The sequence below is a fragment of the Staurois parvus genome, unplaced genomic scaffold, assembly GCF_062004578.1.
Source record: "Staurois parvus isolate SC_StPar_1 unplaced genomic scaffold, SC_StPar_1.0 ptg000159l, whole genome shotgun sequence".
In the NCBI taxonomy this organism is placed as follows: Eukaryota; Metazoa; Chordata; class Amphibia; order Anura; family Ranidae; genus Staurois; species Staurois parvus.
In genome coordinates this window covers 2,195,502-2,330,493 of record NW_028317955.1, presented here as the reverse complement: position 1 = coordinate 2,330,493, position 134,992 = coordinate 2,195,502, and the positions used below count along the sequence as shown (strand labels likewise).

General features: G+C 42.9%; 2 protein-coding genes across 2 annotated transcripts; both read left to right on the top strand.

Annotated features, from left to right (window-relative positions):
* Window positions 1-14,196: 14,196 nt before the first annotated feature.
* LOC149463127 (uncharacterized) lies at window positions 14,197-46,570 on the top strand. The gene is made up of 9 exons (XM_089675842.1): window positions 14,197-15,145; window positions 16,204-16,345; window positions 17,822-17,980; window positions 21,868-21,920; window positions 23,489-23,661; window positions 27,472-27,863; window positions 30,136-30,232; window positions 42,480-42,672; window positions 45,129-46,570. Exons 1-9 carry the CDS (start codon window positions 14,227-14,229, stop codon window positions 45,278-45,280), a joined length of 2,280 nt encoding a protein of 759 aa, XP_089531968.1. The 5' UTR covers window positions 14,197-14,226; the 3' UTR covers window positions 45,281-46,570.
* An 8,207-nt stretch (window positions 46,571-54,777) lies between these two features.
* NUP160 (nucleoporin 160) lies at window positions 54,778-119,378 on the top strand. The gene is made up of 36 exons (XM_089675839.1): window positions 54,778-54,944; window positions 59,835-59,943; window positions 62,642-62,852; window positions 64,139-64,364; window positions 68,344-68,419; window positions 70,416-70,530; window positions 70,654-70,812; window positions 75,102-75,179; window positions 75,302-75,405; window positions 76,451-76,535; window positions 76,677-76,745; window positions 79,145-79,228; window positions 81,506-81,676; window positions 82,015-82,114; window positions 85,441-85,606; window positions 87,394-87,521; window positions 89,096-89,256; window positions 89,358-89,491; window positions 90,143-90,216; window positions 91,390-91,546; window positions 95,412-95,481; window positions 96,449-96,547; window positions 97,643-97,762; window positions 101,098-101,193; window positions 101,280-101,374; window positions 105,318-105,414; window positions 105,506-105,611; window positions 107,137-107,297; window positions 107,568-107,628; window positions 109,858-109,968; window positions 111,260-111,383; window positions 111,490-111,591; window positions 113,826-113,967; window positions 114,630-114,755; window positions 116,989-117,093; window positions 119,159-119,378. The coding sequence occupies exons 1-36, from the start codon at window positions 54,848-54,850 to the stop codon at window positions 119,246-119,248; spliced, it is 4,209 nt and encodes a 1,402-aa protein (XP_089531965.1). The 5' UTR covers window positions 54,778-54,847; the 3' UTR covers window positions 119,249-119,378.
* Window positions 119,379-134,992: the final 15,614 nt, after the last annotated feature.

Here is a 134,992-nt window from a genome sequence, read left to right as displayed (position 1 = left end):
GCAACATTCAAAGAAAATGAACACAGAATCCATACATATATTTTAGAACTGCCTGGAGTGCAGCCTAAAAGCCCCTCTCTGGGTATTAAAAAAATACCTTAACCTGGTTTTGGATGACTGGATTTCTGGTTTTAATGCCAAAGTTTAATTGAACAAGCTCAAGTTGGAAGCTGATTGGCTACCATGCACAGCTGCACCAGATTCTGAATGCACCAGTTTTAGTAAATTCCCCTCAATGTGTCTTTATCAGGTTTTGTTTAATATAAGGTTTAAAATACTAGTGAATGAATATAATATATATAATATTTGCTGCCTGTGTATTCCTCTTCTCTTCCTGTCTCATGGAAGCAGTGAACTGCAATCTCTCTAAAGTGAGAATAAAAATACCTTTTAATGTAGTTGTCATTAGAACAGCTGTGATCATTAGAAGATTACTTCTCCCCTCCTAATGTGGTGACAACCATAATGTTGGATTTTCCACCACTTTCTGTTCTTATGGTCACTAAGAGAAATAGTGAGGGTGAAAATAACCATTGGAGACAGCAATAAAAACCAGTTAGCATTTCTAACCATTCCACACTAAATTCTAAGGTGAATCCTAGTATCTTTATATAGCATTGAGGTATATTATCCCATTGTAAATGACCGCTGGTGCACTTATTTATTTATTTATTTTATTTTTATTAATTGCAGCTTACAAAACATGCAGAAAACATTTTTATACATATTCATCTACAATTTATTACAATTTTTCGAAACCCTTTTCCCCTTCCTCTCCCACCCCCCGCCCTCTCAATCTCTCTTTTTTCCTTTTCTTATTGTTCTTCTAGTGTTCTTTCTTCACATCTACATTTTTCCTCTGACTGCCTTTTACCATCTCCCACCCTCTCCACCATCAGCACAGCGAACCTCTGTGTAAGTTTAAACTCGCTCCAACCTTTCCAGATTTTCCTAAATTTGCCCATTTTGTCTTCTCCACTATAGTATAATTCATCCTTTTTCTGTATAATTTCCACACTCCTTAACAAGTCCTTTAACTTGGGCATCTCCTGGGTCTTCCAAAACTTAAGGATCAACCCTTTTGCCGCATTTACCGTATTTTTCGCCGTATAAGACGCACCTGACCATAAGACGCACCTAGGTTTTAGAGGCAGAAAACAGGAAAAAAAAATTCTGAACTAATGGACTGCAGACACAGTACAGGAGATGACCAGAGACTGCGGACAGCACAGGGATGACCAGAGACTGCGGACAGCACAGGGATGACCAGAGACTGCGGACAGCACAGGGATGACCAGAGACTGCGGACAGTACAAATGACTGCTGACCTTTGGGGAGGTGGGGAGCGGGTACCTGAATTTGACAGGTACCCGCTCTTACTTCCGCAGAGTTTTTGTTTGATCTTACCTGTTCCTCAATCCAGCCGCGCGCTGTCTTCCCGGCTTCTGTAATGGCGCTCGGCATGACAGCCAGGTGCCCAGTGCGCATGAGCGAGAAGCACTTGCGCTTTGTGATTGGTCCGGCGGCTTCTGGGATCTGTCATGTGTCCCAGGTACCGCCTTACCATTCACAAAAAGCACCGCTTCTTGCGCATGCGCACTTGGCACTCGGCTGTCATGCCCAGTGCCCACACTACAGAAGCCGGGAAGACAGCACGCCGTTGGATAGAGGAACAGGTAAGGTCCCGCTGCAGAGCTGAGCGGCCGGCCCGGTATTCTGACACGGACGCGGTGGAAATACCGGACTGGCCGCTCCATATTCGCCCCATAAGACGCACTGACATTTCCCCCCCAGTTTTGGGGAAGAAAAAGTGCGTCTTATACGGCGAAAAATACGGTAATAAATTAGGTATCGTCGTATTCCTATATTGCTTAACTGTTATGGAATAAGCACACCCATAGATCTTTACTTATTTCTTCTCCTATAATTTCTCCTATTTGTTGGACTACATCTCGCCAAAATTCCTGTATTTTGGGGCACTCCCACCATATATGTATCATTGTGCTCTCCCTTCCACATCCCCTCCAGCAAAGAGGTGAATTCTCTGGATGTAACTTATGAGCTCTACTGGGTGTAATATGCCATCTTGTTATAAATTTATAATTCATCTCGACTCTATTGATGTCAACTGTCCCATGTGCAATTAAAATTTTTTTTTTCTCTGCTGATCACCCAGCTGAGTTTTCAACTCGTTCTCCCATCTACTTATAAACAGTGGTACTACCGGTTCAGCCATAGCAGTCAGTGTCCTATAAATACACGAAGTGCAATGTTTTTGTGTTCCTTTTAAATTCAGTAACTGCTCTATTGGGTGCAAATTCTTAACCTTTCTCAGTGGTTGTAGGAGTGAAACAGCGAAATGTTTCAGTTGAAGGTACCACCACTCGTCCATCCTCCGAAACATTTCTTTTTTCTGCTTCAACTCCTGTAAAGTGCTTAGCTCCCCTTCCTTCATAATATCCTTTATCCGTGCATTCCCGTCTATAAACCAAGTTCCTGTGATAGTGCTCATCCCTGGTGGGAAATAATTCGTTCCCACCAATGGTACTATTGGAGAGTTTTGCTCCCATCCATTTTGTTTGTGCATTATGTCCCATATCCTAAATGCATTCTTAGTAAGAGTGTTCATATTTACAGAAAGCCTGCGTTGTTGTTGTGAACCCAAATTACTTTATCTAACTGTACTTCACTCAGTGTCCGTTCAATCCCAACCCAACTTTTCCCTTGTGAATTATACACCCAATCCATTATCTGAGACAAAATTACTGCATAGTAATATCTTTTGATCTCTGGCATGTTTAATCCCCTTTATTTTATCTTTACATAAGGCCTCATATTTCACCCTTGGTTTTTTATTCATCCATATTATCATTCTTTTTAATACCCTAAGAACCTCTTGCGACAGGTAAATTGGAAGCATTTGGAAGTTATACAAGATTTTAGGAAGTATAACCATTTTATCCATATTAATTTGGTCTATCCAGGACAAAGAGCCTATTGATATTTTCTTCAATTCCTCTTTTATTTCATTCAATAATGGTATATAGTTCGCTTGATAGATACTCTTAATTGACAGGGTTAACTTTACTCCTAAGTACTTTACCTCTTTACCTTGCCATTTAAAGGGAAGTATTTCTTGTAGTACTTGTCTGTCTACTTATGGCATGTTAATATCTAGGATCTCCGATTTTGTGAGATTGATTTTAAAATGTGATAGTTTTCCGTACCATTTTAGCGTTTGTATTAAGTTTGGCAGCGTTGTTCTAGGGTTAACCACATAAAATAGCATATCGTCTGCATACGCTGCCACTTTATGTTCTACCTCTCCTATTCTGATCCCTTTTATATCTACACTTTTCCTTATCATTGCTAACAGCGGATCCAAAGTTAACACTAACAAAAGGAGTGAAAGTGGACAACTCTGCCTCGTTCTATTGTACATTTTGAAAAATTCTGACAATGTACCATTGATCTTTACTGCTGCTGATGGATGATAGTACAAAGATTTTATCCATTGAAACATTTTGGGCCCAAGCCCTATTGCCTCTAGGGTACTCATCATAAATCTCCAATCTACCATGTCGAAAGCTTTTTCAGCATCTATTGACAGGATTACCACTGGGGATTTCTCCTTCTTTCTTTTTTGTGGGAGTAATAGCCATTATGTCTATCTTCCTTCCCTGGTATAAACCCAACCTGATCTGGATGTATCAGTTCTGGCATTAAATTCTTCAACCTATTAGCAATAATTTTAGCATATAATTTCGTATCTACATTTATTAATGAGATTGGTCTGTAGCTGACACATTGGGACAAGTATTTGCCTTCTTTTGGCAACATTGTAATATGTGCCATTAATTACTTTTTCCTCATTTGTCCTCCTCACAGTGCGTTCATATACCCATTTTTGGCACTAATAGTTCTTTAAATTTCCTATAATATCTCACTGTGAATCCCTCTGGTCCTGGGCTCTTTCCTGCTGCTGTACTCCTTAGTGCAACTTGCACTTCCTCTTGTGTTTATCGGTCTCTCTAACATAACCCATATTTATTTATCTAATCTAGGTTATCCCGCCTCTTTTAAATATGTCTGGATTTTTTTATTTCTCTCTCTTTATAGGTCATTCTTTTTAGATTTAACTGCATATAAGGAACTATAATATTTTGGAAATACACTAGCAATTGTTTTAGTTGGATATACTAATTCTCCTATTTCATTTCTGATTTTCTTTATATAGTTGATTTCTTTTTTCTCACTAACCTTGCCAAGAGTTTTCCGGGTCTATTTCCCCATTGATATCTTTCTCTAAGCACCCTATTAGAGACTTTATTTGTTTCTTGTTCTAGTAAATTACTTAATTATTCTCTCTTTATAACAATCTTATATTATACATCTATTTTTGTTCTCTTTTTATGCAATTGCTGTAGTGTAAATAATTCCTTTGTTAACCGTTTTATCCTTTTTGACCTTTTTTCTGTTCCTATAGTGATTAGGATGCCCCTTATATACACCTTGCGTGCCTCCCATACTGTGTCTGACAAGATTCACTCCGTTTCATTTGCTAGGAAATATTGTTCTATCTCCTCTCATATTCTCGTTTCTGTCTCTTGATCTTGAATGAGTGTCTCATTTTATTTCTATGCATATGTTTTATTCTACACCCTACTCACTTTCAGATTCATCGTAACAGGAGCATGTTCAGATAAAGATACAACTTTTATATTGGAATCCATAACCGACTCTAATAGTCGATGTTCTACCATTATGTAATCCAACCTAGAATATTGTGTGTGCAGAGGAATAGAATGTGTAATCTCTCATTCCTGCGTGCTTTATTCTCCATACATCCACCAATTGATATTGGTACAACTTCTTTTTAATAGCTGTCAGGCCTCTACCTTTATCCCTCTGCCAACGCAACGATATACAGTGAAGAAAATAAGTATTTTATCCCCTGCTGATTTTGAATGTTTGCCCACACACAAAGAAATGATCAGTCTAAAAATCAAATGGTAGGTGTATTGTAACACTGAGAGACAGAATAGCAACAAAAAATTAAAAAGAAATGCATGTCTAACAGATTATGCACTGATTTGCATGTTCATGAGGGAAATAAGTATTTGATCCCCTTCACAAAGCAGGATTTCTGGCTACCAGGTGTCTTTCATACAGGTAACAAGCTGAGATTAGACGCAGTCTCTTAAATGGAGTGCTGGTAATCTCATTTTGTTACCTGTAAAAAGACACCTGTCCACATGAGCAATCAAACAATCAGATTCCAAACTCTCCACCATGGCAAAGACCAAAGCGCTGTCCAAGGATGTCAGGGGCAAGATTGTAGACCTACACAAGGCTGGACTGGGCTACCAAACTATCGCCAAGCAGCTTGGTGAAAAGGTGACAACAGTTGGTGCAATCATTCACAAATGGAAGAAACACAAAACAACTGTCAGTCTCCCTATGTCTGGTGCACCATGCAAGATCTCACCTCCTGGAGTGTCAATGGAGGAGTCCGGTTGAGTGTGTAGGATGACCTCAGCTGCCGCTTCAGCCACGCCCTCTGATACATTTCACCCCACTCACTGGGGCTTGGTCAAAGGCATCTGTGGGTGGGGCAAAATGTTCCAGGGGGTGTGGCTGGAATGGCGGCTGAGGGCCATCCTACACACTCATCCGGACTCCTCGGGTTGTTATCCCTGTATCCCTGCATGACTTGAGCAAGCAAATGGTATTTCACAAAATACCAAATTGTTAAGGCTTTCCATCCCTCAGTTAAGCAGAGCAAGATGTTTGGTGACCCGTTTGACAATATTATTGAGATAATACACTCAAAGCACCTCTGTGTCTTAATTAGGCGAAAGACTGCCACACCCATACAGTGGGGAAAATAATGATTTGATCCTCTGCATATTTTGTAACTTTGCCAACTTACAAAGAAACCTAGGGTCTATAATTTTTATTACAGGTGTATTTTAAATGATAGAGACAGAATATTAACAAAAAAATCCATAAAAAACACATGATACAAATGTTCTAAATTGAGTTGCAGTTCAGTTAGGAAAATAGGTATTTGATCCCCAAGCAAAACATGACTTAGTACTTGGTAGAGAAACTCTTGTTGGCAAACACAGAGGTAAGACGTTTCCTGTAGCTGGTTACCAGGTTTGCACATATCTCAGGAGGGATTTTGGTCCACTCTTCTTCCCAAATCTCCTCTAAATCCTTAAGGTTTCTTGTCTGGGTCATGACAACTCGAAGTTTCAGCTCCCTCCATAAAACTTCTATAGGATTAAGGTCTGGAGACTGGCTAAGCCACTCCATGACCTTAATGTACTTCTTCTTGAGCCACTTCTTTGTTGCCTTGGTGGTATGTTTTGGGTCATTGTCATTCAGGAAGACCCATCCATGACCCATCTTCAGTGTTCTGGCTGAGGGAAGAAGGTTCTCATCCAAGATTTTACAATACATGGCCCCGTTCATTGGCTCCTCAATGCGGCAAAATCAGCTTGTGCCTTTAACAGAGAAACAGCCCCAAAGCATAATGTTTCCACCTCCGTGCTTGACTGTAGAGATGTTGTTCTTAGGGTCATAGCATTTTTCTTCCTCCAGATACGGCGAGTTGAGTTAATGCCAAAATGCTAAATTTTAGTCTCATTTGACTACAGCACTTTCTCCCAATCCTTTTCTGAATCATTTAGATGTTAATTGGCAAACTTCAGACGGGCCAGTACATGTGCCTTCTTGAAGAGGGGGACCTTGCGGGTGCTGCAGGATTTCAATCCATGGTGGCGTATTGTGTTACCAATGGTTTGTTTGGTGACTGTGGTCCCAACTGCCTTGGGATCATTCACAAGCTCCACCTGTGCAGTTCTGGGCTGATCCCTCACTTTTCTCATGATCATCCTTACCCCATGAGGCAAAATCTTGCATGGAGCTCTAAACCAATGGTGATTGGTGGTTATTTTGTATTTCTTCCATTTGCAAATAATCGCTCCAACAGTTGTCTCCTTCTCACCAAGTGTCTTGCTGATGGTCTTGTCGCCCAATCCAGCCTTTTGCAGATCTACAATCTTGTCCCTGATGTCCTTTGTCAGCTCTTTGGTCTTGCCCATGATGGTGAGGAAGAATGAGATTCTGTGGACAGGTGTCTTTTATACACATAATGAAATGTCATTAGGAGCACCTTCTTAAATTGACGGGTCTAATCTGTGTAGCACATGAGCACATAGCCAGTCTGTGGGAGCCAAAATTATTGGTAGTTGGTAGCGGATCAAATACTGTACTTATTATCCTAGATTGTAAGCTCGAAAGAGCAGGGCCCTCGATCCCCTCATGTTTTGCATTGTATTGTTGTTGTTCTCTCACATGTTCTGTCCCCCTTTGTAATGTACAGCACTGAGCGAACTATTGGTGCTTTATAAATACTGTATAATAATATTTTACTCACTGAACTGCAACTCAATTTAGAACATTTGTATCATGTTTTTTTCTGGATTTTTGGTTAATATTCTCTCGCTATCATTTAAAATACACCTATGATAAAAAATTATAGACCCTTCATTTCTTTGTAAGTGGGCAAATTTACAAAATCTGTAGGGGATCAGATAATTATTTTCCCCACTGTATATAATAATTTGTTATATTCACTAGCGCTACTTTTTGTCTCTTCATACAGGGAGAGCAGTTGCTGCTGGGTATATAATGTTTATACTGAAGGAGGATGGTCATTAATAACAGCCGTGGATTTAGGAACAAGATCTGATACCAAGAAACCCAACTCTTCTCCTGTGACTACTATCATTCCAGTTTTAAGGTACACTACCACAATTACAGAGAACTATAGAGAAGAAATCTCAACGTTGGGTTATATGTCAATATGGTGTCAACATGTGTTACAAAATTTCTATTTTATAGATTAGAAAATGTTAAAATGTCAAAAAACATTCATTTGTGTTTGGTTCTTTCACTGCAAGCTAAAATTTCTAAAGGCTTGCAGAATTGAGATCTCCAGTCCACAGCTGCCCTCCACTGTACAATCCCTTTCATAATCATTACAAAGTAAGGCAGTTATCATGTACGATACGTAGTAGTAGTTGGTCACATTCAAGTGGGCTTGTTCTGTAATGTTGAAGATGTTTAGCAGTCACATGGGTAACCCAGACAATGTATTCCAGTCACCCTGGAATGTATCAAGGTAGATGTTATTTGTCAAAGAGCAAGATGGGAGGTACGAAAATCTGTGGAACTAACTTGTTCTTATTGTATAATTATTAATTATACAATCCCTTTGTACCAGAAAGACAAAATGTCTTTGATAACACAGAATATAAATATGTTGTGCTTCCCCTTTAAGTGCAATAAATGATCGAATATAATAATAACACTAAACAATGCAATATAGTGATGATGATCCGGTGAAATAACAGAACCTTCTTGACTGACAGAGTGAAAAATTCTGCATCCAATCAGTGTGCTAGCCCAGGGTGGCAAGTTGACATCATCAGACACGTGGTGGGCAGCTTTTACTACACGCTATTATTGCGTCTTTCTTTGTATGTAGTAATTTGTTTTTTATGTAATACATTTGATTTTATGTTGAATTATGCTTTGTGCTTTACCTTTGTCATATGGTTTGGAGTTCAGCTCAGAGGCCAGTAGCTATAGCAGTGGAGAGGCACCCACCGACCAGCTGGATATGTACAGAAGCAGATCGTCCTGATGGATGACATGAACCCACCTGAGGTGCAAAGTCTAAGTACTAAACGGTGTTCACCAGAGCTCCTGATAGTGGAGATGGGTTTTGCTGCATGTTAGTACCAGGTAGCTGACCTTAGGATCGCCCCACCAAGAGCTGAAAAAGTTGGGGTCCAGTAGCAGACATACCAGGTAGAGATAAGCAGAAGCATAGTTATAAAACAAGCGAAAGATCCGTAACGAGTGGTTGCAGGTTGGGATCAAGCAGAAGTGTAGTCAATGAACAAGTTAAAGGTTAGTAACGAGTGTTAGGGAAGATACGGACGGCAGCAGGAGTGACAAGAGCAAGATATCGGTTGGAGAGCGCTCAATAATCTGACAAATATGAAAAGCAGAGATATAGCTTAAATCAGGAGGTTCATGTGAAGAGCAAAGCATTCAAGGTGCATGAAAAATAGAGTTTTAGACAAGATCATTCAAGGAATTGTTCAGGGAGCTATCCAGGTTTCTAGGTGGATCAGCAAGAGGAGACATCACCAGGCACAGCAGAGTTTGCAGACCAGGGTTAACAGCTTTCTTCCTGTCTTTGGCCCATATATGATACTGCTGAGGAAGATCTCATTTACACTATTTTATGGCCTGTTTTGACTGGATTCCAAGGATGGTCCATAATCGCTTAAGACCTCACTGTTAGGGGGGCCTTGGCTTCTGGCAAGAGGCTCATTATTGCATTCGTGTTGAAGCCCTGAAGTTGTCACAGGCACACTGATTGGACATGGATTTTGCCTCATGGATTTTGTGAACATGTTACTCTGTAATTCATTGTTTAGTGTTTTTATATTTTGTCACTTATTACACTTGTGTATTTGTACATTTGTGTGCCTTCTTTTTTAGCATTTGTATATTTTTTCACAGCTATACACATGTGGTACCTAGCGGAGAGTTTTTAAAATAATACAGAACACGTCCAGCTGAATGTGACTAACTACAACTAGCTATACAATGACCTGAAGAAATGAGAACCTTCAAGAGATGATGTAAAATAATTTAAAGACACTCAGCTCAGCCAAGATGGAAGCCAAGATACCTGAGGTTTTGAAGTGACTTTAGAGGTGCTTGGAAATACCTGCAGTAGCTGTCAATCCACACCTCTGTAAAACTCCAACACCATTTGGTAGTGTTAAAGCATGCACACCCTATTCCACACACATTGCTATTGGCCAGTGAGGTTGTTCATCACAGCGATGGCCAATAAAAATGTATGGTGGGAGGAGCAAGTACGTTTCAACACTACAATAAAGTGTTAAAGCTTTACCCAATAAGAACAGCCCAACAGCTGGGTTTAAACATGTATAAGTCCATCCAGTATGGCTAGGGACATGTGGAATGTGGCCTTACAAGTCTGTGAGGGCTCATTGTCCAGGTACAGCCGACACTGCAAATGATTTCTACAAAAGATGTAGCAAACATCTAAGCAGATGGCAGTTGTTCTACTGAGGTAAGCAAACAGTTGAGGTTTTGGTATAAATTAGCGCAATAGGGATAGGGAGGGTGAATTAGCCTTAGTTTTTTTAAAGGTACACCTGTATTTTAAAAAGAGAACCTACCTTTAATCCAAACCAAAATCTTTGTCTAGCCAGCAAGAACATATTGCACTTGGCTTTTATCAATGATGGTTAAATAACATAGTTTATACTGCTTTTATTTTAAGGATTCCACAGAACTGTGCAACCTCTATTAGGTTATTGACCCATGACCCTGATGGAGACCATGTAACCTGCCGATATGGATATTACTCTGGGGAATGCTCGTTATGTATGCAGTATTTTTATGTGGATCAGGTAAGTTTTAAATCAGCACAAAGGAATAGTTACTAATTATCCCATTTATCTACTTAAAGGGCATTCATAATCTTTTCCATTTGATGTTATATTTTGGTATTTACAAGTTTAAAAACTGCTTCTTTTATAAACACTATATGTTTCCATTGCTTTGTAAATACTCTATTTTACAATTACACATGCCTTGTAACTCTGTGTGATCACTTCCACGATACTTAGGTTGAGCAGAACATACTGGGCTATATAATAAGAAAGCCTAGTACTGCCTTTTAACTTTTGGGTTACCTCTGTCTAAACAGAAGTCCATATGGGTCCATATTTGCTAGCAGAGGGGGTGTGTTTCTGTGATTCAGTAAGCTGTGCCAGTTTATCGTGAATAGACTGAGATCTGATCAAACAGATAACTCACAGCATTGTAGTACATTCAGTGTTGTATTTAGATTTTGTGTAGCCATAGGCAACACAAAAATTGTGTATATATATGATTCTCCCTCTCTCTCTCCCTCTGTTTCTCTCCCTCTCTCTCTTTCTACCTCTTTCTCTTCCCTCTTTCTTCTCCCTCTCTCTCTCTCCCCTCTCTCTCTCTCTCTTGCCGGACACAAAAGCCAAAAACAAATCACACACAATACACAGGTACGTTTAGCCAGCACTTACACCATTAATTATTCTAAGCATGTGAGAGACCCACTACCAGATGAACACCTGCCCTGGCACATCATAGCATTCACTTGGCACCCCAAGAAATAACAGAATCCAACTGCAGTATTCTTGCACTTTTAAAACCTCCACTTTTATTATTACATGACACACAGGAGGATATATCTTAAAGTCATCACAATCTGCATAATAACACACACTAATAATAATGTGAGCATTACAGCATGAAATAAACACATCTTTTGACAGCGTCACAGCATAGAATTAATACATTACCAAAGCTATGGGAAGACAGGAAGGAACAGACACCATTGGAACCTTAATGTACAGGGGATCACGGAGAAGCCTTAAACATAACCAATTCGGTGAGCCCATATAGCCTTGGCAAAAATCCCACTGTCAGACTTCAGACTTCCCCTTTCGCATAGGAAGTCTCCCAAACTGACTGTGTTCAGTTTCTCCTTATATTCCCCGTTAAAGTCTTGGCAACTCTCCCGAAATGGGCGGGCACCAATCCCACTCCTGGAGAAGTTAGCAGAAAGGTTCCGTTAGTCACACCCAGCCACTTTACTAGCAAACAACATCTTATCTAGTAATATCACACTTTTGCCACAAATCAGCTTCTTATCTACCGTTAACTTAAAGATTTCTAACTTCTCAAACAAGTAAACATTGTTAAATGCACAAACAAGTTCTTATCTAATCTAAGCAGTCTAATGTAACATTTCCAGATGTCACAAACACTTTTAATCCCATAAACACTTCTTTTCTGCTTTATGCAGTCTAATGTCTTGTGACTCTGTTCCTTTAGCCTAGAGAAATGACATCATTGTTATTTCTCATTCTTCTGGCATATGGGCATCAATGGTTTATTGTAAAAATTCCCCAAGAAACAAAGAGTCCAAGGCCAACACATTTCATAGGCATTATACTCTCTCTCTCTCTCTCTCTCTCTCTCTTCCCTCTCTCTCTCTCCTCTCTCTCCCCCCTCTCTCTCTTCCCTCCCCCCCCCTCTCCCCTCTCCCCCTCTCTCTCCCCTCTCCCCTCTGTCTCTTCTCTCTCTCCCCCCTCTCCCCCCCCCCTTTCTCTCCTCTCTCTATCACTCTCTCTCCTCTCTCTATCACCTTCTCTCCTCTCTCTCTCTTCCTTCTCTCCCCTCTCTCTCTTCCCTCTCCCCCTCTCTCTTCTCTCTCTACCCTCTCTTCCCTCCACCCCTTCCCCCTCTCCCCCCTTTCCCCTCTCTTCTCTCTCTCCCCCTCTTTTCCCTCTCTCTCTCCCCCTTTCTTCCCTCTCTCCCCCTCTCTCTCCCCCCTCTTCCATCTCTCTCCCGCTGTCTTCCCTCTCTCTCCCCCTCTCTCCCCCCTCTCTTCCCTCTCTCCCCCCTCTCTTCCCTCTCTCAACCCCCCTCTCTTCCCTCTCTCCCCCCTCTCTTCCCTCTCTCTCCCTCCCTTCTATTCCCTCTCTCCCTCCCCTCTCTTCCCTCTCTCCCTCCCCTCTCTTCCCTCTCTCCCTCCCCTCTCTTCCCTCTCTCCCTCCCATCTCTTCCCCCTCTCTCTCCCCCTCTCTTCCCTCTCTCCCCCTCTCTTCCCCCCTCCTCCTCCCCCCCTCTTCCTTCTCCCCCCTTCCCTCTCTCTCTGCCCCCTCTCTCTCCCCCTCTCTCTCTTCTCTCTCTTCCCTCTCTCCCCCCTCTCTCTCTCCCCCCTTCCTTCTCTCTCCCCCCTTCCTTCTCTCCCCCCTTCCTTCTCTCCCCCCTCTTCCTTCTCTCCCCCCCTCTTCCTTCTCTCCCCCATCTCTTCCCTCTCCCCTCTCTCTTCCCTCTCTCCCCCATCTCTTCCCTCTCCCCCCTCTCTCTTCCCCCCTCTTCCTTCTCTCCCCCCTCTCTTCCTTCTCCCCCCCCTCTCTTCCTTCTCCCCCCCCTTCCCTCTCCCCCCTTCCCTCTTCCCCATCTGCCCTCTCTATCTGTCTTCCCTCTCTCTTCCCTCTCTCTCTCCCCCTCACTTCCTTCTCTCTCTCTCTTCCCTCTCTCTTTCCTCTCTTTCTCTTCCCTCTCTCTCAGATCGTATGGGACTGCACACACACAGTATCGTTACCCCCCCCCCACCAACTCTTCCAAGGTCTACTGATCTCCGGGCAGCAAGAAATGTGGGCAGGGGGTGGTAATCATACTGTGTGTGTGCGCAGTCCCATATGATCTGTCAGTGATTGTGTATCATGTGCTCGATGAATGACAGGAGGGAGAGCCCAGAGAACACAAAATAGCTCACCTCCTCCAGGCTCTTTCTTCTCCGCCATTTCTCCTCTCCCTGCTCCAGGCCTTCCCCTGGTCCTGGCTCTGAATGCGGGCGGGGGAAGGAGCTCGGGAGAGCTGACAGGAGGGAGAGGGGGAGAAACCTCAAACCGGCTTTCAGCTGCTGGAGTGAGAGTTACACAGTGCATCCTTCTGCAACTGCTCTCCCCCACCACACTGATCCTCCTGCTGTCCGGGCCACCTACAGGAGTACCGATGGTACCCCTCTGATGGTGACCTTGCATGGCACAGTCCACCGCTGCTCAACAGGTCCCTTCTTCCGGGGGGTGGTGCCGCCCCCCTAAAAATTGCCGCCTTAGGCAAACGCCTTGTTTGCCTCACAGTAGATACGCCCTTGAGTACATTATAGCAAAATAAGCGGTGTCAGCAACTTTTAGTACATTATATGATGACTGCAAGGGGTAAATATTCATGTGTTGTAAACGATGTTTGGTCTCTGTCTATTTATCTACACAGTATATTATATACATTTGTTCCCAATACAATAAATAAAGAATATTTCTCAGTAAAATTATACAAACCACAAGTTAAATCACCTTTGCAGTAAATCAAATAACTTGCCTACAACAATGAATTATTATGTTATTCAAAAAGAATGTTGTTTTGGGCATATAGGAAATACAGAAAAACAAAACAGAAGTATCAAATACAAATTGCTTTCTTAACTGGTAACAATCTGTTTAACTTTTATTCTAGAGCCGCTGTAGTATATCTTTTCCATCAGGGATGCGTGCAGGCTCCTATGTGTTGGAAATGGTTGTGGAAGATTTCCCCAACAAAAACATTCACCTTACCTATTATGACCGGACAGTGGTCTACAAAAATAGTCCTTACCATCGCAAGACCAGAGAGGCACCCAACAAACCAGAAAATTATTGGTACTGGGATTATACAAGTGAAGAACCATGGACAAATTCATATGAAAGAACCCCATTCACAGACTTTGTCACAGATTATACTCATTCTGAATTGTTAACCACATTTATAGAGGTCACAGAAAAAACAACTGAGACTCTTTCTGAAACTACAGAAGATTATATTCTCTACACTACAAAGGAAACTACTGTAGAGGAATCTACAAGTTTTCCCATTGAAAGTACTGCAGTGGAGACAACTACAGATTGTGTCACAGAAACTACTGAGGACAGTACTCCTGATTTTTATTCCACAGTTGAAGATTTTACTCATCTTAGAGAAACTTCTATAGATACTACTCCATTTTTTTATGAAACAGCAGCATTTACAGATTATATTACAGAAACCTCCGTAGACACTACTACTCAATTTGGTGAAATAGTAACATTTACAGATCATTTTACAGAAACGTCTGTAGGCACTACTCTTCTTGATGGCACAGAGGAAGCCTCAAGTAGTCCCACTGACACTTCTGTAGACACTACTACATTATTTTATGTCACAGAACTCTCAAGTCATCTCCCAGAAACCACTGTAGGCACTACTCCACATTTTTATATTACAGAAGCAGCTACAGAATATTCCACTGTTGTTCATGAGACAACCCAAATTTTCACCGAGGATGTGACCTTCCCGGATGAAACTACTGGATGGGATTTCTACCCGAGTTCACATCCACCAATCTATACAAACCCCTTGAGTAGAATCCCTCTACAGTTTTTAGTAGAAGGTGAGTTAAGAGACAATTGTGGAACTAAATATATTTTGTGAAATACTTTAAAAGTCACAGTATTTATATAAATCAGCCATGTAAGTAGTAGATCCTTGGTCCAGGAGTGTGTCTGGTCCAGAGGGACACTTTTCTATTTCACAAACATGGTATGCTTTCCCTTTTATGCCACACCTGTGTGATGGAGTTAAAGTGTAGGTATAGCCAACATTTTTTCTTTTAGTTTAGTTTTTGCTGTCTGTGGCCCATCAAAGAGATTTGCTTTCACTTGCTGTGCTGGAGACTTAACAGGAAGTGAGAGAAAATCTCTACAAAGTGATAGAAATACCTCTCTTAGGCTAAGTTTAAATGTCGGTTTGGGGCGGTAAAAATGCATGGTCAAGCCAACGGTTCTCCCCTTAAGTTGCAGTGGCAGTGAATGTGGACAGAGGTGTTCACATACTGTAGGTGTATACATACTTCACTTGGTGCCCAGGACAAAAACTAGCCAACATGTTGGCTGTAGGTGTATACATACTTCACTTGGTGCCCAGGACAAAAACTAGCCAACATGTTGGCTGTAGGTGTATACATACTTCACTTGGTGCCCAGGACAAAAACTAGCCAACATGTTGGAATTGGTGGGAGGCAAGCCCACTGAACATGAGCCATTCAAGCGAATGGGGAAGTGCTGCAAACACCCCGCAATCAGCAGCCTAATGGTTAGCACTTCTGCCTTGCAGCACTAGGGTCCTGCATGGAGTTTGTATGTTCTCCCTTTGCCTGCATTGGTTTCCTCCAGGTAATCCAGTTTTCTCCCACATTCCAACAACATGCTGGTAGGTTATTGTTTCATGTCTAAATTAGTTCTTGTATGTGTATGTATGCATGTGAAATACTTATCTTAGATTGTAAGCTCCTTGAGGGCACGGACTGATGAGAATGTACTGTATGTAAAGTGCTGCATCAGCACTCTAAATACCTATAATATATAAATCTATGGGAATCCTTAGTTTGGAATACAAACTCTTTCCTTTATAAATAACAGTTATTTTTTTAATATTTTTTAAATCATTCAGCCACTAGCTCAGCTCCATCCTGTTCATTTGGTGAATACAGACCAAGATTTCTTTCTCCAACTCCCCTTCATGGAACAAAAATGCTGGTGAACACTGGAAAAAAATTCCAGCTACACCTTACTGCGCAAGCAGCATATGAAAGGTAAATCACACATCATATGTAACCAGAACTTGTCATAAATGAGTAATCTGACAATTAAAGTGGATCTTGCATGAAAATCCCCCACATACCAAAGCTCAGTGAAAGCTATTACACAAAATGACGTTTAAAGAAAAATGTTCCTGTAGGCATTATATAAAGAAAATGCAGCGCTGTGTGATGTTACTATATTGCGGGCAGATATAAATAATAAATGAAACCAAAGCAAATGAATAAATAAATCAATAAATAAATAAATCACAGTCCAGTAATGGTGCTCGCTGATTCCCAGTGCAAAAGTTAGAAATGCGCACTAACCAGAAACGTATTAATAATACGCATGTGTATATGATATCATGGAGATTCCCCTCTCTTTTCTGGTCTGGTAATGGGCAGGAGCTGGAGATACCAGACCAGAAAAGAGAGGGGAATCTCCATGATATCATATACACATGCGTATTAATAATACGTTTCTGGTTAGTGCGCATTTCTAACTTTTGCACTGGGAATCAGTGAGCACCATTACTGGACTGTGATTTATTTATTTATTGATTTATTTATTCATTTGCTTTGGTTTCATTTATTATTTATATCTGCCCGCAATATAGTAACATCACACAGCGCTGCATTTTCTTTATATATATATTTTTGGGACTTTTATGCGTTTTCCTTGAATGTTCAGCTGCTGACCATTGGAGCGCTCACTGTATTTTTTATACTCTTCTGTAGGCATTGCTGACATTACTGAACCTCACTGCAGGATCCTGAGCACAGATGTCATCCGAACTCATCTCTATCTGAACATTGGCTTTATACTATCTTGTAATCCATAAACCATGGACTGAGCCATTCCCCGTCCCGCATCACACATAAACAAAGAGGTGATAGTTGGTGATATCAGTGCCCTTATATGGACACATGACATATTGATGACATCACCAGCATTCCGCCCCTTTGTTTGTTTGCTGTGGGGTGTGGTATGACCCGGCCCACAGCTCACGTAATTACAAGATAGCCGAGGTTCAGCTACAAATTATTTTGGAGGACACCCAAGTTCATCTCTAATCCTGAGAAAGCTCAGGATCCCACATCTTGCAAGAAGATGCTCCAGCACTTTGCGAGAAGGCCTAGTGCCATCGTTATTACCTAGTAAAGGGGAAAGTCAGAATATAGGGTGCTTTGTTTTTACATTTTAATTCAAACATTTTATTATTTTATTGCTTTCACTGTTTTTACATGGGGGAACGTATCGACAGCATAGGCAGACCTTGCATTTTCCTGCAATCCGCTTCAAAGAAATCATAGGCATTTTGCCTATAGGCAATACAGCTTGGTCACCTCTCAGACTGCAGTGGGTGAATGCATGGTGAAGAGAGAGTTATTAAATGTAATATTAAGCTGAGTTTTTTGTTTTTATTTTGGGTACACGTATATAATATTTTGGCAAGCGGTAAAACATTGCATTTTTCTGTTTTATAGTATTGCAGACTTTAAAGTCAGTGGGCTCCCCGGCATGACCAAGTCATTTGTATCCTCATCACAATCTAATACAAGGAGCATGGTTGTGGGATGGACACCAAAGGAAGATAATGTAGGAGAGCATGTGGCTGTTTGCTTTGTGGCAGAAACTACAAATGGGTCAGTATGGTGCTGCAAAGTTTAAATTCATATTGTTTTGTGTTGATTTTATTTTCTTCTTGCAGCAATTGTTGAACTCACTCAACAGCTAATGTAAAGCTAACCATACACAAATAGATTTCTCTCGTTCAGTTCCACAGCCTAAACAAGAGATCTCACTGTATTCCCCCATCCATGCTAACACATCGACAGCCAGGGCCATGGATAAGGGGGTACCACCAGTCCTCCTGTACGGGGCCCAGGCCAGCAGGGGGGCTCAGGCAGCTGAGTAAATCAGATGTGGGCAGTGAGGGTGATTGGCACAGCGGGGAGGAAATTACTGGAACAGATCCCCTGTATGGCCCTGTCTGCAGCAGCTGAAAGCTGGCTTCTTCTCCTCTCCCTCCCACTGGCTTTCAGCTGCTGCAGGGAGAGATATACAGGGGATCGGTTCCAGTAATTTCCCCCCCTCTGTACCAGTCACCCTCCCTGTGCACCATATGTTTTCCCCTGCTGCCAAGCCCCCCCCCCCCCCCATGTGCCCCCATCCCTCAGTGCTGCCAGCTTCCCTCCTCTCCTTCCCACTGGCAGCTGCAAGTACACAATGGGATCCATCAGGATGAAGAGTGGGGAAGGGTCTGGTAAATATATCACATTTACCAGCCCCTTCCTTTCCTGAAGAAACACAATGAGGTTGATTTACTAGAACTGGAGAGTGCAAAGTCCGGTGCAGCTGTGCATTGAAACCAATCGGCTTCTAACTTCAGCTTGTTCAATTAGGCTTTGACAAAAAAAGAAGTTGGAAGCGTATTGGTTTCTATGCAGAGCTGCACCAGATTTTAGACTCTCCAGTTTTAGTAAACCAACGCCAATGAGTGATCAGTACAAATCACTCGCTGTGTACATTCATAAAAGAAGCATAGTAAACAGTTTTTTGGGGGAAGGGGGGCCCTATCAGGTTGGCTGTATAGGGCCCTGTGGTTTCTAATAGCAGCCCTGTTGACAGCTATTGTATTCAGGCAGCCACAGCATCCAGCAGCTGCCTGAATACCCAAACAGTGACTACATCCAATTGGATGCAGTAGTTATTCGGCCAGCAAATTTTCACCTGGCACCTTCAATTTTTTTTTTTAAAGCGTGTTGAACCTGGTGATGCCAGGGTCACCCACAGTTTGAAAATCAAGCATTGTACAGCTAGCATTAGTGTCTGGATACAATTTGAGTGGGTTATTTTTTAACAGTTATTTGGGTTATTTAGGTTGGTCTGCAGACTCCTCACATTTCATAGTTTTTGGTCATTTCTGTCATTCTGACAAAATAAGATCTCTTTCAGTGTGGCCAGTTTAAATCTATTTAAGTGGTTGACTGATGTGTAAAATGTACTTTATATTTCAAAATTTTAACCTTAGTGGTCTCCTCATATGATAATAGTCCATATCACCCACCTTACACATTAGCCTGTGACATTTATCTGACTCCTTTTTGTACATTTGTTTTATTGTGTGCAAACATTTGACTTTAGCATCAAAAAAATTATTAACCACCTCCCGCCCGCCATATAGTAATATGACGGACGCAAGTTGGTTCTCTCGTTCTGGGAGGACGTCAAATGACATCCTCCCATTCTCACCGTGCATGCACGGCTCTGGGAGCAATCGGCGGTGCGTTGTGTCCCTCGGACACAGAGGATCACCGATCACGGAAAGAGCCAAAGATGTCGGCTCGGTCATGTGATCAGCTGTGTCCAATCACAGCTGATCACATGTAAACAAGGAAATGCCGGTTATCGGCATTTCTCTCCTCTCGAGCTGTAACGCTGACAGCTCGAGAAGTGAGGAGAGCCGGTAATCAGCTTTCCGTGGAGGGGACATGTACACTGATCATCAGGGCACTGATGATCAGTGTGCCCTGATGATCAGTGTAGTCCCAGCAGTGCCACCTGTCAGTTTCCATCAGTGCCTTGTGTCAGTGCTCATCAGTGCCTCGTGCCAGTGCCCATCAGTGCCACCTCAATGCCACATATCAGTGCCTACCAGTGCACATCAATGCCACATATCAGTGCCCATCTGAGCTGCCTTTCAGTGTCACCCATCAGTGCCACATATCAATGCCAATCAGTGCCACCTATCAGTGCTGCCAATCAGTGCCACCTATCAGTGCCTATCAGTGCCGCCTAACAGTGCCAGTCAGTGCTGCCTAACAGTGCCGCCTATCAGTGCCATATATCAGTGCCATGTATCAGTGCTCCTTTTCAGTGCCCGTCAATGATGCCTGTCAATGCCCATCAGTGCCACCTACCAGTGCCTCCTCATCAGTGCCCATCAGTGCCACCTATCAGTGCCCATCAGTGCAGCCTGTCAGTGCCCATCACTGCAGCCTCAGAAAGTAGGAGCAAGGAGCACCAAAAAAGAGGTACTGGCCACCTCAAAAAGAAAAAAAATGCAGTTGTGTAAGAGGCTGCAAGGAATGGCATAGAATGATGCTGAGTGTAATTGTGGGGTGACGATCTGCTTTAATTCCAGTTACCAAGAACAATTTACTATGTAGGAACTCCCTGCCTTGCACACAGCAAGGACTAACTGCTCATTTAGTCTAGAGGGTAAGGAAAAAAAAAGAGATCCTTACTTTCTTTGCTCCTGTAGGCTTCCTCCTCACTGTACACCCAGACCAGTTAAGCCGCTCTTCTTCAACAGTTGTCCAGTCATGGCCTCTGTCTTGCACTTTACATTAGGATATCGAGGGCCAATCCACATCCTGAAAGCAGAGGATGGCATTGGCTGCTGGGGGAACAAGATATAAAAGTATGTCACCTTATTCTATATCTTCTAGACTAAACAAACAGTTAAAGGATAGGTTCATCTTTAGCAATGTTACATGTTACACCCGTTGCTAAGGACCAAACACCGTCATCCCCTTCCCCCCTCCTCATGACAGTGGGCGGGGGTTCCTCTTCCCTGCAGCCGCTGTCACATTTGAATTTTGTACTGCCACGCCATTCACAGAGATCTGTGAATGAATAAACCTACACTGTGGCAAATAGCTTGTAGTTCTCAATGGACAGTGCATTGCTCAGTGTACTCATAGTCCAATGAATCTTTCTCCAGCTTTCTAACTGAAAGCCCTACAGAGGTACAGGCAGAAAGCTGGAGGGAGAGTATGCAGGAGCCTGACATTGCACCCATGATCCAATAATTGCAGGTGCAATACTTTGCAGGCTCCTGTGTACAAAAGTAATAAATGCACATTTTTTACCTGCAAGGTAAAAGGGTGATTTTAACCTTTTGCTGTGCAGGTGAACTGACTTAAGTTAATTTTTAAAGTGTATCTATAGCACATAACTTTTCCTCAGTTAGGAGGGTTAGAACAAGTTGTCACTAGAATGGGACATGGAATGAAATCTTCCAGTGAGGAGACCTGCTGTATATATAGCACAACGAAGAGTGGATTACCCCTCACTTTGGAATGATTTATTCTGACTGTTCTGACTCCGTAATGGGACACAGACAGAAGAAAAAATCTGAGTCTACAACTCTTCTAAAGTCAGAAAAAAAAGCACGTTTTGGTTAGAGATGCACTTTAAGATTGTAATGTACATGGTATGTATGTCTGACCATACACAATGGGGTTGATTTACTAAAACTGGAGAGCGCAAAATCTGGTGCAGCTGTGCATATAAACCAATCAGCTTCCAGGTTTTATTGTCAAAGCTTAATTGAACAAGCTGAAGTTAAAAGCTGATTGGCTACAATGCACAGCTGCACCAGATTTTGCACTCTCCAGTTTTAGTAAATCAAACCCAGTGTGGTAAAAGGCAGGGAAGAGAAGTGTATTGTATGTCCTACCTTAAGTGACAAATGGTACTCCTAGGAAATTGCCAAAAAATATATATATATTTTTTTTTTTTACAGGTACCAGTCAGAACTACGATGTATCGTGGTAGTGATAGGACCCTCAACATTAGGTATTACCCTTTATTGTTTAATATATTTTTTGCAGCAAAAACATTAACTTGCACATTTAAGTTCTTATAATATAAGCTGTATCTTGGACACTATTGATACACCTGCCTCTTAGAACGTCTCCTGCTTTTAGTGCATTGTAAAGTTGACTTGTGGCTGTCCCTCTACCTTGGTGGAATCTTTCAGTTGCAGTCTGTGTCATGGTATTGAGGTCAATTCATGAAGAGATCAACACCGCATTAATTTTTAGTTATATATGTAAACCGGGCTAATTGTTATTTTGTACATTTCTAAAATACTGTCAGCAAACACCATGTGATAAATACCAAATGTGTGTGTATTATAGTGAATTGACTTTAATGATTTATCTCTTTTTTTTTCGTTTTTGCGGTATTTATTTCACTATTTTAACAAATGTGTGGTATTTAGCTCACTTTCGATATTTTATTTTAATGAATTGACTCTTTTATCATCTCATGCGATATTTCTGAAAAATTGGTCACGTGACCTTCATATCACATGTGGTAACCTTTAGTGAATTGACTCCATAGTCTTTAAGATGTTAATGTCCCTCACATAGCAGGCTCTTGGCTCATGGCACCTATCAGCCTTACTCTTAAAAAAAAAAAAATGTTTGCTTTTGTCTGAGTTGCCAGTGGAGAGTTGCCTTCACCAAGGGCGGACTGGCCATTTGGAAACTCGGGCACTGCCCGAGGGCCCAGGGTCAGTAGGGGGCCCCATGAGATGCCCCTGGTACATTTTTCATAGGCTTTTTTGAGTTTGGGCAAGGACACAGGGGATCACCCTACTGCCCGGGGGCCCCATGAGTTGTCAGTCCGCCCCTGGCCTTCAGTTTATGTCCTGTGAAAAGGTTGCCTCAAGTCAGTGAATAAAGAGAACTCTTTCTAACACTGTACAATAAAATCTGGTAAGGGTTTCTAATCCTTCCACATTCTATCCAAAACTAAATTAAACGTTTTTGGCAGAGAATGTGAAAGTCCCCATTCACACCTGAGTGTTGTGTTGCCTGAGACTTCAAGCTGTAGCTCAAAAAAATACAAGCTTACCTTTAGTTCATGCTTTTAGATTTTTTTTTTGGCCCCAACAGACTTCAATGGGAGACCCCGAAAAATGCCTGTACTTTGCATACTTTTCCCCTCTTAACTAGCTTCCATTAGCTAAAAGTAATTAAAAATTAGAGCAAGCCTCGACACCCTCAAAAGTGCCTGTGCAAATGCTCAAAAAACAGCCTGGAAAATGGCCAAAGACACTCAGCTCAAGTGTGAATGCAGCATAATAGTTTAACAACCGCACACCTTGACAGATTATAATGTGATACAATTTATTATTATATATTACTATTAAATATATGTGGGAAAAACTTGCCTGAATAAAAAAGAAGAAAAAAGGACAAACCAACAACCAAACCATTGTAGCACCACATATTTACTTGTGAATTGATACAGTCTTATGTTGCTCTCCTTGAAAACCCTTTGGAAAATAATGCAGAACATTTTATCTGAATGAGCCTGTAGCATTATATAACACGTTACTCTTTCCTACCCTGCAGACACCACCTTAATATGTCATGATAACACCATGACTTTGATCATTGCTACGTCAGCGGATGATGAACTTAATAAAATCCAGTTACGCTTGAATGATCCCAAGTGTCTGGTTAGCTCCAACAGCACTCACCTTATAGCAAGTGTTGGATACAACTCCTGTGGCACAGTGACTGAGGTAATGTGAAGGAGTCATTCTGCTTAGTAGGACAGTACTTTCTAGGTGTCACCGGTACTTGGAACTGGAGGCAATTTTTTTTTTAATTTTTAGCTCTTCAACCCTGTTGATACATGAGCCTGGTGGACCTTTTGTTGTTTCCTGTAGAAGAAGCAGGTCTTCAGACTTGCATTCTTTCAAAATGGTACCTATATCAGATAAAAAAACGTATTCAGTTAAGATAAATGGTGTATAGCAAATCGCTGTCACACAGGCTTCCGATGCAGACTACAAATGGTCATTTCAACACACATTATGAAAGCATGGTCAACTGTTGTCCCCATCAGGAAATCTGCCATGAGAAATGCCATGCAGTCATTGCTAGAGTGCATGTGGACATGCCAGCATGGGGAACTGCATGTTGTTTGTGTTGTACTGTGGGGTAAGCATCCCCTCATGGCAGGAGGCCAAGTTACTTCTTCTGGCCCCCCGTACTAAGGATAGTATCTTTTACACCTGCCAGTGATACCTGACCTTTCTCAACATTGACTACAGAGTCATTTTGAGGGGAATAGCATTGAGAGCTGATTTTCCTCCACCAGCCCTTCCTCATACACTTGTTTACCATTTCAGCCTGAAAGCAAAGAGGGGAGCCACTCCACATACTTCATGAGGCCTTGCACACCTGTGGTTCCAAGTCTGGTCCATAGGACAGGTTCCATTCTGCAGCAGGCCCTAAAATAGGGGCCCAACTGTTCGACAGAGTACATCACGTGGCAGGCCACCATACCTATGGACCCTCCATAACTGGTCACCTCTGCTTCCTCTCCCAAGCTGGCTACTCCTTCGTACTTTTACTCCTCACTTCATAACCCAATGGGTTAACTTGTAATTGTATACTTTGTTCTCAATACCATATTCACTGTAGGCACACTCTTCTCCTAAAGGATCAGAGCAGATGATTCTTTACTGAATAATTTATCTTCCAATACAGACATTGCTTAATAATCACAGCACTTTAGATGTTAATTTGATGCAGTGTTCAATATACTGTACATTATTTATCCTCTTCCTTAAGTGAGTGCTCTTTTGTTGGAATGAATGATAAAAGCTCAGTCCTTCATCCTGTATCAGGGTCTCACTAAGAGGTTACCCCACTCTTGGTATAATGAGAACATCTCCATGTGTATGGTATCACTTCCAACTCCTAACAGACCATGAGGCCCACCTCCTCCTGCATATATCTCTTCTTAACAGGAAGTGACACAGCAAAGAGATATCACACCAGAGCAAAACATTAACCCATGGACAACCAAACAATATCCCTTAAGTACCTGTCACCAATAACATTTATGGACCTGTATATAGATTGGACGTAGGTGCAGGAGAGCAGCAGTGCTGAGATAGAAATAAGGATGAGAAAAAATTAAAACAAGGGGTCAGGGTTATAGAACACTGTGCAGACATATACTGTCCATGTATTCCATAGTCTGTTCAGCCTGAGGCAAGATGCAGACTGTGCTTGGAAGTGGGGTGTGTTCCAGAGGCAGGTAGTGATGGGGAGGGGGGGGGGTGCCAGATGCAGGCTGTGATGGGGAGGGGGTGTGTGCCAGAGGCAGGTAGTGATGGGGAGGGGGGGTGTGCCAGATGCAGGCTGCGATGGGGAGGGGGTGTGTGCCAGAGGCAGGTAGTGATGGGGAGGGGGGGGGTGCCAGATGCAGGCTTTGATGGGGAGGGGGTGTGTGCCAGAGGCAGGCTGTGATGGGGAGGGGGGGGTGGTGGCTGAACAAACTGCCCAATACAGGCATGCTGTGTGTCTGCACAGTGTCCTGTACCTCTGAATGGCCAGCCACAGGATGCAAATTGACTACACAAACACAGTTTAGCTTCAACAAGACAGATGACTGGCAGGATGAACCAGGTACGTCCGGTGAAATAAGTACAATAAATGACAGAGACATATGATTTATTAATACACATATGAACACATTGTACATTAGGGTAACATGCACTTTAAGGCGAGAGATCATACCTTACTTCAGCCTTTTTCAGCCATGGTGCCCAGGCACCCTGGGCTGGCGTCAGGCTTCTTCAGGGGTGCCTTGGCAAAATGCCTAAAAATTGCCAAAAAATTGTATACAATCCAGCAGGTGAATCAATGCTGCCTGTTAGTTACACAAAGTCACAGGTTTTCATTGTGCACTTTTATGACCTTCTAGCTGCCAGCATCCTAACAACCAATGACATCATCAGTTGATAAGGAGGACGTCGGGTACATCCTTGCTTGCCCTTACCCTGCCCCATTCTGTCAGCACTGGGGTCACATTAGCTGAGTGAGAGAGAGAAACTGAGAGACACACTGGAATACTAGCTAGTACCAGAGTGCAAAGGTATATTTGATTTGGAAGAATAAATTACCACTAACATTGGGTGTACCATGTGTGTGTATGTGTGTAGAATAGTTTTTTACATTTTGGAATGGGGTGCCTAGAGATTGTGCAAAATTTTAAAGGGTGCCTTGAGATTATTCATAATTTTAAAGGGTGCCTTGACAAAAAAAGGTTGAGAAACACTGCCTTACTTGTCCAAATAAGTCTGACATTCCCGCAAGAGCCCCTCACAAGTCATATGCAAATACCATCTAGTCATATCTACATAGGCCTACAAAGACCTCCCAGCCTTCACATGAAAGTGTCTAAAGACAGGTCAGTCATGTGTAATTACTATCCCCGTAACCAGAACATTTTGTAGTACAGTGGTGATGCTCCACACCATACATAACTTACTCCCACATAGTCTGTTTCATTCATGATATTTCCTTAGATATATATGGATGCTGCTGGATCAGCCATTCTCAACCAGGGTTATGTGGAAAGCTAAGGTTCCTCCAAAGGTTGCTGGGGGCCCCTGGAGCTGTGGCTAACCGACTTCCCATCTGTTGGTAATTGCATAGTCTAACATCATTCGGCAGAGCTAGCAGCATTACACAATGATCTTTTCAGGCCTTGTGGTCACTGAGGGGGAGATTTACTAAAACTGGTGCATTCAGAATCTGGTGTAGCTGTGCATGGTAGCCAATCAGCTTCTAACTTTAGCTTTAGAGTTGCACCATCCAGAGATTCCAGAATCTTCAACAGCAGAAGGCACAGCCAAACCGTTCAGCCCTGCTACTGGCAGCCTGTAAAACTCTGAGAGGTGGAAAGCTGCTGCAGGTTGTCGGTGCACAAAGTGATACTAACGTTTAGGGTAGTATGCGCCCAGGGACAAATCCTTGGAATGCAGGCTTCTTGCTTTCTGGGCATTCATCTTGTACACTGCCTTAAATGTTGTAACACTCAGTCCAGTGCGTTTTACAGGTTGCCAGCAGTGGGGCTGGATGATGCACCTGTGCCTTCCACCTGCACCTAAATATTGGAATCTCATACACAGAGGCTAAACGTCCAAGTGTAAAGGTGGCATTCTGACAACCACTGTAACACGGGCATTTCTTTCACTAACTACCAACGTAAGGAGCATTTTTCCACAAAATAATTTTAGCAGGGGTTCCCTGAGACCTGAACATTATTTCAAAGGTTCCTCTGGGGTAAAAAAGGTTGAGAAAGGCTGTGCTGGATAAAATGCTGGGAATAGTGGCAGAAACAAGTAAATGTCATCTTTAGTATGGGCGAACATTTTATTTATTTATTTTAAGATAACCCTTTCCATACAAAAACCCTAGAAAATGATTACGTTACATAATATTTATTAAAAATGGAAAGAAAGTGCTAGTCATGTGCAGAGCTGTGTATATATTTCCCTAGCCATTGCCTATTTTGCTTCTATATCTCATAGGAAACGGAGGAAAATATTGTGTTCAAAAACACAGCCACTAACCACGACACATCTTCTGTGATCACAAGACAAAATGGGATTTCTATCCCCTTTAACTGCTCCTTCCCAAAAAAGAACAGAGTGTCAGCTTCATTCCGTGCCTATAATTCAGAGTTCATATTCACTGAGGCAGGTTTTGGTAATTTCACCTACAAGATCCAGTTCTTCACAGATAGTCGATTTGTGGATGTGAACACACAGTCTCCCCTGGAGGTCACTCTGAAAGAACTACTGTATATGGAGATTCAAGTTTCTTCATCCGTGCCCAACATCCAGTTATTTGTGGAGTCTTGTAAGGCTACGCCACATGACAATCCATCTGATCCCATCTACTATGACATCATCAAAAACGGGTATGTTTTATTACTTTTCACATAAATGACAGTTTTTATTACCTGCCATCACACTGAAATAATTAGCATTGTAAATAGCATCTGCTATTTATTTTGCTCTGCTATGTCTGTACAGGATTTGTAGAAAGCCACTGAGCCAAAAAAAAAACAAAACAAAAAACACCAGTTGTCATAAGGAAGCTAGACACATCTGTACTCAGCTATCTAAGGAACACTCTCACAGACACAGCATTTCATCTCTACATATCCCACAAACAATACTTAACATTTTGCTGCTGGCTACAGTTCTTGCTTCATACTTGTTGTTCGGGCACTTGCAATCCCGTCATGGGTGAAAACTTGCAGATATTTTTTTAAGCCACAGTTTTTGTCCTGACCATGGGGAAAAAAACAAAGAAAAAGCAATCACTATTCGTTCTAAAGACAGCTAATAAATACTACTTACAAAGCAGTCATCTGTGTGATAAGTAGAATTGGGCTTTAAAGTACACCTGTCATGGGAGAAAGATTTTGGCTTAGATTGATGGGGCAATATGTGGGTTTCTAGAATCAGTGCTGGGACAAGGTCATCCAGTGCCCTGGGGCAAAGATGCCAAATTCCCCCCCCCCATCCTCCAGTTCATGATGTGCAAGCTTAGGGGATCCTGCACACAGCAGGCATAATCACTGTGGAGCTCCTGATCTATCAGCCAGGTTTTGCATTGACCTGAGAGTGCACAGTGTTTTGTTTTTTTTAGATTACATTTTATTATGAGAATGCAGTTAACAAGAACAATGGCCGCATTTTCATGTCAATTTGCTTTAACCGAAATTATATGCAGGTCTAAGCTCATCCCTTTGACCTAGAGCAGGGGTCTCCAAACTTTCTGAACAAAGGGTCAGTTTACTGTCCTTCAGACTTTGAGGGGGCCAGACTGTGGCCACTGTAAATAGAAAATGCCATTGAGTTAATGGGAGTAAAAAATGCCCTATCGCTGGCATTAGTGGGAAAAATAATGCCCTATTGTTTGTATAAGGGGAAGGAATAGTGCCCCATCATTGGTGTCAGTGGGAAGAATAAGGACCCACCATTGGTGTCAGTGCAAGGAATAGTGGCCCATTATTGATATCAGTGGGAAGAATAGTGCCCCATCATTGGTATCAGTGGGAGGAATAGTGCCCCATCATTGGTATCAGTGGGAGGAATAGTGCCCCATCGTTGGTGTCAATGGAAGGAATAGTGCCCCATCTTTGGTGTCATTGGGAAGAATTAGGACCCACCATTGGTGTCAGTGCAAGGAATAGTGCCCCATCATTGGTATCAGTGGGAAGAATAGTGCACCATCATTGGTGTCAGTGGAAGAAATAGTTCCCCATCAGTGGTGTCAGCGAGAGAAATAGTGCCCCATCATTGGTGTCAGCGAGAGGAATAGTGCCCCATCATTGGTGTCAGCGAGAGGAATAGTGCCCCAAGGGCAGATAAAAGCAAGCAAAGAGCCGAATCTGGCCCCAAGGCCACAGTTTTGAGACCACTGATCTATATGAATGAAATAGAATAGATACAAATGTAAAAGATTTACTTTGTATTCCTCTGTCTTGCATCTGTACATTATTTTTTAAATGTATCCTTAGTTAACATTTTTGAGAGCAGCTGCTGCATTTACACAGCAACTCCCAACTGTAATTTAAAAAAAAAAGGGGGGGAGGGAATCTAAGTGTACTCCTTCATTTCTTCCCACTCTTACCCCCTTACTTACCTTCCCTCAATCCCACTGGGCATTATACACTCAGTGAATAGGTAAAAACGTCGTACCATATTTACTGGGAACTCATTATTTTGTGCCCCTGAAAATGGATTCTTCCAAAGACAGTCGAGGGAAAAGGCGGGGGGGGGGGGTTGTTCTACCATCGACGGGAGGATAGTTAACCTCCATCAGTTACCAACACCCGTTTTAATCCTTACCACTCTTTCTAAAGAGCCCAGGCTGATCTCTCCTCCCTTTTTCGTAACCCGCTGCCTCTTCTTAGCATTACGGGGATTCCTCCACCCTTCCATCCTGCCCATTTTCCAACCCACTTTCATTAAATACACCTCCTGGCTCTAATTTTGACAGTTGGGAATTGCTAGCAAATATGAGGGGGAGCAGCAGCAGCAGGACAGGACAATGGGGTGTCCTACACACACCCTAAGTACTTGAAGTAATTTTTTTTTGGGTGTGTGCAGTGTACCCAGTATTCACAACTGGTTAATATCAACATCAACAATTCAGTTCCATTTTTATTGCTGTTGCAGGTGTATAAAGGATAACACAGTGGTGGTTTATCCCGGATCAAATACAAAGTACAGATTTGCAATGGAGGCATTTACATTCATTGGAGATTATCCAGAGGTAAGCACACTGAAGACTGATATATACAAAATATATATTTATATATAATATATATTTATTTTTTTTACATTAATATATATACTGTACAGGACACTACGGATGGGTCTTGGAAGGCAGGTATGTTTGTGCATTATTTGTGTTGTAGTCCTTTTAAAGAGGACAATTTTAATATAGTTTTGGAGCACTCAGGGCTGGCTGGTGAGGAGAAAACCGATTTACAGTTCTCTCACAATTGGTAAATACTCATTTGGGACCTGGAATTTAGAGGCTCAGGGTGACTTTGGGTGGGAAAGGGCCTCCAACCTTGATTGCAAAATGTTTTTATTCCTGAAGGGGTTAATCCACCTGCAGGAGAGGCCTGAAAACTGTCAGCAGGTGTCTGTGAGCTGAAGTGTGTTGCAGGACTATCTTAGGAGGAAGAGTGATGGACTGCTTTGGACAGAGACACAGTTAAGCTGCTGGTGACCTTACTTTTTGAGGCAGGTGGGCGCCTTTTTAATTTGCCGAAGAAAGCTTTTTTGTTTGTGTGGTTTTTGGAATAACAATAAAGACTTTACTTTTACAAGCAGCTGGCTGGTGATTTCGGGCTCCCCATACTACTGTATATAATAAATATATATATATATATATAGATGCTCGGTTTGACACTGAAGTCCGGGAAGATCAATGAACTACGAGAGTGCTCACCAGCTCCCTCGAAGTTCATTGAGAACTACAAGCCATCAGCCACAATGGCTGATGGTAGTTGTAGTCCATTCAGTCACAGAGCTCCGTGAATGAATGATGCGTCCGTGTGCGTGAAGCCCCGAATAGCCTTGTTGTTTTTGAATTGTGAAAGCAGGTGCGGGGAGAGGATCCCCCACCCGCTGTCAGGAATAGGGGATCGGATGGGGGCAGGTGATTTAGTAATATGTTACACCCTAAATATGGGTGTAACATGTTATTAAAAGTGAATATTTTAAAGCCATAGACAAGAAGGCCTTTTCCCAGTCTTTTCCATTTTGTTAGGATCAGTTGGCATTCAGGTTGTAAGTGTGTGAGACATTATTATTATTATACAGTATTTATATAGCGCCAAAAGGTTTGCTCAGCGCTGTACATTATAGTGGGGGACAGAACATGAGACAATACAGTAACAATACAATACACGAGGGGTTCGAGGACTCTGCTCTTTTGAGCTTACAATCTAGGAGGGAGTGAATAGTGGTACAGGAGGAAGTGGCTGTGGGGGATGGAGTGGTAGGAGGAGTGGAGGAGATCGGCTGTTAGGTGAGGGCGGGGTAGGCTTCCCTGAAGAGATGGGTTTTCAGGGTGCGCCTAAAGGTGAGGAGGGTAGGTGACAGTCTGATGGATTGGGGTAGTGAGTTCCACAGGATGGGGGAAGTCCTGGAGAAGTCTTGCAGTCGGGCGTGGGAGGTGGAGACCAGGGAGCTAGAAAGTAGGAGGTCTTGTGAGGAGCGAAGATTACGGGTAGGGTGGTATTTGGGTATCAGGTCGGTGAGGTAGTTTGGGGCAGCATTATGAATGGCTTTGTATGTCTGTGTTAGTAGTTTGAATGTAATGTGTTGGGCAATCGGGAGCCAGTGGAGGGAATGACAGAGGGGGGTGGCGGATACGGAGCGGTTGGTAAGGTGGATGAGTCTGGCCGCTGAGTTCAGGATAGACTGAAGCGGGGATAGTCTGTGATGAGGTAGGCCAGTGAGAAGGGAGTTGCAGTAGTCCAGACGTGATATGAGGGAGTGAATTATGAGGGAGTATCTGGGGTTAGGAACGAACGTATCTTGGAGATGTTGCGGAGGTGGAGCCGGCATGAGACATCATGACATCAGAACATGATCTGCCCTAGGCTAAAGAAGTCTTTAGCACAGTTGGATTTATTTCGGCCAATGTACAATTGTTTTTTTCAGTGGCTTCAATAAGTTTTTTTTTTTTTGTGAACACTAAAAGCAATGTGAGCAAAAGTGTTTAATGCACTATTGCTCAGTAGTTGGAGCGCTCTCACATGTCTCATGCTGTGGCTTTGTTAAAAATTCCAGGTTTAACATGACTGTAAATAGGTTGTTTAGGCCAATCTGGCCCAAACAAGCACATTTTTGTTACAGAACAATGCAGCTACTTAATGGGCTGAGGTAGCATTTCCTACATACAAAATATTGCAATGTGTTCCGGCAGCAGTTCGGGCGACTTCCCATGTGCCGCTGGAACTAGAGTCAGACTGAATGCTTCTCCACTATTCAGGAGAAACCTTGTATTTTTCTGATTGAATATGACTTCCACTGATTGGCAGAGGTGGAAATCATGATGTCATATCCCCTCCTCTTCACCTCGGGCAATCAGAGGAAGTCTTGTGTTCACTGCTAATAATACAAGGCTCATCATGAATAGTGGAGGAATATTCAGCCCAACTCTATTTAGTTCTGGCATCAGATGGGAAGCTGAACATGGCTAATGCTACTACAGTATATTACAGCGCACACAGTGGTCACATAGATATGTCATAGAAATAGTTTGGGACATCTTAGCCAGACAAACTATTAAAGTTATACTAAACTGGATATCTACTTTAAAGTGATGCTAAAGGCTTACATTTTTTTTCTAAAAATAACAAACATGTTATGCTTACCTGCACTATGCAATGGTTTTGCACAGAGCAGCCTGGATCCTCCTCTTCTCGGGTCTCCCACAGGCTCTCCTGGCCCCTCCCTCCTGTCAGGTGTCCCCACATCAAGCAGCTTGCTATGGGGTCACACGCTGCTCTGTGTGTCTATTCACACACAGAGCTGCGGCTTAGACCCGCCTTCTCTCTCTTCTCATTGGCTCACTGGCTGTGAGGAGAGGGAGTCCCGGGCTAGCTGAGACTCCAGCCGAGACTCCAGTGCACATCGCTGGTTTGAAAGGGGTTTAGGTGAGTATTAGAGGGGGGGATGCTGCACAGAGGTTTGTTTACCTTCATGCATAGAATGCATGAAGGTAAAAAACCTTGAATCTTTACAACCACTTTAAAGTGTATCTAAACATTTTTTTTTGTTTAGATACACTTTTTTTTAGTTTTTTTTTTTTTTTAGTTTTTTAGTTTTGTTTTTTTTTTTTTTTTTAGTTTCCAATGACATGGAGAAGGGTTAGAACCTCTGTTGAGTTTTTATAGCTTTCTCTGCCCTATCTCATAAAATTTACTTTCTTGAATTACACACTCAGACATTTGTAAAGCAGTCTAGCAAAAAAACCCAGAAAGTCGTTTTAACCACTCTACTCAATTCAAAATGAAAAAAAAAGTTTTGGCTTTATAAAAATGTTAAATGTATATTATTATTATTTTTATTATTATTATACAGTATTTATAAAGCGCCAACAGTTCGCTCAGCGCTGTACATTACAATGGGAGACAATACATGAGACAGTACAATAACAATACAATGCGATACACAAGGGGTTTGAGGGTCCTGCTCCTTGGAGCTTACAATCTAGGAAATGTATATTTTTAAAGCAAGCAGTACAGGTTCCTGAATTGGACCTAGTATCAGCCAATTGTATATATATAAAAATGCAGCGCTTGAAAAAAGTGAATATAAAACACAGTTCAGTGAAAAAAGGTGCTCCGTATATCCTAGTGCAGATGGTAAGGATTTACACTAACCAGATAGCGTAAAATAATACGCATGTATATATGTGTATCCTGTGGAGTCCCCTTCTCCCCTCAGATCTGGTCAGATAAATAGCCAGGAAAGGTAGATATGGTCAGATGAATAGCCAGGAAGGTAGATATCCTACGCCCTCTTGTGGTGAAACAGCAATCCAGCAGATCAAACGGAATAAACCTTCCTTCACAAGAGTTGATAAGGAAATCCTTTGGGGCTGTGAAAGTTGAGGAAGCTCCTCACAGGGGACACAGGATAATACTCATAGTGTAGTAGGTAAGGTTTTTAATAAGTAAAGCATCAATACACAATGAACATAGGGTACAGACAGGTGTAGGTGAATACACTGACCCCCTGGAATTAAAGATGGCCGCCGGGCCTCCTCGTGGCACCGGCGGCTTAGTGTCAACGGCGTCCTAGGTCCACCTGACGCGTTTCGTGCGCACGCACTTCTTCAGAGGTGGAACAAGGACCGCCGTGACCGTCTTCTCAATCGTATATACCATATCTGGCGCATGCGCACTGGAGCGGCGCCATCTTGCCGAAGTCCGGGCGTCCGCAATCAACCAGTGCGCATGCGCGGGTGCCATTTTACCATGGGCATAGATAAATGTCAATATCTAGACGACGGCTCATTGCTAATGGAGTCCGAGCGTCCGTGTTGCGCAACCGCGCATGCGCGGGCACCATTATGCCATACACCAAACAACAGGATACCCAGCGCTGACAGAGACAAAATGATCGTATCTAAGTGTCATATACGCTATAGTAAAACTGCATATTGAAAAGTGTGGGGAACCCCCTCAGGGGATATCCAATATAGAATAAAAAGAATATTTAGACAAATTCCCATAAAATGTGGATTGGCAGGAACAAGGATTCATAAAATAAATGAACAAGTGTCATAAATACGGGGCCAATAAATACATAGGTCCCGTAAATACTGTAGTAATTAAAATATGAATTGTTAGCCAAAAGGGGTATAAGACCCTGCACTTAGGTAACAATCCCATAAAAAGGGGGGCGAAGCAACATGGTAAATTGGCATTGTAAAACATATAAAATACCTGTCACGTAGGGTAAATAAAACACATGCCTATGTTCAGCAAACACTATAAAACAGATGTCATAGGCCTGTGACATAAAATACAACAACAAAAAACGAAAGGGTGGATAAGATACAGTTCTAATAAGCATCCTCAATGGATATGTAAATATTGGGGTTGCACTAAATGTATGGTGACCATACACATGTAGTGAAAATGAATTGAAAGTTAAAATAACAGATACAGTGATCACCCATAGGCACAAAGAATCAACGTGATTTCTCGTGCCAATAACATATGATAAGCTCTAACGGGTTCAGCTGTTATCAATATAGCAATTGACGTCAAGCTCAACATTCAAGCCTGCGGGGTGCAAAGTATCCAATTCGAAAATGTATTTGGTCTCCATCTGTGAGACCGCCCTGGTCTTAAAAGTTCCTCTCCAGTGTGTGGTTACTATGTCGATGCCGACAAATCTAAGACTGGAGGGGTCTCTATGATGGTGTCTCCTATAGTGGAGGGACAGGGAGTGTTCCTTGTACCCCTTTTTGATGTTATTGACATGTTCACGGAGGCGGTCTCTAAGCCGCCTAGTTGTCCTTCCAATATATTGCTTGGAGCAGGGGCATTCTAATAAGTATACAACATACCTACTGTTGCAACAAATAAATTTATCAATATTGAAGGATTTCTTAGTCTGGTTGGAGGCAAACGTATCTATCTTTCTCTTCCTCACCCCATTACATTTACAAGCGATGCATTTATTGCATGGGTAGAAGCCAGTGTAGCTAAACAGAGAGGGAGGTGGTGTGGGCAGGGAGACCACATTAGGAGCTATTTTGTCCCTTAGAGTAGATGACCTGCGGAAAATAACTTCAGGTTTATCCGGGAGTATCTTAGAGAGAGTGGAATCAGCCTTCAAGATCCCCCAATTTTTAGTGATGATATGTTTAATAGATCTATACTGGGCGGAGAAAGTAGTAATGAATGGACAGACCAGATTTTTAGATGGTTTAGTCTGAGTACTCAATAATTCATGTCTGTCCATATTAGCTATTGATTCCATAGCGCCATCTAGCATCACCTTATCATAGCCTTTTTCAAGGAATCTATCTTTGAGGATACTGGCCTGCGTATGAAAGGTATCTATATTAGTGCAGTTTCTCCTGAGCCTAAGAAATTGTCCTTTATTTTATGAATCCTTGTTCCTGCCAATCCACATTTTATGGGAATTTGTCTAAATATTCTTTTTATTCTATATTGGATATCCCCTGAGGGGGTTCCCCACACTTTTCAATATGCAGTTTTACTATAGCGTATATGACACTTAGATACGATCATTTTGTCTCTGTCAGCGCTGGGTATCCTGTTGTTTGGTGTATGGCATAATGGTGCCCGCGCATGCGCGGTTGTGCAACACGGACGCTCGGACTCCATTAGCAATGAGCCGTCGTCTAGATATTGACATTTATCTATGCCCATGGTAAAATGGCACCCGCGCATGCGCACTGGTTGATTGCGGACGCCCGGACTTCGGCAAGATGGCGCCGCTCCAGTGCGCATGCGCCAGATATGGTATATACGATTGAGAAGACGGTCACGGCGGTCCTTGTTCCACCTCTGAAGAAGTGCGTGCGCACGAAACGCGTCAGGTGGACCTAGGACGCCGTTGACACTAAGCCGCCGGTGCCACGAGGAGGCCCGGCGGCCATCTTTAATTCCAGGGGGTCAGTGTATTCACCTACACCTGTCTGTACCCTATGTTCATTGTGTATTGATGCTTTACTTATTAAAAACCTTACCTACTACACTATGAGTATTATCCTGTGTCCCCTGTGAGGAGCTTCCTCAACTTTCACAGCCCCAAAGGATTTCCTTATCAACTCTTGTGAAGGAAGGTTTATTCCGTTTGATCTGCTGGATTGCTGTTTCACCACAAGAGGGCGTAGGATATCTACCTTCCTGGCTATTCATCTGACCATATCTACCTTTCCTGGCTATTTATCTGACCAGATCTGAGGGGAGAAGGGGACTCCACAGGATACACATATATACATGCGTATTATTTTACGCTATCTGGTTAGTGTAAATCCTTACCATCTGCACTAGGATATACGGAGCACCTTTTTTCACTGAACTGTGTTTTATATTCACTTTTTTCAAGCGCTGCATTTTTATATATATACAATTTGTGGGACTTTATATGCGTTTTTCCTGTATGTTCAGCTGCTGCCAATACTGATGAGCGCTTACTGTATATTTTATTCTATATCTGCTTGTAACCTTATTTATTAGTATAGCGGCTCTCTACTACATCTCCATAATGGGAGACATCTTTGATATTAGAGCTTCTAGATCCCTGATACCTGAAGATGTATTTACACAAGTAAATGAAACAGAGGATGTAAGGGGGTTGTTCATTCATTTGCATAATCTCACCACCTCTGAAATTAAGACCATCTGGGATATCTCCTTCTTGGAGAAGTACGTCAAAGATTTAATGGTCCCCAGATCTCTTAGATGGGACATTTCTCCAGATACTGAGGACACTTCATCTCTGGTGGAATGGTATCACTATTTTAATACGGTTGGCATTGACATGCTTAAATTCTTAATCGTCAGGAAAAAGAAAAAGTTGATCAATCTGGATAAAGAGATTAACTTAGTAAGAGATAAACTTATCCCTTACAAAACCAATGACGATTATGTTACCGAATCAAACAAGTTAAAAAAACATTTGGAAAATGTAGATTTGGAGCAAAAAAACAAAAAAAGAAAGAAATATAGCAGAGATTTGGCTGACTACCAAACACAGCAGGTGTTCAAATGGCAAACTTTGGACACCAATGTCATGACAGGTAGTAGTGGTTCCCATCTACCCTCTACCCCGATTCATAAACAAGGTCAACAAAATCCCACTAATTTACAGAATAGGGTGAGACCTCCTAACTTAAACAATGTAGGTTATAACATCACCACTCAGAATAAATTCCAACCATTAGCGGATTTATCAGATAGGAATATTGGGTCTAGAGACAATAGATGGCATCCAAATGCCCACCCAAAACAGGGTAACTCTGTCCCATACAACACCCAACATAAACCCAATAAACCAAATAAACGTAAAACATACCGTAAAAATAATCATCATCAGGGTCCAGCCTATTCGCAGAGGAATCCCCCTGATAATCGTAATGATTACCATTACTATAATTCTCCACAACAAGGGTATTATAGAGATCAATACCCCCGTGATTATCAACATCAATATTGGAGACCACCATATGATGATTATTATGCACCCCCCACCCCTAGAACTCCAGATATCCGTACCAACAACGACCATCATTTTTTAGAGAGAGGCAGGGTACGAAAAAGAAGCGACATTATAGAGGCAAAAGGGGAGGGAGGAGAATCAATAGATCCTACAAAACGAAGGAGAACTTGATAGGGAAGGGCATTTTCAATCTCAGTGAGACTCCCCTTTCCGATAATGAGCTTATTCTCCTTGACAAAGGCTTAAAATTCGCCCCTGCTAAGCCTATGAATAAATTTCAGGCCTTTATTGACATACAAAAATTTGCAAGAAAGTTATCTATCAAAAGATACTTTTTGAATAACCCTATCTCTAAGCAACCTACCAGTCAGTATACCTCCCTTGCCAATGCATCTACCTTTAATCCTCCACCACAGAGCAATTCTGCTGTTGGCCTATTTAAAGATCAGGTATTAAAAGACTTGAAAAATCTCCCGTCCAAGAGACTATATAATGATCCTAAGACCAATGCAGCTATCAAATCTCTGTTGGATAAAAAAGACCTTGTAGTAAGACCAGCGGACAAGGGGGGAGGGGTTGTGATTCTGAATAAGAGGGATTATACAGCAGAAGTGTATAACATTCTTGGAGATGCGTCGACTTATCAATTGCTTCATACAGACCCCTTGCCCGGATACAAACGCATCCTTAAGAATATCATTAAAAATGGATATGATAGTTCCATCATTAACAAGAAAGAGAAGGAATTCTTGTGTCCTAAGGCTCCCCGCCTGCCGGTTTTATATATCTTGCCTAAAGTCCATAAGAATCCATTAAAACCACCCGGAAGGCCGATAGTTAGCGGCATTGACTCACTCTGCTCAAGAATAGGCGCCTATATTGATCAGCATTTACAACCATTAGTACTCCATACTCCATCTTATTTAAAGGACACGAAGCATGTTCTCAACTCTATTAAAGATATCAGTATCCCTCCATCCGTTTTTCTGGTCACAGCGGATGTTGAGGCGTTGTATAGCAACATCAATCATAAAGATGGGATGATTGCCGCCAAACATTATCTCACACATGAGAGTCTGTTACTTTCCCCACATATCGATTTCATATTAGAACTTCTGGACTTCGCTATGTCAAAGAACTATATGTGGTTTGACAGTAAGTACTATTTGCAGGTCAAAGGTGTTGCCATGGGGGCAAAGTTTGCCCCCAGCCTGGCAAACCTGTTTATGTCCTTTTGGGAGGAGGACAATATTTATGCTATGGACTGGCCCGAATTGCTTTTCTATAAGCGGTACATCGACGATATACTGTTATTTTGGCATGGTACGGAGCAGTCCCTCATCAATTTTTTCACCACCCTCAATAACAATACGGTCAATATCAAATTGTCATATAACTACAGCAATACAGAAATTGATTTCCTAGACCTCACTTTATTAAACCTAGAGGGGCATATTGCCACAAAATCCTTTTTCAAGCCCACCGATCGTAACAGCTTTATTCCTCTAGGAAGCTGTCACCATCCCAGTTGGTTGGCAGGAATACCTAAAGGACAATTTCTTAGGCTCAGGAGAAACTGCACTAATATAGATACCTTTCATACGCAGGCCAGTATCCTCAAAGATAGATTCCTTGAAAAAGGCTATGATAAGGTGATGCTAGATGGCGCTATGGAATCAATAGCTAATATGGACAGACATGAATTATTGAGTACTCAGACTAAACCATCTAAAAATCTGGTCTGTCCATTCATTACTACTTTCTCCGCCCAGTATAGATCTATTAAACATATCATCACTAAAAATTGGGGGATCTTGAAGGCTGATTCCACTCTCTCTAAGATACTCCCGGATAAACCTGAAGTTATTTTCCGCAGGTCATCTACTCTAAGGGACAAAATAGCTCCTAATGTGGTCTCCCTGCCCACACCACCTCCCTCTCTGTTTAGCTACACTGGCTTCTACCCATGCAATAAATGCATCGCTTGTAAATGTAATGGGGTGAGGAAGAGAAAGATAGATACGTTTGCCTCCAACCAGACTAAGAAATCCTTCAATATTGATAAATTTATTTGTTGCAACAGTAGGTATGTTGTATACTTATTAGAATGCCCCTGCTCCAAGCAATATATTGGAAGGACAACTAGGCGGCTTAGAGACCGCCTCCGTGAACATGTCAATAACATCAAAAAGGGGTACAAGGAACACTCCCTGTCCCTCCACTATAGGAGACACCATCATAGAGACCCCTCCAGTCTTAGATTTGTCGGCATCGACATAGTAACCACACACTGGAGAGGAACTTTTAAGACCAGGGCGGTCTCACAGATGGAGACCAAATACATTTTCGAATTGGATACTTTGCACCCCGCAGGCTTGAATGTTGAGCTTGACGTCAATTGCTATATTGATAACAGCTGAACCCATTAGAGCTTATCATATGTTATTGGCACGAGAAATCATGTTGATTCTTTGTGCCTATGGGTGATCACTGTATCTGTTATTTTAACTTTCAATTCATTTTCACTACATGTGTATGGTCACCATACATTTAGTGCAACCCCAATATTTACATATCCATTGAGGATGCTTATTAGAACTGTATCTTATCCACCCTTTCGTTTTTTGTTGTTGTATTTTATGTCACAGGCCTATGACATCTGTTTTATAGTGTTTGCTGAACATAGGCATGTGTTTTATTTACCCTACGTGACAGGTATTTTATATGTTTTACAATGCCAATTTACCATGTTGCTTCGCCCCCCTTTTTATGGGATTGTTACCTAAGTGCAGGGTCTTATACCCCTTTTGGCTAACAATTCATATTTTAATTACTACAGTATTTACGGGACCTATGTATTTATTGGCCCCGTATTTATGACACTTGTTCATTTATTTTATGAATCCTTGTTCCTGCCAATCCACATTTTATGGGAATTTGTCTAAATATTCTTTTTATTCTATATTGGATATCCCCTGAGGGGGTTCCCCACACTTTTCAATATGCAGTTTTACTATAGCGTATATGACACTTAGATACGATCATTTTGTCTCTGTCAGCGCTGGGTATCCTGTTGTTTGGTGTATGGCATAATGGTGCCCGCGCATGCGCGGTTGCGCAACACGGACGCTCGGACTCCATTAGCAATGAGCCGTCGTCTAGATATTGACATTTATCTATGCCCATGGTAAAATGGCACCCGCGCATGCGCACTGGTTGATTGCGGACGCCCGGACTTCGGCAAGATGGCGCCGCTCCAGTGCGCATGCGCCAGATATGGTATATACGATTGAGAAGACGGTCACGGCGGTCCTTGTTCCACCTCTGAAGAAGTGCGTGCGCACGAAACGCGTCAGGTGGACCTAGGACGCCGTTGACACTAAGCCGCCGGTGCCACGAGGAGGCCCGGCGGCCATCTTTAATTCCAGGGGGTCAGTGTATTCACCTACACCTGTCTGTACCCTATGTTCATTGTGTATTGATGCTTTACTTATTAAAAACCTTACCTACTACACTATGAGTATTATCCTGTGTCCCCTGTGAGGAGCTTCCTCAACTTTCACAGCCCCAAAGGATTTCCTTATCAACTCTTGTGAAGGAAGGTTTATTCCGTTTGATCTGCTGGATTGCTGTTTCACCACAAGAGGGCGTAGGATATCTACCTTCCTGGCTATTCATCTGACCATATCTACCTTTCCTGGCTATTTATCTGACCAGATCTGAGGGGAGAAGGGGACTCCACAGGATACACATATATACATGCGTATTATTTTACGCTATCTGGTTAGTGTAAATCCTTACCATCTGCACTAGGATATACGGAGCACCTTTTTTCACTGAACTGTGTTTTATATTCACTTTTTTCAAGCGCTGCATTTTTATATATATACAATTTGTGGGACTTTATATGCGTTTTTCCTGTATGTTCAGCTGCTGCCAATACTGATGAGCGCTTACTGTATATTTTATTCTAGTATCAGCCAATTGCTTTCCCTGTACAGCAGGGCTGGAGTCTGAGAGGAAGAAGCAGCACTTGGAGCCAATCAGTACATGTGCTGACAAGAAGCATGCTGATAGAAGGAGAAAGCAGAGTGAGAGAGATGAGCTCACCACTGTGCTGCTACTCCTTTTACTGTCCAATCATAGGCTGACAGAAAAGGTACTGCGGGGGAAATCTCTAGGCTGAAGTTGAATATTGCAGAAATAGCTGTTCATTTACCCTTTATTGAGCTATTAATTTGTGTCTTTGATATTTTTGGCTGAAGTTCTACTTGTTGTAAATCTTTCAGGTTTACTTAAACTGCATTGTTATCTTATGTAAGACGGGAGCTTCAAATACACGTTGCACACAGGGCTGTATCACAAAATCAATGGAAGCTGCCAGCAAACACAGGCATAAAAGATCTTTAGTGTTGGAGTCTCAGCAGCACTTTATCTCTCAGGGCCCTGTGCGCATGAAGAGAGAGACTCCCACTGACAAAGGTAAGGACAAGCTTAAAGCCTAGGTTTATCCAGAATAAAAACAAGAGATGGTACTTACAGGAAAATTGTTGCTTATAATGGGGGCTGCTTGTCTTGTTGAAATCTTTAGTCCTCTGCCCCCCATACCCCTACAGCGGTAGTCTTCCTGTGCTGTGGGGGTTATTACAGCTGCTGGATCTGCCATAGGCACTCAGCAAGAGTGCCAGGTATGCCCTCTTTGTCCTCCATTCATAGAAGCTGTGCTTTAGTTTCCATCAATGGAAAGTGCTCTGTGAATGGAGGAGGCATAACTTTTATTCATAGGCAGCACAGTGGCTAAATGGTTAGCACTTCTGCCTGGCAGTACTCGGGTCATTGGTTCAAATCCCAACCACGGCAACACCTTCCTGGAGTTTGCATGTTCTCCCTGTGCCTGCGTGGGTTTCCTCCGGGTACTCTGGTTTCCTCCCACACTCCAAAGACATGCTGGTATGTTAATTGGCTCCTGTTTAAATTGTCCCTAGTATGTGTATGTATGAATGTGAGTTAGGGACCTTAGATTGTACACCCCTTGAGGGTTAGGGACTAATGTGAATGTACAATATATATGTAAAGTGCTGCGTAAATTGACAGCGCTATATAAGTACCTGAAATAAATAAATAATAAATCCTTCATTCAGTGCTTTTCATTGATGATCGCTGTGGGCGTGGCGTGTGGGTGAATCCGTGACAGTGAGTTTGCTTTGAAATTTAAAAATGAATTAAATAGCAATTTCAGTTAGTGGTGCTTAGACACAGTTTAGTTCCGCTTTATATAGTCATACTTATTTGTTATAAAGAAAAACTCAAGGCAAAATTTTTATTTTCCCACTCAGTGGGGCTATGCCAGCAATGCATGGGTTAACTGCTTGTTTTGTCCGGGGGCACAAAAAGTTTTACCTACCCAATCCTTCAATCCCCTGGAAACAGCTTCTCCCACGTCCAGTGGTGGACTGTTCCTGCCACCCTCATGTCTAGAGCCAGTCTATGGGCGTGATGATGTCAGGAACCGTCCATTCACAAGACTGTTAGCATGCGAGGTGGGGGCAGAAGTGGCAGAGACCGGTCTTGCGCTCGAAGAAGTATATCTCCGCTCTCCTCACCCCTAGAAAAAAATAAGCAGCTAACCCATGCATTGCGGGCACAGCCCCACTTCATGGGAAAATAAACATTTTGCCCAGAATCCTTCTTTAACATAAAATCTAACTTTTCAAGTAGACAAGAGTTCTCCTAAGTGGTGACAGATGACTGTGTTCTGATTCTGTCTCAATTAATGTGACCCTGGCATCAGGAAGAATTATCGGAAAGGGGCATATATGGGAAATAAGCAAATAAAAAGCTACCTAGCTCTCTGTGCGGTTGGGGAGAAGTCATCCTATGATACTTCCTGAATTAACTTTTGCCTGATTCCCCCTAGTTTACTGGTTCTTGATTCTGCTGAGGTCCATGTCAATGCTGTATCCAGTAATGAATGAATATCAGACAGAGAAATCAGTGAGCGCTGCAGAGGTCCCATGAGTCTGACACTCCTGGAAGTGTCAGTTTCCCAGCTTACGTTATAGAACTATCTCTGCTGACTTGTGCAGTGCACTGGCAGGCAGCAGAAAAGGGAAATATTTACATGCTTATTTCCCAAGTATGGCTTTTAAGCCATAACATTTTTTACTAATGACAGGGTCCAGGGGCGGACTGACAACTCATGGGGCCCCCAGGCAATAGGGGATCATGGGGCCCCTGTGTCCTTGCCCAAACTCAAAAAAGCCTATGAAAAAGGTACCAGGCAGGGGCAGACTGATAACTCATGGGACCCCCAGGCAATAGGGGATCAAGGGGCCCCTGTGTCCTTGCCCAAACTAAAAAAAGCCTATGAAAAAGGTACCAGGCAGGGGCAGACTGATAACTCATGGGACCCCCAGGCAATAGGGGATCAAGGGGCCCCTGTGTCCTTGCCCAAACTCAAAAAAGCCTGTGAAAAAGGTACCAGGGGCATCTCATGGGGCCCCCTACTGACCCCGGGCCCTCGGGCAGTGCCCGACTTTCCAAATGGTCAGTCCGCCCCTGACAGGGTCACTTCAAAATAAAGTAAAATGTAAAGCAGTTATATATACTCACTTATTAAATCTTGTGCTGCATTGCACGGTGACCTATCGGCTTTAGGGTGTTGTGTGCTAATGTACTGCAGAAATTAAAAGCACAAATGTGATTGGTTGAAATGTTATATTGTACCTCTCTTGACCAAATAATTGTGTTGTTTTGGTTTCTGAATACAAGAAACAAATGCAAAGAAAGTGTAGAAGGCAATTGAATTTCAGTAGTCAGAACAAAGAAGGTGATTTTAATAGCTTTCTATGGAATAATGCATTTGGCTCATTTCTTGGTTAAATATGTCTATCTCTTCTGCAATACAATTTCAACATTTCCATTCTGCCTATCTGCAGGTGAAGGGAAAACCTTGTCGTTGACTGGAAATACGCTGGTGATTGCACTATCCGTAATGGCCACTGTGGGGATGATCTCAGTAACACTGAACATCTACATGAAGAGAGCCAGGGCTGCCAGATACCAGAGACTTAATACACAAGATTTCTGATCCCTGTAGCACCAAAAGAAACATTCTAAAATAACACTGAATTATACATAATTATTAAGATCAGTAAGAAACCAACATTTCTTTGAACATTGCTGGAGCTTCGATTGCTATTCCCATATTTAGACTGATCTTAAACTGGTTCATAGTTTATCTACCTGAGAATTGACATATTTAGCCCAATGCCAATCACAGCACTGGTGATAACTTTCTTTTCTTCTAGAAATTTTCCAGCATGTGGATAAATCTCTTGAGCTAGCCTTGATAGTGTCAGTAGTGCCATGTCCCATAAACACACACACAGATATCCACTAGCATACTTGGAGTCGCTCCAATATTATACACATGAGCCCATTTTTGCTCTATCACAGTACATAATACTGGCCATTGTCAAACACAACAGATATGCACAAACTGGTCCCATTTATAATTGCTAGCAGTGTAAATGGCACCTGAGTACAAAGTGCAGAAAATGCTGACCCAAGCGTTTGTAAAATTGTATCTATTTGATTTAACTATTGCCTTAGGGATACTTTCTGTTTAAACAAAAGCTACATGCAGGGGCGGACTGACCATTGGGGAACTCGGGCACTGCCGAGGGCCCGGGGTCAGTAGGGGGCCCCATGAGATGCCCCTGGTACCTTTCATAGGCTTTTTTGGGTGTGGTTTGAGTGTGGGTGAGGACACAGGGGCCCCATGATCCCCTGTTGCCCGGGGGCCCCATAAGTTGTCAGTCCGCCCCTGGCTACATGTTTAATGCATGTGTGTATGGAACAAACACATGGCACAAAGGGGCACAGTGGCTCAGTGGTTGACACTTCTACCTTGCAACCATGGGGTCCCCAGTTTAAATATCAGCCAAGGGACGACCTGCATGGAGGTTGCATGATCTTCCTGTGTTTGGGTGGGTTTCTTCACCCACTCCAAAGACATGCTGGTAGGTTAATTGACTACTGTCTAGACTATCACTAGTTTGTGTATATGATAGGCATCTTAGATTGTAAGCTCCTTGAGGGCAGTGAATGAAAAAGATGTAAAGTGTTGCCTAAATTGATGGCACCATATAAATGTCTATGATAATATTTTATCAGTATTTGAAATGATTTCCTCTTTTTTAATAAGATTCAATTAGGAATGTGTGGATCTCAGGTAATAGCTGTGTGAGTTTTTGATGAAATCATCGATAAAAGCACCTAAACCTCCTTGTAATCGCACCTTTTTATCGATAAGTAATTGTTATATATGATTCGTTTTTTTGTGCATTAAAAAAGACATATTACATGTTTGTGGATATATTATTTTGTGGGGTCTTTTTATTCATTTTTTAACTTAAGAGTCACACATTTTTCTAATTACATCTTCGGTGAAAGTTGTGTGAATCCTGGGCGAAAATTATACAGACCACCCCCCCTTGTCTTGTGACTGCATTATTAAATAGATAAAAAGCAAAAATCCAGGTTGGCAACCATCCACAAACTTCCACTGCAATGAACTAAAAAATGTTGTCAATAGTATTTAAAGTAGAACTAAATTCCACACTTTTCTTTTAATTTTGGATAGAGCAAGGGTTATAACCCCTGTCGGTATTTACTGACATCTGTGTCCCATTGGGGAGGTTTCCCTTCATTTCCTGTCCCATAGCGCAAACAGGAAGTGAGATTTAAACCCTCTGTAGCGCTATCCCCTTGAAAGTCACTGGTTTTGAGTCCCCCTACTTTCCTGCACAGCCAGGCAACGCACATTTTCCAACTTTCAGCCAGAGCCAGTAACCAGTCCATGGGCTTGTTTTTGTTGTTTTATTTGGGGATGACAACTTGGATAGGGTTTAGGGGTTTATGGGATGCCCAACTTGACTGAAGGTTAATACTCTGAGGACAAACTTCCTAAAATCATACACCATAAAGTAGGATCCTGGATTTTCTACTCCCTCTGGGTGGCAACAGGCTTTTAATGGATCAATAACACAGTTTCTGTGAGGAGCACCTGGTCCCCTTTAAGTAAGAACTCTTTAGACTACAGCTAGGAAATGTCCATCCACCTGCCTGTCTTTTTAATAGTATCCCAGAGCAAGAGATTCCAGAACAGGCGTGCAGCACTGTCCCAGGAAGAACTGGTTACATATTGCACCCAGCAGCCCTCTCTCCTGTAGGCCCCGAAGGTGTAGAGGTACTGACACTGTCCTTCTGTCCTGTAACTTTGGGAAAACTGCTTTTAGCCTTTCTGCTAGGCTGAGTTTCTTCCAGAGAGAGGGGGAGAAATTGGCTTTCAACTGCTGCACAGAGCCACACAGGGCATTGTTCCTGTAATTGCCAGGGTACTGATAATCCTCCCTGCTGCCTAGGCTCCATACAAGGGAGACATGTGTTACCACCTTATCAGCAGCCCTTGGTCAGGGGAGATTTTTCTCCATCGGCCCATTGCTTTCCATGTGCGGCCTGTTCATTTAGGGTAGCTGGACCTATAAAAAGTAGCGGGCTGGAGCTGCAGCTCCAATAGACCCTATGCTAATCAGGCCCTGATTGGTGGTCACAGGGGGAAAGAGCGTACTTGTACCGGTGGTCAATTGAAGGAAAAAGGAAAAAAAAATTACCCCCCCTCTTCCTGGGTAGTTGTGTTTAGATCCTCTCCTCCTCAGAACTGATGAGCTGGCTAATGAGTTATGAATCCTCCACTCCTTCTCAGCACTGGTAGTCAGTGAAGTATACATTTCCTTCCTCTCCACCATTGGTGGTCATTGGGGTATAAACCTACACTTTCTCCTCATCATTGGTGGTGAGCAAGGATGTAAGTCAAATCTTCTCTCCAGCATTGGTGGCAAATGGGCTATAAATTCCCCTCCTCTCCAGCACTGGGGGTCAGTGCATTATAAAGTCTGCCTTCTTCCCAGCATTGGTGGTCAGTAGAGATGGGCAAGCTTGCTTGGTTTTGATCTGCAGGTTTGTTTGGTGAACTTTAATGCAAACTCTATTGAACTTAAAGCAGAGTTCCAGTTGAATTAAAAAAAAAAAAGCAGCTGAAAAACTGTATCTGACCCTAGATCCAGCGGTGTCCTCACCATGGCTGGTCTCACCCTCCACCTTCTCTCCCCAGCACCAACCTCTTCAGTGTGAGCACCCCGCTGTGACAGCTTGCGGCTGCACAGCCTTTTGCCCGCTGCACTTTGTGAATGGTCCCGTAGTCTCCTGGGACCTGTCGTGCCCCAGAAGACTACAGGAAGGGAGGTGGGAGGATAACTTACGCTTCGGAAGTGGGAGTGGGTACCTGTCAAATTCGGGTACCCATCCCCCCCCCCCCCGCCCCCGGGTACCAATCCCCTTTTGGGTGTAGCTCTGCTTTAATGGGAGGCAAATTTTCAAAATTACATCCCTCCATTTTCAACAAAAATAGGCCAAGGATTGTCAAACAAAGGACATGTAAAACTGGACACTGAGAGGGGAGCGAGGTAACCTGAAAAAAAAAAATACCTTTCAGAGGGGAGTAGACTCCTTATTTTATGCAAAAATAAGGAATGAAAAAAGGTGACAAATCCAGAAATAGAAATGACATTGGATTACATCAGGTATGCAAAGCAGAAATATTACAGAGAAACACCACACATCAGTTAAGCCTTTTTACTTGGCCACATTTAAAGAGGGAGAGACTAAGCATTTTTTTATCAGATGTAGAACCCTCCTAGTGTAGAGCAGGGTGCTAGGTAAATTTATTTGGCTCCCCTGTAATCAGAGGAGCAGGGATTGATTATCTAGGGTTGCTCCATGTTTCACAGGCTGTTCTGTTACTTCCACCTGTCTTCTAAAGGATTCTAGAGATATAGTGGGAGAAAGTACAGAACAAGCAGCCTGAATAGTTATAGGACTCCAGCCAATACATGGGGAGGTGTGCCCAGTTGGTGGTGAGAGAAGCCTGAGCAGCAGATGCAGTGTTCATGGGTCCAGTCCTGCAGGAGGGGACCCCTGTACAGGGGCTCTACCACTGGTGCAGAATCCTATGTGAAGTCTTCAGAAAGACACAGAGGTCACAGCTAGGCTTAGCTGGGGAGGTCTATTTGCAAATCTATGTTGGGGATCATGTTGGGTCTGGAGAAGCTCACTGGAGAGAGCCAGGAGGAAGTTGATGGGAAAGAGTCCAGCTATCCTATGGTGGTGCAAGTTTACATCTCCCTCACTAGTAAGAGCTTGGTCGATATCAACAGAAGGCAACCAATGATCCTGTTGCTGAGTGAGCTGATAAGCCCCAGTGCTGGAAGAAACGTTACTGTGTGTAGCTTTTTACTCTGGAAGGAGTACAGGTCCCCAGTAGCATATAAGATTCTATGGGACAATCAGCAGTTCATGTAGTGCAACCATCAGTTCTGTGCAGAGCAGCCAGAAATTGAGAAGTCCAGTTCTACAGTTTTGGGGTATCCTATGCTCCCTATCCAAATTCATTGTTCTCAATAAAAACCAAAAAAAGAAGCCCCTAGACCAGGGTTGGGCAAACTTTTTGACTTGAAGGCCGCAATGGGTTCATATATTGGACCCGGGGGCCGGACCAAGAGTAGATGAATGAATATTCCCCCATAGTAAGCATAGTAATTAATCCCCTATATAGTAATTCATCCCCCCTATAGTAATTCATTCCCCATATTAATTCATCCCCCATATTAATTCATCCCTCATATAGTATTTCATCCCCCATAGTACTATTCCCCCCCCAAGTAGTAAGCCAAGTCCCCCCTGTCAATTTACTTACCTTTGCTCCGCGCGTTCCTCTCGCCGTGTTCCCGCGCCGTTCCGGTCTTCAGGGCGGACTGTGAGAGGAGCCTAGCTCCCCTCACGTTTGTCACGCTGCCCCGCCTACACACATCCTGACAGCCAATGTTTGCCTGCCCTGGCTGTTTTTTTTTTTATCACGCTCCGCGGGCCGGATAAAAAGGTCCGCCGGGCCGGATAAAAAGGTCCGCCGGGCCGTAGTTTGCCTATTGCTGCCCTAGACTGTTCCTTAGAGCGAGTGGAAGAGTGCAGAAAATGCAGTGTGCCTGATTGTGTTTGCTCTAAGGGGGAAATAGAACCAAATTCAAAAGCAGCTCCTTAGGGGTGCACTACACCAGAAATAAACATTTTAGAGGGTTATGTTATAAATGTAAAACAGAAATATTACAAAGACATGCTGCATCTCATGCAATCCTATTATATGCCACATTTGAAGATGAAGCAATTGTGATCAAGAAATAAAAATTGTAATAGTTTGTCTGATAATCAAAGCAGAAATATACAGAAACATTAGGCTGCATTTGAAGATGAAGAAATTAGACATTTATTATCTAGAAATAAAAATTAGAGTGGATTATGTCAGATATATAAAGCATACATTTCACACAGATGCACATAAGCCTTTTTAGTAGGCCCATCATTAGAGAAGTGCGAGACAAGGCTCTTTCTATCCAGAAATGAAAATTGCACTGGCTTATGTCAATGACGCAAAACAGAAATATTGTACAATGAACATTGGAAATTTGTACAATGAACATTGAATGCATTGGAGCAGGACACATTTTATCTGCATGCAGATTTCCATCCAAAATATGAGACAGAAGAGGAGGAACAAATACTGACCACACTTGACACAAAGCACTTAGTTGCTCAGCTAAATACTGTATATACAATGATTTAAAAAAATATATATATACAAAGGAAGAACTATTGTACAAACTGCATAGTTATTTGTTTCGAAGAATATAATAAAAGGTATAAGCTGCACATATCATATATAATAGTTCCAAAATGTATTTTAGACCGCATTGGTTGAACTGCATCTATATTTTTCTTAAAAAAAAGGACTCCTTTTTCAAAGGACTCCTTTGTCTCTACCTTTGAGGAAGTGCGTGCGCACAAAACGCGTCAGATGGAGCACAGGACGTCGTGACGTCACGCCGCCGGTGCCACGTGGAGGCCCGGCAGCCATCTTTGTTTTTGGAGGGTCAGTCACTCATATGCATCTGACACCATTGTGACCTTTTTCACCTTTATACCTACGATGTTTGCTTAATAAAGTTTCCTATTTAATTACTACACTATGAGTATTTCCCTTGGTCTCCTGTGAGGAGCATTTCAACTTACAGAGCCCTACCGTGATCCATCCACGAGCTCCAGAGAGGGGAACGATTCACCATTCAGGATTTCCTACCTACACATCCCTGAGAGGGGATCCTATCTTCACAAGAGAGCGCTTCATCCTCACTTTTTCCAGCTCCAGTCTACATTCTGACCAGAAAGAGAGGGGGGATCTTCAGGATATTTATACACCGTGTATTTATAATACGCTTCTGGTTAGTGCACATTTCTATCATATGCACTGGGAACACTGAGAGCACCAATACAGGACTGTATTTCACTTGCAATCCTTATTTACCATTGATGGTTCATTATTGTCACTAGCACTTTTATGTACCCTATAGCGCTGCATTTTATATTTTATATGATTTATACTAAGTTTTTATGTGGTTTCCTTGAATGTTCAGCCGCTTATATTCTAGAGCGCTCACTGTAGCATTTTATTACTACAGGCAAATAGACTGTTCAATTTGCAAGAGAACTTGGATTTTCACTTCACTTCATTCCCCAGGGCTTAGGGAATGAAGTGAAGCTCTGCTAGTTCCATCATCCATCCATGTGCATGCAGATATGCTATTTGTTCATTCTCCTTCCATGAGATAGGTTATTATTTCCAAAGTGAAACTTCACATTCTTTAAGTTTTGGGACAAATTCTCTTGCAAAGTGCAACTTCCCTAGCAAAGTTAACAGCCCGGTTGCATTTAGTAAATTAATTCCCTTTATGTTAAACTGGACAGCAATAGTGTGTGGAGATGTGGGCATATTGTTGGGGGGCCACCACAAAATTCACTAAAAAAAAAAACCATAACAAATATCAAAATAAAATATACCTCTCTCCAAAAAAATGTAAGCTAAAATCCTAGACCCCAAACACTAACGCTACAGCAATAGAACGAAGCACTGAAGAGCACAGTGAATACCAGAGGGGGGGGTGCACTAAAATTCGTGGTAAAGTAGCAATGGCACCATATTTTACATGCTCTAGCTCTGTGGTAGCACTAGCACTGAACAATAAATAGCAAAAATTGTCTCTCCCTCAGTTTCTCGAACACACTGACAAAAGGATGCTGGGAGAGCTCACTTGTATAAGGAGAGGGCTGGCACATTTTCAAAGACCAATTTAAGGGTATATTTTTTCTGACGGTGGGGCGACCATGCAACGTTTGCTACAAATGCAAACTGGCACCAACATGGGTGGCCAGTTGAGTATATCCCTTCTTCTCCCCAGCATGTGTGGTTATGGCATATAAATTCCTCCCGCTCCCCAGCATTTATGGTCTGTGGGGTACAAATCTCTCCTCCTCCCTAGCATTGTTGGTCAAAGGGGTACAAATCTCTCCTCCTCCCTAGCATTGTTGGTCAAAGGGGTACAAATCTCTCCTCCTCCCTAGCATTGTTGGTCAAAGGGCTACAAATCCCTTCTCCTCTCTTGCATTGTTGCTAAACAGGGTACAAATCCCCCCCTACTTCCAAGAATCAGTGGTCATCTGGGCATAAATCCCCCCTCCTCTCCAGCTCTGGTGGTGCACGGAATATAAATTCCCCCCTCCTTCCCAAAATTGATGGTCAGCAAGATATAAATCCTTCTTCCTCCCCTGCATTGATGGTGAGCAGGATGTAAATTCCTCTTCCTTCACAGCATTGGAGGTCAGTGGGGTATAAATCTCTACCCCCCCCCCCCCAGCTTTGGTGGTTAGCAGGGTATAAATCTCCCCTCCTCCCCAGCTGTGGTTGTCCGTGAGGTATAAATCTATTTTCCCCCCAGCTTTGGTAGTTAACAGGGTATAAATCTCCACTCCTCAGCATTGGTGGTCAGTGAGCTATAAATTTCCCCTCCACCCCAGCTTTTGTGGTCAGTGGGGTATATATCTCCCCCTCCTCAGCACTGGTGGTCAGTGGGGTATAAATCTCCCTTCCTTCTCAGCTTTAGTGATCAGTGGGGTACAAATATTCTTCCCAGAATTGGTAGTCAGTCGGGTATAAATCTCCCCTCCTCCTCTCCAGCATTGGTTGTCAGTGGGGTATAAATCTCCCCTCCCCAGTTTTGGAGGTCAGTGGGGCATAAATCTCTTCTCCCCAGCTTTGGTGGTCAGTGAGGTATAAATCTCCAATCCCCAGCATTGGTGGTCAGTGGGGTATAAATGTCCCCTCCTCCCCAGCTTTGGAGTTAATAGGGTATAAATCTCCACTCCTCATCGCTGGTGGTCAGTGGGGTATAAATCTCCCCTCCTCCCCAGCTTTAGTGATCAGTGGGGTACAAATATTCTCCCCAGAATTGGTAGCCAGTCGGGTATAAATCGCCCCTCCTCCTCTCCAGCATTGGTTGTCAGTGGGGTATAAATCTCCCCTCCCCAGTTTTGGAGGTCAGTGGGGCATAAATCTCTTCTCCCCAGCTTTGGTGGTCAGTGGGTTATAAATATCCCCTTCTCCCCAGCTTTGGTGGTCAGTGAGGTATAAATCTCCAATCCTCAGCATTGGTGGTCAGTGGGGTATAAATGTCCCCTCCTCCCCTGCTTTGGAGTTAATGGGGTATAAATCTCCACTCCTCATCGCTGGTGGTCAGTGGGGTATAAATCTCCCCTCCTCCAGAGCATTGGTGGTCAGTGGGGTATAAATGTCCCCTCCTACCCAGCTTTGGAGTTAATGGGGTATAAATCTCCACTCCTCATTGCTGGTGGTCAGTGGGGTATAAATCTCCCCTCCTCCCCAGCTTTGGTGGTCAATGGGATAGAAATCTCCCCGCCTCCCCAACCTTTGTGGTCAGTGAGGTAGAAATGTCCCCTCTTCCCCAGCTTTGATGGTCACTGGGGTATAAATCTCCCCCTCCTCAGTTTTGGTGGTTAGTGGGATATAAATCTCCCCTCCTCAGCTTTAGTGATCAGTGGGGTATAAATCTTCTCACCAGAATTGGTAGTGGGGTATAAATCTCCCCTCCTCCTCCCTAGAACTGGTGGTAAGCAGGGTAGAAATATCCCCTCTTCCTCAATTTCAATGGTAAGGTATAAATCTCCCCTCCTCCCCAGCATTGGTGGTCAATGGGGTATAAATCTCCCCAAATTTGGTTGTCAGTGAGGTATAAATCTCTTTTCCCCCCAACTTTGGTAGTTAGTGGGATATAAATCTCATATCCTCAGCATTGGTGGTCAGCGGTGTATAAATCTCCCCTCCTCCCCAGCTTTAGTGATCAGTCTCCCCTCCCAAGCTTTGATGGTCAGCTGAGTAAAAACCCCCTTTCGCCCCATAATTGCTGATCAGCGTGTAACTTCTTCAATCACCGGGACACGCTATGACTAGGATTGGTGGGAGCTCACACATGCTCAGTGGCATGTCCAGTAGTAAAGATGGCGAATTGGGAATCTCAGATTCTTCTAGCACGTCAACCTAGACGTCAGTGTCATTTTGAAGCGAAGTCTCGGGCGGCAATGTGAGCGAAGCTCCGCCTCTTCTGGAGCGCCACGGCTCCCGCACTGGCGGAACATGGCGGCCTCTGTGATTTTGGAGCGGAGCTACACCGAACTGAGCGGGACCGAGCGGGAATCCAAGAGGAACTTCCGGGAGCTGAGCCTGAGGCCCGGTACTGGGCTGGGGGAGGGGCTGTGTGTAGCGGGACCGTATATACTGCACTGTGTACATGTTGGGCCGCACCGATCATACCGGGCTCCTGTCACTGACACCGCCGCCTGTGTGTGAGGAGGTGCTGTGTATAGACACTCCATTGTCACTGCCCCCCCCACTATACATAGACACCCTGAACCACAGACTGCACCCCCCCAAATATATAGACACCCTCAACCACAGACTGCACCCCCCCCCCAATGTATAGACACCCTGCACTACTGACCCCCCCAATGTATAGACACCCTGCACTACTGACTGCACCCCCCCCCAATGTATAGACACCCTGCACTACTGACCCCCCCAATGTATAGACACCCTGCACTACTGACTGCACCCCCCCCCCCCAATGTATAGACACCTTGCACTACTGACTGCACCCCCCCAAATATATAGACACCCTGCACTACTGACTGCACCCCCCCCCCAATGTATAGACACCCTGCACTACTGACTGCACCCCCCCCCCAATGTATAGAAACCCTGCACTACTGACTGCACCCCCCAATGTATAGACACCCTGCACTACTGACTGCCCCCCCCCCCCAATGTATAGACACCCTGCACTACTGACTGCCCCCCCCCCAATGTATAGACACCCTGCACTACTGACTGCCCCCCCAATGTATAGACATCCTGCACTACTGACTGCCCCCCCCAATGTATAGACACCCTGCACTACTGACTGCCCCCCAATGTATAGACACCCTGCACTACTGACTGCCCCCCCCATGTATAGACACCCTGCACTACTGACTGCCCCCCCAATGTATAGACACCCTGCACTACTGACTGCCCCCCCCAATGTATAGACACCCTGCACTACTGACTGCCCCCCCCCAATTTATAGACACCCTGCACTACTGACTGCCCCCCCAATGTATAGACACCCTGCACTACTGACTGCACCCCCCAATGTATAGACACCCTGCACTACTGACCCCCCCAATGTATAGACACCCTGCACTACTGACCCCCCCAATGTATAGACACCTTGCACTACTGACTGCCCCCCCAATGTATAGACACCCTGCACTAGTGACTGCCCCCCCCCCCCAATGTATAGACACCCTGCACTACTGACCCCCCCAATGTATAGACACCCTGCACTACTGACTGCCCCCCCCCAATGTATAGACACCCTGCACTACTGACAGCCCCCCCAATGTATAGACACCCTGCACTACTGACTGCCCCCCCAATGTATAGACACCCTGCACTACTGACTGCCCCCCCAATGTATAGACACCCTGCACTACTGACCCCCCAATGTATAGACACCCTGCACTACTGACTGCCCCCCCCAATGTATAGACACCCTGCACTACTGACTGCCCCCCCCAATGTATAGACACCCCGCACTACTGACTGCCCCCCCCCAATGTATAGACACCCTGCACTACCGACTGACCCCCCCCAATGTATAGACACCCTGCACTACTGACTGAACCCCCCCCCCCCCATGTATAGACACCCTGTACTACTGACTGCCCCCCCCAATGTATAGACACCCTGCAGTACTGACTGCCCCCCCCCCCAATGTATAGACACCCTGCACTACTGACTGCACCCCCCCCCCCAATGTATAGACACCCTGTACTACTGACTGCCCCCCCCCCAATGTATAGACACCCTGCACTACTGACTGCACCCCTCAATGTATAGACACCCTGCACTACTGACCCCCCCAATGTATAGACACCTTGCACTACTGACTGCCCCCCCAATGTATAGACTCCCTGCACTACTGACTGCCCCCCCCCCCAATGTATAGACACCCTGCACTACTGACTGCACCCCCCCAATGTATAGACACCCTGCACTACTGACCCCCCAATGTATAGACACCCTGCACTACCGATTGACCCCCCCCCCTCCCCCAATGTATAGACACCCTGCACTACCGACTGACCCCCCCCCAATGTATAGACACCCTGCACTACTGACTGCCCCCCCAATGTATAGACACCCTGCACTACTGACTGCCCCCCCAATGTATAGACACCCTGCACTACTGACTGCCCCCCAATGTATAGACACCCTGCACTACTGACTGCCCCCCCAATGTATAGACACCCTGCACTACTGACCCCCCAATGTATGGACACCCTGCACTACTGACTGCCCCCCCCCCCCAATGTATAGACACCCTGCACTACTGACTGCCCCCCCAGTGTATAGACACCCTGCACTACTGACTGCCCCCCCAATGTATAGTCACCCTGCACTACTGACTGCACCCCCCCCCAATGTATAGACACCCTGCACTACTGACTGCACCCCCCAAGGTATAGACACCCTGCACTACTACACCCTGCACTACTGACTGCACCCCCCCCCCCAGTGTACAGACACCCTGCACTACTGACTGCACCCCCCCCCCAGTGTACAGACACCCTGCACTACTGACTGCACCCCCCCCCAGTGTATAGACACCCTGCACTACTGACTGCCCCCTTCCCAATGTATAGACACCCTGCACTACTGACCCCCCCCCCCCATCAGTGTATAGACACCCTGCACTACTGACCCCCCATCAGTGTATGGACACCCTGCACTACTGACCCCCCATCAGTGTATGGACACCCTGCACTACTGACCCCCCATCAGTGTATAGACACCCTGCACTACTGACCCCCCCCCCCCCATCAGTGTATAGACACCCTGCACTACTGACCCCCCATCAGTGTATGGACACCCTGCACTACTGACCCCCCATCAGTGTATAGACACCCTGCACTACTGACTGACCCCCCCCCCCCCCCCAATGTATAGACACTCTCCACTTGAAATTTTCCCCATGTTGTCATGTTACAACCAAACATGTAAATGTATTTTATTGGGATTTTATGTGATAGACCAACACAAAGTGGCACATAATTGTGAAGTGGAAGGAAAATGATAAATGGTGTTCAAATTTTTTTATAAATGAATATGTGAAAAGTGTGACGGCATTTGTATTCAGCCCCCGGAGTCAATACTTTGTAGATCCACCTTTCACTGCAATTACAGCTGCGAGTCATTTGGGGAAGTCTCCACCAGCTTTCCACATCTAGAGAGGGACATTTCTGCCCATTCTTCTTTGCAGAATAGCTCAAGCTCTGTCATATTGGATGGAGAGCGTCTGAACAGCAATTTTCAAGTCTTGCCACAGATTCTCCATTAGATTTAGGTCTGGACTACACTGGGCCATTCTAACACATGACTATGCTTTGATCTAAACCATTCCATTGTAGTTCTGGCTGGATGTTTAGGGTCGTTGTCATGCTGGAAGGTGAACCTTCACCCAGAGATTGCCCTGTATTTTACTCCACCCATCTCCCATCAACTCCAACCAGCTTCCCTGTCCCTGCTGAAGAAAAGCATCCCCACAACATATAGCCACCACCATGTTTCACGGTGGGGATGGTGTGTTCAGGGTGATGTGCAGTGTTAGTATTCCACCACACATAGTGGTTTGCTTTTAGGCCAAAAAGTTAAAATTTAGTCTCATCTGACCAGGGCACCTTCTTCCACGTTTGCTGTGTCCCCAACATGGCTTCTCGCAAACTGCAAATGGGACTTCTGATGGCTTTCTATCAACAATGGTCTTCTTGCTACTCTTCGATAAAGGTCAGATTTGTGGAGTGCATGACTAATAGTTGTCCTGTGGACAGCTTCCCCTACCTAAGCTGTGGATCTCTGCAGCTCCTCCAGAGTTACCATGGACCTCTTGGCTGCTTCTCTGATTAGTGCTTTCTTTGCCCAGCCTGTCAGTTTAGGTGGACGGCCATGTCTTGGTAGGTTTGCAGTTGTGTCATACTGTTTCCATTTTTGGATGATGGATTGAACAGTGCTCCGTGAGATGTTCAAAGCTTGGGATATTTTTGTATAACCTAACCTGGCTTTAAACTTCTCCACAACTTTATCCCTGACCTATCTGGTGTTTTCCTTGGCCTTCATGATGCTGTTTGTTCACTAATGTTCTCTAACAAGCCTCTGAGGACTTCAGAGAACAGCTGTATTTATACTGAGATTAAATTGCACACAGGTGGACTATTTACTAATTAGGTGACTTCTGAAGGCAATTGGTTCCACTAGATTTTAGTTAGGGGTATCAGAGTAGAGGGGGCTGAATGAATACAAGTGCACACCACACTTTTCAGATATTTATTCATAAAAAAATGTGAAAACCATTTATCATTTTCCTTTCACTTCACAATTATGTGCCACTTTGTGTTGGTCAATCACATAAAATCCCAATAAAACACATTTACATGTTTGGTTGTAACATGACAAAATATAGAAACTTTTCAAGGGGTATGAATACTTTTTCAAGGCACTGTATCAGGTTTTCATAAATGAATCGGTTTATGTGAAGATAGAACAGTGACAGTTGTTATCCCAAAGAGGAATGATTCTGGTTTGTTTGAAAATTAAAAGTCAGAAGCTACAAGTACTAAGAAAACGTGTTCCAGCCAATGCAGTCCAGTGCTGGCTTCCCCACTTCCTTCACGTCCGGCTCCCCATACGGCATACGTGAGATCGAGCAGTGTAGGAAGAGTGGTCCTGCAACCTCCTGGGATGTGTGATGTTATCCCAGGAGGATGCAGGTGGACCAAGGCAACATCATCCTCGCCTAGGGGAGGATTAAGGAAGTGGGACCGGCTACCTGTCAAAGAAAGGTACTCATTCCCCCGGGGGAAAAAAACCTCTGGAATTTAGATTTAGAATGTGGGCACCTCTAATCTTCAGGTAAGGGTCTGCTTTAAGCTTTGGGGTATAGTTTTCCATGTTGGTGTATTTGCACAGTGTTCATTTTAAAGTCTTACCTTTTGTCATTATTACCTGAATTTCCCTCCTGTTATAGATGTGACACCTGTGGTTGGAGGCTCAAAATCCAGTGAGTGCGCTGGAGGTTATTATTACAAGGACAGTAGCAACCTCTTATCGGCCACCAGGAATCGGTTCTTACACTGGTGAGTGAAGTGGCATCTGAGTGCTTGTTTTATTTACATTGTTTTTTTTTTCCTTAGTATGGTTGATTTTTGTAAAGACGTAGAAGCTGTTCACTTGGCTTAGTAAATAAGGTAAAGGTGTGTTCACCATGAATACCCAATCATGTGCAGGGAAAAGGATTTTTGCATGCACCCGATTGGATGGTTGAAGTCAACACATCTTGATCTCATTCACTAAGCTAAGTGAACATTTCCATCTGTGAGTTGACAGTGTTGGCATAATATTATATTGCTGATCTCCTCTTCCAAAATTTCTATTTGCCTGGCTACTATGCTAATCTTCTGGCTTTAGTGCTTTGAATCAGAGATTTAAATTAACCGCCTCCCACCTGCCATATAAGGAAATGACGGGTGCAGGGCGGTTCTCTCTTTCTGGGAGGATGTCCTATGATCTGTGCGTGCGCGCCCCCAGGGGGTGCACAGCTCTGCGATCGGTGGTGCACTGTGTCCCTGGGTCACAGCGGATCACCAATCAACTAAAGAGCCGAGGACATCGGCTCTGTCATGTGATCAGCTATGTCCAATCACAGCTGTTCACATGTAAATAAGGAACTGCTGGTTATCGGCATTCCTCTCCTCACACTGAAAGCGCGTGAGGGGAGCCAGTAATCGGCATTACTCAGAGGGGACATGTACACTGATCATCAGGGCACTGATGATCAGTGTACCCTGATGATCAGTGTAGCCCCAGCAGTGCTACCTGTCATTGCCCATCAATGCCACGTCATTGCCCATCAATGTCACCTGCCAATGCCCAACAATGCCACATATCAGTTCCCATCTGAGCTGCCTGTCAGTGCCACCTGTCAGTGACACTGCTGCCTATCAGTGTTGCCAATCAGTGCCGCCTATCAGTGCCATATATGAGTGCTGCCTTTCAGTGCCCATCAGTGATGCCTGTCAATGCCAACCAGTGCTGCCTATCAGTGCTCATCACTGCAGCCTCATTAGCGCACATCAGTGAAGTAGAAAAATCACTTAGTTACAAAATTTTGTAACAAAAAAGCCTTTTTTTTGTTTTCAAAATTTTCAGTTTTTGGTTTGTTTAGCAAAAAATAAAAAAACCAAGTGGTGATTAAATACCACCAAAAGAAAGCTCTATCTGTCCAAAAAAAAAATATAAAAATTTCATATGGGTACAGTGTTGCATGACCGCTCAATTGTCATTCAAAGTGTGACAGCGCTGAAAGCTGGAAATTGGACTGGGCAGGAAAGGGGTATAAGTGCCCGATAGGCAAGGGGTTAAAGGTTGATTCCACCTTTTATGACCATGTCACATCCATTTTTAGCATGTAGCATGGTTCCAAGCAGACAGAGGATCGGGTAAATAAATATTTTCAATGTCTTCTAAATCTAAGTGGCCACTTAACCCTTGCAGTGTGGACGCAGCCCCACTGCAGTCAAGAATTTTCACGTTTCCTGGGAATGAGCGTTTAGACCACATCTTTGGACATGTAAAGGGACCACTAAGTGCACAGGATTTTATCTTCATGGCATAGCAGTGTGTTAAGGATTTGTCATTGCTGCTTTGTCTTAAAGTGGAACTCCATCCAGTTGGGAAGGAGCAGGTATCTAGTTTTGACAGGAACCCGCTCCCACTTCCACTCGGATCACCTAGACAATCTGAGCAGAAAGTAACCTCCCCCACCCAACCACCCCCTCGCAGTTTTCTGGGACACGTCACAGGTCCCAGAAGACTGCAGGACCATTCCCAAAGTGCAGTGCAGCACAATGGGCAGGCGGCTGTAAAGCGGAAAGCAGCATAGCCGTCTCCCCACAGTTAGTATACCAAAGCTGGGATCCTAAAGGCTAGTGAGGAATGCGTTGATCCCTGGAGAGATAAGTGTTCTTTTATTAAAAGTCAACAGTTACAGAATTTTTAGTTGCTGACTTTTAATTTTCTTTTTTTTTTCTCCCCCCCCCCCCCCCAGAGTGAACCTCGTCTTCAAATTCACTTTTTGTAACACAAGAAACTGTTCAAATCTAATGAATTGTTTTGAATGTTCCAAGACTTTTATAATGATTAGGGATGCACCGATAACTTTGCCGATACCAAGTATTTTCCTGAGTACTCATGAAAATCCTGCTGATTCCAGAAACTTTGCGGTGCAATTTGCGTCAATACAAAATGAATGGGTGCAGGTTGCACACAATGGCATGCGATTTGAACAGGAACGGTTTCCCCAACACCACTCCTGTGTGAACCCAGGCTGAAATCACTGACAAGTGTGGGTTCACACAGGAGCGGTGGGGAAATCGCATGCCATTTTGACAGGAATCGCACTGCATGCCATTCGTTGCAGTGCGGTTTGCGCCCATTCATTTTGTGTGGGTGCTAATCAAACCGCAAAGTATCGTTACTCAGTATCGGCAAGTACTTGACCGAAAGTATAGGTACTCATACTCCCCAATTATAAAAGGGGTATTGGTGCATCCCTAATAACCATAATGCTGCTGTACTGTAAGGCAGAACTACAAACCCCTGAAGCTGGGTCCAAGTGCAAAGCATGTGTAATTTGGCACTGTTAAGGGAAAGACTTACAAATGTGTGGCAAATACTAGGTTTTTGGGTCTATACATCAATGTCAGCCCTTAGCCTGGTGAGCACTTTGTTATATATATTGTTTTTTTCATGTTTATCTGTTATATGTGCTCTCAGGACCTCACATGGGGACACGCTGGAACTGGTGGAGGAGTCATTGGATACCAACCTCCTGAACAATGCCATCCGACTCAAGATCCTTAGTTGTTCCATTTTACCTGGAGGAGTCCACGTGTGTGAGACGCACAGCTATGTGATTATCCTGATAGTCACAAATCAGACGGTTCACAGGCTGGTACTGCCCCATCCTTCACGCATGTACAGAAGTGTAAGTATCATCTGGTACAGTAGAGACAAGGTTTGCTTTTAATGTGAAAGGTCTGCTTTAAGCTTCATTCACACAGATGAGTAGGGGCACAGAATGTCGAGGACCACCGTATTTCTGTGGCAAGAGTTGCAGGTATTGGAAATCACACATTGAATTGTTCAATGCAATTTTTGGATAGATATGCGGTCCTGGACACAGACAATTTGCCTCAATGTGCAGTTACATGCAGACAGCTGCATACCTGTCATTGGTTTTCTGTCCGTGGCTGATTCCATACACCTGTGATCATTACTGCAGAAATACCCAAATGCTTAGCAGTCTATGGCCTTACTTGGCAATGTGATTTTATGATTGGGGAAAGTACAACAAAAAGAAAAACCTGTTGATCTGCCCAAAAGTCTGGGTGCTCCTAACTTTGCTTGGGCTTACAACAGAGTGCCTTTGTTGATATAAAATTCAACCCAGCGTTGTCAGCCCTGGCTGGTGAACTACAGAACTCTTCCTGTCTCTTCATACGCATACATCGATTTCTTTCCCAGCAAAGCAATACTTTCATCCTGATTCCCCAGATCTGCCATGTAACTACGTGTAGGGAAAGGGCTCTTGGAAGATGTAACTTTGAGGGAGTACCTATGTCATTAGTGTTTTCCATACATTTTATTAACATGGTGATTATATCACCTACAGCAGGGTTGTCCCTGGGGCCAGATTTGTCCCTTTTTCACTTGCCTTTATCCGGCCCTTGAGGCATTATTCTTGCCATTGACACCAACAATGGAGCATGTGTCCTGCCATTGACACCAACCATGGAGCATAACTCCTGCCATTGACACCAACAATGGGACACTATTCCTTCCCTTGACACCAATGATGAGGCATAATTCCTTCCACTGACAGCAAAAATGGGGGCACGTTTCCTTCCATTGAACCCAGCTATTTCTCCTTCTAATACAACTGGGCACAGTCCAACCCCCCCCCCCAAAGTCTGAAGGAGGACAGTAAACTCGCCCTTTCTTTAGAAAGTCTGGAAACCCCTGAGCTAGAGTAATGAAAGATGTGTCTGGTTACAGCAAAATAAAAAAATGTTGGGATTTGTTCTTCAGGGAAAGAGGGATATCAGGGGATACATTATCTGCCTAAACAGTGCTTGGACAGTCACTAAGTGAATAACCCCTCTGTTGATTTTCAATGGAATGCCTGTTTCTGAATCCATAACACAACATGGCTCTCTTCATTTTGCTGTAAATGCTTTGTTCATTTTTGCCACTGTGATTTCTGTTTTGCAGGAGATCATTTCAGATAGCCAGATGCAGTCCATATTTACAGATATTGGCAAAATGAACTACAAGAACCCATCAAACAGCTATGTGATACCCACGCAGCCTGGCCGTGCGCAGAACTCCAATGCATCCACTGCGTGGCTGAGCAGTGACGGAGAAGCACTGTTTGCCTTTCCATCAAGTTCCGGTGGCATCCTCGTTGTCAAGATGCCTCATTTTGATGATGATGATGGTAATATTCCTTTGTTTTGTACAGATAGTAATGTCTTCATTCCAGGGGTAGTTTATTATATAACAAGGGCACATGTAGTAGTCCTACACATGTCTCTGCACAGTAAGCCACTGAGATGCATTTCTCAGCAGTGTTGGGGCAATAGTCTTTTAAGGTGATTGCTATGAATAAATGAATCTCTGGGAATGTGTATTGAAAGCCCAACTGAACCATCAGTTTAAGACTTAAAATATGGAACCCTGGTTCATTTTGGGGAAGCAGTGATCTTTTTATAGAGTTCTGACACATCCCCTGCTGAGGTAAGTATGAGCCTTGATTACATAGTTATAGGTCCGACTCAGTCGGGGCATGCCACACCTCTGCAATGAGAACAATGCTTCTCTGTATAGAGGGAGGTTCCCACTTTGCAGTTGCTGGCAGAGAACAGGCTTTCCTTCTCTGACTGTGGCTGCTTTAGAAATTGAACTGTAAGACAGTTTTTAATGCACATAAAATGTATTTAGTTCAGGATCTGAACTCTAAGGCTGCCCAGAAATGGCATTCAGAAGATTGATTTAATTGAAAGCCGTTTCCTTAAATCTCAACTCGACACAAGAAAAAATGTACCCTTTCAGTGAGGATTCCCCCATTGCAAAGGTTAACAGCTGATTGGGTCTAGGAGTACTGGGATTAGGATGAACACTTTACTCCCATCCCTATAGGCTCCCTCCATGTGTGACCACCCAAAGCCTCCTCTCTAAAGCACTCTTGGATGAGGTCTGATGCCTGCCTCCTCCAAGTAGAATGCTGGGTTAATAGCCATTGCATATGATGATGGCGAGGGATCGCCTGGAATGTCAGGGAAAAGAGAACAGTGCCAGAGCAATAGAAGTATTATCGCCTCTTCCTCTACACCTTTAAAGTTTTATTTCAGGTACTTGTATAACGCCGTCAATTTACGCAGCACTTTACATATATATATTGTACATTCACATCAGTCCATAACCCCCAAGAGGTGTACAATCTAAGGTCTCTAACTCACATTCATACATACACATACTAGGGACAATTTAGACAGGATCCAATTAACTACCAGCATTTCTTTGGAGTACCCGGAGGAAACTCACGCATGCACAGGGAGAACATGCAAACTCCAGGCAGGAGGTGCCATTGCTGGGATAAAGTTTTTTACATTTTCAAGTTTCCCGCCGCCCGTACGTCCCGACGTCACAGGGACCGAAACACGGAAGCCGGGTGCCCGCATCAGCCGGAGGAGATGGCTGGGTACGCTGCAGGGGACACATCGCGGGAGCGAAGGACAAGGTAGAACATGCAGGGAGAACATGCAAACTCCAGGCAGGAGGTGCCATTGCTGGGATAAAGTTAATGAACATTTGACAAGTGCAGCAGAGTGGTGAGCCCCACTGCAAGAGCTTTTTTATTTTTATTTTTTTCTCTCTATCATTTAAAATACATCTATGATAAAAAAAAGTTCTAGACCCTTCATTTCTTTGTAAGTTGGCAAACGTATAAAATCTTCAGGGGATCAAATCATTTCCCCTGAAGATTTGCCTTTGGGATATAGTGTAAAGATAAAATGTTACTAAACCCAGGACCCTGCATTCACTATATCTGCTCTCCCACAGAACATGGAAATGCAATTATTTTAGTAAATATAAACTACCAAATACCTTTTTTCTAATCAGCAGTATATAACAGTCTTGTGACTTTTATCAGTGTCTGGATGAGCACTGGCTAATCTTGTAGGAGTAGTTTTCATTCTCCTTTGACTGTCCTCTGAGGCTCCATAACCCCTGACTTTTGTCTGCGCAGTGTTGATTGGCCCTGTGCTGATCACATGCACCCTCCTAAAGGAAAAAAAAAAAACCTCTAGCAGTACACACTAAACTGAGCATGTGCAGAGTGACTCCTAGAGCTCTGTACTATCAGCAGATGGATAGGGGACAGTAGAAGGGGAGGATCAGAGAAGACAGGCTCAAACAGCCTTTTTACACCATGCAGAGGATTAACCTTTTAGTTTCCACAGGGAGTAGAACAAGCATGCTTTACTGCAGATTTTGTACGTTTGCCCACTTACAAAGAAATGAAGGGTCTATAACTTTTTATCATAGATGTATTTTAAATGATAGAGAGAATATCAACCAAAAATCCAGAAAAAAAAACACGATACAAAATGTTATAAATGAGTAAAATAGGTATTTGATCCCCAAGCAAAACATGACTTAGTGCTGTGGGTTTAGTAACACTTTAAGCTTTTAAAAGCCTTTTTTTTTTTAAATGTTTTTTTGTTTTGACTAGTTATTTGTGTAGTTACAGTATATTCGCTGGCTACTTTCTTGACTTCCCTTGTAACGATGGACTGAAATGTTGTGGCTGCAGTTTGTAGTGTCATGGCCGATCAATTTCCGTATGTATTGGTAGAGCTTGTTCCTGTTCTAGGTAATGCAGCGTGCGCTCGTTGCGGTCTGCTCGTCACATTACAAATGCGGGAGTGCTAATCTAATTAAAGTCTTCCAGATGTATCAGTGAGCTGTCTGTGAATGTTCTGCCTGCTCTTGTGTATGTGCCAGATCTAATGACCGTCTAGCTTTCACCTGTACCAGCACTAGAATGCGAGATCCAGGGATTGCAGGATATGTAGGTTTCTTCACAGTAAGTGTCAGGTCTCACACTACAGACAGAGGTCATGCTTTAACCTGTGCAGTGCCATGCGGTATGCCTCATCTTTGAACACCAAAAAAAACGGCTGACACAAGAATGTAAAGAAATACTCTACTATTGGCTGTGCATACAGGGCAACAAATGACACCATGAAACTACATGATCAATGCACATCTTAGGAAAGTAGGACGCCTTTAAGGTGTGTAAACGGCCTCTAAGGAAGCCAACAGAGAGGCTGCACATTTTTAAAGTGGCTGTAAAGCTCGGCCTGCTGGTGCAGCAAGACAGTGCAGGGTATTAATATGCAGCGCTTCATGTTTTCCTGCAAAAATTATTGTTGTTTGAAATGGGGTTTCAGGGTAAGTGGAGCTTGTGTGGGTTTTTTTTTTTTTCTTTTTTTGCAACTTCAAAGATTTTCAGAAGCTTTTATTTAACCTCCCTAACGGTATTCCCGAGTGTAGCTCGGGGAAAAAAATGTCAGTACCAAAAGCGGTAACCCCGAGCTACACTCGGGCTTACCATGCGGCGCTGCATAGGGAGTCCCTGCAGCACTTACCTTGTCCTTCGCTCCTGCGATGTGTCCCCTGCAGCGTCCCCGGCTATCTCCTCCGGCCGATGCCGGCATCCGGCTTCTGTGTTCCGGTCCCTGCGACGTCGGGATGTACGGGCGGCGGCGGGAAATTTGAAAATTTAAAAAAGTCATTTTTTTCAAAACGATTTTACATAGTAAAACATTGCTGTTTCAACCCATTTCACATACATTTTGTCCCTAGTGCTTTGTCCTGTCCCCTGTCTGCATTTTGTCTGTTCTTTCTGCCTGGAAACTGAGAAATGTCCACGGCGTCCAAAAAGTGTCCCTTTAGGTCAAAAGCGGTTTTAGATCAGCTAGAGAACAGCGATAGTAAATCAGAACCACGTGCAGAATTGAGTGATAATGATTTGTGGAGAAATTTGTCATCAGACACTAAAAACGATTTTGTGACTTTGCTCAGCGATGTGCGAACTTGGCGCTATATTTCAAATTTCCGTGTTTTTGGTTTGATTATATTATTGAATTAAATGTATTATTATTATATTATTATTTTTTATGATTATTAAATTATAATTTATGATTACGTGTTTCAAATTTTATCATACCCGGGATGTTTAATAGACTCTTGTTCGGACAGATTTCAGTGAGTTATTCCTAAATATTACAGCCTACAATAAAAAAACTACATATTTCCATGCAAAATAATGGTACCACTTTCAGCACCAAAAATCTGAAATCATACCGCTAGGGAGGTTAATTATTCAATGGTGTTTGCTATATCCTCAGGGGCAGTGACTACGGTGGAACTCAAGCAATCCTCTGTTATCAAGTTATTAACTGGCTGGATGCCAACAGTGATACGGTTAGTATGAACATTGGGGCTAATGTAAGTTTGTGTGGCTCATTCTACGTTGTGAAGCTGTCATGGGTAAAGCACCATCAGATTTAATAAAACCACATCTGCTAAGCCCAACAGAATCCTTCTTCCTCTGTGTGTGGAGCCTCATCTGTATTACTGAGCACAAGGAAATTCATTTTCAATTGCTCCTTCCAGTCCAATAGTTGGGCGCCAATTGTATAGATTTCGCTGTTTAAAGTGTCATGTCAGGTTTCTTAAATTTTAATGAAGTAAAGAGATGTGGCAAAATAAATATACTTTAAATAATATTAAAATGTGTCTAAACCACAATGCTTTTTTTCTTTATCAATGGCACGTAATCCCACTCTTGGGTTCTTATCATTGTCTGTGTTCCCATTGGGGAGATTCACTCTCTGTATTTGTCTTGGTGACCATTGTTACAAGTACAGTAAGTAAAGTTGTCACCAGAATAGGAGGTTAGCGGAAATCTTCCAATGGGGACACTTGTTTATTTATTTCAGGTACTTATAAAGTGCCGTCAATTTACGCAGCACTTTACATATATATTATACATTCACATCAGTCCCTAACCCTCAAGGGGCGTACAATCTAAGGTTCCTAACTCACATTCATACATACACATACTAGGGCCAATTTAGACAGGATCCAATTAACCTACTAGCATGTCTTTGGAGTGTGGGAGGAAACCGGAGTACCCGGAGGAAACCCACGCAGGCACAGGGTTGTTCTGATGACAGCTGTGTAATAGGTGAGTACCACTTGCTTTTAGAGAGATTTCTTCTCACTGCTTGTTGTGTCTCTGGGACAGGAAGTCAGGGAAAAACTCCCTTACAGAAGGACTGCAAAAGCTTTTTCCTACTTTATCACATACATAAAACGTTTGCCTTTGCATGTACCTTAACTACCAGTTTTGTCCTGTTGTATAGACCAGCCTTTCTCAACCAGGGTGCCTTGAGGTTTCTTCAGGGGTGCCTTGGCAAAATGTATTAAAAAGCCAGCGGGTGGAATGAGCCTGCCTTTTCATTACACAGTCACAGGTTTTTATTGTGCACCTTCTAGCCACTGGCGTCCTGACAACCAATGACATCATCAGTTGATAAGAAGGATGTCAGTTGCCTACACAGCATCCTAGTTTGACCCTCCCCCGCCCCTCGCCATCAGTGCTGGGGTCACATTAGCTCTGTGATGGATAAAAACTGAAGGAGAAGAGAAACAATGGAATACTAGTCAGTACCAGTGTGCAATGGTGTATTTGCTTCGGAAGAATAAATCACCTCTAATGTTGGGTGTCCTACATGTGTGGATGTTGCTGCGTAATATAAAACTATTAGAATAGTTTTCACATTTCAGAATGGGGTGTCTCAAGACTGTCTATAATTTTAAAGGGTGCCCTGGGACTGTCCATAATTTTAAAGGGTGCCCTGGGACTGTCCATAATTTTAAAGGGTGCCCTGGGACTGTCCATAATTTTAAAGGGTGCCTTGACAGAAAAAAAAGTTGAGAAACACTGGTATAGACTTTTGAATAATCATTTGTGCAAATTCTGGCCATAGGCGGTTCAAATGCCAGCAGCATAGATTGTGCCCTCTGCTGATTGGAGAGCGCTGGCTCTGACTCAGCAGGAGGATGTTGGGCCTCTGCAAAAATTCTGCTTCCTCACAGAGTGAGAGTTGATCTGTGCAGCAATCTGGCAGGGGACAGGCTTTCCTACACAGGCAGGTTGTGCCTGTGTTAGTTTTTTTTTTTTGTTTTTTTTAAATAAAGTTAACAATTAGACTTTGCACACCTCATGTTTTCATGCATCGGGAATGTATTTTGCAAATTTAAATTGGAAGTCCAAATAAAGTTGTATATTCTCATCCATTGTTGGTAGAAAATCTAAATTGGCCATAAAGATAAAAGTACGCCTTACATAGCGAAGTAGGTATAAACAGATACCTCATTAAATATAGATATCTTTTTTTTTTCCCCTCTCTAGGGGTGATCATGGTCCTGCACATCTTCCTGTAAGCTTAGCTGTCCACTGCCTTGAAAACGATGCTTTAATATTTGCATTATGCCAGGATCACAAACTCCGCATGTGGTCTTACAAGGTAAGTGCCCACTGCAAACAACATTTAGGTTGTGTGACTAATAATACTAAGGATGCCTTAGTTATATTTTTATATTCTATCAATAAGATATCTTATTCATGGCTTTTTGTCCTGTCATTTCAGGATCAGATGTGCCTTATGGTGTCTGATATGCTGGAGTTTGTGCCCTTTAGTAAGGATATGCGGCAGACTCCAGGCATTGGTCACAAGCTAAGACTGGCTCACTCTACATCTATAGGACTTTATCTTGGGGTGTACCTACACACACCCAGCCAAGGACAGGTATGTGTGCGCTACCAGGCATCAGGCTGTATCTCTGAAGCCAAAGATTCTCAAACCTGTTACTTTTTTCATCTTTACAACAGTATCCTGGCAGAAGGACATCTCAATTGCTTCATAAAATGGTGGCCTTTTAGTACTGGAGTACTGACTTTAGTTTCCAAAGGGACTGTGGCAGGCATTCTGACACTGGGGGGAACTGACTTGGTGTCACTGACATCCCCAGTGACACCAATACAGTGATCAGTGCTAATAAAAGCACTGACAGTGTACTAATGACACTGGGCAGGAAGGGGTTAACGTGGGGCGATCAAAGAGTTAACTGTGTGCTGTTTTACTTTGGGGGCTCTGTGTGTGTTTCACTGTAAGCACACTGCTTTGTATGGCTCTGCTATGCAAAGCCATATAAAACAGTGTGCAGAAGCTGACAGGGGAGAGATCTGTATTGTTTACATACAGGCCTCTTCCCCATCAGAGATACTCGGTGATCACCTGGTACCAGTGAGTAATCTCCGTCCGGGACCCGGTGATTGACAACCGACGCCGCTAATAGCAGCGAGGGTAGGGCGCACGTGCCCCCTACCCAGAACTGCAAAATCAGGTGTGTATGTATGTATGTGTATATATATATATATATATATATATATATATATATATATATATATATATATATATATATATATATATATATATGTGATTTTGTGCACCCTTGCTGCCCTGTAGCAATATTTCTGCTATAGGGTGGTGCAGAACTGGTTAAGTTTTTTTAAATACGTGTGTGTGTATATATAGATAGAGATATATATATATATATATATATATATATATATATATATATATATATATATATACGGTGGGGATCGAAAGTTTGGGCACCCCAGCTAAAAATTTGTAATAATGTGCATAAAGAAGCCAAGGAAAGATGGAAAAATCTCCAAAAGGCATCAAATTACAGATTAGACATTCTTATAATATGTCAACAAAAGTTAGATTTTATTTCCATCATTTACACTTTCAAAATAACAGAAAACAAAAAAATGGCATCTGCAAAAGTTTGGGCACCCTGCAGAGTTAATATCTTGTACTGCCCCCTTTGGCAAGTATCACAGCTTGTAAACGCTTTTTGTAGCCAGCCAAGAGTCTTTCAATTCTTGTTTGAGGTATCTTTGCCCATTCTTCCTTACAAAAGTCTTCCAGTTCTTTGAGATTTCTGGGCTGTCTGTCACGCACTGCTCTTTTAAGGTCTATCCATAGATTTTCAATTATGTTGAGGTCAGGAGATTGTGAAGGCCGTGGCAAAACCTTCAGTTTACGCCTCTTGATGTAATGCCCCGTGGATTTCGAGGTGTGTTTAGGATCATTATCCATTTGTAGAAGCCATCCTCTCTTTAACTTCAGCTTTTTCACAGATGGCATCAAGTTACCATCCAAAATTTGCTGAAATTTTATTGAATCCATTTTTCCTTCCACTCGTGAGATGTTCCCTGTGCCACTGGCTGCAACACAACCCCAAAGCATGATTGATCCAACCCCATGCTTAACAGTTAGACAGAGGTTCTTTTCATTAAATTCTGTGCCCCTTCTTCTCCAAACGTACCTTTGCTCATTCCAGCCAAAAAGTTCAATTTTAACCTCATCGGTCCACAGAACTTGTTTCCAAAATGCATCAGGCTTGTCTATATGTTCATTTGCAAAGTTCAAACGTACAAGTATCTCTTTATAGTGGAATAGTGTACCACAACTCCAGTGTCTGCCAGATCTTTCTGGAGGGATCGTGCAGTCAAACGTGGGTTTTGAATTGTTTTTCTCACAATCCTGCGAGCTGTTCTGTCTGATATTTTTTTTGGTCTTCCAGATCTTGCTTTAGCTTCCACTGTTCCTGATGACTGCCATTTCTTAATTACATTCCGAACAGAGGATATTGACATCTTAAAACGCTTTGCTATCTTCTTATAGCCTTCTCCAGCTTTGTGAGCAACAACTATTTTCAGTTTCAGTTTTCTAGACAACTGCTTAGAAGAACCCATGGTGCTGATTGTTGGGGCAAGGTCAGATGAGTCTGGGTATTTAAAACCTTTGAGCTTGACATCACCTGGTCTTCCCAGACGATGACTGAGAACGATCCATGACACTGGCAGGTCTCAGCATTGCAAAGGGGGCAGTGCATGCTATAAATTCTGCAGGGTGCCCAAACGTTTGCAGACGCCATTTTTTTGTTTTCTGTTATTTTGAAAGTGTAAATGATGGAAATAAAATCTAACTTTTGTTGACATATTATAAGAATGTCTAATCTGTAATTTGATGCCTTTTGGAGATTTTTCCATCTTTCCTTGGCTTTTTTATGCACATTAATACAAATTTTTAGCTGGGGTGCCCAAACTTTCGATCCCCACTGTATATCTTACTTGATGTTTCAGCTTGTGTCTTGTTCAGTGGTGGTCAGGTTTCAGCTTTCCTTACTTTGGCCATGTCTCTGAGCACTGAACACCTTGTACTTCTGGAATATGGCAGCACTGGAGGATAATGGGTTCCTGATAGCTTCAAGTTTGATTCTTCTCAAATCTATGGCACTTAATTTGCGTTTTTTTTTCTCAACATGTTTCTTGCAGCCCTGTTTACTATTTGCAACAAAACGTTTGATGGTTCTGTGATCACGCCCCAATATCTTAGCAATTTCAAGAGTACTGCATCCCTTTGACTTTTTACCATTTTTGACTTTTCAGAGTTAGTTAAACCTCTTTTTTGTGCCCGTTTTGCCTGATGAAAAGAAGCTACCTAATAATTGTGCACACCTTGATATAGGATGTTGATCTCCTTAGGCCACACCCTCCCTCATTCCACAAATACACATCACCTGATATGCTTAAATCCAATACGCATTCAAGTTTATACATCTTGGAGTTGGACAATATGCATAAAAATGATGATTTGGTCAAAAAACCTAGTAATTGCCTAATAATTGTGCACACAGTGTACATATAAAAAATATTAGAAAAAAAAAACTCCATTTCGGTTTTCGGCCAAGTGCATCCTGAATTTTCGGCTTCGGTCCAGAATTTTAATTTTGGTGCACCACTAGCTCTGTGTTATTTTTACAGCAAATATTGGTACTTTTATATGTTAAAAGGGTGGAAATCTTACATATGCCACAAAGCTTAAAATCCTTTTGTGGTCTCCCTTGATGTGGGTGTCAGTCATTCTCTGCCTGGCCTTTAAGTAGAATTCCACCCTCACTCAATGAGCAGCAGTGAAGGTGCGGAGCATGGTGGAGATGCAAGACATGTCATATGGTTTTATTTAGACCTGGTTCACACTGATGTGTGGAATTCGCAGCGTTTTTTAGTGCAAATTCCGCACCACATCATCAGAATCGCACCCCGTTCATGTGAACCGCTGCGGGTGTGTATGTTACGTTAACAACACCCCGAAAGCGGTCCACAAAACGTGGTGCGATGTGCAGAATCGGATCACATGAACACATGATCCCAAAAAAGGGTCCTGCATGTTTTTGGTGTGGGTGGCGGTGTGAATAGAGCCATACAACGTATGGCTCTGATCGCACCGCTCACAAATCACGTGATTTGCACAGGAATGCAGTGCGGTTCCTGTGCCAATCACATGCGATATACAGAGCCACACGTATGTGAACCCAGGCTTAACGGAATTGTAAACCTAATTTTAAAAAAATGTCATACTTACCTGCTCTGTACAATGGTTTTGCACAAAGCAGCCTTGATCCACTTCTTGTGTCCCCCAGCAGCGCTTCTCCTCCCTGCAGTGCACACAGTGCAGCTTGGCCTGCATCTCACTCTCTCCACAGGCTGTGATTTGACAGCAACAGTAGCCAATGGTTCCTGCTGTTGTCTCCCTGTCCTGTGAGGAGAATGAAATGCAGCACTCAGGCACGGTGCTGGATTGACATCGGGCTTTGGTAAGTATAAGGGGGAAGCTGAACACAGAAGATTTTTTTACCTTAATGCACAGAATTCCTTCAGGCAAAACCACTTCTGCCTTTACAACCACTTTAGGCTTCAGAGTTTTTTTTTTTTTCTGCTTTTAGTTTCAACTTCAGTGTCTCTCAGCTGCATGGTATGCCAAGTACGAGGTGCCACAGAGGCAAAGCTGTCACTGCCCTCACTGTAAATTTTTCTTTTGAGACTAAAGGATGTTGTTGTGCAGGTGCCTGTTATGAACAGATCACCTGAACAACCAGCTTGGGTAAATTCGAACGGCAAGTAACTGAAATCGTACAAAACGCATTGCTGATGCTTATGTTTTTTTTGTTCTTCCAGTTCTGCGTTTTCCAACTCATTACTGCTGAAAGCAATCGCTACAGTTTAGATCATATCTCCACAATTTTTTCAAACCAGGTATGGAAATGTGTTTTACATATGTCCATTTTCTTGTGCTCAGCAGTTTTAAAAAAAATGTAACTTGGACTTAATTTGACTTCCTGTGTTTTTGCTTGTTTTTTTTTTTTTCTTTTTTTTAGGAAACATTGGTTGATTTTACATTTACATTGGCAACCACTGATATCTGGGCCTTGTGGCTTGATGAAGAAAACCAGACAATTGTGAAACACATTAATTTTGAACAGTGAGTAGATTATAATTTTTTTTGTTTGTCTGAAGAGTCTGTCTTTTGTCTGAAGACCATTTGGAAACCTAATGTAGCGCACATTAAACAATCAGATTACCAGAGAACAAGAGGTTGCATCTTCAGTGTTTGATAATACCTACTCAGAAGTAGCTGGTGAGATTTAGCTACGGACATGACTACAATTTGGAATCTTTACACCACTGCCATGATCTTGATTTTATTTTTCTAGATAAGTGGTTTCAGCTTGATGTGCAGAACTCGCTGCAATCTCAGAAATAAGGTGTCACCTGTCAGGCTTCTAGTCTCGTCTTTTGTGTGAATGCCAGAGAAATTGAATATTACTTGGCTATTTTCTCCCAAGCTCAGATGTTCTTTATTCATAAAAATGGCATGAATCAGGAAAATATCACTATATGGATACCAGATGGAGCTGATTTGTGCTATTAGAAATGAAGATCATTCCACCTGAAGAGAGAATAGCCTGGTAGCATTTGATTTTGCTGGCTTTGTGTACATGCAGTTCTGAAAGTTGAACATGCGTTATTTTTTTTTTTTTAATACACCCACAAGTGTATTTGTGCATATGTGGTTTGTTTTTATTTCAACAACCTTTGAAGTATTTTTTTCATCCTACTGTCCAACCGTAGTTTTTTTTAGGAAAAATGTGGCAACAAATTGCAGCTAATCAACAATCATCTTTCATTTCTTTGACTGCTCTAAATGTAAGAATTGTTTATTTCTGATTGCATTTGTTTTTTACATTTTTACCATGATTAATTTTCTGTACACTGCCTATCCTGCAAAATCATGGGGGATATACAGGATGCCAAAGATCTTATCCCCTGTTTTAGTTGGCTGGGCACAAAAAAAACTGACATTTTTTCCTCTATTAACCAGTGATCCCTCCTTCCTTGCCTTACAGAGGTTGGGCTCCAAAGCGTGTTTGACGGGGCTTGTTTTGGTTGATTGTGTAGTAAGGTATTGCACATTACAGTAAATAAATTGACAAGTCATGGTTTTTTGATATATAAATGTATTTCAGCAACCAAGCTGCCCAGTGGAATAATGTTTTCATCAATCCTTTGCCAGAAGAAGAGCTGAACATTGCAGATGAACAGGACCCAAGGGTCAGTATATATCTAATGTGCAGGTTTGGTGTGTGTGTTTTTTTTTTTTTGTTTTGTTTGTTTTTTTAAAGCAAACTATGTATCTATATATATATATTCTATAATTTAAAACTTTTTCTCATGTTTGTATTTTAATGACAGGAAACATTCCTGGAGTGTTTGTTTGCCCCTGGAAGGTTTACAGTTGCTTCCTTGTTTAAAACACTACAGGTAAAAAAAGCAGTTGTTTATAGACACATCCTAGGAGAGCATTCTGGTGTGAGTCCCTAACTTGTTTTTCTGAATGCAAGCATTGTAAATACCTGAATTTAATCTGACATCATCCTGTTGTGGACTCTGTAGAGCAGGAATGGAGTGTGAGAGGAAGAAGCAGCACAAGGAGCAAATGTGTGTGCTGACAAGAAAGCAGAGTGACACAGATGAGTTCGTCATTGTGCTGCTTCTCCTTTCACTGTCCAGTCTTAGCTTGGAGTGCAAGTCCAGGGCAACCTTGTCCCAGAGGAAGCCAGTTGAATGATCTTGACCATCAGACTGAAGACATCTAGCAGCAGAAAAAATGTACTGTGGTAAAATAGCTGATAGAGCCTGGTGGGTCATACCAGGTGCTCAGGGGTGGACTCACCATTTGGAAACTTGGGCACTGCTCGAGGGCCCGGGGTCAGTAGGGGGCCCCATGAGATGCCCCTTATACCTTTTTCATAGGCTTTTTTGAGTTTGGGCAAGGACACAGGGGCCCCATGATCCCCTATTGCTCGGGGGCCCCATGAGTTGTCAGTCCGCCCCAGGGTGCTGGATTCTTTTTTGTCTTGGATACCCTTTCAGTGAGATCTCCCCACTGCTGTTCTTGTCTGTTGTTGTCCACCTGCATGTTTTTTGATATCAGCAACAAATTATCCAGCGCTGCCTGTTGTTTCCTGCATAATATAAAATAAATTATAATTAGTCTATAGGGAGAGAGGGAGACTCTCATAATGGGGACAGAAGATGGCAGGAACTCAAGAGTGGAGATCTGATCAGCAGAATTCTCAAGAAACACAGTATATGCTGTATAGGAAATTCTCAGTGATCCAAATGAAACTTGCAGTGCTGCTCTAAGCTCAGAGATCTCCTTGCTGGTTGCAGTGAAGGGAGCTGACATCTGTGCACTAGTGTTCAAGCATTATCAAAAGAGAAGAAAAGGCGCCACTCACCAATCTAGAGCATTAGTATGTAGATGTAGCTCCTTTCCAGTGATGCCCCCAGACATGTTTCCCCCTGTTCACTGGGACAAAACATGTCAGGGGGGCATGGCTGGCTAGGAAACCCTGTTTAGTTGCCCAGCATCTACCATAAACTAAAATATTTCCATTTTTGGGTGGACTAACCCTTAAGGCAGTTATCACAAGAAAAGATCTGATACCTCCAATTATAGTTTCCCAGTTCCTATCATATCCTTAGCCCTGCTTAGCAGCTAAGGAATGAAGTTTTATCAGATTACGCTATATTAGTTACATTGCTGTAATAGTAGGGGTTATCTACTGTTAGCTTTGCTGACACTCCGATCATTTGTCCAAAAACTAAGTTATTGAATGTTAGTATTTGGCTCCTTTCACACGGGCGTTCTGTCTGTTGATAGATGAAAAACAGACAGCAATGCATTCCTATGGGCGAATGGATGTAAATGGATGTCGTTCAATTACATCAGTTGTAGATCCGTTCCTGTTCAGGTCCGTTTATTAGACAGAATGTCTGCATTTTTGTTCCATTTAAAATTTGGAAGCGGACGAAAAATGAATGAATACTGATGTAAATGGAATCTCTTTTTTTCTTAGCAAAGACGTGACTGAACGGATGACACCCCTGTGAATGAGGCCTTAAGGGCCCGTTCACACCAGCCTAGTGCGCTGCGGTGTGTTAAACGCACATTCATTTGAATAGGCTGTCTATAGCACCACAATGGAGCAAAAATCATACATGCAACATTTTCGGCAGCACATCACAATTAAGTTATGTGTTGTAAACACCCCTATCAGTGAGGTGTGCTGGGTGCCATTCAGAATGAATGCACAGCAAGGTGTGTAATTTGTGGTACCGCAACATGACAGTGTAAACAGGCCTGAATTTTTTTTTTTCTGGTTGAGTGTTTTAAAACCTGTATCTCTGAAAGGCTTTATACACAAAGCTGTCACCTGTGTATATCATCACAAGCCATGGAAAGTGAACATGCTCTACTCTTATAATTAACACCAAAGTGAATTCTTACTTATCTTTGTGAATGAGGTGAAACAAAGTGAACATTCCTTGCACAACAAAAACCCAATCATGCAAGGAAAATGAATGCAGGATTTGTGTTTGCACATGATCAAATGATTGAAGTTAGCATAGCTTCTCCTTATTCACTAAGATTAGTTAATTTTCTCTTTCATTATTGAATGAGGTGAAGTTTTGCTGACGTCAGTCTTTTTAGTTTTCTTTGCAAAGCAAGTTTTCACTTTACTTCACCTCATTCGTTTAAGATAAATGAACAAGATCTACTCTTTCAAATCTGGATCTTTGTCGCATTCCTTAGTCTTTACTTTAATTGGTATTTATGCAGAACGGTTAATTATTTGTAATCTTTTTGTTAAAAGATTTATCAAAGAGGGGCTGGAAAGTTGCTGGACCTGTCATGGGAAGAAATGAGGAAAGAGGTCACTTTAACTGTTGAAAATGAGGTGAGAGTTTTCTGTGGAAATGTGCCCTTACTTAAGTCTTACTTACTAAAATTCAGTCCTTGCAGTATATGATTAAGCCTCCGTTTTTTTTTTCTAATAATTGAACTATTGTTGTTATGACTCTTTTGGAAGAGATGGAGACAAAAAGTCATACCTGCAGCCTCATGATAAGGGGAGGATTGAGGTCTGGACCTTAAAGCATAGTTTGGAACATTATTTCCAGATTGTCAAAACACAATTTGTGTCGTGGCAGGAAAGGTGTTGTCACCTGTTCCACCCTCCCCTTACCTTATTTATCCACTGCTGCAATTTGTTCTAGTGGTTATAGCATATAGAAAAGCCCCTATTGCCACTCTTCACAATATTAGGCTAAGTTGCGACAACCCTTGCCGCTCCTCTAAAGTGATCCACGGTGGATCGCTTTTGACAGGCATTGAAGAGGCAATGGGGTTTATTTACTAAAGCTGGAGAGTCCAAAATCAGACTCCCTTCTGTATGGAAACCAATCAGCTTCCAGGTTTCATTGCCAAAGCTTCTTTGAACAAGCTGAGGTTAGAAGCTGATTGGTTTCTATGCAGAAGGGAGTCTGATTTTGGACTCTCCAGCTTTAGTAAATAAACCCCAATATGTCACCACCTCAGTGCTTGTTTTAACACTGTAAAGCCCGCAGCACCACATCGCAAACTGTGTGCAGTGCATGCAGTTGCAGAGCAGTTTTGGCATGACTCCATTCACTTGAATGGTTTGGCAACAGTACAAACCAAACATGATAGTATAATTGTTTTCTATGACAGCATAGAAAAACATTGTAGTTATGTGTACAACCCCATCTAGCAGCTTAAGGGGGTCAGTCGGGGACGGCGATATAATATGTGGCTCATCCATCTAATTTTTCCAACCCTTGACTGCAAGTATAAACGAGCCCTTGCAGAGAAACATTTGAGACCCAACTCTGTGTCTGCCCCATACAATCCCTTTAGGAAATAAGTCTGGGAAGGAGGACTAACATGGCTTCACTGTGGTGGCAACACCAAAGAGGGCTTAGTGGATGGGAGGAATCAAATTCACTTTAGTACTTTCAGCTCTACAAAAATACCATTGTGGTCTACTAGGAGCTAAAATTTTAAAATAAATTAAGCAGCACTAGCTGTGCTGCTGTAGCACTACAAGTTCTGTGTTGTATTTTGTGTGTGTGTGGTGGTGTTTGAGTGTTTTGTTTTTTTTTTTGTTTTTTTTTTTTAATATGTATATATCTGAAATATTAATAAACAGAAGATGCTATACAATAAGTCCTCAATAAAATTATGTGCAGTCCAAACCCTATAAGTCCAAAAACATTTTTAAATCAAGTTCTTCTCAAATGATATCGTGTTCAAAAATCCTTCAGAAACTTCCTCCGATTATATTCCTCAAAAAAAAGAAAATATTTACATAGTGCATTATCTTTTTAGATCAAATAAATTATAATGACTTCATTCAAGTGGATACCCAATCACATTAACAATCAGTGAAAATGTGAATAAAGTGAAAAAAACTGTGAATCCAAAACCATGAAATACCACTGTGAATGTGAATCACTCTTCAGTGCTCTATTCAAACCGGCACTGTGACACTTCTAAGTGCAGTAAGGAATGCATACCCTTACCAATATTCCAAAAAACAGACGCTTTTATATCTTTCCAAAAGATAGGTGGGAGACAATCCTCCTATGGATCTTTACCCAGTTAAAACTGCCTTCATAATATCATCAGGATCCAAAAAGCCTTGAAACTCCATATATCCCCATCAAGCATGTTTCATATAAATGCAAACATGTAAGGGGCACAATAGTGTGATACCGCCAAGATCAATCATCAATTTAACTTTTAATCAGGATGCTTACATTTTACAAACTTGAAAAATGCTTTAAAATACCAAATTATAGTTTTGCTGTCATCCAGGAAGTGCCCAGGGGAAATCAGATGGTCTTTCCCTCATCCAAAATGGCCGGCGGTCAACTTCCGGTTCCCGTGTGCGTGTTGATGTCACTTCCCCTTGACGCGTTTCGTCATCGACTTAATCATAAGGGATTCAGATGTCAAGCAGGACAGTCCCATTTATAGCCGCCCTCCACAAAGCTCCGCAGCATATGCCGCCATACCGGAGAAGGGAATGATATCTGAAATATTATTTACAAAAAAAAAAGTGTGTGTGTGTCTATCATGAGAGTGTTAAATGTGAGGAAGATTTAAATCAAGCTGCAAAAGTAATTTGGTGTTGGTCTGTCTTGTTTTTTAGCTGCACAGTCACCTCACAGAGTATGAGATGTCCCAGGAGGAGTTCCGCCAATTGCAAGTGGAATATTGGTCAAAGTTCTATTCATGCTGCTTGCAGTATCAGGAGGAACTGTCTCGTCCCCTTGCTTTGATGGTGCACCCTTACACCGGCATGGTCTGCCTGCTGAGAAAGGTGAGTCTTAACCGTGAACAGTGGTAACAGAGATTGCCTTTAGAGCATAGCAGAATGCTGCTGTATTAGAAGCCAGAGAAAGTCAGTGCCAAATGGAGTTCAGTGTGCAGATTGACATATTTCAGACATGCTCTCTTGAAGTATTGAAAACTGATAAGTGGTTTAAGTAATGTTTCTAAATTTTGATTTATGAATTAGAAAACTGGAGCATGAGTGATTGCTTTTTTGTTCTCAGCCACGGAACCTTTACATTATGAAGCAGTGTTCTTGCATGAGAAATGCAGTGATGGTAATAATTTAAATCCAGTTATAACTTTGCTCTGTTCTTTCCTCTCCAGGGTTTTGTGTCCTTCTTGGCTCCCTGCTCATTGGTAGATCACTTATACCTCTTGCCGACAGAACACTTGCTTACAGAAGATGAAAGCGTCATCTCCGATGGTGAGAGCACCATGCATTAAAAGGGACCTGTCGTGAGAGAGATGTAGGCTGCAACTGCTTATGTCTCCTGTAAATGCGAGGTTTCTGGCTCTTGTTCACTTTCACGTTGATTCTCTGACTTGCAAACCCAGAACAAGTGTAGACAAAAGGAACCGTTAACTTTATGACTTTCACTTGCTTGTCAGAACTTACTGGCCAGAAACAATATTGCTGGTCACAGTATGGAAACTACTGCACTCAAAAGGAAGTCAGCAATGGTAGTCTCCACATTCCTCCAATGACCGGTTAATTTTAATGATGGCCTTTTATTCTGATTTAATAATGCAATTATTGCTTTCCTAAGTAAAACCAAATGGAAGTGGTATTCAAGTATGAAAAATGGTACAAAATATAGTAAGCGCTCTCAGTAATTTAGCAGCTGAACATTCAAGGAAAACGCATAAAAAGTCCCAAAATAAGTATGTATACAAAATGCAGCGCTATTAATAAATAATAATAATAATAAACACAGTCCAATAACAGGTGCTCCTTGATTCCCAGTGCAAATGATAGGAATGCGCACTAACCAGAAAGCGTATAAGTAATACGCATGTGAATATATATCCTGAAGATTCCCCTCTCCTTTCTGGTCTGTTCATGGAAATAGCTGGGAAAGATGGAGATCAAGCGCCCTCATGTGGTGAAGGAGTGGTCCAGCAGGTCAAAGAAGAATCAATCAAGATAGAATCCCCTCTCAGGAGCTGACACAGAGATTACTCAGGGCTGTGAAGGTTGAAGAAGCTCCCGATCTCTCCAGAAGTTTCTCCTTCAGATTCTTGTCTGTGTCACAGACAAGAATCTGAAGGAGAAACTTCTGGAGAGATCGGGAGCTTCTTCAACCTTCACAGCCCTGAGTAATCTCTGTGTCAGCTCCTGAGAGGGGATTCTATCTTGATTGATTCTTCTTTGACCTGCTGGACCACTCCTTCACCACATGAGGGCGCTTGATCTCCATCTTTCCCAGCTATTTCCATGAACAGACCAGAAAGGAGAGGGGAATCTTCAGGATATATATTCACATGCGTATTACTTATACGCTTTCTGGTTGGTGCGCATTCCTATCATTTGCACTGGGAATCAAGGAGCACCTGTTATTGGACTGTGTTTATTATTGGTATTCAAGTATGAACCTATTTCTGTCTGTCTGTGACAGTTTTGCTTTCATTTTCTTGTAATTGCAAAGGACACTCGCAGTTGTCTGATACTATATTTTTGTTGATGAGGTGATTTTGTGTCTCAGAATTTAGACCTAAATCTTATTAGTCCTGCCCCATTAAATGGTTTATATGTGCAAGAGTGTGATCGTTCCAGAAACACTATATTTACAGTGAAGACCAGACAAGAACTAACTAAGCTTAAAACTGTTCCTGCTCACCTTTTTATATTACCTACCCTGTAAAAGAAAGATGCTAGTTACCAATCAGACCGGCTAACTAGACAGGATAGGCTTTGTTTGGCTGCGTTAAATATTAAGCTGGAAGCTAAGACCTGACATCACTTCCGGTTTATTCGGAAGTATGCGGTGCCATACTGAAAAAATAAAGGCATTCAATCACACCAATCTTGGTGTGATTGAATGCCTTTGAGGGCAGAGGAGGGATTTGGGGTCTAATTGATAAAGAGTACCTGTCACATGCCTTTTGCTGTCGCAAGGGATGTTTAACAAAAACACAACAAATTAAAGAAATATAAAAATCATTTAACAAAAAAAATAAAATAATGAAAGTGCCCCCGTGGTTGCGCGCAAAGGCGAATGCACGCGTCGGTCCCAAATGCACACAAAAAGCGGTTGTCCCACACATGTGAAGTATCAGCGTGAACATCGGATCATTTATTTCAGGTTCTTGTATAGCGCCATCACCTTACGCAGCGCTTTACATATATATTGTACATTCACATCAGTCCCTAACCCTCAAGGGGCGTACAGTCTAAAGTCCCTAACTTACATTCATACATACACACTTTAGACAGGGTCCAACTGACCTACCAGCCAGTCTTTGGAGTGTGGGAGGAAACCGGAGTACCAAAAGGAAATCCAGGCAGGCACAGGAAGAACATGCAAACTCCAGGCAGGTGGGGTCGTGGTTGAGATTCGAACCAGCGACCCTAGTACCTCCAGGTGAAAGTGCTAAACATTTAGTTACTGTGATCATGAGCAATAGTTTTATCACCAGACCTCCCCTGTGAATCTAAAGTGGTAACCTGTAAAGTCTTTTACAGCTTTGCCTATGTATAGTAAAATTTACGTTGTCTGCCGTTGCATGGGCGGGCACAATTTTGAAGCATGACATGTTTGGTATATATCTACTTTGCGTAACATCATCTTTTATATTTTTCAAAAAATGGGCTATGTATTGTGGTTTTTTTTTTTTTGCACTAAAATTCAAAAAAGTGTTTTTTTTTCCCCCAAAAAAATTGCATTTGAAAAACCGCTGCACAGATACTGTGTGATATAAAAAAATTGCAAAACCCACCAATTTATTCTCTAGTTTAAAAATATATAATGTTTGGGGGTTCTAAGTAATTTTCTATCAAAAAATACTGGATGTTACATGTAAACAAAAGGTGCCAGAAAAGACTTGGTCTGGAAATGGTTAAACTTGCCTATTCTCAGGTCTCTCTGTTCTGGTCATGTGATCGGCTCCCAGCAGCCAGTTGTGCGGGAGAGGATGGACAGTTGACGATGGATGCCCCATAGTAAGCCTATGGGTGACATCATCACCCATACATTTCATCTGTCTGCCCATTCTCCTCTCCCATGAAGCCGGCCGCTGGGGAGATTGTATGATTGGCCCGGAGCTCTTTGAGGTCAGTATATTTTACAGGGTAGCTAGTATAAGGGTTAGAAGGTAGATGGGCGCTGTTTTAAGTTTAGTTAGTTCTAGCCTGGACTTGTACTTAAAATGCTCCACATTTTGGAATACTCAAAGCACATCAGATGTAGCTGCCATCATGTTCAAGTATCCTTAATAATAATGCCTGACTGCAAGATTTCTGCCTCTTCTTACCCAAGTGAGATCCCACCACCAGCACACACATGGGTCTTTCCCTTGTATCCCTCCCCCCAGCTTAAAAGAATGAATCTCTCGGTGACTTTTCTTCAAAGCATGTGCATCATCCCTTCAGTGACCAATATTTAGGGCTGTGCGCATGCACTTTACCACTCAGTATTCTGTCTCAGCAATGTAAGCTTTATTCCTCTATTTCCCAGCTCAGGAGTGTTAACCTTTTAAGTATATAATTATGTTTTATATATTTTTCTTTGTAATTTTATTTATCTTTAATAGATGTGGATGTTGCTAGTGACACAATATTCCTGATGCATTGCTTACGTATGATCGGGGATTATATTTCCTTCGATATGGCATACATGATTGAGTCGGCGTGCTGCCATCAGCAGCCCCCAGAGAGAGTTGCAGAAAGAATCTTGGAAGAAATGATTGCCAATGATGTGTAAGATTTTTTTCTTGTATGTTTCATGAGTTATTGCAAGGTCAAATAAAATGTATAGACAGGGCAATGAGGAATATTTGAAAGCGTGAATCTGGAGTCTTAAAGTGGAGCTTGAGTCTCCAATGAAAAAAATAAATCAGCAGCTATAAAAACTAACTAGCTGCTGACTTTTAAAAAGCAGCCACTCACCTGCCTTATGTTCCAGTGGTGTCCTCACTACAGCCGGGTTAACTGGCCATCCTGTATCCCTGGCGCTGGCATCATAAGTGTGGGCACGCGGCTGTGACAGCTTGCAGCTTCACAGCCTGGTGCCCACTGCACATGCGCAAGCAGCACCGCGTATTGTGAATGGTCCCACTGTCTTCTGAGATGTCTCAAAAGACTGGGGGGTGGGGGGAGAGCACTTTTTGCTTCTGATCGCCTAGGCCAGTGGTCGGCAAGCCGCGGCTCGCGAGCCACATGCGGCTTTTTACACGCTTTAATGCGGCTCTTGTGTGCTGGGCGCCCGCTCCCCTCCCTCTTCTCGGGCGGCAGGGACTCTGCAGCGTGATCCAAAAAAAAAAACAGCCAGGGCAGCGCACTCAAATGCAATGATTGGCCAGTCTCGCTGCCACTCACATCCTGATAGCCAGTGATTGGCTGTCAGGATGTGTGTAGGCGGGGCAGCGTGACAAACGTGAGAGGAGCTAGGCTCCTCTCACAGTCCGCCCTGAAGACCGGAACGGCACGGGAACACGGCGAGAGGAACGCGCGGAGCAAAGGTAAGTGAATTGACACAGGGGGGACTTGGCTTACTACTTGCTACTTACTACTACTATATGAGGGATGAATTAATATGGGGGATGAATTACTAGGGGGGATGAATTACTATAGGGGGGATGAATTACTATAGGGGGGATGAATTACTATAGGGGGGATGAATTACTAGGGGGGATGAATTACTATATGGGGGATGAATTACTATAGGGGGGATGAATTACTATAGGGATGATGAATTACTATAGGGGGGATGAATTACTATATGGGGGATGAATTACTACGGGGGATGAATTACTATATGGGGGATGAATTACTATAAAAACTTATTGAAACTAAAAACAGTGTACCATCCTATGTATTTTCAGTTTTAAAAATGTGGCTCTCAAAATAAATTTCAATCGTGGTTTTGGCGAGATTTGGCTCAGTTGAAAAAAAAGGTTGCTCACCACTGGCCTAGGCGATCACAGCAAAGTGATAGCGGGTACCTGTAAGACTCAGGTGCCCGCTCCCCAATGGTGCCAACCCTAATGGGGGGACAAAGCCTTAAAGCAGAACTTTCCCTTCTGGGTCAAGCTCCACTTTAAGGACTGAAACTCATTCTTGTAACCTGTGGGGATGAGTTTCATTATGAAGTCTCAAACACATGGCAAAGCCAAGTTTGGGCTACTGGGAAAGGGCAGACCACCCACGCAGGAGTTGGCGGGTGGGAGTTGACCTTGTCAGCATGCCTGGAATACTTTTCAAACCTGAGCTGGTAGCAGGACTGGACAAAGTGTTAAAATGCCCATAGTCCACTGTGTCCCCCCACGTGTAAGTGTTCTGAAGAATCGTGGTTTGTGTCAGAGAAGAGCACTGAAAGTCTTAGGAGAACACGGAGTCAGATCTAACCAATTTGACAGCATAGTTCTGCTCTCAAAGGTGATTTTATACCAAAGTTAATTAACGTTTCCTGCTGTGGCAAGATAGGCAGTGTGGTGTATTTTCACTGTGTTCATAGTATAAATACAAATGTCTGCTTTGATTTGTAGGGAAAATGTCATGGAAGATATTCACAATAAACTGCAAGACATCAGAAATCCCCTCCAGGCAATCAATAATCTGCTCCGAGAGATGGACTATGAGACTTCTGTTGACATAGACCAGACTATGGACCTTGGTTAGTTTTACTTTTATGCAATGATTGATTTATGAACAATGAAAGCAGAACCACTCACTTTGCCATTATTGATAGTGGAAGCCAAATGGCTGTATTCCATTGATACAGCCATTAGTGGTTTATGCTTAGAATTTGGGAATCATATTGAAAGTACAAAGCAGTACAAGTTGTTTGACAACAGGTTTGCTGATCTGGTGTTCAGCCCACAAACGTTTCAGAGATGAGACATTGCACTAATCCTAAAAAATAACACTCTGGCTTTTTACATAGGTTCTAGTTATTTATTTTTACCTTCTATCTCCTTTAACCACTTACCGACTGCAGATAGCCGAATGACGGCTTCGCCGCGGCCGGCCAGTTCTGGGACAATATGGCGTCCTCCCAGAGCACGCTCTCCCACGCGCTCCCGGGGGCATGCACCCAGCGAACTCCGTGATCACTGTACATCCTATGGACACAGCTGATCACATGATGTGGTAAACGGCCAATCACAGCATCATTTTACCACGTGATTAGCCGTGTCTAATGACACAGCAGATCGCTTGTAAATGCAGTTGCCGGTTATCGGCTGCACTTTCCTCAGCTGTCACAGCGTGAGGAAAGTACTGCCAATAACCAGCAGTTGTCAAGAGGACAGATCGGCACCGATCATAAGGGCACTGATGATCAGTGCCCAGCAGTGCCACCTTTCAGTGTCTAGTAGTGCTGCCAGTTAGTACCACCCATCAGTGCTGCCCATCATTGTTGCATATCAGTGCCAGCTCATCAGTAATTTTTTTTCAAAATTTTTGCTTTTTTTGTTTATAGCACAAAAAATAAAATACCCAGTGGCGAGAATATAACCAAAAGAAAGCTCTATCTGTGTGAAAAAACTGATAAAAATTTCACATGGGTACAGTGTTGCATGACCGCACAATTGTCATTCAAAGTGCGACAGCCCTGAAAGCTGAAAATTGGCCTAGTAAAGAAGGAGGTATAAGTGCCCGGTAGGCAAGTGGTTAAAGATTTAACTTTGCACATAATGTGTGTTACTTTTGGAGACTGGTGCATAAGTTCTTAGTGGTAATGGTCATCTTTGGCCCCTAGTGCTGACATCAGGAACGTGACATGATGTAGGATGTCGGTTCACCTCTCTGGTGGATTGTATGTTCAGCTGCTTTCTGATCTGTTGGACATCCCTGAACCTGGCTGCTGCCAAATGCCAGTGTCCCTAAGGAAAGGGCTCTCTCCCTTCCTAAGAGATTCATCTTCTAGATTTTTCCTGGTGACCACTGTCACTGGGATTGTAAACCGGAAAATAAAAATTTAGAGTTGCCACCAGATAAGGATCACAAGTGAAATATTCCAATGAGAATTAAGAGATTTCCCACTCTTTGGATGGTTTTCCCTTCACTTACTGTTGTATCTTCGGAAAATATCCCCATTGGGATGCAGATAGCAGGAAAATGTGACCATTCCCTATTCCATTCAAATTGAGAGAAAAAGAGGTTTGACTATAGATATTTTTTTTTCCTGCTGTTTCAGGATTGTAATGTCATATATCTCTCTGTAATTGTTATATCTGTATGTCTCAGGTCAACCTCTGAATGTGCGAATGAACATCTCCAGTCTGTATGGCAGCAGTATTGCCGCCAGCATAGTATGTCAGGCTGTCTGTAAAATATCCCTCACACGCTTCCTGATTTCCCGGGACTTGCTTATCCTTCAACACCTCCTCTTAAGGATGGGAGATGTGGTAAGTGCACTGAGCTACGCTGAAAAACATGGATGGGACCGCTTGGTATTTTTCTGCTGTCACTTTTCTAGGTGGAACTCAACTGTTATTGTCTTGGACAGGTGTTCGCTGGACCGGGTCACCTGTTGCAGACCCAGCAAGAGCTGATACCACGCACCTCTCATATGCTCCTGTCCTACTACGTCATTCGATGGGGAAGCCAATGTTTGGCTTCTGTTATTCCCGTGGACACCCTGTGAGTCTCTATTTTCATTCATTATCTGTGAAGCACAACTTCATGCTACATTAAGATCTAAACTTAAAGTGGAACTTCACTCTCTCAATTAACATTGATTATTTGTAATCCTTATGCTGCTTGCATTCGTAAATAGATCGGAAAGTATATCATATTTACTTGTTTAAAATGTGGTTTTTTTTAACATTTCTTCAGTTACTTCCTGGTTTCCATTCCTAGGCAAATGATGTCATAATTCCCAGGATTCTTCAGGAGGGGAGGAGGGTTTTTTTTTAGCTAAGCCCACCCTCCTGCCTGTATACCTGAGCTAAGGGCAGAAGGATTCCAGGAAGTAAATGCTACATTAATCACCTGCCCTTACTCAAGGTGGGTGTGGTCAGGCTAGTTTTCAAAATGTTTTCTCAGCAAAATAAAGCATGGAGAAATGGATGAATGGGGGAGTTTGCTTTGAATAATAAAAATGAATGAATTAAATAGGGTTTTTGGTTTGTGATGCTCGGATACAGTGTAGTTCCAGTTTAAGCAAGCAATTATTTTGCAGTCTAGACAGTTCTTATTTCAGCTTTGAAAGAGCTAAGTAATTTTGGTTTTTGAAGTTCATTTATTTTGATTTGTTCTCCTTTCATTTTTTTTTTATTATTATTATTATAGGGAATCCAACCTCCAACACTTGTCAGTTTTGGAGCTTTCTGATTCACCAGCATTCACTCAAGGAAGCAGATATAGTAAGTGTACCTGTGGCTTGCCCACTAAATGTACCCACATATTGCCACCGCAGCATCTAGATGTGCACATACAATTTGGTCACTGAAAATATTTCTAATAAAAGATCATTGCACAAATATGCACAAGGGGTGGGGATTATAGTAATTTATCAGAAAAATGTATGTTGGCCAATAGCTTTTACATTTATCTTGCTGCTATAAAATCAAATCACGTTCCTGGTTTTTACATATCATGGATACTACAGGGTTTAACTGTTAACAGAATTCCCAGTTCCATTCAGCTCTATGGCCAAATGAGGATGACACTCGGCAGCATATTTGGCTATGGAGGTATATGAAGCTAATGGGTGATTTTGTCAACCCAAAATAAAAATATTAATTCTTGGGTGGAACTGGCTTTTATATTTCTACAAAGCAATATTTAGGACATATGGGACAGTTCACATTTAAACCTGGCACCATGTTCTGCGCTTCCAACTCCCTGAGACAGGAGAAGGTTTCCCCCATGTTTTGTACACTTTGTGTTCACTGTGGAACATCACACATACAGTTCATAGATAAATGTATTTTTACAGAAAACCCGCTTATCTGCATAATGCACATGAGTTTGTGAAAATAAGTAGGGAATTCTGAAGCTGGCATATGATGGATTATGGCACTGTCCTCTGCATTTCAGATTTCATTGTGTTGAGTTTTCACATGTGTGCATTAAACCTCCTAAACATATAGGTCACCATTCTGCAAAATAATCACCATGTTCTGATAATGCCCTAGATCAGTGGTTCTTAACCTTGTTGGAGGTACTGAACCCCACCAGTTTCATATGCGCATTCACCGAACCCTTCTTAATTGGAAAAATAAAATATGATTTTTAAAATTCAAAACATAGGTATATATTTATACATAGGTGCACAAAATGAACAAAACCGTTAAGAACAAAGAACAAAACCATTAAAACATGATTTTCACACAAAAACAAAAACATAATAATGAATATTTACTGCACGAATCATATGAGTCGGGTATGGGTCTTCACCTCCGCCGAACCCGCGAGACTGACTCACTGAACCCCTGGGGTTCGATCGAACCCAGGTTAAGAACCACTGCCCTAGATCCTTATAGATCTGCTTGTTTTGCTGAGCATACTCAATCATTTGTGTTTATTTTTTGTAGTTTCTGGGCCTCAGACGATCGTGGAGTTGTTTTTCCAGGACGTGGCTAGAAAACGGTTGTCTCAGATCTTTGCCCGCTCCAGTGCCACGCAGACACACACTCCTCTAAACTGGCCACAGCTGATAACAGATATCATCACTTATCTTCTTCAACATCTGTATCCTTACCTCTGCCAGTTTATGTCTTTGTACAGTGGGGATTGAAAGTTTGGGCACCCCAGCTAAAAATTTGTATTAATGTGCATAAAGAAGCCAAGGAAAGATGGAAAAATCTCCAAAAGGCATCAAATTACAGATTAGACATTCTTATAATATGTCAACAAAAGTTAGATTTTATTTCCATCATTTACACTTTCAAAATAACAGAAAACAAAAATATGGCATCTGCAAAAGTTTGGGCACCCTGCAGAGTTAATATCTTGTACTGCCCCCTTTGGCAAGTATCACAGCTTGTAAACGCTTTTTGTAGCCAGCCAAGAGTCTTTCAATTCTTGTTTGAGGTATCTTTGCCCATTCTTCCTTACAAAAGTCTTCCAGTTCTTTGAGATTTCTGGGCTGTCTGTCATGCACTGCTCTTTTAAGGTCTATCCATAGATTTTCAATTATGTTGAGGTCAGGAGATTGTGAAGGCCATGGCAAAACCTTCAGTTTACGCCTCTTGATGTAATCCCCCGTGGATTTCGAGGTGTGTTTAGGATCATTATCCATTTGTAGAAGCCATCCTCTCTTTAACTTCAGCTTTTTCACAGATGGCATCAAGTTACCATCCAAAATTTGCTGAAATTTTATTGAATCCATTTTTCCTTCCACTCGTGAGATGTTCCCTGTGCCACTGGCTGCAACACAACCCCAAAGCATGATTGATCCAACCCCATGCTTAACAGTTGGACAGAGGTTCTTTTCATTAAATTCTGTGCCCCTTCTTCTCCAAACGTACCTTTGCTCATTCCTGCCAAAAAGTTCAATTTTAACCTCATTGGTCCACAGAACTTGTTTCCAAAATGCATCAGGCTTGTCTATATGTTCATTTGCAAAGTTCAAACGATGATTTTTGTGGTGAGGACGTAGAAGAGGTTTTCTTCTGATGACTCTTCCATGAAGACCATATTTGTACAAGTATCTCTTTATAGTGGAATAGTGTACCCCACAACTCCAGTGTCTGCCAGATCTTTCTGGGGGGATCGTGCAGTCAAACGTGGGTTTTGAATTGTTTTTCTCACAATCCTGCGAGCTGTTCTGTCTGATATTTTTCTTGGTGTTCCAGATCTTGCTTTAACTTCCACTGTTCCTAATGACTGCCATTTCTTAATTACATTCCGAACAGAGGATATTGACATCTGAAAACGCTTTGCTATCTTCTTATAGCCTTCTCCAGCTTTGTGAGCGTCAACTATTTTCAGTTTCAGTTTTCTAGACAACTGCTTAGAAGAACCCATGGTGCTGATTGTTGGGGCAAGGTCAGATGAGTCTGGGCATTTAAAACCTTTGAGCTTGACATCACCTGGTCTTCCCAGATGATGATTGAGAACAATCCATGACACTGGCAGGTCTCAGCTTTGCAAAGGGGGCAGTGCATGCTATAAATTCTGCAGGGTGCCCAAACGTTTGCAGACGCCATTTTTTTTGTTTTCTGTTATTTTGAAAGTGTAAATGATGGAAATAAAATCTAACTTTTGTTGACATATTATTATAAGGATGTCTAATCTGTAATTTGATGCCTTTTGGAGATTTTTCCATCTTTCCTTGGCTTCTTTATGCACATTAATACAAATTGTTAGCTGGGCTGCCCAAACTTTCGATCCCCACTGTACCTAATGTGTAACCGGACCAAAAGAGTCACATTACCTTTGTCATGGTGATGTCATTTTCAAATATTTTCTTAAAGACCTCCTTCAGTTAAATACTTGGTTTGAGTCAGCTTGGGTAAAATGAATACCTACCATGCCAGAAAAGTATGGCTGTTGTGGATTCTGTAATTTAGGAGAAAGGTACCTTGAGCACGGCACCCTCTAAAGCACTGTGGCAATATTGAGGAACATATAGACTGTAACTTAGCTGGAGTTAAATGCCATCTTTTAAAATATTTAATGGCCGTTTTATGAATAGTGAGAGATCTAGTGCTCTTCCTTAGGTTATCCACACATTCATTCCACTCCACATTTGTAAAGTGTAGGGAACACCAGATTCCTATTTAGACATATAGGAACTTATGTTGGGAATTAACGCTACAAAGATGTGCATATATCTCCCAGATGAGGCCTTTGCCCCTAGGGGATTTGAGAAATACAGTGCCTTGAAAAAGTATTCATACCCCTGAAATTTTCCACATTTTGTCATGTTGCGACCACAAAAATGTAAATGTATTTTATTGGGATTTTATGTGATAGACCAACACAAAGTGGCACATAATTGTGAAGTGGAAGGAAAATGATGAATGGTTTTCAAAATGTTTTACAAATATATGAAAAGTGTGGCGGCATTTGTATTCATCCCCCTGGAGTCAGTACTTTGTAGGACCCCCTTTCTCTGCAATTGCAGCTGCAAGTCTTTTTGGGGATGTCTCTATCAGCTTTGCACATCTAGAGAGTGACATTTCTTCCCATTTTTCTTTGCAAAATAGCTCAAGCTCTGTCAGATTGGATGGAAATCGGCTGTGAAGAGCAATTTTCAAGTCTTGCCACAGATTGGATTTAGGTCTGGACGTTGACTGGGCCATTCTAACACATGAATATGCTTTGATCTAAACCATTCCATTGTAGTTCTGGCTGGATGTTTCGGGTCTTTGTCCTGCTGGAAGGTGAACCTCCGCACCAGTCCCAAGTCTTTTTCAGGTTTTTTTCAGAGATTGCCCTGTATTTGGTTTCATCCATCTTCCCATCAAGTCTGCCCAGCTACCCTGTCCCTGCTGAAGAAATTCATCCCCACGGCATGATACTGCCTCCACCATGTTTCACAATGGGGATGGTGTGTTCAGGGTGATGTGCAGTGTTAGTTTTCCGCCCCACATATGGTTTTGCTTTTAGGCCAAAAAGTTCAATTTTGGTCTCATCTGACCAGACCACCTTCTTCCACATGTTTGCTGTGTCCCCTACATGGCTTCTCGCAGACTGAAAACAGGACTTCTTATGGCTTTCTTTCAACAATGGCTTTCTTCTTGCTACTCTTCCATAAAGGTCAGATTTGTGGAGTGCATGACTAATAGTTGTCCTGTGGACAGATTCTCCCCCCTGAGCTGTGGATCTCTGCAGCTCCCCCAGAGTTATCATGGGCCTCTTGGCTGCTTCTCTGATTAATGCTCTCCTTGCCCGGCCTGTCAGTTTATGTGAACGGTCATGTCTTGGTAGGTGTACAGTTGTGCCATCATTATAGATGATGGATTGAACAGTGCTCTGTGAGAGGTTCAAAACTTGATATTTTTTTTTATAACCTAACCCTGCTTTAAACTTCTTAACATTGTCCCTGATCTGTCTGGTGTGTTCCTTGGCCTTCATGATGCTGTTTGTTCACTAATATTCTCTAATAAACCTCTGAGGGCTTTACAGAACAGCTGTATTTATACTGAGATTAAATCGCACACAGGTGGACTCTATTTACTAATTAGGTGACTTCTGAAGGCAATTTGTTCCACTAGATTTTAGTTAGGGGTATCAGAGTAAAGGGGGGGGGGGGGCTGAATGCAAATGCACGCCACACTTTTCAGATATTTATTTTTTTTAAAAATGCTGAAAACCATTTCTCATTTTCCTTCCACTTCACAATTATGTTGGTCTATCACATAAAATCCCAATAAACTACATTAACGTTTTTGGTTGTTACATGACAAAATGTGGAAAATTTAAAGGGATATAAATACTTTTTCAAGGCTCTGTATATGTTCATATAGAGTTAGATGTGGAATATCGCCCACCTTATAGTGAGAACAGTCATGCTTTAAATTTCAATGTGAAGACTTGTATATGTAGGATTGGCTAGTGTAGCATTTTGATATTTCATTCTGGGGGTCCTTAACTTGAATAACTCTAGATGGCCAGGTAATCCTGGTTTCCTCTTTCCTGAGTGTTTGATGAGAAGCTGCCAGTACACTCAGCTACAGGTGGGTTCACAAATTATTAGTATGTTTTCAGTAGGACTGTTCTGGATGTCCATGGAAGTTGATGTGTCCCCAAACAAGGAAATAAATTCTCATAAAATCTGATTTTGTTGTGTTCACTGGGGACACAAATTGCATCGGTTTTTAGTTCTATGGCTGTGCTATTTAGTGTTAGGCTGTTTTTCTCTTGTTTGAATGTTTAATTTTGTCCCTTTTTTGGAGCCTTTTGGTCTTTCTTCCACTGTTGCTCTGCTTTTAAAGGACAGCTGTACCATTAATACATTTTGTCCTTTATTCAATGGGACTGTGCTGACACAGTGAGGGGATCAGTCAGGATGTTTGTACAGACTGTGTGGTTCCAGACAGGGCATGTGTATTGCTGGTATGTGGAGAAAAGTAAGTACTTTACCAGGCAGACTGGAGGCTCAGAGGTGGGGGGATTAGTGGACAGCAGTAGTAAAGGTAGGTACAATTGTCCTTTAAATACTGAAAAGCTGGTGCAGGAGTATAGCCTGCAGGGAAGAAATGTTTAGCATACTATAGGCAGAATTTATAGTTGCCCCCCCCCCCCTTGCATAATTCATCCCCCACCCTAATAAAATCAAGGAAAGACTGTTTAGCAGACACCATTCTTCCAGAAACACTGACTACCTCCTATGTAACAAAGATGCTGCACACCATGCTCATCTGTTATAGCTTTGTTCATCAAAAATGCCACTTGTCACACCGAGCTCCTCCTTCTGACAGGATTTACTCTAATACTGGTCTGATTGACACATTTCAGAGGGAGGAGATTGGTAAAGTGTGAGTTTCCACTTGGATCAATGTTCTTTACAGTGAATGAGCACTTATGACTTGTGTAGGGTGGGGATTGTGAAGCAGTGCACCACTGTGTATATATTGGATACTGAACAGTTGACGTGACAGTTTTTAGTGGATTATTATTTTTATTTTTTTTCCACGTTTTTAGGAGTATGTACGACTTCTACAGCCTTGGTGTCAAGTGAACGTCGGTTCTTGCCATTTCATGATGGGACAGTGCTATCTGGTTATGGGTGAGGGACATAAGGTGAGCTTTGCAGACCACGAAGATAAAAATCCAGGCAGAACATTCTTTATAGCATATTTATCCAGCAAATTCCCTGTTGAATGCAAGAAAAAGAAAGCTTCTTGTTTTTTTGGAGAGCCCTGGAGTGACATACTAGTTCTGAAGAAGAGAAGTCCTTTTTTATGAAGTTTAGCTCACTAGCAGTCACCAGATATATGCAGTGTTTGTTTGGGCTGACATTCCTGTGTGAAAAACTGCCGGCTCTCAACACATTGTTGCAGAGAGGAAAAACTCAGCTCTCATACAGCAACTAATAAATTCAGTCTTGGCCTCTGATTAATTGACATCGGTGCACCCTCACTGCTTGAAATAGAGGTCAGCCACAATGGAGACCTGAAAACTAAGAATTTCCAGTACTGTTGGTAAGCCCACAGGACAGCTATGCTCCATAAAGTCGTCTGCATGGTTATTACCCCCGGTTCACATATATGCGGCCATGCAGGCCACGTTTTGCACGTGCACGAGAGCCCATTCATTTAAATGGACTCCCGTGCTGGTGACACGCAGAGAAGTCCCTGCACTTCTTTGGAAAACGCAGCCCGCACGGGAGCCTCGGAACCAGTACGATTGCATTTTCCAGTACGGGCGGCATGCCATTAGAACTAATGGCACCTGCCTGCGGGAACACATTTCTCTGTGCGGCTGCACGGATTTTCGTGCGGACCCGCAGCGGCACCACCCGCACAGATGTGAACCTAGGGTTAACTAGCGTAAACAAGAATTTCCAGCAGGAGCCACAATCTGTGGCCAGGCAAGAGAAATCTATGCTTGCTTGCATTGCATGCTGCCTTTGTCATAGCCATTAGGCCTGGCTTACAACTATGTGTGTTGCAATCTGCTTCAAGAAACAAGTCTCTGACCCCCTCCAAAAACACAGCGGCTGAAAACGCGTAGATGTGAACGTTTCCTATAGGAAAGCATATTAAATGGACTGTAACCCGTTTCTGCAAAATGCAAAAAGCACTAAAAAAATGCATAAGTGTGAACCAGGCCTTAGTATTGTAAGATGCTGATAACACCGCAGTGCCTTTATTTCCTCTTGTGGCTTTACTGTAGGCTCTAGAATGCTTCTGTCAGGCAGCCTCTGAAGTGGAGCGAGAGGATTTCCTGGAGAAATTGATTCATGTGGAAGAAGGGGACACACCTTCCTCAGCCCGTCTGCAGTATTATAACAGAGTAAGTGTAGTAACATGTATCTCATAACATGTATTCATGTATGGATGGCACTTGTTAAACATGGTTGTGTAGAGAATGCTTGGTGTCAAGTTAAAAGCTGAATTCCAAGCAAATCGTATAAGGGAGCTGCCTTACCTACAAAAGGTTTTGTATTTGTTTATCCATTTCTCAGATTTACACAGTTCTGCCACACAACCCAGTCTGGCAAAACGGAGGACCTGATATTTCTCTGTTGCAGTTAGGATTCACTTTTATAGGTCTTGCTCCTCCCACAGCATGTGACTGGCAATGAATGGAAAAGCAGCAGACTGTAGTACAGACAAGTCTGTGTTGTACTTAAGGTGACCTTGTCAACACAACGTCAATTTGTATGATAGGGTCACTAACTAAAGCAAAAAAAAACATTTGCTGCCTTACCGGTGAGGCCTGAGCTGTGTGGTGCATCTCTGTGCTGCAGCTGTGTAACTCTCAGACCCTGGTGGGCAGAAATACAAATCTTTTGGCAGGTAAAATCTTATTGCCTTGTATGTACACCCTGTTCCAAATTATTATGCAAATGATATTTTTCTCATTTACCTAAATAATTGATGTAAATAACAGTCAGCATAATTCTCATGTTATCAACTATTAAGAGTACAATTCACATTTTATTGAACAAACCTCCTAATAATAACAGGATTTTTGTTAAACATAAAACACAATGCACTGTTCCAAATTATTACACACAGTAAGTTTCAAAACACTTTATAGGTTGTAAAGAACTGAAAATTGTCAATTGTTGTGTTTGCAGCATATTTACTGAAATCAAAAGCTATTTCAATCAAACTTTTAACAACATTTTAACTTTTTAAACATTTTAACAGGTCACGTTACATTGTAACATAGGGCCCCTTATTTGATAGCAGCTTCACAAGTCTTCCATCCATTGAACTTGTGAGTTTTTGGAGAGTTTCTGCTTGAATTTGTTTGCAAGATGTCAGAATAGCCTCCCAGAGCTGCTGTTTGGATGTAAACTGCCTCCCACCCTCATAGATCTTTTGCTTGAGGATGCTCCAAAGGTTCTCAATAGGATTGAGGTCAGGGGAGGATGGAGGCCACACCATGACTTTCTCTCCTTTTATCCCCATAGCAGCAATTGATGCAGAGGTGATCTTTGCAGCATGAGATGGTGCATTGTCATGCATGAAGATGATTTTTTTAAGGAAAGCATAGTTCTTCCTTCTGTACCAGGGAAGAAAGTGGTTGGTCATAAACTCCACATACTTTGCAGAGGTCATCTTTACACCTTCGGAGACCCTAAAAGGGCTGACCAGCTCTGTTCCCATGATTCCGGCCCAAAGCATGACTCCACCGCCTTGCTGACATCGTAGTCTTGTTGGAACAGGGTGGCCATCCACCAACCATCCACTACTCCATCCATCTGGACCATCCAGGGTTGCACGGCACTCATCAGTGAACAGGACTGTTTGAAAATGTCTTCATGTATTATTCTGCCCAATGCAGCACTTTCTGCTTGTGAGCATTGGTTATTGGTGTCTGAATAGAAGGTTTATGCACAGTTGCAAGACTCTGGAGGACTCTACACCTTGATGTCCGTGGGACTCCAGAGGCACCAGCAGCTTCAAATATCTGTTTGCTGCTATGTAATGGTATTTTAGCAGCTGCTCTCTTGATCCGATGCATGGATCTGGCAGAAATCTTCCTCAATGTGCCTTTATCTGCATGAACCCGTCTGTGCTCTGAATCAGCCACAAATCTCTTAATAGTGCAATGATCACGCTTACGTTTTCGTGAAATATCTAATGTTTTTATACCTCGTCCAAGGCATTCAACTATTTCACTCTTTTCAGCAGCAGAGAGATCCTTTTTCTTCCCCATATTGCTTGAAAATGGTGCTCTGCTTAATAATGTAGAACACCCTCCTTTAGTAGTTTTTCCTTAAATTAGGCTCATCTGCCAATCTAATTATCACAGGTGTCCGAGATTGTTTTCAGTGATCAAAAGAGCCCTGACACACAATGCCATCCATGAGTTAAACTGAAAAACAAAATATTTAATCTTTGTGACACTAAATAGAATTTGCATAATACTTTGGAACACGGTGTATTTCATCTGTGTGGTTTTCAGTTTGCTTTGGGTGCAGCCTAAATTTTGAGCTAGCTATAAACACACAAAACAAGAGTTGAGATTCCGGGTGGTCATAGACTGGAAGATACCCTGAAAATGTGTGAGAAGTTAATCTGCTCTGTGGTGACAGCAGAATGTGTACAACAGTTCATAATTTCCGCTGCTTCAGTGCTCCTGGTGTCATGGTGGTTGGAAGCACTTGTCGCCATAAGCAATGGTGGTTGCAGGGTTTCAGATTGAGAACAGTACTTGTAATGGGCCTGTTACACCTACCCTGAATCTGTTGCAGGATTCTCTTACACTGTATTGAGCACACACCAAAACTCTGGGTTATTACCTCTGCCCTCAGGTGAAGGGATGTGCAGTAATAAATGGCCTCTGCCTGTAGAACTGCGCCCCTGTCAATTAACTGAATCTCGGTTTCAGCTTTGTGCCCTAAGGCAGCCTTTCTCAACCACGGTGTCCTGAGGTTTCTTCTGGGGTGCCCTGGCAAAATCTCTATAAGTTGTTCCAAACCTGTATACAAGACAGCAGGTGAAAGAAGCCTGCCTTTTAGTTACACAAAGCCACAGGTGTTCATTGTTCACCATTACAACCTTCTAGCTGCCCCCATCCTGACAACCAATGACATCATCAGTTGATAAGGAGGATGTCATCTGCCTGCACAGCATCCTAGTTTGACCCTCCCCCGCCCCTCTCCATCAGTGCTGGGGTCACAGTAGCTCAGTGATGGAGAAAAACTGAGGGAGAAGAGAAACGCTGGAATACTAGTCAGTACCAGTGTGCAAAAGTGTGTTTGCTCTGTAAGATTAAATCACCTCCAATGTTGGGTGTCCTACATGTGTGGATGTTGCTGCGTTTATATAAAACTATTAGAATAGTTTTTTACATTTTAGAATGGGGTGCCTCAAGACTGTCCATAATTTTAAAATGTGCCATGACTGAAAAAAGGTTGAGAAACACTGCCCTAAGGTTTGATTCCTCCCTATCTGCTTCCTCTGAGATGGCTGTAGGGGTAGTCCTGTAGCATTATTGGATTACCAAACTTGAAGATCCTCTACTGGAATCCCCCTCTCTGGTTGATTAGACATATACTTCTGAACATATATAAACTTTTTCTATGCTGGAAAGTACAAAACCGAGTTGTATGCCTTTCAAATCCTACCTTCCTTTGGTACTAAGCTCAATGTTTTGTATTATGTCTGTAGGTCTTGCGACTCCTAGAGGACATGGGATTACCAGAGCTGGTCATTCAGCTGGCCACTCTGGCTATTACAGAAGCGGCAGATGACTTGACAAGTCAGGTAGTAGCACATGCATAGTTTCATCTTCACATTTAATTGACTTGTTTCTTGTTAATTGAACAAATAAATTCATTTCTTCAAATTAGGCGGCTTTAAGGACTCGAATTTTCAAACATTACTTGGATTTGGGACACAATCACCAAGCATATGAGTCCATGACACAGATTCCTGATCACAGCAGGTAAGAGAAGCCTTTGGGTATTGAATACACCAGTTGTCTTGATGTGTTCCGTGTCTGTGAGATATTATTTTTGTTTTCTTTTTGCATAATATGGTCTTGCAGTAACTAGTATCCTGTATGGAATTAACATTAGCCAGTCACTTGGAGCAACCCTGTTGCTTTTCTGATAAGAATCCAGTATGAAACATTCTGAAGCCACTAAATACCTTTCCAAACAGCAGTAACCCAAACCTTCTCTTTCTTCCATGGTTTCTGGCACCATTGCTGTCCAACACTTTAGGGTGTGTTGGATAGCGAGTCCCCTGCTGGGTGCTGTAGTTACTCCCACCAATCGCTAGGTCACTGCATCAACCAGAGAGCTTAGTATCCAGCTGCTTCTTTCACATGCTGCGTGTTGGGTTCTCTGGAAGTTGGCAAGTTAATTTGAGACCAGTGTGCAAAGCACACACCATGCTTCCCCTCACCAACACCTATCTTGGATATGTCCAATCTATACCCCTGCTTGCTTGCTGCTGACCTGGTTTTTAAAGGTACAGTGGAGATCGAAAGTTTGGGCACCCCAGCTAAAAATTTGTATTAATGTGCATAAAGAAGCCAAGGAAAGATGGAAAAATCTCCAAAAGGCTTCAAATTACAGATTAGACATTCTTATAATATGTCAACAAAAGTTAGATTTTATTGCCATAATTTACACTTTAAAAATAACAGAAAAAAATGGTGTCTGCAAAAGTTTGGGCACCCTGCAGAATTTATAGCATGCACTGCCCCCTTTGCAAAGCTGAGACCTGCCAGTGTCATGGATTGTTCTCAATCATCGTCTGGGAAGACCAGGTGATGTCAAGCTCAAAGGTTTTAAATGCCCTGACTCATCTGACCTTGCCCCAACAATCAGCACCATGGGTTCTTCTAAGCAGTTGTCTAGAAAACTGAAACTGAAAATAGTTGACGCTCGCAAAGGCTATAAGAAGATAGCAAAGCGTTTTCAGATGTCAATATCCTCTGTTTGGAATGTAATTAAGAAATGGCAGTCATCAGGAACAGTGGAAGTTAAAGCAAGATCTGGAACACCAAGAAAAATATCAGACAGAACAGCTCGCAGGATTTTGAGAAAAACAATTCAAAACCCACGTTTGACTGCACGATCCCTCCAGAAAGATCTGGCAGACACTGGAGTTGTGGTACACTATTCCACTATAAAGAGATACTTTTACAAGTATGGTCTTCATGGAAGAGTCATCAGAAGAAAACCTCTTCTACGTCCTCACCACATAAATCATTGTTTGAACTTTGCAAATGAACATATAGACAAGTCTGATGCATTTTGGAAACAAGTTCTGTGGACCGATGAGGTTAAAATTGAACTTTTTGGCCGGAATGAGCAAAGGTACGTTTGGAGAAGAAGGGGCACAGAATTTAATGAAAAGAACCTCTGTCCAACTGTTAAGCATGGGGTTGGATCAATCATGCTTTGGGGTTGTGTTGCAGCCAGTGGCACAGGGAACATCTCACGAGTAGAAGGATAAATGGATTCACTGAAATTTCAGCAAATTTTCGATGGTAACTTGATGCCATCTGTGAAAAAGCTGAAGTTAAAGAGAGGATGGCTTCTACAAATGGATAATGATCCTAAACACACCTTGAAATCCACGGGGGATTACATCAAGAGGCGTAAACTGAAGGTTTTGCCACGGCCTTCACAATCTCCTGACCTCAACATAATTGAAAATCTATGGATAGACCTTAAAAGAGCAGTGCGTGACAGACAGCCCAGAAATCTCAAAGAACTGGAAGACTTTTGTAAGGAAGAATGGGCAAAGATACCTCAAACAAGAATTGAAAGACTCTTGGCTGGCTACAAAAAGCGTTTACAAGCTGTGATACTGGCCAAAGGGGGCAGTACAAGATATTAACTCTGCAGGGTGCCCAAACTTTTGCAGATGCCATTTTTTTGTTTTCTGTTATTTTGAAAGTGTAAATGATGGAAATAAAATCTAACTTTTGTTGACATATTATAAGAATGTCTAATCTGTAATTTGATGCCTTTTGGAGATTTTTCCATCTTTCCTTGGCTTCTTTATGCACATTATTACAAATTTTTAGCTGGGGTGCCCAAACTTTCGATCTCCACTGTATGATCAGACTATGCCTGGCAAGATGTAGTGGTCTTATACTCATTGCTTACATTGGAGCGACAGGTTATCTTCTTTCTTTCTAGAATGCACAATACCAATATTTCCATGTGGGTAAATAAATCATCCACCAGCCTCTTTTATTTCTTAATCAGACTGATCTCTACAATTGATTCACCATTCCTACACGTTGCTATGGCCATTACAAGGCAGTGTTAAGCTCACTTCTGAACATGAAATTCTTCTTACAGTGAGAATGGCAGGACTGGGGCTCCAGTTTGGCTTCATAGTTAATGTGGTTGAAATATAGCGAGTAACATTGGAATTATCTTGGCTCTAAAAACTGTTTGATTTTAGCTGAACACCCCACTGATTTCTTATATTATCAATTTTTTTTTAATCATTTTTTTATGGACTTGAACTTTAAATTTCAACTCCATCTAAAACTGGGTAATCAATGTGGTTGTGGTTGCAGGTAGTGGTGCACCGAAATGAAAATTCAAAATGCACTTGGCCATAAACCAAAATGCGCAGTATTTAAAATTGAATATATATTTTTTGGAAAGAAATACACTGATTAAAAAAACAAATACCCCAATTGTTTTGTAAAATATGTAAGAGGATGTTATGGCGAGTAAATAGATACCCAACATGTCATGCTTTAAAAGTGTGCATGATCGTGGAATGGCGTGAAATTGCGGTGCTTAAAAATCTCCATGGGTGATGCTTTAAAAATTTCTACAGATTAGCAGTGTAAAGTTTCAGAAGAGGTCTAGTACGAGAATTATTGCTCTTGCTCTGACGTTCGTGGCGATACCTCACGTGTGAGATTTGAACACCATTTACATATGTGGGCTTGGCCTACGTATGTGTGGGCACGGTGGGACGGGGGCACTTTGAACTTTTTTTTAAAAATGTATTTGTTTTTTCTTTTATTTTTGCACTGTTTCTTTTAAAAAAAAATTGTAATCACTTTTATTCATATCGCAAGAAATGCATGCTTCCCTTGTGATAGAAATAATTACAATGTAAAGCATTAGAGCAAAAAAAGCATTGATCTAGTGCTTTTAAAAAATAAAAAAATGGCCAGAACCGGACGTGACATTGCTCCGGTCCTCCAAGGGCATAGAGATGTGTGGCAGCCATCTTTCCTTTTTTCATCTCTATGCCCAACACCGGAATTGATGGTTTCTCAGGTAAGAATGAACTACCGAGTGGTGGACGGGCGGCGAGGGGCCGGCTGCTTTGAGGGGCAGGGTTTTTTTGGCACCTGTACTGGTGCTTTTTTTCATTTCGGCCAACAGCCGAAAGGGATGTTTTTGGCTGAAACGTTCCGGCAACTGGAATTTCGGTGCATCCCTAGTTGCAGGCAAATTATCAGGGTGGCTTCTTGTAACTTTTAGGGGCTTAAGTGATGAGAACTCCTTGTTTCAAACTTTCAAGGAAATTACAATGCCAAATTATTTTACATTTTTCTAATTCTGTTTATGTAAAATGAAAAGCTAAGAGTAGCACCATTGTTACGACTTGAGGAAAGGAGCAGATTCGTAATGAAGTATGGGGAAATTTGCCATTGAAGTGTCTGGAAGGAGAAATAAGTTTGTTGGATTCGGGATTCTGTCCACCAAAAACGAAGATGTTGGTCTTTAGTGGAATCAAAAAAGCTATAACCAGTTTATGTATCTTATGTGACTGATGTATTGCATAGTTGGCTTGTGTTTTGTATACTTATATTGTATAGTAAACGGGGAAACAAATGTCAGTATTTTTTATAAGATGCCTGATATACAACATATCTGCTTTTTACTCAAAAGGCAACAAGACTGTTTGCGTCAGCTGGTTGTAGTTCTGTGTGAACGCTCTCAGCTCCAAGACCTGGTGGAGTTTCCATATGTGAATCTACATAATGAGGTACCCCAAATCCTTACTGCAGCACCCAATGGGTTTTATGTTTAATCCAGGTTCCTGGAATGATTCTGACCACATCCCTTTATTGCCACAGGTTGTCAGTATCATTGAATCTCGAGCCCGTGCTGTCGATCTGATGACCCATAATTACTACGAGCTCTTGTATGCTTTCCATATTTACCGGCATAACTATCGGAAAGGTAATTAAAGATTTTTTTTTTTTTTCCCCTGCTGCCCTGGTTTTCTGTTCCAATAATTATTAGGGATGCACTGATATCCTCGACTGTATTGTTGCATGCCACAGGCTGTACTTCTGGCAGTAAGTCGTGTTACATGTCTCTTGCTGTACCTCTGGCAGTGAGTCCTGTTACATGTCTCTTGCTGTACTTTTGGCATAGAATCCTGTTACATGTCTCTTGCTGTACTTCTGGCAGTGAGTCGTGTTACATGTCTCTTGCTGTACTTCTGGCAGTGAGTCGTGTTACATGTCTCTTGCTGTACTTCTGGCAATGAGTCGTGTTACATGTCTCTTGCTGTACTTCTGGCAATGAGTCGTGTTACATGTCTCTTGCTGTACTTCTGGCAATGAGTCGTGTTACATGTCTCTTGCTGTACTTCTGGCAATGAGTCGTGTTACATGTCTCTTGCTGTACTTCTGGCAGTGAGTCGTGTTAATGTCTCTTGCTGTACTTCTGGCAATGAGTCGTGTTACATGTCTCTTGCTGTACTTCTGGCAATGAGTCGTGTTACATGTCTCTTGCTGTACTTCTGGCAATGAGTCGTGTTACATGTCTCTTGCTGTACTTCTGGCAGTGAGTCGTGTTACATGTCCCTTGCTGTACTTCTGGCAGTGAGTCCTGCTACATGTCCCTTGCTGTAATTCTTGCATAGAATCCTGTTACATGTCTCTTGCTGTACTTCTGGCAGTGAGTCCTGTTACATGCTCCTTGCTGTTTATGGTGGTGGCACCACCTCATTCTTGTATGTCAGTGTTTCTCAACTCCAGTCCTCATGGACCCCCAACAGGTTATGTTTTCAGGATTTCCCTCAGATGAAACAGCTGTGGTAATTACTAAGGCAGTGAAACTGATCAAATCACCTGTGCAAAATAATGGAAATCCTGAAAACATGACCTGTTGGGGGTCCATGAGGACTGGAGTTGAGAAACACTGTTGTATGTACACAGTGTGGCTGGGTTCCCCAAAAAACCTGTGCACAAAGAATCTGGTGCATAGTAACCAATCAGCTTTCAGGTTTTATTGTCAAAGCTTAATTGAACAAGCAGTTAGAATCCCATTTGTTACTATGCACAGCTGCTCCAGATTCTGTGTGCATTAGTTTTAGTAAATTCCCCCCCCCCCCCATAGTTTGTTGTGGCGGAACATGAATGGCCTCCACAGAGCCCTGAGGTCAATCGTACTGAATATCTTTGCGATGACTTGGAAAGGAAATTGTAAGCCAGGTCTTCTCATCCAACGTAGTATGCATGGAAAGCCTGCCTTCAAAAGTAGAGGCTATTATAGCCACAAAGGGGAGTTGGGTGTGGCAAATCCATATTAATGCCAGTGGTTTTGGAATGGGGATGTGTAAAAAGTTTATATCTGTGATGGTCTCGTGTCCACAAACGTTTGGCCATACAGTAGAAGTTCTCCCATCCAAAACACCTGTATGATTTGAACTGCCATCTCTTTTCTGTGTCTAACTATACCATTGTATCTTTTTCAGCTGGAACAGTCATGTTTGAATACGGAATGCGACTTGGCAGGGAGGTCCGAACGTTAAGAGGTCTTCAGAAGCAAATGAACTCTTACTTGGCATGCCTAGGTTGTTTACGGCTAATTCGCCCTGAGTATGCCTGGATAGTGCAGCCGGCCTCCGGAGCTGTGGTACTAACTTGAATTTTTTTGTTTTTTTACTAAGAACGTGTGTGCTATTCATATATTATTACAGCACTTTGCACATTACTAGAGCACACTAACGTCATCAGTGTTCTCCAAGTATATGGATGATTAGGGTCCTTGTCAGTGGTCTCTACCTACAGAAAGCTACCTTTTTAGCATGTTCACATCTCAGGAGCTCTCTGTATGTAAGATTTTGGGTTTATGTATAGTGTGTAAAATGTAACTTTTTATTTTTTTCACTAAATTTAAATACAGTATGAGCGCCCAGGATCATCTCCGAAAAGGACCCACGATGGAGAGTGCCCTCCAGCTCCAAGTAAGTTGGTTTCTATTAGACAATTGAGGTATTATTTTTTCTTATTCTCACTCTCTAAACAACTCCCCAGACCAATTTTTCCCCTAGATAATCTAGCAAGTTTATATCTGCTTTTACTTAACAAAAACTCCAGCATTCCTTTTTAACCACTTGCTCTCCGGAGGATTTATTATATTATTATTTCCGTCCTTTTTTTTTCCCACTAATTGAGCTTTCTTTCGGTGGTATTTGATTGATTGCCTGTGTGTATTTTCCTTTTTTGCGTTTACATTTACAAATGGCGGTACAGATACTAGAATTTTTATAAATGTATTTTTACTAGTAATGGCGGCGATCAGCGACTTATAGCGGGACTGCGGTGGGCATTCTGACACTGGGGGGGAACTGACTTGGTGTCACTGACATCCCCAGTGACACCAATATAGTGATCATTGCTAAAAAAAAAAAAAAAGCACTGACATTGTACTAATAGCACTGGGCAGGAAGGGGTTAACATGAGGGGCGCTCAAAGGGTTAACTGTGTGCTGGGAGTGTTTTACTAGGAGGGGGTGGTGTGTTGGTGCTTCACTGTAAGCACACTGCTCTGGAAGCCATCCAGAGCAGTGTGCCCGAGCCAACAGGGAGGAGGACTGTTAGTAAACAAAGCAGTCGTCCTCCCTGTTGGAGATGCTCGGTAATCACCTGCTGGGACCCGGTGATTGACAGCCGTGGTTTAACAGGACAGGTTCCCCTCAGAACAGGCCTCGCCATGGTTGACCAAAGAAGTTGAGTGCACGTGCTCAGCATCATATCCAGAGGATGTCTTTGGGAAATAGATGTATGAGTGCTGCCAGCATTGCTGCAGAGGTTGAAGGGGTGGGGGCTCAGCCTGTCAGTGCTCAGACCATACGCCTCACACTGCATCAAATTGGTCTGCATGGCTGTCCCAGAAGGAAACCTCTCCTAAAGATGATACAAGAAAGCCTGCAAACAGTTTGCTGAAGACTAGCAAACTAAGGATATGGATTCCTGGAACCATGTTCTGTGGTCTGATGAGACCAAGATCAACTTATTTGGTTCAGATGGTGTCAAGCGTGTGTGGCGGCAACCAGGTGAGGAGTACAAAGACAAGTGTGTCTTCCCTACAGTCAAGCATGGTTGTGGGAGTGTCATGGTCTGGGGCTGCATGAGTGCTGCCAGCACTGGGGAGCTACAGTTCATTGAAGGAACCATGAATGCCAACATGTATTGTGACATACTGAAGCAGAGCATGATCCCCTCCCTTCGGAGACTGGGCCGCAGGGCAGTATTCCAACATAACGACCCCAAACACACCTCCAAGACAACCACTGCCTTGCTAAAGAAGCTGAGGGTAAAGGTGATGGCCTGACCAAGCATGTCTCCAGACCTAAACCCTATTGAGCATCTGTGGGGCATCCTCAAACGGAAGGTGGAGGAGCGCAAGGTCTCTAACATCCACCAGCTCTGTGATGTCATCATGGAGGAGTGGAAGAGGACTCCAGTGGCAACCTGTGAAGCTCTGGTGAACTCCATGCCCAAGAGGGTTAAGTCAGTGCTGGAAAATAATGGCGGCCACACAAAATATTGACACTTTGGGCCCAATTTGGACATTTCCACTAAGGGGTGTACTCACTTTTGTTGCCAGCAGTTTAGACATTAATGGCTGTGTGTTGAGTCATTTTAAGGGGAAAGCAAATTTACATGTTATACAAGCTGTACACTCACTATGTCACATTGTAGCAAAGTGTCATTTCTTCGGTGTTGTCACATGAAAAGAGAGAATAAAATATTTACAAAAATGTGAGGGGTGGACTCTGTGTGAGACTATATATGTATATGTGATTTTGCATACCCCTGCTGCCCTGTAGCAGTATATCTGCTGTAGGGTGGTCAGGATGTGGTTAAACTGATGTCACTTTATTACTAAGAGTTTGACAGGGATTTAGCACCAAGAAGTGCCATCCTCTGTCATGAGAATGTATCCATTGCCAAGGAAATGATGGGTGGCCTTTTGGCCCATTCATGTAAATGAAGCCGTTAGTAATGAAGAGATACCAGGTTTGGAGAGCGTGCAAGGTTTATGGCAGATTTAAAATGGTTGTGCTGCTCTCAGGCAACTTTCATTTTTTTTTTGATGTCAGGTTCATTTTAGGATTCCTGATTTTCAAAACCTTCATTGATTTTGTCTCAGTCATGCCACACGTTTAACAACATTGTATTGTTTACCAGGAAGTAGTCAAATTGAGATTCTGGAGCTGAAAGACTTGAAGAAGGAGTATATCCTCGCTCAGACACGGTTGACACTGGCTCAGTATGATAGCAGTACAGCAGCAATAGCTGGTAAGAGAATGCAAGAAGTGTGTTGGGTGATGTCTAGGTATAACTGGATTTGTAGTTTTAAAGCCGATAGAGATCGATTGCTTAAAGGCTACGTTCACCACTAAAAACATGTTACATGTTGCACCTGTATATAGGGTGAAACATGTTCCTAACCATCTGCCGTCCACCAGCAAAGCCCTCCCCCTCTGTGACAGTGTGCAAAGGTTCTTCTACCCACAGCTACGTCATTCACAGAGATTTCTGAGTGAATAAACTACCAATTCCTTCCACCACTGTGGGCGATGGCTTGTGATTCTCAATAGACTAACAGCATGATAATCCTTTTACTTGTAGTCCACTGACACTTCCTCCAGCTTTCTGTCTGAATGCCTATACAGGGGTATGAGCAGAAAGCTGTAGAAGAGTGTGCAGGAGCCTGACATTACAGGGTATGAGCAGAAAGCTGTAGAAGAGTGTGCAGGAGCCTGACATTACAGGGGTATGAGCAGAAAGCTGTAGAAGAGTGTGCAGGAGCCTGACATTACAGGGGTATGAGCAGAAAGCTGTAGAAGAGTGTGCAGGAGCCTGACATTACAGGGGTATGAGCAGAAAGCTGTAGAAGAGTGTGCAGGAGCCTGACATTACACCTACAATCCCTTGATTGCTGGTGCAGTGCTTTGCAGGATCCTGTTGGGGGGGGGGGGGGGTCTAATGCACATCTTTTTTTTTTTTTTTTTTTTTGCAAAAATATGTACATTTATTTTTTTCTTAAAGGTGAACTTTGGATGAGGTCACATGTTAAAATGTCAGTTTCTTTAATGCAGACATTCTAGTTAAATATATATACTTGTGCATTTGTAAGTCCTAAAGGTCCTCAGGTGCAGCATGCCTGCTAAATGTTGAAATTGGGTTTCCATTAGTAGATCCTTCTCTAAAACGTGATCTGTGGAAGAAGGGAGAGACAGTAGGAGATATCTCAGGGTGGGTATTCATAATTTGATGGTTTTGACTGGTAGCCCAAAAAGCAGACAGAAAGAGTCAGAGACACTCCACAAATGACTGTGAAAAGTGTTGTGCCAACTTTAAAGCAAAGCTGGGGTGGATTACAAGAGATTATTATTGCTTTGCAACTCACTGGCAATGCTATGGTGGTATCAGTGTATTTATTGTCATTAAGTCTTTATTGAAAATTTTTAACAAGAGGTTCAATAAATGGCAGAGGGAGTACTGTAGCAATGGCAAGTCATATAGGTAGGGCATAACTGTATCAGTGTATTTAATGATTTTGTCCTTTTTCCATAAATCTTTATAGGAAGTGCATCAGCTGAAGAAATGGTGGCCTTGTTGGTTCAGGCAGGCCTCTTTGATACTGCCATTTCCCTGTGTCAAACATTCAGCCTTTCTCTGGTTTCTGTGTTTGAGGGATTGGCATACAAGTAAGTAATCAAACTGTGCTCATCAATAAACATGCCATAGTAGGACAGGTGTGTGTTTAATGTGTAGTGTATAATTCGTATGACATGATTTTCTCCTGATTAACAGATGCATTAACTTACAAAATGGCGGAGAGGCTGCACAAGCTGAGGCTTGGCAATGGCTGTCTGCCAATCAATTGTCTTCTGTAGTCACCACCAAGGAAACAAGGTAGGATTGAATGTGACAACAACCTCCTTTTATTTAGGTCCTTAACCTTATTTATTTTAATAATATGAAGAATAAGACATTTTTTGTGTGTTCTGGTCATGACTTGTATGTGCTTGTACATTATGCTGAATATATCCCTCAATAAGAGGCATCATGAAATGGTTGATTTATTCCCTAATGTATTGTCAGTTCACCAGCTGCATTCTTACATTTTACTGTAAAATGCATCAGATAAAACAATTCAGCCACCTTCTCTGAGTTCTACACATGGCATAAATTAAAACTGCTGCCCTCCCCGTTCAGTACTTGGCTTTTATAGTATTGAAGCTGAGCCATTCGGGATTAGTGAACTTTGACCCAACAATCACCCCTACATTTGCTGAACCTGGGAGCACATACTGCAGCTCCTAATTCTGGTTTCAGATCTTCAGTAAACATCTGTTGGCTTCAAGCAGGTTTTGCAGTGCTGTCACAAGAGTCACACAAAGCAGATCAGAAGAACATCAAATGTACTCTTTAATGAATTCCCAGTTAGGCTTCTTACACTGATGCCAGAAACACAGGCCCTAATACTGGCGGCACCACCTGCTTAAAGACCATTACCAGTTTTGGCATGAACAGAAAACAAATGTATGAGTATATATATATAATGTGTGTGTATACAAGGAGATAAGTATTTGATCCCCTGCTGATTTTGAATGTTTTTCCGCTCACAAAGAAATGATCAGTCTAAAAATCGAATGGTAGCTGTATTACTTGTAACACCGAGAGACAGAATAGCAACAAAAAATTTAAAAGTCTGCATGTCTGACAAATTATATACTGATTTGCATGTTCATGAGGGGAAATAAGTATTTGATCCCCTATCATTCAGCAGGATTTCTGGCTACCAGGTGTCTTTCATACAGGTAACAAGCTGAGATTATAAGCAGTCTCTTAAAGGGAGTGCTGCTAATCTTTTTGTTACCTGTTTAAAAGACACCTGTCTACAGGAGCAATCAAACAATCAGATTCCAAACTCTCCTCCATGGCGAAGACCAGACAGCTTTCCAAGGATGTCAGGGACGAGACTGTAGACCTACACAAGGCTGGACTGAGCTACAAAACTATCGCCAAGCAACTTGGTGAGAAGGCGACAACAGTTGGTGCAATCGTTCGCAAATGGAAGAAACGCAAAACAACTGTCAGTCTCCCTAGATCTGGTGCACCATGCAAGATCTCACCTCGTGGAGTGTCAATGATCATGAGAACAGTGAGGAATCACCCCAGAACTACACGTGAGGATCTTGTCAATGATCTCCAGGCAGCTGTGACCACAGTCAAAATCAAGCTCTTTGGCATCAATTCAACTCGCCGTGTTTGTAGGAGGAGGAATGCTGCCTATGACCCCAAGAACACCATCCCAACTGTCAAACATGGTTGTGGAAACATTTCTGCTTTGGGGGTGTTTTTCTGCTAAGGGGACAGGAGAACTGCACCGCATTTAAGGGACGATGAACGGGGAAATGTACCATCAAATCTTGGGTGAGAACCTTCTTCCCTCAGCCAGGGCATTGAAAATGGGTCGTGGATGGGTGTTCCAGCATGACAATGACCCAAAACTCACAGCCAAGGCAACAAAGGAGTGGCTCAGGAAGAAGCACATTAAGGTCCCGGAGTGGCCTAGCCAGTCTCCAGACCTTAATCCGATTGAAAATCTGTGGAGGGAGCTGAAAGTTCGAGTTGCCAAACGTCAGCCACCAAACCTTAATGACTTGAAGAGGATCTGCCAAGAGGAGTGGGCCAAAATCCCTCCTGAGATGTGTGCAAACCTGGTGGCCAACTACAGGAAACGTCTGACCTCTGATTGCCAACAAGGGATTTGCCACCAAGTACTAAGTCATGCTTTGTGAAGGGGATCAAATACTTATTTCCCTCACGAACATGCAAATTAGTGCATCATTTGTTAGACATGCATTTCTTTTGGATTTTTTTGTTGCTATTCTGTCTGTGTTACAATACACCTACCATTCGATTTTTAGACTTCTCATTTCTTTGTGAGTGGGCAAACATTCTATATCAGTAGGGGATCAAATACTTTTAAATAAATAAATATATATATATAATTACACAAACACACATGGTTTTTCAAAATGGTAAGCAATTAACACCAGCAAAGGGAATAATGCTTTCACATGGCTCTGGTTCTGTCACATTTGTTATATAGACAAGTAAATTTGTTGATTTTTCTCTAGCGCTGTAGATGAAGCCTGGAGGTTATTAACTTCCTATCTGGAAAAATATGAATCGCAGAACAATTTGTATCATCGCTGTGTCATTAATAAGCTGCTCTCTCATGGAGTTCCTCTGCCCACCTGGCTAACGAACAGCTATAAGGTTTGTTGTTTTACATCATATATCTTATTCACTGTAAGGGTTGAAGCGCCATTACATCTGGAACTGTGACTGCAAAATAGGACTTTTTCAGGATGTTAAATCAGGTGCATGTAATAAAAACAAAGCAGGAGAGTGATTGCTGCACAGTTGCATTGGGGTTTGTATGTGGAGTTGAGCATTGTTAGTTTAATGTCAAACTTTTCTTTTGGATAGCTTGCAGAAGGATTTGAACCCCTGCTGGGTTTTTATTGCTCCTTATTCCTACTCTGAGGGATTCCCGCTTTCTATTTGTCTTGGTGACCATTGTTACTGGGACTGAAGTGGAGGGGCAATCTGAATGTTTTCATTTGTTATTAGAACAGGATGTGAGGGGAAATGATGCACTGGGGTCAGCAGTCAAAGACTCACTAGGGTTTCTCTCACTCTCTGCTGTGTTTCTGGGAGATTAAAGGGGAAAACGTTCCAACGTGACCCAAGAAGCAAAAAAAACAGGGTTTTTTACCATTCCTACTCCATTAAAAGCTTGACTTTAGATATACTTTATGGAACCTTGTTTACACCTCCAGCTATTGTGAAACTCCAAATATCAGGTTTCCTGATGCTGAAAGAAAATACAGGAACGTTTGTATGTTTGGTCCATAAATGTTCATGTTTCTCTGCAGGTGGTGGATTCAGCAGAACTGCTCCGGATGTATTTGAAGTATGATCTTCTGGATGAGGCTGCAGACTTAGTATTGCAATACGTGGATGCCATTTTGGGGAAAGGTCATCAGTACTTTGGAATAGAGGTAAGTGTGAACTTGGATAGTGCTGCACAATTTACTAATCTTGTCAAAGCCCAGTTGAAGTTGCAAAAATATATATGCAGAGCTGCCACTCTCATGTAGGGTGCCTGCTTGCAATACAGAAAGATGGAAAAAGAGGTTTCAGCATAGTCGCTGCTGATTTCCAAGCCTGTGTCTTGTTTATCAGCACCTGGTGCCCTCTGCTCAGTTTGGAGATGTAAAGCAAGTTTTTTTCTTTTGAGGCTTGTGCATCACATTGTGACTGGTTTTGATTCATACTTAAGGTGGGAATACATGATTAGAAAATCAACCTATCGGTCATATGACGACCGAGAGGCATTCGTTCGTTGGTAGAAATCATGGCCCATATTAACCAATCGAAAAAAATCGTTTGTCGGTCAATACGTAGTGTTGACTTCTTCCGTACAAGTGGAAGTGATGCGGTGTGCGTGTGACCTTGTAGCCACACCCTTCCGGCCAGAGCGAGCGAAATACACAATTACCAGCAATGAGTATAATATAGTTTATTACATTATCTATATACATAAATAGTGATACATAAAATATAATCTGCAGAATTCTGGTTTCATTATCTCATTAGGCCAATCTACTTTTGACATTTGGATTTATCGTTCGTGTTTACGAAGATTCCTTGGACATAAACATCCGGATCATCTTCTGTTTCCACTCATGCGTGATAGCGCTTGATAGATTTTTTTTCGTACGACCACCGCATAGAAAATCGGTCGTTCATATGCGAAACGATAACTTTTTTCATTCACAATATCATTATCGGTTAAAACATCCTGCTCATCAACAAAGAGAAAATCGCTCGATCAGTGGTTTCACAAAATGTTTTGTATGATTTTCTTACCTTGTGTACGGGGCATTAAACTTTCATACAGGAGCCTTTAGTTTCACTTTAAGAGCCAGTTCACACTGTGCCTGCATCTGAATCTCACAGGAATGTGCTGTGCATTTCTGTGTGATTCACATGCGGTTCTGTATGATTTTAATGGGCTGAAATCGCACCGCACCAAAAGAAGTGCATGTACTACTTTTTAAAACGCACTGTACAGACGATCAAAAAGGTTTAGATACATCTTCAGGCAATCATTCAGAACATTTGACCTAAGAAAAAGGTGAGAGTCCTTTTGTTTAACCAAATGGCGCAAGCCTCAATTGTGCCTAACTGAAATATACATTAAAAAAAATCACCTAAAGAAAACAATATGAAGTCTGAAGGAAACATTCTAAAAAGAGTGTTCTTAGCAGTGGAGGGAACAAGTATACAGAGAATGTCATGTAAGGTCACTGGGAATACTAGTTGTTTTATAGAGGAGGAGGAGAATGGTACGTGGATAGGTCCCAATGCTCCCATATGGTTTCAGAGAAAGGAATGGCGTCCCTACGAGGAGCAGTCAGGTACTCCAGTCTCCTAACTTCTCTTTTGACTTTCAGCAAGTCGGACAAAGAGGGTGTTTTGGTGGATAACCAGTGTAGAGGAATGGCTCTCCTGGCTGCTGTCAGGACGTGCATAGTTAATTTTTTGGCTCGTTTGAATAGACCTGAAAAAGGTAGGCTCAAGAAGGAGGGAGACCTTCAGGAGTTGATGCAAAAGGGTGAGAACTTCTCTCCAAAATGGTTTAATACACCCACAGAGCCAGAATATATGAAAGAGAGATCCAACATCTTGACCACATCTCTAGCATACAGCAGAGACATTCGGGTTCTGAGCATGAAGAACCTCAGGTGTTTTGTACCAAAACATCATCATTTTGTAAGTGTTTTCTTCAATTACTGCACACCTAGATGATTTGGATGCAGAGTCCCAGATCTTGCTCCACTAGTTTTGCATGCGGTTTGAATTGCACAGGCATGCACAGTATGTTCCTGTGCGATTCAGATGCAGGCATGGTGTGAACCGGACCTCAAGTAATTTTGCCAGGTGTCTTACTTTGACTGTCTAGCTGACCATAGTAAGATCCCCTGCTGTCACATTAACAGACCTGGTCAGGTATGGCCCCCTCTCCTTCTCTGCAGTACAGTTCTTTGTGAGGATCCCATGCTCAGGGGGGCATGGCACTTGCCCATCTCTGCCAGTACAGAACAGTGCAATGTGAGGGCTAGAAGCAGCATTTTCATTAAGCAGGGCTTTAACACATTACAACAGTGTGAGATTAGAATTGAGCTTTCAGTTCAACCCAATAGTTAATGAACTGTACTTGTTCCCCAGCTACCGCTGTCTGCCGTTTCTCCTCTGGTGTGGTTGCCATACTCTTCTGTTGACCATCTCCTACAAGCGTTGGAAGAGAACAGCAATAATCAGCACAACAGAGATGTAAGTGCTTCTGGAAATGGTTGTCATTTCTCATAAATATTAGTAGAACTCTGCTAAGCACTGTTTTTTCATCCAAAAATTTGGGGGGGAGCTGCAGATATTTGTAAAACTGCCTTTTTTTTTTTTTTTGATAAACTGGAAATCTTTAAGAGCTGTGCTACATTGGTGATTGTATGACTTTGGGCCCCTTTCACACAGAGAGGATATTGTTCCAATCAGCAGGGGATCGGCTAATGGATCCCCTGCTGATTGGAGCAGAGTGGTTGGATGACACATCTGTGTCCGCTCAGTTTCTGCAGAGCGAATACAGGCGGAGCTCCCGCTTTGCTGTACATGCGGCTGGGAGTAAACAGAATGCACTGTCCATTTACACCAGACTACAATCCACTGCTCCTAAACGGAAGAGGACATAGTCCCCTACTGGTTTTTAGGGTTTTTGTTTTTTACTGACCTGGAGGTAGGCAGGTGTAATCAGACACAAGTTTTTAAACCCACATGTCCATAGAGCTGAATGGACCTTCTGATCAAATACACCTGAAAAACTGACAGGCAGACCTGATCAGAAAGGTCGTGTGACAGGGGCCTAAATATTGCGCAGTTTAATAAATTGTGTCCCCAACAGAATTAATGAAATGGATGGAACAGTAAGCACATGAATGATTGTTAGCAGCACAGTCATCCAACTGACAGTTTAAAGGACCTTGGTACCCCCAAAAAGCTAGGGCACAGACCAGCTCTGTGATTTACTTTATGGATCTCAGTGGAAGAATACAATTTACATGACTGGCTTTAGGTCCCTAGAGTTAAACTGCAAAAATTTGTAAAAATTATTTTTGCAGTGGGACTATGCCAACAACCCAACCCCCCCCCCCCCGCCATTGGAATAAGCAAATTAACGGTTTTACTCACTAACAATGCTTTACTTAGAGTCCATTGCGGAATAAAGGAAGGAATCAGACAGAAATGCAGCATCTACCTGCTAGAAAGTAGGTTGCAGCCTTGCAAACCTGGGAGCCAGGTACTTGGTGCCAAGAAGTACTCATTGTTCTATTAGAGTGCTCCTTGATCAGAATCTGTCATACTGACTGTGAGGGGTTGAATTTAGGGTTCCCTCAGTGATCTCACGATTACACACTTGTTGTTTCTGTTGGCCTAAGCAATTCTCGGGGTTTTCCATGGAAAGTCATGTATCAGTGAGGTGGTTGTCTGTTCTATCAGCCTTGATAGGCATGGAGATCCTTGGGATCAAGTGAAAAGCTTAGAGCCTTCTTGCCTTCCTTTACCAGGACAAGATGGTGGGCTTTAACACTCACCTGACATACATGTGTCCATGGACAGCTGAGGATTTTGTGCTTAGAATGTGCCCACTGTGTATTCCCACAGTCCATGAAAGACAGCTCCCAGTCTCTAGTAAAGATCAGGAGCTGATGGATGGGCTCCCAGTCCTATGACTGCCAGTTGTAGAGGTCACATGATCAGATAATCTGTCCCACTGCCCAGGTGTAAATACCCAGTGGAAGGGATGCTGGGTGGGAAGGGGATAATACAAACATACATACGTGTGTGTTTTTATATATATATATATATATATCTCAGCTGGACCTGGTATCAGCCTGTTGACACAGGGCACAGTTCATCAGATCTCAGACTGGGAGAGCAGTCAGTTCTGCTGCAGCACGCTGATAAAAAGAGAGTGAAGACATGAATTATCAGTCTGCTTCTTCTTTCACTGCGGGCATGCTCCCAGGCTGCGCTGTGTGCATCCGTACACACACATCGCAGGTAAGCCATGGCCCTGCTCCCTCCTCACAGGCATTTGATAGCCTATGGCTCCTGCCTGTGAGACTAGAAAGTGGACCAGCAGTGCTGCAGCCAAAGACAATACTGGATTGGTGAGTGTTTGGGACAAGGGTGGCTAGGACCAGTGGTGGAGCATTTTTACCCTAATACATATAATGCATTAAGGCAAAAGAAAGTTTTGACTTAAGATCCAAAGAAAGTTTGTATTTTGTGCCTCTGGTATTGGAAGAACCATTCACACCCCCTGTCCTTGATATCTTCACAGTTACTTGACAAGCTCAAGGCTAAACTGGATGACTATTTCCACCAGCTGGAAGCCTCCACCGAAAACCTGCAGGCCATTCGGAGAAGCTAGCCATCGTCTCTGCCTTGCATATTTTTGGAAAATACATTTCCACACCGAATTTGTATTTATGTTGGAAACGTCTGAAATGTCTCAATCCGCTATTTTTTGTAAAATAATAAATATTTTCTATTAAGCTGTAGATTACTTATATTTTTATAGTTGTACTGTAATGTTTGTATATAACAGATTGTTGAAGATCGGCGAATAAAATCTCTAAAGGAAGCTTGTTCTGAAAGATATAAAAAGGCTGCCATTCCATAACATTTCTGGGAAAGTGCTTGCTGCCTGGCTGGCACGGTTGTCAGTGCATTCTGAGTTACCGAGCTGGAACAAACATGCAGATCAGAAGTTGGGACTTAATTTTCCATGTGCTTGTTTCAGGTCATTGGCTCAATTTTAAAGCCATTGGATTAGCATCTGTAGAAAAAACGATGAGCGTGCCAAGCCATGGAAATTGGTCCAGATACAGTTTGTATTTTTGTTTTTATATGAGTTGATAGCCAACATGTTGGTGGGTTGTAAAACCATCCACCTTCATCCACACTACAACATAAATAAGAGTGGGTATTGTGGGTTTTTTTCCTCTGCGTTGGACTAAAAACTGAACTTGACACGCTAGGAGAGTAGCACACTGTTGGTGGTAGGTTGCCTGGATCCAGGCAGATGGTTTTGCTGTTAAACTGGTTAGTCAGTGTTGATGGGAGGGAATCCCTCCCATGGAGCCATTGTGTTCTCCTAGAGAGCCTACACTGCTGGGAGAACAGCGATATTGATAGCTACTGGTAAAAATCTGACGTGGTTGTGCCCAAGTCACACAACAATTGAATTGGGTACAATCAGCCTGCCCATAGATGGTAAGATTCCCTGCTGAACTGGCCAACATTCTAAACATGTATGGCCAGCTTAGCAGTGAGCAACACAAGTTGTCCATTTAAACCTTTTAACCAGAAAGGATCTTTTTGTTTTCCTTTTTTTTTTTTTTTTTTTTTTTTTTCTTCCTCATATTTTTACTAATAACTTGAATTTCCTCACCAATCACCAATTCACGCTCCCTTGTTTCAGCAAATTCCCTCAGCAAGCTACAATCACCAATTCACGCTCCCTTGTCGCCTTCCCCTGTTTCAGGGGTCTACCCTGGGTAAGCTGGGGTGTCAGCATAGGATAGTTCATGATGACACTGCCCCTCCCTGCATAAGAGTTCAGGCCTTTTGATTGGCACCCAGGCTCAGACATCCGTCCTTGGCTGTATGTCACGCCTGGTTGTGCAGATACATGTGAACAGCGTTGGCTCCTCTCAGCCAATCATTGAGCAGATGCAGCTATACCATGCATTCAAATGTTTCATAACAGATATTTTGAATAAACATTTATAGTGTGTGTGTACATATACTCACCGGCCACTCTATTAGGGACACCTTACTAGTGCCAAGAAAATCTCCCCCACACCATTACACCACCAGCCTGAACCATTGCTACAGGGCAAGACGGATCCATGCTTTCATGTTGTTTAGGACCAATTCTGACACTACCATCTAAATCTTGCACCTGAACCAGTCTGCCCATTCTCTGACATCCACAAGGCATTTTCGTCCACGTAACTGCCACTCACTGGAGATTTTCTATTTTTTTGGACCATTTTCTGTAAACCCTAGAGATGATTGTACATGAAAATCCCAGTAGCTCAGCAGTTCTTGACATACTCAGACCAGCCAATCTGGCAGCAACAACCATGCCATGTTCAAAGTCACTTAAATCCCCTTTCTTCCCAATTTTGAACTTCAGCAAGTTGTCTTCACCACGTCTAAATGCATTGAGTTGCTGCCATGTGATTGGCTGATTAAAAATTTGTGTTACCAAGCAATTGAACAGGTGTACCTAATAAAGTGGCCAGTGAATGTGCGCATATATATATATATATATATATATATATATATATATATATATATATATATATATATTTTTTTTTTTTTTTTTTTAATTCTATTAAAAATAAAAATCACTTTTTAAAAAAACTAATATTGCTTTTAATGTTAGATATAGTAAATTATTTCATCAAGGTACAGTGGCACTATAGAATGGTAAATGACAATAATATCACCTAAAGCCCCATTTATAGTACTTTAATGTACCTAAGTGCTGCTTGAAGTTTGATGAATTGAGACAGCAAGTAAGCATATCAGCATTGCAACTAACACTTCAGAAGGTCAGCAATGGCCGACTGCCTGCATACAGGGCTGAACACTCACATGAGATTGCTGCATGAGCGACCAGGTTGCAAGAGGTTGCGATTAGCTGCAGGAGCCAACAGCCTCCAATTGCTTTCAATGGGGCTGCCCTTAGCAGCTCATTTCTGGCAGTTGCATGCACAGGTGTGAATGTACCCTTGGAGATTACAAGTGTGTGTGATTAGCCTTGGGAGTCAGTAGGATCCTATTACTTTCAATGGTGCTGCCTAATCGCAGGAATTCCTGTTGGGGTTCTCGCAGCTAATCTGAGATGTGAATGCACCCTTAGGGCCCTTTCGCACTGATACATTTTTACCTTTGCTAGAAAAACGCAAGAAAACTGTTTCCCTTTAAATCCTATGGGACTCTTCACACCACTGAATTGCGGGTACGTTGCGTTTTGAAAAGTCCTGCATGTTGCATCTTTGCCGCGGGTTTTAAACCGCTGCACCAAAAATGCAACTCCTCATTGAAATGAATAGAAAACATGGCAAAAATGCACCCCGTATTTGCATTTTGGCATGTTTTTGAGTCATGCCATTTTCCACAGGTGTAAGCAACCAAAAAACGTACCAGAACGCACTGGAAATGCATCTGAAACACAGCAAAACCGTGGCAAAAACGCATATGCATTTTTAGCACGATTTTGCTACAGAAAAGGAAGGGCCCCTAATTGTCTTTTGTATGCCCCCAGATCTAATTGAGCAGTTACCTCTTGCAGTGTGGATGCAGCACGACTGCAAGACAGCACCGGCCCAAACGGAAGATTTTCAGAAATAAGGTACTTAATCCAGAACAAATACCTCTGCCCTGATGTCCACGAGGTCTGTTGCCAGCGCTGGCATCCTCTCCACGGCGTACTCTGGGTGCCTGCGTGTGAAGGATTTGGTATTTATTATAATATTTATAGAACACCAACAATTTAAGCAGTGCTTTACATATACATTTATAGTGTTTACATGGTGTTTTATATATTTCACATTCACAGGAGTCCTTGCCCTCGAGGTACTTACAGTCAGAGATCCTTAACTAACATGTACACATTAGTATATAAAAAGGTGCAGCGCTAACACAAAATTGGATAAAAGTAAATGTACAAACTCATGCAGTATAAAGTGTCATTGTGCATACAGATATACGCCACTATACTGTGGCTAATAGGACGTGAGGAAGGATTGTTACATCCAAAGGTAAGTTCAGCGTGAGGATGTGAACAAAGTCTCAAACAATCTATAGCTCTCCAGACGACACCGACTGTGTGCACGGTGAAACAATGGGGGTACAAATTGCGCACTCACCAGATGCGCAACCTTTGTGCGCTTTTCTATAACATAAGGACCTCCAATCATTCAACTAGGGTCTGGTCAGATCTGGTCAGGTCTCCTTCTTTCTCCAACACCTTGCGATCAGCCTTCTCCTTAAATGATCACCACTCTCCGAATAAACCTGGCTCCCGCAGGAGCTCAGAAAAAAGCAAAGGAGGCCAATAGTGCAGTATGTCTATGGGTACATTTATTCCCACATACAGACAAAGGATACAATGTATGGAGTAAGTAGAATAAAAATACTGACCCAGTATATAGTTGCCGCCGGGACACCACGTGGTGCCGGCGGTGGTAGCGTCAAACAGCTGAAGCCTGACACTGACGCGTTTCGAGCGACAGCTCTTAGTCAAAGGGTTTTTGGCTATCAGCTGCTGACGCCGCTCTGTCCTTTAAATAAGGGGAATAATGCACGCATCGTTAACATGCACCATTTTCCCAAAGATAGATGTCCTCACAAACGGGCGCCATTTTGGCGTAGTCCTTGTTACCACGCATGTGCGAGCATACGTCGGAACGTAGAGGACATCTATGCAAGATCGCCGAAGGAAGGAATGTTGCCATGGGGACAAAACACACTTCGTGCAATCCTGAGGATCGATCAAAACAAGTGTGCCTTATCCAAAAATAAGTTATGACTACTGTATTTCAAAAAGGTCAAATCTTCCTATGAAAAGAAAAAACGGACTTTATTATTCAGGTCCTCAAACACCATGATTTATTAGGCTATATCTAGATAAATGGCAACATATATCCCAGGTGATCCTCTATATATAATAACGGATCCCATCATGTAATTTCTTAATCATAAAAAACGTCATATTAAAATCAATATAAAATATCGTATAATGGATACTCGCAGGATGCAGTGAAACTATATAATTGTTATAAAATCCATGTTATATGACTAACATCCAATCGTAATTTTTCTTTGATATATATTTTAGATTTTTTAACCAATAAATTTTAGATACACTATATAGTGTCAGGATATTTTCACATATTTGTATAATGTTTTATATTTGCTTCATGTGGATGTATAAATATATTTTATAGACATCATATATTTTAGGACATAGATCATTATATTTTATAGGGTATATTTCTATCTGTTATGTATCTCTGCATGTATATATTGCTGTGTTTGTAAATAACACTATGAATGGTTGGATACTCGCATTGGATACACATTTTTATTACGATTGGATGTTAGTCATATAACATGGATTTTATAACAATTATATAGTTTCACTGCATCCTGCGAGTATCCATTATACGATATTTTATATTGATTTTAATATGACGTTTTTTATGATTAAGAAATTACATGATGGGATCCGTTATTATATATAGAGGATCACCTGGGATATATGTTGCCATTTATCTAGATATAGCCTAATAAATCATGGTGTTTGAGGACCTGAATAATAAAGTCCGTTTTTTCTTTTCATAGGAAGATTTGACCTTTTTGAAATACAGTAGTCATAACAACTTATTTTTGGATAAGGCACACTTGTTTTGATCGATCCTCAGGATTGCACTAAGTGTGTTTTGTCCCCATGGCAACATTCCTTCCTTCGGCGATCTTGCATAGATGTCCTCTACGTTCCGACGTATGCTCGCGCATGCGCGGTAACAAGGACTACGCCAAAATGGCGCCCGTTTGTGAGGACATCTATCTTTGGGAAAATGGCGCATGTTAACGATGCGTGCATTATTCCCCTTATTTAAAGGACAGAGCGGCGTCAGCAGCTGATAGCCAAAAACCCTTTGACTAAGAGCTGTCGCTCGAAACGCGTCAGTGTCAGGCTTCAGCTGTTTGACGCTACCACCGCCGGCACCACGAGGTGTCCCGGCGGCAACTATATACTGGGTCAGTATCTTTATTCTACTTACTCCATACATTGTATCCTTTGTCTGTATGTGGGAATAAATGTACCCATAGACATACTGCACTATTGGCCTCCTTTGCTTTTTTCTGAGCTCCTGCGGGAGCCAGGTTTATTCGGAGAGTGGTGATCATTTAAGGAGAAGGCTGATCGCAAGGTGTTGGAGAAAGAAGGAGACCTGACCAGACCCTAGTTGAATGATTGGAGGTCCTTATGTTATAGAAAAGCGCACAAAGGTTGCGCATCTGGTGAGTGCGCAATTTGTACCCCCATTGTTTCACCGTGCACACAGTCGGTGTCGTCTGGAGAGCTATAGATTGTTTGAGACTTTGTTCACATCCTCACGCTGAACTTACCTTTGGATGTAACAATCCTTCCTCACGTCCTATTAGCCACAGTATAGTGGCGTATATCTGTATGCACAATGACACTTTATACTGCATGAGTTTGTACATTTACTTTTATCCAATTTTGTGTTAGCGCTGCACCTTTTTATATACTACTGTCTGTTGGAAGGTCTTATATGGTGCCTTTGGTGTACAGCTGCTGCTATTTTGGAAGGCGCTCGCTTATTTATATGTTTTAACATGTACACATACTAGGGCCAATTTAGACAGGAGCTAGCCATACCTACCAGCATGTCTTTGGCACATGGGAGAACATAGAAACTCCATGGTTGGGATTTGAACCAGTGACCCCAGTGCTGCCAGGCAGAGAATTCATCCATACTGGCAAACAGGTACCTTGCTGAGAATATACCGAGCTGTGTATGTGCAGCTCAGTGTACAATATGAAGAAAATTGCAAACAGGTATGTTTATTATATCACATGAGAGACATTGCATGTATGTACACTGTGGGGCTGATTTACTAAAAACTGGAGAGTGCAAAATCTGGAGCAGCTCTGCATAGAAACCAATCAGCGTCCAGTTCTTTTTTTTTTTTTCTTCAAAGTTTAATTGGACAAGCTGAAGTTAGAAGCTGATTGATGGGCACTAATAGATGGCACTGATGGGAGCAACTGCTGGGCACTGATGATCAGTGCAGATGTCCTCTGTGTCATTTGCCGGTTTTTGGCAGTACTTTCCTCACATTGTAGTGCAGCCAATAACCAGCAACGGTATTTACTCGGTGATCTGCTATGTCATTTGACACAGCTGATCACATGGTAAAAGGCCACCGTGATTGGCCTTTTACCTCATCATCTGATCAGCTGTGTCCGAAGGATCATGGAGAGAACTGGCTGCGCACTCCTGAGGGCGCGTTCTGGGAGGACATCATATGACTCCCTCCCAGAACTGGACAACTGCACTGTAGCAGTCATTCGGCTATAGCAAGGTTTGCAAATATAAATATAGTTAAATAATTAAAAGGTCAGACAGTCAGAGTCTGTAGCTATGGTACAGGAGACGGTCAGAGACCAGCCATACTACAGGAGAAGGTCAGCAACTGCAGACATAGACAGAAGACGGTCAGAGACTGCAGCCATAGCACAGGAGACGGTCAGAGACTGCAGACATAGTACAGGAGACGGTCAGAGACTGCAGACATAGTACAGGAGATGGTCAGAGACTGCAGACATAGTACGGGAGATGGTCAGAGACTGCAGACATAGTACGGGAGACGATCAGAGACTGCAGACATAGTACGGGAGACGATCAGAGACTGCAGACATGATACGGGAGACGTCAGAGACTGCAGACATGATACGGGAGAAGGTCAGAGACTGCAGACATGATACGGGAGAAGGTCAGAGACTGCAGACATGATACGGGAGAAGGTCAGAGACTGCAGACATGATACAAGAAATGGTTAAGACCTATGTCATTTGTTGGCAACAGTGGGGAGTTTTATACACACTTGCAGCTGCTACAGCAACCTGGCGTGCATGTAAATCTGACAAGCCAACCATCGGCTTTCAGGTGCAAGTGATCGGTTAGCTGTATAGCCATTTGATCGGTTCCACAGATCCCCAGTAATGCGGCTTCCCCTGCCATGTTTCGCAGGCTCCATTGTCCCACCTGCAGGCCTGGGACCCACATGGCAGGTGCCACCAGGTGGAGAGGGAGGAGACCAACAAACATGTGTTTGTTGATTTCTCCTAGCTAGAATGAACACAGACGCACCTTGCATCATGTCACCTCCAGGTTCAACTGTCACTTTCCCTGGCCACTTTGACCAGGAAAGAAGCTAATGGAGCATGATCTATACTTCACTACCTTCAGTGGAGGGTAGGTGAGACATGAGGGGGTTTATTTACTAAAGCTGGAGAGTCCAAAATCAGACTCCCTTCTGCATAGAAACCAATCAGCTTCTAACCTCAGCTTGTTCAATGAAGCTTTGGCAATGAAACCTGGAAGCTGATTGGTTTCTATGCAGAAGGGAGTCTGATTTTGGACTCTCCAGCTTTAGTAAATAAACCCCGAGGAGTCTTATAGACCCCTGACATCTCATTAAAAGGAACCTGTTATATCTGGACCCCAGCGCTGGTCTTGTATGTGTATCTCTGTGCTTGCTGTGCATTGTTCCCCTATCTTTTATTGTTTGTTGTCGTTTTGTATCATACAATTTGTTATGGTTTGTATGTTTCTTTTAACATGCCTAATAAAATCTTTGGTACAAGAAAAGGAACCTGTCATAGCAAAATGCTATCACATAGGGCAGGACTTACAATTTCAAGTCTTGAGCTACTAGCCAGGCCTTAAGAGTTACTCACCACCAACAAATACACACACAGAGACATGTACATACACACACAAACATGTACACACACGCACAGAGACACATGTATACACACAGGCATGTACAGACACGCATACACACAGATATATGTACATACACAGAAATACACACGCACAGACACATGTACATACAGACACATGTATAGTACGTACTTACACACGTACATGCACACAGACACATGTACACACACACATGTACATGCATACACAGACACACACATATACACACCCCTATAAAAAGTTGCAGTACTTTCTTGTTCACTCACAGAGCCGGGTACTGCACTCTAGGGGGAGGCAGAGAGCACAGCACACACTCCTTCCTTTGCTTTCACTACGCTCAGCTATTGAGCAGTCTGATAGCTCCCAGTGCCAATGACAGATCCGGCCTGAGCTCCGAGCCTGCTCAGCAAGACGGCCCTGGGGGACACACTCGCCCCCACCATAATTTCCACTCGCCATTGGCGAGCAGGCGAGTGGATATTTCAAGGCCTGACGCAGGGGCCTTTGGTCCCCTATTTTATAACAAAAAAAAGTTATTTGAAAAAAAACTAAAAAAATTAAAGTTACACCAAGCATGTAAACCCCCCTAAAAAATATTGTTTGATATGATTGTATGCTCATGTTTTATGCTAATGGTTGCACATACGAACATAAACACACATACATCTGGAGCGCCTGTTGATTGCACTACAGAGTGAGAACAATAATTCTAGGGCCATTATTTATGTTTGCCTGTGGGACTTTGAAAGTTTAATGGAATATTTTGGGTACAGAAGTTTGATGTCCCTTCACAGGCACGTGCAATTTTAAGTTTTGACATGATGGGTATCTACTCGGCACAACCTCATCTTTTAAATTTGACCAAAACTGAGTAATGTATTGCGCTTGTGTGCCCTAATATTAACTATAGTGTATTTTTTTTTACTGAAAATGTCAGCTAAACTGTTGTGCTAATATTGCATGGCATAGAGATTTAGAACTACCAACATTTATATTCCAGGGTCTCTTCATAAAATATATAATGCTTGGGGGGTTTTAACTAATCTTCATTAAAATTACTTTTTTAAACTTGTGCTAAAACAGCTCTGGCAGCAAAAAGGTTAAACCCAGAATTCTACATTAAAGTTCACCTCTCTTGGTGGTTCTGCCCCCCCCAGGTGCCACCATGATGGCACACACGCAGATGTGTCCACGAGCTCTGCCAAGCCTTTGGGTCCTGGCAGAGCCCTGTGGCACATCTATGCATGTGTAGATGGATTTCCACAGATGTGCAAAGACAGCAGAGCTTTCAGACTTCCCTGCTAGCAGTCTGTGCACTGTGCGGGAAACCCTGCACTTGTGTAGATGACCAACGAAACAGTGCATGTGCAGATGTGTCCCAGGGCTCTCTCTCTGTACATGAGCCCTGTGACACATCTGGGCATGCGCAGGGGGCACGGAGCAAGAACTTCTTGCCTAGGTGACAGCATAAATAAAAGTTCTTTACAATCCCCAGAATCATTTTTGGTGACTTCAACCTGTTACAATGCTAACACTCCTGCTACTTCTAAACTTCTTAATCTACCGTTACACAGGCTATCCCCCCTTCAGTCTATTATAAATGCTGCTGCTAGACTCATACACCTTACCAACCAATCAGCGACTGCTGCCCTTCTCTGCCAATCCCTTCACTGGCTTCCACTAACCCATTTATAAAATTCAAAATACTAACCACAGCTTACAAAGCCATCCACAACACTGCCCCTAGCTACATCACCGACCTCATCCACAGATACCGCCATAATCGCCCACTCCGCTCCTCGCATGATATCTTCCTCTCTAGCTCCCTCATCACCTCCTCCCACACTCGCCTCCAGGACTTCTCCAGAGCCTCTCCCATCCTCTGAAACTAACTACCGCAGCATGTCCAGTCAGCCCCCACCAGGGGCATGATCCCTTACACATTAAGTAAGAGTCTAACTATGTTCTTACATTGATATACTGTGCAGGCAGCATTATAAAACATTTATAGTATATATGTCCCCAAGCAGGGGCGGACGGACAACTCATGGGGCCCCCGGGCAATAGGGGATCATGAGGCCCCTGTGTCGTTGCCCAACCTCAAAAAAGCCTATGAAAAAGGTACCAGGGTCAACTCATGGGGCCCCCTACTGACCCCGGGCCCTCGGGCAGTGCCCAAGTTTCCAAATGGTCAGCCCCCACCCTGTCTACCATTAGGCAATCTTTGAAAACCCACTTCTTCAGGGAAGCCTACCCCACCTCCACCTAAGAACTGTACTTGAATCACCTCCACCAGATCATCTCCTGCAGCTATCACCTTTTGTATCACCTCCCCCTTCCTTTAGATTGTAAGCTCTATGAGCCGGGCCCTCCTATTTATTTATTTTTAATATAGGTACTTAAAGGGGCGGACTGACAACTTATGGGGCCCCCGGGCAATAGGGGATCATGGAGCCCCTGTGTCCTTGCCCAAACTCAAAAAAGCCTATGAAAAAGGTACCAGGGGCATCTCATGGGGTCCCCTACTGACCCTGGGTCCTTGGGCAGTGCCCAAGTTTCCAAATGGTCAGCCCCCACCCTGTCTGCCTTTAGGCGATCTTTGAAAACTCACTTCTTCAGGGAGGCCTACCCCACCTCCACCTAAGAACTGTACTTGAATCACCTCCACCAGATCATCCCCCGCAGCCATCATCTTTTGTATTACCTCCCCCTTCCTTTAGATTGTAAGCTCCACGAGCCGGGCCCTCCTATTTATTTATTTCAGGTACTTATATAGCTCTGTCAATTTACGCAGCACTTTACATATATATTGTACATTCACATCAGTCCCTAACCCTCAAGGGGTGTACAATCTAAGGTCCCTAACTCACATTCATACATACACATACTAGGGACAATTTGGACAGGAATCAATTAACCTACCAGCATGTCTTTGAAGTGTGGGAGGAAACCGGAGTACCTGGAGGATATAATAATAATCTAGCCTCCTCTTTTGGCTTGAAGCAATGGATACAAGCTTCTACACACTCCAATGGCAACACACTTGACCTTGTATTCTATTTACGCACTTCGTGCAACCTCTCCAACAACCCTCTTCAACAATCCTCTCCACCACCCCTCTCCAACAACCCCTCTCCAACAACCCCTCTCCAACAACCCCTCTCCAACAACCCCTCTCCAACAACCCCTCTCCAACAATACTCTCCACCACCCCTCTCCAACAACCCCTCTCCAACAATACTCTCCACCACCCCTCTCCAACAACCCCTCTCCAACAACCCCTCTCCAACAACCCCTCTCCAACAATCCTCTTCACCACCCCTCTCCAACAATCCGCTCCAACAGTCCTCTCCAACACCCCTCTCCACCACCCCTCTGCAACAATCCTCTCCACCACCCCTCTCCCGCTCTCTGATCACACAAATACATTATCTGTGAGTGTTTACAGCTGGTAATAAGGGATTCTAGCCTTGTTCATATGGGCACTTTACTCCATGCCCTATGAGAGGCTGCGTTTACCAGCACAGGCGTTGCATGCATTCCCGTGTTGGCAGTCCCATTACTCATTACTGTTTGTTGAGCCATAGCACCTGCACTGCCATTGTTCCCAATGTGACATCTGTGTGTGTGCAGGTTCCCAGCCCCGAATACCTCCTGGGTGCATTTGGAGTCGGCACTGCACCCGCGCAAATGTCACACTGTGTCTGTGCAGCTGCTGCGTGTCAATGGGAATGCATGCTACATCTGTGCATCCCTGTGCTGGTAAACACAGCCCCTCATAGGGCACGGATGAAAGCGCCCCGGCCTATGACAACACATACAAGTTTGCTATACTGGGGGTCCAGCCTGTTTCCAATCTCAGAAAGGCTGCATCTTTGAAGCAAAATAAAAGTAAATATTACTCTTTCTCAGGGTCTCCAGGCCAGTCTGGTGACATCACGAATTCTTCCTACTGTCCTCCGGCAACTCTGCTGGCGATTCTTCCTCCTGCACCAAACATTGCTCACATCACGGTTTGTAGGTGCCATTTTGTGGAACAGTGATAAAGAAGGTGTGTCCATGACAACCTGGGCTAGCAGGAAGTGGGCTGAATGCTGCTGACTGACAATTAACCAGGAAGAGGAGAGGACCATCTGCTGGGTGTAGATTGGGGGCTCCATCCCCTCCCAGGATGTTTGTTGGTGGTGGAGGTTGGGAAAGTCCAACCAGCAGATCTGCTTCCTGTGAATGAGTTGAAGAAGGCTGCCTCAATGGAGTACCTATCATTATGAACAGGCCAAGCCTTAGAGAGGTGCTTGATTGAGGCGGCCTAGTTCCTATGTCTGGGAGGCAGGCAGTATGAATGGAGTGTGGGGCTGTGTGCAGACTGACATACAGGCCCCATTCACACAGCAGGAGCCTGTATTCCTGCCTGCAGCACAAGTAGAGCGGCCTAGTCACTGGAATGGACCACCTTACATGCAATAAACACACCAAGGAAGCTGCCACACCTGTATGGGCTGTGAGCTATGTGCGGCAACACAGGTATCTGCTGGCTGCGTCTAGGGTGCCATTAAGAATTAACCACTGCACCACATGATCCCGACCACTGCACGACATGATCCCGACCACTGCACGACATGATCCTGACCACTGCACCACATGATCCCGACCACTGCACGACATGATCCCGACCACTGCACCACATGATCCTGACCACTGCACGACATGATCCCGACCACTGCACCACATGATCCTGACCACTGCACTGAATATAACACATTCCTGACCACAGCACGACATGATCCTGACCACTGCACTGAATATAACACATTCCTGACCACTGCACTGAATATAACACGTTCCTGACCACTGCACTCAATATAACACGTTCCTGACCACTGCACGACATGATCCCGACCACTGCACTGAATATAACACGTTCCTGACCACTGCAAGACATGATCCTGACCACTGCATGACATGATCCTGCACTGAATATAACACGTTCCGGACCACTGTATGACATGATCCTGACCACTGCACTGAATATACCACGTTCCTGACCACTGCACGACGTGATCCTGACCACTGCATTAAATATACCATGTTCCTGACCACTGCACGACACGATCCTGACCACTGCACTGAATATAACACGTTCCTGACCACTGCACTGTATACATGTTCCTGACCACTGCATGACATGATCCTGACCACTGCACTGAATACAACATGTTCCTCACCACTGCACTCCGTTCAATGCACTGTATACAACATGTTCCTGACCACTGCACTCTGTTCAATGCACTGTATACAACATGTTCCTGACCACTGCACTCTGTACATTACACTGTATACAACATGTTCCTCACCACTGCACTGAATACATGTTCCTGACCACTGCACTGTATACAACCTGTTCCTGACCACTGTACTGAATACAACATGTTCATGATCACTGCATGACATGATCCTGACCACTGCACTGAATACAACATGTTCCTGACCACTGCACAACATGATCCTGACCACTGCACTGAATACAACATGTTTCTACAACATGTTCCTGTACAAGTGACTGTATATGTCATGTTTCTGACCACTGCACTCTGTACACTGCACTGTATACGACATGTTCCTGACCACTGCACTCTGTACATTGCACTGTATTTGACATGTTTCTGACCACTGCACTCTGTACACTGCACTGTATACGACATGTTCCTGACCACTGCACTCTGTACACTGCACTGTATACGACATGTCCTGACCACTGCACTCTGTACACTGCACTGTATACGACATGTTCATGACCACTGCACTCTGTACACTGCACTGTATACGACATGTTCCTGACCACTGCACTCTGTACACTGCACTATATAAGACATGTTCCTGACCACTGCACTCTGTACACTGCACTGTATATGACATGTTCCTGACCACTGCACTTTGTACACTGCATTGTATACTACATGTTCCTGACCACTGCACTCTGTACACTGCACTGTATACGACATGTTCCTGACCACTGCACTCTGTACACTGCACTGTATATGACATGTTCCTGACCACTGCACTCTGTACACTGCACTGTATACGACATGTTCATGACCACTGCACTCTGTACACTGCACTGTATACGACATGTTCCTGACCACTGCACTCTGTACACTGCACTATATAAGACATGTTCCTGACCACTGCACTCTGTACACTGCACTGTATATGACATGTTCCTGACCACTGCACTCTGTACACTGCACTGTATACGACATGTTCATGACCACTGCACTCTGTACACTGCACTGTATACGACATGTTCCTGACCACTGCACTCTGTACACTGCACTATATAAGACATGTTCCTGACCACTGCACTCTGTACACTGCACTGTATATGACATGTTCCTGACCACTGCACTCTATACACTGCACTGTATATGACATGTTCCTGACCACTGCACTCTATACACTGCACTGTATACTACATGTTCCTGACCACTGCACTCTGTATACTGCACTGAATACGACATGATCCTGACTACTGCACTTTGTACAATGCACTGAATACCACATGTTGCTGACCACTGCACTCTGTCCACAGCACTGTATACAACATGTTCCTGAGCACTGCACTCTGTACACAGGGCTGTAAATCTCCTGTTCCTGACCACTGCACTCTGTACACTGCACTGTATACAATATGTTCCTGACCACTGCACTCTGAACACAGGGCTGTATATGTCATGTTCCTAACCACTATACTCTGTACATTGCACTGTATATGGCATGTTCCTGACCACTGCACTCTGTACACTGCACAGTATATGGCATGTTCCTGATCACTGCACTCTGTGCACAGGGCTGTATATGTCATGTTCCTGACCACTGCACTCTGCTGTACATGTGACTATATATGTCATGTTCCTGACCACTGCACTCTGTCCACTGCACTGTATACAACATGTTCCTGACCACTGCACTCTGTATACTGCACTGTATACAACATGTTCCTGACCACTGCATTCTGTACACTGCACTGAATACGACATGTTTTTGACTCTGAACACAGGGCTGTATATGTCATGTTCCTGACCACTACACTCTGTACACTGCACTGTATACAACATGTTCCTGACAACTGCACTCTGTACATTACACTGTATACAACATGTTCCTCACCACTGAACTGAATACAACATGTTCCTGACCACTGCATGACATAATCCTGACCACTGCAATCTGTACATTACACTGTATACAACATGTTCCTCACCACTGAACTGAATACAATATGGTCCTGACCACTGCACGACAGCCCACAAATTCTGCAGCACTCGAACTTCCCCCATTCACTGCCCAACCAAGAGATTCCCCCCCCCCCCCCCCCCCCCCGCTGCTTTCTCGGACAGTCCCGTGCCATCGGGGATCGTGCCATTTCTGCCAGCTGATCATAGAGCTGACTGGGGACCAGAATGGTGCTACTCATCTCTATAGTCTAAGAATTCGGAAGCTACGAGCATTTTATCACTTCAGTTTCGCAGGATATAAACAGCGCCATTTGTAAATTGGGAACGCATCTGATCACACCG

Bases quoted from the DNA above. Each gene is read 5' to 3' on its own strand.
- NUP160 (XM_089675839.1), top strand. From the start codon at position 54,848: ATGGCGGCCTCTGTGATTTTGGAGCGGAGCTACACCGAACTGAGCGGG. The intron at 105,415-105,505 runs GTACCCCAAATC...TTATTGCCACAG, and splicing joins ATGTGAATCTACATAATGAG to GTTGTCAGTATCATTGAATC. The intron at 113,968-114,629 runs GTTTGTTGTTTT...GTTTCTCTGCAG, and splicing joins GGCTAACGAACAGCTATAAG to GTGGTGGATTCAGCAGAACT.
- LOC149463127 (XM_089675842.1), top strand. From the start codon at position 14,227: ATGCGTGCAGGCTCCTATGTGTTGGAAATGGTTGTGGAAGATTTCCCC. The intron at 15,146-16,203 runs GTGAGTTAAGAG...TAAATCATTCAG, and splicing joins TCTACAGTTTTTAGTAGAAG to CCACTAGCTCAGCTCCATCC. The intron at 27,864-30,135 runs GTATGTTTTATT...TTGCTGTTGCAG, and splicing joins TATGACATCATCAAAAACGG to GTGTATAAAGGATAACACAG.